The 124,614-nt window shown below is 37.9% G+C and overlaps 4 protein-coding genes, 1 long non-coding RNA gene, 2 other non-coding genes and 2 pseudogenes across 8 annotated transcripts; 5 read left to right on the top strand and 4 right to left on the bottom strand.

The window, feature by feature from the left end:
• Positions 1-48,066: 48,066 nt before the first annotated feature.
• Positions 48,067-48,174, bottom strand: LOC112724674 (small nucleolar RNA R71). Its single transcript, XR_003163826.1, has one exon. It is a non-coding gene; the product is annotated as a small nucleolar RNA R71 (small nucleolar RNA).
• Positions 48,175-54,927: 6,753 nt separating this feature from the next.
• Positions 54,928-55,302, top strand: LOC114924680 (uncharacterized). Its single transcript, XM_029289946.1, has one exon. The coding sequence runs from the start codon at positions 54,928-54,930 to the stop codon at positions 55,300-55,302; it is 375 nt and encodes a 124-aa protein (XP_029145779.1).
• A 12,446-nt stretch (positions 55,303-67,748) lies between these two features.
• On the bottom strand, positions 67,749-77,827 carry LOC112722518 (uncharacterized). Of its 2 annotated transcripts, XR_011867710.1 has the most exons (9): positions 76,982-77,548; positions 75,062-75,872; positions 74,782-74,987; positions 74,667-74,698; positions 73,450-74,580; positions 73,219-73,346; positions 69,220-69,609; positions 68,530-68,811; positions 67,749-68,440 (listed from the first exon to the last, which is right to left on the bottom strand). XR_011867710.1 is itself a non-coding variant. In XM_025773576.3 (6 exons), the coding sequence occupies exons 1-6, from the start codon at positions 77,367-77,369 to the stop codon at positions 73,317-73,319; spliced, it is 2,598 nt and encodes an 865-aa protein (XP_025629361.1). In that variant the 5' UTR covers positions 77,370-77,827; the 3' UTR covers positions 73,146-73,316. The 2 variants fall into 2 exon arrangements, 1 of the variants encoding a protein (XP_025629361.1); XM_025773576.3 differs by lacking the exons at positions 67,749-68,440; positions 68,530-68,811; positions 69,220-69,609 and having other exon boundaries at positions 73,146-73,346; positions 76,982-77,827.
• Positions 68,307-69,072, top strand: LOC140176390 (uncharacterized; annotated as a pseudogene).
• On the top strand, positions 77,808-79,297 carry LOC112722521 (uncharacterized). Its single transcript, XR_003162728.3, has 2 exons — positions 77,808-78,267; positions 79,011-79,297. It is a non-coding gene; the product is annotated as an uncharacterized lncRNA (long non-coding RNA).
• A 5,166-nt stretch (positions 79,298-84,463) lies between these two features.
• LOC112722517 (two-component response regulator-like APRR1) lies at positions 84,464-89,674 on the bottom strand. Its single transcript, XM_025773574.3, has 7 exons — positions 88,519-89,674; positions 87,641-87,802; positions 87,395-87,528; positions 86,946-87,110; positions 86,413-86,500; positions 86,094-86,135; positions 84,464-85,950 (listed from the first exon to the last, which is right to left on the bottom strand). Exons 1-7 carry the CDS (start codon positions 88,697-88,699, stop codon positions 84,998-85,000), a joined length of 1,725 nt encoding a protein of 574 aa, XP_025629359.1. The 5' UTR covers positions 88,700-89,674; the 3' UTR covers positions 84,464-84,997.
• A 1,649-nt stretch (positions 89,675-91,323) lies between these two features.
• Positions 91,324-92,155, top strand: LOC112724039 (uncharacterized; annotated as a pseudogene).
• A 4,121-nt stretch (positions 92,156-96,276) lies between these two features.
• Positions 96,277-96,801, bottom strand: LOC140176192 (pentatricopeptide repeat-containing protein At1g74900, mitochondrial-like). The gene has a single exon (XM_072206095.1). The coding sequence runs from the start codon at positions 96,799-96,801 to the stop codon at positions 96,277-96,279; it is 525 nt and encodes a 174-aa protein (XP_072062196.1).
• A 7,941-nt stretch (positions 96,802-104,742) lies between these two features.
• LOC112724673 (small nucleolar RNA R71) lies at positions 104,743-104,850 on the top strand. Its single transcript, XR_003163825.1, has one exon. It is a non-coding gene; the product is annotated as a small nucleolar RNA R71 (small nucleolar RNA).
• Positions 104,851-124,614: the final 19,764 nt, after the last annotated feature.

Below are 124,614 nucleotides of genomic sequence, written 5' to 3'. Positions count from 1 at the left end.
TGGATCCTTTTCTGGCGCTGGACGCCAGATTTGGGCAGAAGGCTGGCGTTGAACGCCAGTTTACGTCGTCAATTCTTGGCCAAAGTATGGACTATTATATATTGCTGGAAAGCCCTGGATGTCTAATTTCCAACGCAATTGGAAGAGCGCCGTTTCGAGTTCTGTAGCTCCAGAAAATCCACTTTGAGTGCAGGGAGGTCAGAATCCAACAGCATCAGCAGTCCTTTTTCAACCTCTGAATCTGATTTCTGCTCAAGTCCCTCAATTTCAGCCAGAAAATACCTGAAATCATAGAAAAACACACAAACTCATAGTAAAGTCCAGAAATGTGAATTTAACACAAAATCTATTAAAAACATCCTTAAAAGTAGCTAGATCCTACTAAAAACATACTAAAAACAATGTAAAAAAGCGTATAAATTATCCGCTCATCAATAGCCCACGTTAATTGCCACGTTAACTACATTAACGTGGTAGTTAACGTGGAAGAAGAAAATGAAGCCAACATTAGTGACACTCACCTTTGTCACTAACGTTGGACCAAGCTCATATTGGCCACGTTAAAAGCCACGTTAACTCAGTTAACGTGGACTCTAACGTGGGGAAACAAAAGAATGACAAACATTAGTGACACTCACTTTTGTCATTAACGTTGAGCTAAGCCACTTTGAGCCACGTTAGCTCAGTTAACGTGGACTCTAACGTGGAGGGAGCAAAGAATTGCCAACGTTAGTGACACTCACCTTTGTCACTAACATTGGGATGAGCCACTATGAGCCACGTTAACTCCCACGTTAACTACACTAACGTGGAAGCTAACGTGAGTAAAAGGGATGATGAGCCAACGTTAGTGACACTCACCTTTGTCACTAACATTGGAGATGGCTAGCAATACCACGTTAGAAGCCACGTTAACCTAGTTAACGTGAACTCTAACGTGGGGAGTAGGGGAATTTTGGAACGTTAGTGACAAAGCTAAGTGTCACTAACGTTCTCAAAGATGTGGCAAGCCTACGTTAAAGGTCACGTTAGCCACACTAACGTGAACTCTAACGTAGGGAGAAAGGAGGATTCTCAACGTTATTGAAAAAAGTAAGTCCCAATAACGTGTGCGAAGGACCAAGAGGCAACGTTAGTGGTCACGTTGATGCCACTAAGGTTGAAGTTAACGTGGAGCATCCTTGGGTTAGGAACGTTAGTGAAAAAGGTGATTGTCACTAACGTTCTCGAGCCCACACTTTCACTTAACGTTAACGCCACTAACGTCCTAAGCTAGAATCCCTGCCTACTTCACACTTTCTCTGCAAGTAAAGCTGAGCCCACTGAAGAAGATAACTGCTTCAACTCAAGATCCAAAGGCCCATATCCAAGACTTGAAGAGCCAACTAGAAGATCAGAAGAATAGTATAAATAGGGAGAGCTTTGAACTAGAAAAAAAAGCTTTTGGCATTATTAGAATTACTCTCTGTATTTTACTTTCTCTGCAACTTTTAGTTTAATTCTCAGAATGTACTCTCCATCTATGCTTTTCATTCCCAGAGCTATGAACAACTAAACCCCTTTCATTGGGTTAGGGAGCTCTGTTGTAATTTGATGGATCAATAATAGTTTTTATTATCCTTCTTCTCTCTTTTCTCTTGATTTTACTAGAAAGCTTTCAATCTTCATCCAATTGAGTAGTTATCTTGGAAAAGAAGCTATTCATACTTGGATCTCTTCTGAACCTTGGAAAAGGGATGAAGAGATCATGCTAGAAATGCTTTCTCATGTTGGACCAAATTGGGGTTTGGGCGGATATGGTGACATATAATTCTCCCAATACTTTGATTTGGAAATACATGTGGTATAATCAGTGACCACACTTCATCTCTTCTCATGAGCAATTAGACCAAGTAATTGGCTATTGATCTGATTTGAGAGATTGAATTACCAAGGAATTGGAATTCAATCACTTAAGATTGCCAAGGAGATCAATGAATGCATTGATTGAGGAAGAGATGAAAATGAACTTGATCCGGAGAATGCAACATCTCCTAAGCCCAATGAACTCCCCATTTCTGATCTTACCCATTCTCTTTACTTTCTGCTATTTACTTTCATGTTAAACTCCCCTTCCCCATTTAAGATTCTGCAATTTACCTTCCATAATTTATTTTCTGCAATTTACTTTCCCGCCATTTAATTTCCTGCAATTCTCAACCCAATTTCTACTTAGCTCAACTAGAACATTCTTCCAATTAAAGTTGCTTGACCAATCAATCCCTGTGGGATTCGACCTCACTCTATTGTGAGTTTTTACTTGACGACAATTCGGTATACTTGCCGAGGGAGATTTGTTAAAGGACAAGTTTCCGTGCATCAATAATTTTCAGCAACAAAAAGTTTAACTCCAAAGATGATTTACAGTAAACAAAAAAATTTGCTAAGCAATTATTTCAGCATGACAGCAAAAAAATCAACTTTTAGTGATGATAATAAGCAACAAACTCAACTCAGTGATGATTTTCATCAACAAAAAATTAACTCAGTGATATTTTCAGCAACAAATTCAACTTGCAGCAACAAATTCAACAAATCCTAGTTCAGTCACGATTTACAGCCACATTTAGATCAACAAGAAAAATTAATTAATTAGCAATTCAGCAACATGGAAAAATACAGGGAGAAGAAAAATCTGGAAAAGAGAGAACAAGGTAAGCGATGATGCAGGAACTCACCAACAGTCCACGGTCCACGGTGACTCGGAGAGGGCAAGGATCCGAAACCAGAAAACGACGAGCGACGACGACCACATGGAAGGCGACGAAGAAAGCGACAACACCACTAGTTGCTTCTGTTGCCGGCGACGAGGATACCAGGGAAGGCCGCGAGACGTTGAGATGACAGCGACGAGACTGACAAATAATGAGACGCCGGCAGTGTGACTGAGACGAGACTAGAGTGAGACTGAGAGGCAGAATCGAGTAGAGACAACTAGGGGTGCTGCAGTAAAAGCAGGAACAACCACGGACGATGAGCAGCCAAAATGCAGCTCGAGCACTCACTGCCGAAGGGAGGCGCCGCGAGACGCGAGCAGCCGAGCACAAATGGTGGAGAGGTGAGACGCGAGCAGACATCGCGGAGGATCCGGTGAGAGCGCGGCAAACGTTAGGTGGTGACGGTGAATCGAGGTGAGCTGAGAGTGAGAGAGATAGAGAGAGAGAGAGAGAGAGAGGGAGAGAGGTAGGCAGCTTTAGAACTAGGGTTCTTTTTTATTAATATTAAAGACGTCAAACAACCTCGTTTGGGGGCGCAGATTTTAGAAGAAAAAAAAATTCTTAACCAGTTCGGGTTTCTCAAACCCTCCGGTTTAGTTTTCTTAAAGCCCAGCCGGGTCAAACTGGTTCCAATAGTTTTTATTTTTTGTCCGGTCATTGCACTGTTTGGACCAGCCTAAAGGTTGGATTGTCGGCTTTTTGATCTGACCATTTGAGTCGGTCTAGTTTTTTCAACTATGGGTTGAAGGCCACCGAGTCTTGATGGGATGGAGTAAGTTGGAAACAGAACAAAAGTCACGAGCCAATAATCAAAATTTAGGGTCAACTGCATAAACAAATAAATAAATATTCAAAGTTATCCACATGCAACAAATGAGAATTGGTTATATTTATTTTTTGATGCTATATATACAATTAGTCGACATTATCACAAAATAAAAAGTTAAAAGAAAGTCTAGGGGACCAGTATTTTTATTAAAATCTGGCCAGAACTTAATCAGCAAAAGAAAAGTGAGTAATTTCACACCATTGGATGAGATCTCAGCATTAAAAATACTAATAATGGCTAATTGATGGCTCAAATTACAAAACTTGTTGGCCCCTAACACTCGTCAAAAGTTAATCCTAGTTATATCTTAATGAAAATTCTAATAAGAATTAAACACTTTTTTCGTCCTTAACATCTTAGGTCAAAATTAAAATTGTTTCCGACTTTTTTATTAATATCATCCTCAATGTTATAAAACGTTATAAAATCATCATTTTCTTAATTCTTGGACTAAAATACCCTTCATCATCATCCTTCCCTTCTCCTTCTTTACTCCATAGTTCACCTCACCCCCCACCACGTCCATCACATCCACAACCACCTATATTACCACAGCTCCATCCATTATTGCCGCTAGTTCATTGGATATATATATATATATATATATATATATATATATATATATATATATATATATATATATATATGCAAATATCTCTATAGTTAGACATTCATTATATTTAATATAAGTTGATTATTTTAATAGTAATTAATAAATATAAAGTAATATAAACAATTATTACAACATATATAAGATAAGATAATTTTATATTGAGTTTTTTTTTATTAACTTTAATATAACCTATAACGGTAATGGTAATATAACAGGTAATATAAGAGAAATCTGATAGGTACATTTTTCATTTTAAACTTAGTTTTTTAATGTTTATTTTATTATAACATTTATTATCTTGATGAAAGATTTATTGTTATTATTATTACTTAATTTTAAAAAAATAAATCGATGATGATGATGAGATACTATACGATACTATTTTTACTTTATTTTACGAGTTAAGTCTTAAAGTAGTTTCTAAAGTTGCAGTCGAGTCTTAAAGTAGTCCTTAAAATTAATAGTTATCCAATTTCGTCCTTGAATTTGTACTTCGAGACTCATACTAGTCCCTATGATGCTTTCCGTTCATCGGAACCTTGAAACGACGTCGTTTTGAAAAAAAAAAGAAAAAAAAAAGAAGAAAACCCGTCCCTTTTCCATCCACATCTGTAACACCCTAACTACCAAAACTCACGCTTTCGGCTGCGCGACTCTGATAGCTCGAACATTACGACGACTTTTATATTATTTAATACTAAAATATGAACCTGTTTAAAACTTTAAACCGCAATATCGCTCCAAAAATACTTTCGTTCGATAACATACATCCATAGATACCATACAACTTACAAAAATTCATAAAGGATACATCCATATATATATATCATATTACAAGCATTAACCAATACAATCCCTAACCCTCTTACAGAATATATCAAGATACAGGCGAGGGTACAATAAATAATCTAAAGCAATACAGAGCATCTCAACAACAACTAAATAAACTCTTCGTGACTTCTGCGCCCATATCCTGAAAGGGGAAAAATGTAAGGGGGGTGAGAACATCATCCTCGAAAGGGTTCTCAGTAGAGGGTTTTTGGGAATTACTATAACAGGATACGTGAAGATAAACCGTACCAGTGATTAATAACTGACTTATGCCTCTTTTCGAAAATAACGGTTTACAGTAAAAGAGAAAATCTGAAATCCTTTTCTGAAAGAGGAAACTGTTCATTTAAAACAATATTTCGAAAGTCTTTCAAAAGGTTCATCTATGCTAAACCAAAAATAGCCTTTCATACTATTTCAAATCAGAAACACAAAACCGAAACCAACCATCGGTCCATCTCATTTCAACCACGGCCCTAGGCCCAAACAATCCAACATCAACCAATCACCACAATCCAACAGAGTCCCAGTTGCAAACACAGATAGGAAGTTCAAGCACAAACAAACAGTTACAGCAAGTAAAGCAAGTAGCAGATAATCTCAAATAGTCACAAAGGTAAACCAAGTACAATACGCACACCCAAACAATGTCACATAAATGCATATGATGCATGCCTGTTCCTAGTGGCTGATGATATCATCTGTCGGTTATAGAGCCAACCCGACAAGTCCTAGTAGCTAACCATTGGACTATCCCTCTGTCGTGTCTCCCCAACTCGAGTTATACTCAATATAAACTTGATCATAATCATGATCCATATCCATCACCCTCACTGGTGAATATTTATGGGGGTGAGCTCATCTGGGGCTTTCACAGTGCCCGGCCACCCTGACGACATAGGGTCAAAAGAGCTTCGAGTCTCAACCTGGAGCACGTGGTGACTAGCCACTGCTTTCTCCCAGGGAAACTCTTATCTCCGATAGTGGAAGTGCAACATTCACATTTATCAATGATTCAGCATATACATGCATTCAATCTCATCCATGGATCAACATCCATCTCAGCCATTCGGCTCACGGTTCAGTCCAAAACCAGCCAATATTCATATCATACACAGCCATTCTGGCTCACGGTTCAATCCAGAACCAACCAATATTTATAATCATACACAGCCATTCCGGCTCACAACAAAACAGCACTTCCACATTCAACATCATCAATTCATAAAATCGGCATTTAAGCCATAAATCACTTTTTTCCAAATCATTTCACTTTGAAATCAAGTATCAACTCTTTTCAGCCTTGGCTTTAAAGATCTCATTTCTCAAATCGTCTCAGGTTCATAAGCCACTTTTACTCAAGGTAAATTCCCCTTTTAAAACCATGCCACTCTCGGCATCCTCTTTTCAAAACTTCCATAACCATGGAAAGTTAAAGATTCATTTTGAAACATTCAAAATCATCCATCCAACAATGGGATTTTATAACAAAGTTTCTCGGCAAGATCCCAAGTCCTTAGGGGAGAATAGCATAACTCATTTCGCCAAATTCATTTAAAATCATTAAAACCTTGGCTTTCCGATTTGAGTAATAAAATAGGATCTAAGCCAAACTGAGTCACGTAATCATTTACTTCTTTCAAGCCGTTTCCTTTACTTAGGCAAAACCAACTTCAACCCCCATGATAAATTCTAGAACGTTTCAACTGTTCAAAATTGTTTTAGTCTTGCAAGAATTCAGAGTTCAAAGAGTACTTAAAACCTTTCCCAAAACATTTCAAAATGAAACTTGTCAATAGACATTTAGGTTCTTTCAACATCATTGAAACTCCTCTAATTGAAACCCTCAAGTCAATTTCAAAGGCATTGCCCTTGTCACATTTAAAACAGCTTTAAAACATAAGTTTCATCTAAATAACTTTCTCCTGAAAAAGATACAATGCCTTTCTTAAGAAGCAAGACTAAATCACAATTTCCTCTTTAATAATTCATTTCAAAAGCATGAATCATCATTTTCTTGATATTTCAACTAAAATAGTAGAAGCCTTCAGCTCATCATTTTTTCCCAGACAACATTTCAATAAAGGCTCGGATTTTATAGAAATTTCGGCAGCATCTCCCCTAAAACTTGGACTTTGCCACCCGGTCTGGGTCCCAACAAAATCATTCCACAATTTTTTCCAACAGCCCAGAATCCAAAATCAATTCAAAGGCAAGCCAAAATCCAACAGTTAATCTCAATACCATATTTCAAGAAAACCGTTTCAAAAATCAAATCATTATCAGCCGAATAAACTCATTTCTAAAGTTTCAAAGAAACGGTTCAGTAACAATCATTCATCAAAAACCAGATCATTTAAAGCAAGCCAGGCTGAATTCAAGAGTGGATTCTATTTTTCACATTCTCAATAAAATTAACTCAATTCAATTCTCAACGGATTAAACTCGATCTCAAAGCTTTAAAAGAATCAACTTGAAAAGCATTTCGTTTCACAAAACCACACAACAATTCAACCAACAGACGTTCATAATCAACCAAGGCAAATCAAGCCATACATAAGGCCGATACAATCACCAAATACACATTCTCTCACATCAGTATCCATATGTAATAATTCCAATATATAAGAATATGGTTTTTGGAAAGCGCCCCTACCTCAAAACGCAAATTCCATAATTCAAACGTCTCAGAGTCCTTTCCGCCTCAACCCGAACTGACGGCAACCAAAACTTCAGCTCCCAGCCACTTTCGCAATAACCATAGCAACACTAATTGCAACATATAATAATCAGGACTCGACCCCACGTTACGCAAAACTCATTCATTAACCAAACACAAACGAATACTAACGTGAGGCTTTTCGAAACAATTTCTTACCGAATAACAATGGGGCAGCTACGATTTTGAACCGGCCCGGCAACAGCTCCGGCGGCGGCCAAAAGCTTCGGTGGATCAACTATAAAAACCGTGCAGCATTAAAACCTTCTCAAAATCTAAAAAGGCAGAAACCTCAATTAAAACCCTTACCGGCAAACTTTTCTGGCGACATCAGCAGGGTCTCATGTGGCAGAAGCTCAGCCCGGAGCTCCGGCGGCGATTCCGGAAGTCACAGAACCACTCCCGACGGCCAGAATCACAGAGATGCAACTGCCTTCTCCGACAGCGACACCTGCGGTGGTGGCTGGTGCAAAAGCTCACAACGCAAGTAGCAACGGCGGCCTGAACCTCTTTCTTTCCTTCAAACCAGATCGGGCGGATCTCCAGCAGTGGCGGCACAGGGATGGCGGCGGCAGTTTGAGGCGACGGCGACAGCACACGGCGGCCAGCTCCGCACGGTGGGTCGCGCTCCTCCTCGCACGATTCCGACAGCAGCTCATGGCTGGGCCGAACGGCGACGAGTTGAACGCGGATTCTGGGCCGCGTAGCAGCTTCTCCGGCGCTTCTCCTGGACGACCGTGGCGACGCGATCCTCTCTCTCTCTCTCATGTCTGTTTACTCGCTCACTCGCCCTCCCTGATGCAACACGACGGCGCGGCGGCAGTGACACCTGCCGGCGCCGCGCTTCCTCACCTCCCCTCTCCTTCGTTCGGCCAACAATGTTTCATGGGTGGGGGTCGTGTTTCCGATCCCCCCTTCTCTGCCTCTTCTCTCTCAAATTCTGTTTCCTTCATTCTTCATATGGCTGAGTGTTTATGTTTAGGGTAGAGAAGGGCAGCAGCTGCGGCTGCTTGGGTTTGAGGGAGCTAGGGTTTTATTTTGAAACTTAGGGTTAAGGGCATTATGGTAATTTCCGATAAAATTGTGGACAATATAGTAATTGAAACACAAATTAAATTCAACACTATTTATATATAGAAAATACTATTTGCTCATCAATTTCACAAATTATTTTCAATAAATTGTATAAATTAAATAATTAGAAATAGTATAATTAAATCCTTTATTTTCTCAAAACAGTAGTATCAATATTCTAAAATATTAATTATTTAGTCCAAAATCATATAAAAATCCTTATTATTTCACAACCATCAACTTTGTGGTTTAAATATAGAAAATAATTCAATAATTATAAAATTGGATAATAATCATAACTTATCTCAAATTCAATAAATCAAAACTTGCCTTAATTATCTTTAATAAAATAATTTCTGAAATTAAGGCTATAAATAATTATATGATTTGAGACTTGATCATAAAAAGACTTTTCAAAGGTTCTGGGTCTTACATTCTACCCACCTTACAAAAATTTTCGTCCTCGAAAATTGATACAAAACGAAAGAATTTTCATAACATTTCACCCTTGAACACATTTAAGGAAGAAGCAAAAATATCTCAAAATATAAACATATATATGGTTTTTCAAGTACTTGGATGGTCGTATGCATAACGATACAAAGGTAGGAGTGTGATTGCAAAGCAAACGTTACAAGATAGGCTCAATGCACAAGGTCATATGATCTCAAAGCTTTACAAAAACTTGAGGTGCCAAAATAGGGTGCAAATCAAGATAGGCGTTCACAAAGCAAAGTGGTAATTAGTGTGGTAAAAGGCTGCAAAGCATGTTGGTATTTAAACAGCAGCATAACATTCGCTGACAATTCTCGTTCCCACTTCAGAACTTCAATTTCCCAACTCCACCAATCATTTTACAACCTCATAGCCAATCATAAGCCTAACAACCGCAAACCCGTTCGCAAGGAACAGAACACCCACAACTCTTAACGTTGTACACCTACCGCTTCAACTTCCATATACACATATCACGTCTTAAAGAACTAACACATCGCGTTACTACGTCTACAAGTCGCACGTGATATCAAAACAATTCTCGAGTCTACTCAGAAGGATACAAGATCTAGAACGGAGAAACAATTATCAAGGGTACTACTCATAGATTTGAGGGAATGTATCCAATTCCAGATAAATAAGGATGTTCAAGCAAAGAAGTTTGCTAGAAATAAATCGATTGACAACTCCAAAGATAACCCTTGGATCCAAGAAATTCAATAGGACCAATAAGAAGAGAACCAGCGCCTTAGTTCGAAACAAATTCAAGTTGAGTCGAAGAAGTAGAAGGTTTACAGAAAAGAATATCAAACCCAAGACAAAGCTCTCAGAACTCAAGAGCACGATTACAAATACTTTCGAATACATTGTTCATGAAAAAGTCAAAAACTTGCGAAAAAACCACTTTGCAGTCTAGAAGAAAAGTTGAGCAACATTCTTCAAGAGAGTAGCAAAAGCATAAATGTGGCTTTACTTCAATACAATTTCATGTTGAAGTAGATCATGTAGATTTTTAAAAACAAAATGCACACAAGTTTGGCTAAGAGCTAAAATATTTCCTCAAATATTTTAGACGGATAGTTAGGTGCACAACCTAACCAAAAGCAGTTCATAAAAACTCAGAAGTAATCAAATGCTTGTTCAAAATTCTCAAAATTTTATATTCAAACAAGCGTGTATAACATTTATAGCAAGTACGAAAGAGGAAGTTAAATTCTTCTTAGAAAAGAAACTCCAAAGTAAAAATTTGATTACAATTTGGTAAAGGAAATAAGTGGTGCTTTACAAACGAACCAATTTCCACTAAACAAGGAAGCTTTCCAAAACTTCATTTAAAACAGCGTATGCCAACTTTAAATTAACTTCGTCAAAATTGAGCAATGGTTTCAATCTCAATAAAAAACAGAAAATAAATTAGTATTCTTCCAAAGAGAATTCAAAACTTCTTTAAAAAGTTCAAAACAAGACTCCAAAAGTGTTCTTGAAATCAGCATCTCAGAAGAACATTCAAGAAGTTTAAGATGTACTAAAAAGGAGTCAAGCCATGCAAGAAAGGATCTTAAACCAATATGGTTCAAACAAGATCTACTAGGCATGAGACATCAAACAAGCTTTCAATTGATTTAAAAGAATACAAAAGTCATGGGAAATACAACCCAGTCATTAGTAATTTCGCAAGGATAAATCTTTGACTAAAAACTCTTGTAAAGACAATGAGAGGATAAACGATGCACTATTTTGAAACGAATCAAACTGACTCATATAAGAACGAGATTCACCAAAGAAAGGAAAGCTAAGATTGATTGTAGTGCTCCCAAAAGGTAGATGTATAGTTACAAACAGAATCACGTATGACATTCATAGAGATGATAAGCTTAAGAAGGAACGAGTTCTCTCATAAGAAAAAGAACCATGAGTCCAACATTTTTAAAAGAACAACAATGGCATAAACCATGTAGTATGCTAAATCAAACTCAAGTCAAAATGAATTAAGTAAAGTTTATCCAACGAAACTCAACCGGGATAAAAGCAAGAAATCCCCTTTCTTTCTAGAATTTTGAAAAATACCCCAAATATATAATCAATTGAAGATGTGCATTGGAACTATAGTAAAACTACTAGAAAGTCAATTTACTTTAAAAGTAAGTGCAATTCCGTAAACCAGTAAAAGTACAGGCGAGGTATTAGAAAGAAATAGTTGTTAAACTGTATAAGTAATCTCAAAGTTTCATATATATAAAAGTATATATCTAATCAACAGCAATTTATAAAATCTCATAATTGGCTGCGATCACTGTCAAATAAGAGAAAACTGAATCAACAATTTCTCTAATAATGGACTCGGAATCAGGAGTTAAAAGGCACAGCGCATCAAGACAAGTTCAAAGCTATGTCAAAGAACACGTGAATCAAGAAGAACTCAAACATAGGAAGATAGATGTAACAAGGACTGCAAACAAACATATGCAATTAAGATCAACAAGAATGCATATGAATAGAGGAATAGAGTTGCAAAATCAAACTACTTCTCAAGAAAATTAGCAAACAAGAACTTCATGTTAGGATATGAAATAACAGGTCGACTCGAACAAAATTCAAGACACACAACTGAATAGCATCGAGAAATAGTTTCTAACGTTCCCAAAACCCACGATTTGCTTTTCTCAAAACTCATATATCATCTATGATAACCCATTAGTACTCTCATATACATAATTCACTAGTATTAAGCCGGCCAAACTTAATATCAGGAATCATGCAACTCGAGACTAACGGCGTTAATCAATAGACCTCATGTGCATAAAGCTCTAATTCTCGTCATTCGACAAGATCTAGTACATGACAAACGCCCAGAGTATGCAACTGAAGCATAGTCGGTCCATTCCTCAGGCTCTACAGGAAAGACCGCTCTGATACCATAATGTAACACCCTAACTACCAAAGCTCACGCTTCCGGCTGCGCGACTCTGATAGCTCAGACAATACGACGACTTTTATATTATTTAATACTAAAATATGAGCCTGTTTAAAACTTTAAACCGCAATATCGCTCCCAAAAATACTTTCGTTCGATAATATACATCCATAGATACCATACAACTTACAAAAACTCATAAAGGATACATCCATATATATATATCCATATATATATATATATATATATATCATATTACAAGCATTAACCAATACAATCCCTAACCCTCTTACAGAATATATCAAGATACAGGCGAGAGTACAATAAATAATCTAAAGCAATACAGAGCATCTCAACAACAACTAAATAAACTTTTCGTGACTTCTGCGCCCATATCCTGAAAGGGTAAAAATGTAGGGGGGGTGAGAACATCATCCTCGAAAAGGTTCTCAGTAGAGGGTTTTTGGGAATTACTGTAATAGGATACGTGAAGATAAACCGTACCAGTGATTAATAACTGAATTATGCCTCTGTTCCGAGGGTTACCTGAAACTGTAGGCCGATCTCGGATGAGATCTTCTGTACTGGTCAGAGATGACGTGTCCGGCTGGCTGGTGGCGGTCGGAGCTGTTGTGTCTGACTTGTTGGACTGGCTTCACTTCTGATCCTTGGTCACCGGAGGGTGGGGGGTACCTGCAAGAGACTCCGATGCTTAAGTTAGCATGGGTATTAAGCAGGTTTATTGTAGAATCAGAGTATGAGTTATACCTGGGTGCTCCAGTGTATTTATAATGGTTGTAGAGCGACCTTTCTAGATAAGATAAGTTAGTTATCTTATCCTATCTTATCTTATCTTTGGGTGAGGTCAGCTTATCTTCAACGGTACCGCCCTTCTCTCTGTAGGCTTAGGCTGCCTTTGGATTGGGCTGTGTTCCTTTGTTTGGGCCTTCCTGTCGATTTGGCCGACCTCTTTTGTAAAGAGGTCGGATAGTCTGACCTGAAGAGGTCGGTCACTTTGTCTCCAATCATCCCAGGTCGGATAGCTCGATCCAGGGTATGAACAGTGCCCCTACTTGAGCTCGGTCTTTTTGTTGAGGTCGAGTCTTTGACTTCGGTCCTTCTAGTGAAGCTGAACTCAAGCATTTTGTCGATTCCTTTCTTTGTAGAGCCTTTTTTGAATGTGGAACGTTTTCCTTTAAAAGCGCGCGCTTTTATATCAGCGCTTTGGGAACGTGCGAGGGTTTAATGCCCTCATTAATTGACTTCAAATGCCCCATTTCCTTTGGTTTGAATTTTGCCATCAGAAACAGTTTATGTTCTTCATTTTTCTTCGTAACTTCTCTCTTTACTCTCTCGCTTTCTGTTTCTTGCCTAGAGTTCATAGTTCTTTCCTGCGACACCTGCTCTGCCACTGCTTTCGTGGAAGAAGGGTGATTCTGGATTTCTCTTTCCGTTCTTCGAATTTTTTCGTTTCGCAGGGTAGCTCTGTCGTTTCTGCTCTTCAGCTTTCTTTTGAGGTTTTCTTCTATTTTCCAGGTTCGATTTTTCTTCCTCTGTCATTTTTTATGTCTGATTTTGAGAAAGTTTGGATCTTTTCTGCTTTTTTGGCGTGCCTGATTGTTGCGTGTTCTGGAATTTCTTCGCCGTTTGTGTGAGTTTTTTTGCCTTCCCTGTTGCTCGATGCTTTTTAGGATTTTTTGCATGTTGCCGTCATTTCTGTTTGTGTTTTTGATGATGGTTTTTGGAATGATGATTTTGTTTGATTCTGAAAAAAGGTTTGTGTCTTTGACAATTTCTGCTTGGCCTGTCTGATGTTGGTGATGCTTTTTGCTGATATACTGTAGAAAGATAGTGGCTTGGATGACTTTTGTGTTTTTACTTCCTTTGTTTCATTTGAAACCTTTCTTTTCTTGTTTGATGAATGCTGGGACGTAGGCTTTGTTTCTGCCTCCAAAGGATGCCCCAGGACTTTGGTTTGAGTCTTGGGGTTTTCCTTTTCTGCTTGTTCTCCTGTGTCGTTTTAGTCAAGTTGTTTTGCCCCTTTTCTGAGATGTTTTTTAGTAATCCAATCTTCTTTTCTTATTTGTAGGATTAGTCGGCGTCATGTCTTCTCGCAATAACATTGTAGAGGTGTCTTCCAAAGTTCCCGAGGGGATGTCCGATTGGCTGGACTCCCTTGTCTTAATGTGTGTCTCTGTCGTGGATGCTGAATTTTGTGTGGAGCTGAGGAAACATCATAGGATTTGTGGTAGCAGTGCTCGGGAGAGGGATTATGAGCTTGTAGCTCCTGACTCTCATGAGAGGACTTGTTTTCCTACTTTCGTCGAGGGGGAACGTCCCTTCTTCTACGCCTATGAATATTTCTTCAGCCAGTTGGACGTTACTTTTCCTTTTACTGCTTTCGAGACCGACTTGTTGTGGTCATGTAATATTGCTCCATCCCAGTTTCATCCGAATTCCTGGGGTTTTATCAAAATATTTCAACTGCTTTGCCAAGAGTTAGGCGTAACGCCTTCTGAAACTCTTTTCCTCTATTTTTTTGTCTCGGCCAAGCCCGGAGGTTCTTCCAAAAAGAAAGCTTCCTGGGCTTCTTTCAGATCAGCCCAGGGGCATAAAGTTTTTTCCATGTATGATGAGTCCTTTAAAGATTTTAAGAATTATTTCTTCTGAGTCCGTGCTGTTGAGGGGGTCCGCCCCTTTTTTCTTGATGAGAATGACGAGCCTGCTTTTCCTCTAGAGTGGTAAAAGAATGTGAGAGTGCCACGTTATACATGGGAGATGCTTAATGAGGTTGAGCGGGCTTTTGTAGTTGTTCTTGAAGATTTGTAGGGGAAACCACCCTATCTGGATACAAAAAGATTCTTGAGTGATCCATCTTTGGTTCGAACTGCTTTGGGTACTGTCTGACTTGTTTTTTTACTTGTTTCTGAGCTTTTCTTCTCCTATGTTGTAACTCGTCATTTATGGTTGATTCTGTATTTTCAGAGATGTCGAAAAACAATGATTCCATGAAGGCCTACAAGAAGGCGAAGAAGGCTGCTGCTGCTCAAAACATCTCGGCCAAGGCGGCCGGAGAGGGATCTTCTCAAATTCCTGTGAAGCCGCCCATGCCAAGTTCTCCTGGGCCAAGGAAGGTGATCCCCACTCCTCCAGTTTGCCTGACTGATCCTCCACAGAATTCTGCCATTGCTTCTGGTGCTCCTCCCAACAAGAAACAGAAAACAATTGAGGCCTTTAACCTTGACGCCCCTGATTTTAATGCAATCGAATTCGTAGATCAGCAAATCGGTCCCTACGGTACCCTCCCCATGGATGATGTGTCAATCCTTCGCCATCTGGATTTTATGAACCGAAACAGTGTTAAAATGGCATATATGGGGGCTGCCCTGTACCGAACTGCTCAGAATCTTCCTCTCCATGCTACCAAGGAGTTTATGGAGGAGGCTAAATAGGAGTTCGACAGAATGAAGGGCCTGAAGGAAGGGCTTGAGGTAAAGGTAGCCAAGTTGGAGAAGGATCTGGAGAACGAAAAGGCGAGTTCCCTTGCTCTGGCAGCTTCTGTGCGGTTGGCCGAGGACACGGCATTAAGGCATAAGGACAGTTATGTGACATCTTATCGGGAGGTGGTGCGCCTAAGGAATGAGTTGGAGAATGCGCGAGCTGATTACTCCGAGCTCCAAGGTCATCTTGTTGGCAGCGTAACTACTGCCTATGAGAGCTTGAGGGAGCAGGTTCGGATTATTGCTCCCGAGGCCGACCTGACTCTTTTCAGCCTGGATAATGTTGTGAGAGATGGTAAGATTGTCCCTGATGACCAGGATGATGATGATGTTGAACCTCCCCCTGTGTCTTCTGCCAAAGTGTCAGCCTCTTCAGTTCCTCCAATTGTGTCTGACCCGAATTGCCAGATTCTGAACCAGGATGATGGAACTGTGGATGCTGTCTCCATTCAGACTCGGCCTCCTTCTCCCCGTACTGATGCTGCCGGGAAGGCTCCCGATCTTTGTTGATTTCTCTTTGGATATTTGTGTAGTTGGCCCGGCTTGTGGGCTTTGAAACTCTTTATTTGTAGTTTGAATATTTTGCTGACTGTTGATATTCCTTTTGGTTGCTTGTTTAGCAAATTCTATCTTGAAAAAACAACAAGTAGCTTTTATGCTTTTGATCCTGACCCCGAAGTTTTATAATATTGTGTTTCATATCATGCTTGTTTGTCATAGCATTTTTTGAAAATGTCGGAGCCTTCGGCCTCTTTGAATTGGGCTGGATCCTTTGTGGTCGTGAAGGGGTGGTTCCAACTTGTTTCTTGGTTTTCTTGCTTCTTGCTTGTATCTCTATCGATCCATAGCCGATTTCTTTGCGTTGGTCCTCTTTCCAGTTACTTTTGCAGTCCTCTGTCTTGGACCTTTGTTAGGCCTTTTTAAGAGACTACTTTATAACTCTTTTTGTAGGAGGTCGACTTCTTTATGTCGTCCTTTTCCAAGTTATTTTTGTAATCCTCTTTTTTGGACCTTTGTCAGGTCTCTTTCAGGGATTACTTTTATAACTTGTTTGTAGGAGACTGACTTCGTTAGGTCGATCTCTTCTAAGTTATTTTTGTAATCCTCTTTCTTGGACCTTTGTCAGGTCTCTTTCAGGGATTACTTTTATAACTTGTTTGTAGGGGACCGACTTCGTTAGGTCGATCTTTTCTAAGTTATTTTTGTAATCCTCTTTCTTGGACCTTTGTCAGGTATCTTTCAGGGATTACTTTTATAACTTGTTTGTAGGGGACCGACTTCGTTAGGTCGATCTCTTCTAAGTTATTTTTGTAATCCTCTTTCTTGGACCTTTGTCAGGTCTCTTTCAGGGATTACTTTTATAACTTGTTTGTAGGGGACCGACTTCATTAGGTCGATCTCTTCTAAGTTATTTTGGTAATCCTCTTTCTTGGACCTTTGTCAGGTCTCTTTCAGGGATTACTTTTATAACTTGTTTGTAGGGGACCGACTTCGTTAGGTCGATCTCTTCTAAGTTATTTTTGTAATCCTCTTTCTTGGACCTTTGTCAGGTCTCTTTCAGGGATTACTTTTATAACTTGTTTGTAGGAGACCGACTTCGTTAGGTCGATCTCTTCTAAGTTATAGCAATTCCTCTTTTATAGGGTTGGCTAGACCTCTTTCCAGGGATTTGCTGATAACTTGGGTTGACTTGGTCCGACTTCTTAACGTCGGCCAGTCTTTAAGTTATTATTTAACAATCCATAAGACCTCGTCAGGTTCTTTTTCGGATCACTTTCGATAACTTCTTACATTATTCTATGTTCATCTTTGCCGATTTGTAGAAGGTGGTTTCTGTCTTTGTTTGGTCGACCTTTAGATGAATCGCGTTTTCATCTTTATTGGTCTTCCATCGTGATCGTGCAGTGAATCTGTTTTTCACTTTCTGCCGATCTATTGCTTTATAATCGGGCGATGAATTATTCAGATTAATGCGTTTTGAGAATTTGTAGAATATCTAAAATATATTTTATTCAAAAGGAAATGCAAATATATACATGCGGGAGTTTTTCATCCCTTTCAGTCGAATAATTTCTGGATCTCAACTTGGTGCCTCATTAAAAAATCTTTTCAGGAAAAAGAGTGCACCCTATGACGAGATCTTCTAGCTATAGTACCTTCTTAGGTTGCATGCGTGCCATGATCTGAGAAGCTCTCATCCATCGAGTTCGGACAGTCTGTAGTAGCCCTTTCCAAGTACTTCTGTAACTCGGTAGGGTCCTTTCCAGTTTGCTGCCAGCTTTCCTTCTCCAGGTCGAGTTGTTCCAATATCATTTCGGATTAGGATGAGATCATTCTCAGCAAAACTTCTTGGCACTACCCTTTGATTATATCTTGAAGCTATTCAGCGTTTTAGCGCTTCTTCTCTGATCCGAGCTCTTTCTTGGACTTCTGGAAGTAAGTCGAGCTCTTCTCTTTGAAGTTGAGAGTTGGCTTGTTCATTGTAGTGGACCACTCTAGGGGACCCTTCTTCGACCTCTACTGGGATCATTGCCTCCACTCCGTACGCTAATCGAAATGGTGATTCGTTTGTGGTAGAATGTGGTGTTGTTCGATATGCCCATAGGACTTGTGGGAGTTCTTCGGCCCAAGCTCCCTTTGCTTCTTGCAGTCTCCGCTTCAGTCCAGCCAATATGACTTTGTTGGTAGCTTCGGCCTGTCCATTGGCTTGAGGATATTCGACGGAGGTGAACTGGTGTTTTATGTTTAAGTCGCCAGCTAGTTTTCTGAAACTTGCATCTGTGAATTGAGTGCCATTGTCTGTGGTGATGGAATGCAGGACTCCGAACTTTGTGACAATATTTCTATATAAGAATTTCCGGCTTCTTTGAGCATTGGCGTTTGCTAGGGGCTCTGTCTCGATCCACTTTGTAAAATAGTCTATCCCAACAATGAGGAATTTGACTTGTCCCGATCCCTGAGGAAAGGGTCCGAGAAGGTCGAGTCCCCATTTTGCGAATGGCCAAGGTGAAGTTACGCTGATGAGTTCTTCTGGCGGGGCAATGTGGAAGTTGGCATGTTTCTGGCATGAGGGACATGTCTTTACAAACTCTGTAGCTTCTTTTTGTAGAGTTGGCCAGTAAAATCTCGCCTGGAGTACCTTTTTGGTGAGAGCTTGTGCTCCGAGATGATTACCACAAATGCCGCTGTGTACTTCCTCTAAAACTTCCCTTGTGTTAGAGGTCGGCACACATTTTAACAACGGTATTGAGATCCCTCTCTTATATAGGGTGTTGTTTATGATAGTGTAATACTGAGCCTCCCGCTTTAACCTCTTTGCCTCATTTTCATCTGTGGGGAGTGATTCTGCTTTGAGATAGTTAATTATGGGAGTCATCAATCCTTGGTCCTGACTTGTTATGGCTAGGACTTTTCCTCTTCCGAGATTGACGGGTTCTGTAGCATTTCCTGGATGAGGCTTCTATTGTTTCCCCTGGTTTGGTGCTAGCTAGTTTCGAGAGTGCGTCAGCTCGGGCATTTTGTTCGCGGGTATGTGACAGATCTTATATTCCCCGAGCTGTCTGAGCTGTTCCTTGGTTTTATCCAAATACTTTTTCATGGTAGGATCTTTGGCTTGGTAGCTCCCTGTTATTTGTGAGGTGATTACTTGTGAATCGCTGAAGATGTTGAGTTTTTGAGCTCTAACCTCCTTAGCCAGCTTCAAACCAGCTAGTAACGCCTCACATTCCGCCTGGTTGTTTGAGGCCGGGAACCCAAATTTGAGGGAAAGCTCAACTTGGGTTCTTTGGTTGCTTTCTATTATCACACCTGCGCCGCTTCCGGTCTTATTCGAGGAACCGTCCACGTAGAGATTCCATTCTGTGGGGGTTTCCAGGGTATCTGTGAATTCCGCAATGAAGTCAGCCAAGTACTATGATTTGATGGCTGTCCGAGCTTCATATTGGAGGTCGAACTCAGACAACTCGACTGCCCATTGTAAAATTCTGCCTGCTAGATCTGTTTTCTGCAATATCCCTTTTATGGGCTGGTCGGTTCGAACCTTAATGGTGTTGGCCTGGAAGTACGGGCGAAGTCATCGAGATGTCAGTATGAGAGTGTAGGTAAATTTTTCTATTTTTTGGTAGTTTAGCTTGGATCCCTGTAGCGCTTTACTAATGAAGTATACAGGTTGTTGCCCTTTGTCGTCCTCCCGAACCAGTGCTGAGGCTACTGCCCGACTTCCTACCGCAAGGTACAATGTAAGTGGTTCTTCCTTTCGTGGTCGAGTTAGAATAGGTGGTTGTCCCAGGAATTTTTTGAAATCATTCCTTTGTCCATTCGAAATTTTTTCCTTTCCTTAAAGTGGCGTAGAAGGGGAGAGATCTTATCGCTGATCCCACTAAGAATCTGGATAAGGCTGCCAATCTCCCATTGAGTTGTTGTACCTCTCTGACACAAGTTGGCTCTTCATGTTGAGTATGGCCTGGCATTTGTCTGGATTTGCTTCAATTCCTCTTTGTGTGAGCATGAAACCTAAGAATTTGCCCGCTTTTACTGCAAAGGTGCATTTTGCGGGATTGAGTCGCATGTTGTGCTTTCTTATAGTGTCGAACACTTGAGCCAGGTCAGACAATAATGTCTCTTCGCTTTGTGTCTTTATCAACATGTCATCCACATAGACTTCCATGATTTTTTTGATATGATCTGAGAAGACTTTATTCATTATCCTTTGATAAGTAGCTCCCGCATTCTTGAGACCGAAAGGCATCACAATGTAGCAGTAATTTGCTTTTGGCGTCAAAAATGAGGTCTTTTCTTGATCTGGTGGATACATGGGGATTTGGTTGTATCCGGAATATACATCCATAAACGAGAGGTATCTATATCCGGAGGAAGCATCTACCAAAGCGTCGATACTTGGGAGTGGGTAAGGATCTTTTGGGTAGGCTTTGTTGAGGTCGGTGTAGTTGGTGCACATTCGCCACTTCCCATTTGATTTTTTCACCAAGACGACGTTAGCTAGCCATAATGGGTACTTGACTTCTCTTATGAATCCTGCCTCCAGTAGTGCTTGTACCTGTTCTTCCACAGCTTGGGATCGCTCTGGCCCAAGTTTTCTTTGTCTCTGCTGTACCGGCCGTGATCCTGGATAGACCGCCAACTTGTGACACATTAGCTTGGGGTCTATGCCTGGCATGTCTGCATCTTTCCATGCAAAGAGATCGATATTATCTCGCAAGAACTGTACTAGTAATTCCTTTCCATCTCCTTTCAGGATCGTGCCAATATTAGTCATTTTATCCGAGGTATCTCCGATCTGAACTTTCTCTATTTCACCTTCGGGCTGTGGACGGAGTTCTTCTCGTCTCTGGACTCCACCAAGCTCAATTGTATGGAACTATTCTCCTCTGCCTCTGAGGTTTAGACTTTCGTTATAACAGCGGCGTGCCATCTTTTGATCTGCTTTTATTATGACTATCCCCTCTGTAGTTGGAAATTTCATGCATAGATGTGGAGTTGAGACTATTGCGCCGAGTTGATTTAGTGTTGTCTGACCTATTAGGGCATTGTAGGCTGAACTCACGTCGACCACAATGTAGTCTATCTTGAGTGTTCTGGATTGGTTCCCTTTTTCGAAGGTTGTATGTAGTGACACGTATCCCAGTGGTTGTACTGGGGTATCTCCCAGTCCGAACAGGCTGTTCGGGTATGCTCTAAGCTCCTTTTCTTCTAAGCCGAGTTTGTCGAAGGCTATTTTGAATAAGATGTCGGCAGAACTCCCTTGGTCTATTAATGTGCGGTGGAGATTGGCGTTTGCTAGTATGATGGTGATGACCATGGGATCGTCGTGTCCTGAGATGATACCGGATGCATCTTCTTTAGTGAACGTGATCGCAGGGATGTCGGATGCTTCCTCATTTCCTTCGACATGATATACTTCTTTGAGGTATCTTTCGTGGGATGATTTGGAGATTCCTCCTCCTGCGAATCCTCCATGTATCATATGGACATGCCTTTCTGGCGTACGAGGTGATCGCTCAGCTCGTCTGACATCTTCATCTCTTTGTCTTTTTCTTTGCTCATCATCTCGGGTGGCCAGATACCGATTTAGTTTTCCTTCTCTTACTAATTTTTCTATGATGTTTTTTAAGTCGAAGCATTCGTTGGTGGAATGCCCTAGGACCCGATGATATTCACAGTATTCGTTCCGATTTCCTCCTCCTCTTTTGCCTTTGAGTGGTCGAGCTGGGGGTATCTTTTCTGTGTTACAGACTTCTTTGTAAATATCCACAAGGGACACCCGAAGAGGGGTGTAATTATGATACTTTTTGATTTTTTCGCCCGTTCGATCTTCCTTCTTCTTGGATTCTTTATCTCGTTAGGTGAAACCCGATTTTGAGGCTTCTCCAAGTCGGAAATTTTCTTCCATGTTGATGTACTTCTCTGCCCGCTCTTGCACCTCGTCTAGAGATGTGGGGTATTTTTTTGATATAGATTGGCTGAAAGGTCCCTCTCGTAGGCCGTTGATGAGGCTCATGACGGCAGCCTCTGTTGGCAAGCTTTGTATGTCTAGGCATGTTTTGTTGAATCTTTCCATGTAGTTGCGAAGACTTTCCCGATCTCCTTGCTTGATACCCAGTAGACTGGGAGCGTGCTTAGCCTTGTCTTTCTGGATGGAGAATCTGGCCAGGAACTTTTTGGCCAGGTCGTCGAAGTTTGAGATGGACTTCGGAGGTAGGTTGTCGAACCATCTAATTGCTGTCTTTGTGAGAGTCGTTGGAAAAGCTTTGCAGCGAACGGCATCTGAAGCATCGGTGAGGTACATTCTACTTCTGAAGTTGTTGAGATGATGGTTGGGATCTGTGGTGCCATCATACAAAGTCATATCCGGAAGTTTGAAGTCTTTAGGGATTTTAGTCTTCATGATTCCCCTAGTGAATGGATCTTGATCCTTGCGAGAGTTGTCCTCAGGGGTGGTCCGGGTAGCCTTTGCTTTGAGATCGGCTTCAAGTTGTAGGAGTTTATCTTCCAATTCTCGACGTCGCCTTACCTCTCTTTGTAGATCCTTGCCAACTTCTTGCTGGTACTGGCTTTCTTTTTCGAGTTGCTTTAGGCGATCTTGAAGTGCTTCTATTACTCCCGGATGTGATGAGTTTTTGTCTCTGTTAGATTCTGGAGTATCCTTTGGTGTGGCATCCGTATTTTTGTGCGGCATTCTGTCCTCTAGGTCTGAGTTGTGGTCGTTGTCATGGTCGTCCGCCATGGTGATGGGATGACTTCCAGGTCCCCGGCAACGGCGCCAATGTTCCGAGGGTTACCTGAAATTGTAGGCCGATCTCGGATGATATCTTCTGTACTGGTCGGAGATGACGTGTCCGGCTGGTTGGTGGCGGCCGGAGCTGTTGTGTCCGACTTGTTGGACTGGCTTCACTTCTGATCCTTGGTCACCAGAGGGTGGGGGGTACCTGCAAGAGACTTCGATGCTTAAGTTAGCACGGGTATTAAGCAGGTTTATTGTAGAATCAGAGCATGAGTTATACCTGGGTACTCCAGTGTATTTATAATGGTTGTAGAGTGACCTTTTTAGATAAGATAAGTTAGTTATCTTATCCTATCATATCTTATCTTTGGGTGAGGTCAGCTTATCTTCAACGGAACCGCCCTTCTCTCTGTAGGCTTGGGCTGCCTTTGGATTGGGCTGTGTTCCTTTGTTTGGGCCTTCTTAGGCCTTCTTGTCGATTTGGCCGACCTCTTTTGCAAAGAGGTCGGATAGTCTGACCTGAAGAGGTCGGTCGCTTTGTCTCCAATCATCCCAGGTCGGATAGCTCGAACCAGGGTATGAACAACCTCTTTTCAAAAATAACGGTTTACAGTAAAAGAGAAATTCTGAAATCCTTTTCGGAAAGAGAAAACTGTTCATTTAAAACAATATTTCGAAAGCCTTTCAAAAGGTTCATCTATGCTAAACCAAAAATAGCCTTTCATACTATTCCAAATCAGAAATACAAAACCAAAACCAACCATCGGTCCATCTCATTTCAACCACGGCCCTAGGCCCAAACAATCCAACAACAACCAATCACCACAATCCAACAGAGTCCCAGTTGCAAACACAGATAGGAGGTTCAAGCACAAACAAACAGTTACAGCAAGTAAAGCAAGTAGCAGATAATCTCAAATAGTCACAAAGGCAAACCAAGTACAATATGCACACCCAAACAATGTCACATAAATGCATATGATGCATGCCTGTTCCTAGTGGCTGATGATATTATGTGTCGGTAATAGAGCCAACCCGACAAGTCCTGGTAGCTAACCATTGGACAGTCCCTCTGTCGTGTCTCCCCAACTCGAGTTATACTCAATATAAACTTGATCATAATCATGATCCATATCCATCACCCTCACTGGTGAATATTTATGGGGGTGAGCTCATCCGGGGCTTTCACAGTGCCCGGCCACCCTGACGACATAGGGTCAAAAGAGCTTCGAGTCTCAACCTGGAGCACATGGTGGCTAGCCACTGCTTTCTCCCAGGGAAACTCTTATCTCCGATAGTGGAAGTGCAACATTCACATTTATCAATGATTCAGCATATACATGCATTCAATCTCATCCATGGATCAACATCCATCTCAGTCATCCGGCTCACGGTTCAGTCAAGAACCAGCCAATATTCATATCATACACAGCCATTCCGGCTCACGGTTCAATCCAGAACCAACCAATATTTATAATCATACACAGCCATTCCGGCTCACAACAAAACAGCACTTCCACATTCAACATCATCAATTCATAAAATCGGCATTTAAGCCATAAATCACTTTTTCCCAAATCATTTCACTTTGAAATCAAGTATCAACTCTTTTCAGCCTTGGCTTTAAAGATCTCATTTCTCAAATTATCTCAGGCTCATAAGCCACTTTTACTCAAGGTAAATTCCCCTTTTAAAACCATGCCACTATCGGCATCCTTTTTTCAAAACTTCCATAACCATGGAAAGTTAAAGATTCATTTTGAAACATTCAAAATCATCCATCCAACAATGGGATTTTATAACAAAGTTTCTCGGCAAGGTCCCAAGTCCTTAGGGGAGAATAGCATAATTCATTTCGCCAAATTCATTTAAAATCATTAAAACCTTGGCTTTCCGATTTGAGTAATAAAATAGGATCTAAGCCAAACCGAGTCACGTAATCATTTAATTCTTTCAAGCCGTTTCCTTTACTTAGGCAAAACCAACTTCAACCCCCATGATAAATTCTAGAACGTTTCAACTGTTCAAAATTGTTTTAGTCTTGCAAGAATTCAGAGTTCAAAGAGTACTTAAAACCTTTCCCAAAACATTTCAAAATGAAACTTGTCAATAGACATTTAGGTTCTTTCAACATCATTGAAACTCCTCTAATTGAAACCCTCAAGTCAATTTCAAAGGCATTGCCCTTGTCACATTTAAAACAGCTTTAAAACATAAGTTTCATCTAAATAACTTTCTCCTGAAAAAGATACAATGCCTTTCTTAAGAAGCAAGACTAAATCACAATTCCCTCTTCAATAATTCATTTCAAAAGCATGAATCATCATTTTCTTGATATTTCAACTAAAATAGTAGAAGCCTTCAGCTCATCATTTTTTCCCAGACAACATTTCAATAAAGACTCAGATTTTATAGAAATTTTGGCAGCATCTCTCCTAAAACTTGGACTTTGCCACCCGGTCTGGGTCCCAACAAAACCATTCTACAATTTTTTCCAACAGCCCAGAATCCAAAATCAATTCAAAGGCAAGCCAAAATCCAACAGTTAATCTCAATACCATATTTCAAGAAAACCGTTTCAAAAATCAAATCATTATCAGCCGAATAAACTCATTTCTAAAGTTTCAAAGAAACGGTTCAGTAACAATCATTCATCAAAAACCAGATCATTTAAAGCAAGCCAGGCTGAATTCAAGAGTGGATTCTATTTTTCACATTCTCAATAAAATTAACTCAATTCAATTCTCAACGGATTAAACTCGATCTCAAAGCTTTAAAAGAATCAACTTGAAAAGCATTTCGTTTCACAAAACCACACAACAATTCAACCAACAGACGTTCATAATCAACCAAGGCAAATCAAGCCATACATAAGGCCGATACAATCACCAAATACACATTCTCTCACATCAGTATCCATATGTAATAATTCCAATATATAAGAATATGGTTTTTGGAAAGCGCCCCTACCTCAAAACGCAAATTTCATAATCCAAACGTCTCAGAGTCCTTTCCGCCTCAACTCGAATTGACGGCAACCAAAACCTCAGCTCCCAACTGCTTTCGCAATAACCATAGCAACACTAGTTGCAACATATATTAATCAGGACTCGACCCCCACGTTACCCAAAACTCATTTATTAACCAAACACAAACGAATACTAACGCGAGGCTTTTTGAAACAATTTCTTACCGAATAACACAATGGGGCAGCTGCGATTTCGAACCGGCCCGGCAACAGCTTCGGCAGCGGCCAGAAGCTTCGATGGATCAACTATAAAAACCGCGCAGCATTAAAACCTTCTCGAAATCTAAAAAGGCAGAAACCTCAATTAAAACCCTTACCGGCAAACTTTTCCAGCGATAACAGCAGGGTCTCAAGTGGCAGAAGCTCAGCCCGGAGCTTCGGCGGTGATTCCGAAAGTCACAGAACCACTCCCGGCAGCCAGAATCACAGAGATGCAGCTCCCTTCTCCGACAGCGACACCTGCGGTGGTGGCTGGTGCAATCAGCAACGGCGGCCTGAACCTCTTCCTTTCCTTCAGACCAGATCGGGCGGATCTCCAGCAGTGGCAGCACAGGGACGGCAGCGGCAGTTTGAGGCAACGGCGACAGCACACGGTGGCCAGCTCCGCGTGGTGGGTCACGCTCCTCCTCGCACGATTCCGACAGCAGCTCGTGGCTAGGCCGAACGGCGGCGAGTTGAACGCGGATTATGGGCCGCGCAGCAGCTTCTCTGGCACTTCTCCTGGACGACCGTGGTGGCGCGATCCTCTCCCTCTTGTTTCTGTTTGCTCGCTCACTCGCCCTCCCTGATGCAACACGAAGGCACGGCGGCAGTGACGCCTGCCGGCGCCGCGCTTCCTCACCTCCCCTCTCCTCCGCTCGGCCAATAATGTTTCATGGGTGTGGGTCGTGTTGTCGATCCCCCCTTCTCTGCCTCTTCTCTCTCAAATTCTGTTTCCTTCATTCTTCATATGGCTGAGTGTTTATGTTTAGGGTAGAGAGGGGCAGCAGCTGCGGCTGCTTGGGTTTGAGGGAGCTAGGGTTTCATTTTGAAACTTAGGGTTAAGGGCATTTTGGTAATTTCCGATAAAATTGTGGACAATATAGTAATTGAAACCCAAATTAAATCCAACACTATTTATATATAGAAAATACTATTTGCTCATCAATTTCACAAATTATTTTCAATAAATTGTCCAAATCAAATAATTAGAAATAATATAATTAAATCCTTTATTTTCTCAAAACAGTAGTATCAATATTCTAAAATATTAATTATTTAGTCCAAAATCATATAAAAATCCTTATTATTTCACAACCACCAACTTTGTGGTTTAAATATAGAAAATAATTCAATAATTATAAAATTGGATAATAATCATAACTTATCTCAAATTAAATAAATCAAAACTTGCCTTAATTATCTTTAATAAAATAATTTCTGAAATTAAGACTATAAATAATTATATGATTTGAGACTTGATCATAAAAAGACTTTTCAAAGGTTATGGGTCTTACACCATCCCCAACCTGTCCCTTTCCCCTTCTCCTTCCACTTCCCTTTCTGCTTCTCCAACCTGACGCCCTTCCCCTTTTCCTTCCCCTTCCCCTTCTCCTTCCCCAACCCGACACTCTCTCCATCCTCAACCATACTCTTACACTCACAACGCTAAACACACGGAGCTCTCCTCAACTCTCGCTGTCGCCGCCTCTCGCCAGCGTCTGTTTCAGTGCCACGCTGCTCATCCCCCTCCGCAACCTAGTCTCTCACATTCAAATAGAGGCAGAGGCAGAGCACAAAGTCTCAACTGTAAAATCCAGTTAATTAGGAAATAATTAACCAATAAATTAAAATATATTATAGAAAGTGAGAAATGAGGTTTTTATGGTTTAATGTGGTAGAGAAAATTAAAACGAGAATTTCGACACCAAATTTAAAGAAATCGGCCCAAGATTGCACCGAATGGGCCAAACCGGGCTAACCGAACCCAAGTTGGGCCCTTGGCCCAGCCAAGCTTCATTTAATTGATGAAGCTCAGCTCTCTCCCTCCCTCAAGAACACATTCACGCTGAGCTTGAGAGGGGAAAGGGGGAGGAAAACACAAACCCTTGCTCCAACTTCAATTGATCATATCTTTTAATCCGGAGTTCCGATTGACGCACCATTTGTGGCCACGTGACCGCGGCGTCGAGCTCTCCAAAACACACACAAGCAATCTTGAGGACGTTGAGGTAAGTTATAGTTTCACCTTCGAATTCTCAGCCCTTAATTTTGAGTTTATTGGGCAAAAGTGTTGAAATTTGTGAGCTCCTTGTGTTATAGGATCAAATTAGCTTGAGGGGAAGGCTTGTTCTTGCCCCCTTGATCCTTGGGCTGGTAAGTACCTCAAACCCTAGTGGAAAATTCTGAAATTTATGGTATTGGGTTTGAGTTATTGTGTTTTGGTGTGATATTGTGGCTTAGGCATTATATATGTGTATATTGGAGCTTGATTGGTGATTTTGGAAAGCTTTGGGGTGGAGCACCAAGCTTGGAAATCGGATTGGTGGAGTTGGAAACCTTGGAAGTTGAATTTAAGTGTGTTCCGGGTGGAACGGGAATCAGCCAAGGTATGGTTTCAGTTTTCTGTATCTAAAATGTAATGTGGTGTGAAAACGTAGGCTAGTGACCCTAGGATAGAGTTTTAGAATTGTTGATGTGGTTATTGGTTTATTTGGATTGAATTGAAAATGTATGAATGATAGTGGAAATTATTGTGAGTGGTTGTATGGATTGATAAAGCTTGTACTATTGTATGTTATATGGATTTAATATGTTGGATTGATGATAAAGTTAGGTCTTTGATGATGAGCATGATTTGAAGTTTGATGATGATATGTGTGTATATATATATATATATATATATATATATATATATATATATATATATATATGGTGATTGATGAATTGAATATTTGTTGGGAGATTGAGATATGAAATGTTGATTGTGATATGAGATTTGTTAAATTGAGATTTGGCTAAATATGGTGGAATTGGTGGATTGATGATTGTATGAGTCATTGGCAATGATTGATGTTGGAAGGATGAGTTTTGGTGGGTTTTTGAATGAGTTGGTAAGTGTATGTTTTGAAATTGGGAGTTTATGAGTTTTTGGTAAAAATGAAAATTTGATGAACTTCCACGGATCATATTTTGAGCTATTGTTTTGGAAACTTAATGATTTTTATATCAAATGAAAGATAAATTCATAAGCTTTAAAATGGTTCAAATTTGGTGGAAATCTAAATTTTGTGGAAGGAGATATGATCGTTGGAAGTTTGGGTTAAAAATCTGAATTCTGCAACTTCTGCAGAATTTGTGATTTCTGGTTTGTGTGTGCGCGCACAGCCCTGTGCGCGTGCACACCTTTGTGCGCACGCACACTCCGCGAGAATGTGTCCTGTGCACACACACAGCCCTGTGCGTACGCACACGCGGAGGCAGGGCTACTGGTGGCAGCGCTAGCACGCCCTGTGCGCACACACAACCAACGAAGGATTTTAAGCTGTGCGTACGCACAGGCCTATGCGCACGCACACGTTGGGATGGGCACACTGGTGGTGGCGCTAGCACACATTGTGCACGTGCCCCACCCTGAGGATTTTGTGTTCTTTGCATACGCACAGACCTGTGCGTACGCACACGTTTAAAAATACTTCTGGGCGTGCGCACACACACCGCTGTGTGTACGCACGCGACCCAGTTCTTTTCTAAAGCTTTTGTTTTCAACCTCTTCACATTCCCAACAAGCTCGTAACCTTTCGAGATGTTATTTCACGCTTATAAATCCCCAATTTCATCCTTTAAATCTAGAATTGATATAGAATGCCTAGCGAGCGAGCGTAAGCTAGGGGAGAGGGTAACTTGCGGGTGAAGGAAGCGATGTGGTGATGAATTCTGATGAAAAATGATGATATGAGTTGAGGAGGAGGATGGTGGAGAGCTGTATATGATGATAGCTGAATGGCTGAGTGTGATATGGGCTGAATGGCTGTATGTGATGATGATTAAATCTGATTATGAATTATGAGTTGAAAGCCGGATGGCTGAGATAAATATTACTGTATGGATGTGATTAAATGCATATATGCTTAATTGAATCGTTGATATTATGATTATTTGCACTCCACCTATCTGAGATACGAGTTTCCCTGGGTGAAAGCAGTAGCTAGCCACCACGTGCTCCAGGTGGAGACTCGATACTCTGCTGACCCTATATCGTAAGTGTGGCCGGGCACTGTGAAAGTCCCGAATGAGCTCGTCCCCATAAATATACACCAGTAAGGGTGTTGGATATATATGAAATGATGACTTATGCTGAGTATAACTCGAGTTGGGATGCAGACAGAGGGACAGTTCAATGGTTAGCTACTAGAACTTGTCGGGTTGGCTTTATAACTGACATATGAGACTCATCAGCCACTAGGACAGGCATGCATCATATGCATTCTATGTGATTTGTCTGGATTGCCTAATTGACTGCATCATTAATTGCTACTTACTTAATTGTCGTATCTGCTTCCTACTTGTGCATTTCTTTGCCTGATATACTTGTGCTTGCATTTATATTACTGTTGGCAGTTGGGAGGTTTGCAGGATTTAGAAGGGGAGATTTAGTTAGAATTGAAGATCCTTAAGTTAGTTGCCTACTTTTACATTTCTCATGGTTTAGCGGTATTTATATGCTTTGATTATAATATGGAAGTTCTAGGATTGCCTTCAGCTTTCCCAGGACATTACATGTTAGATATTTGGGCACTGTTACCATGCTGAGAATCGGACCCATGCGGATTTTGTGGTTTTCAGATGCAGGACGAGAGGCTCATCGCTGAGGCATGTTGGAGACTTCCTCTTGGCGGAGATCCTTAGCTTTTGGGGGATTTTATTTTGGTTATTATATACCTGCTTAGATACTATATTCTCCACTGTATATGTATTTTGTATTTACTCCTCTTAGAGGTTATTTTGGAGAAACAAGCTTTGTATTTTGTTTGTTGGGTTCTTTTGGGGCTTCCTTATTATATATGTATGTATATTGTTATGCTGGACTGGTTATCTTCGCAAACCGAGTCTCGGGCCTTGATATATGTATTTTGGAACTCTTTGTATATTTCTTCGCTTTAACTTACTCCTTGTCTATTCGTTAACGTTATCGATCGGAGTGTTGCACTTTTTGATTTAACGATTTTGATTTACCCACTTTTCTTCAAAAGCTCCTAGTTATAAACATTTTTGCAATACTATACGTACTAAATTTTATTTTTAGAGGTTGTAATACCTCACCTCTGTTTTATGACTTAAGCATAAGACTCTGTGTGGTAGGGTGTTATATTATAGTATCAGAGTAATTCGTTCCTGTAGAGCCTAAGGGACGGATTGACTATGCTTCTGTGCATTTTCTGTGTTTGTATTTATGTGCTATTAGGATATCTGATTGATATAACTGGCATAAATGTTCATGAGCATGCATTTGGGACTTTGAGCACTAAACTTCCGATATTGGGACTGATCAACTTGATATCGATTGTTTGGTGTGTATAGGAACCAGATGGCACCTCGTGGACGCGGTTGAGGCCGTGGGAGAGGACGTGCCGGTACTCGAGGGCCGAAAACCAATCAAAATGACCCTGTAAACTTTATGGCTGCATTGCAGAACATGGCTGCTGCTATGCAGGCCACCGTTGAGGCACTCGGGCAGCAGATGAACAACAATAATCATAATGGGGGAAATGGCGGAAACGGGACTCAAGGTCAAATGACATTGGCGACCTTCCTAAAGGTTAATCCACCAAAGTTCAAGGGAACTACCAATCTAACGGAAGCCGACACTTGGTTTCAAGCTATGGAGCGAGCACTGCAAGCGCAGTTGGTACCCGAGGAACAATGCGTCGAGTTTGCTACTTATCTGCTCACCGGGAAAGCGTCACATTGGTGGCAGGAAACCCGACGTCTCATACAGCAGGGCGATGATCCTATCACCTGGGATACCTTCCAGGAGGAATTCTACAAGAAGTACTTCCTGAACTCCGCTAGAACGGCCAAGGAACTTGAACTACTGCAACTGAAGCTGGGAACTATGTCTGTATCCGAGTATACGGATAAGTTTGAGGAGTTGTTCAGATTCTCCCGCATGTGTCAAGGAGCTCCGGGAGACTTCGAGGAGTGGAAATGCATGAAATACGAAGGAGGGCTCCGAAGCGAAATCTACAGCTCAGTAGGGCCTATGGAGATCAGGACCTTCTCTGTGTTGGTAAACAAGAGCAGAGTTGCCGAAGAGTGTGTGAAGAAGGCAGCTGCAAAAAGAAGAAGCCAGAGGGGATCATTCCCACTAAACCGAGGGAAGAGTTTCACTCCTAGAGGTCCACCCTTCAAGCGGGGAGGTTTTGCACCACAGAGGACTCAGGGTCAGAATAACTTTAGAAGGCCCAACAACAACAACAACAACAATGCTTCGGGGAGAAGATTTGGGAAGTAGCCTTAGAATGAGCAGGCGTGTGCTAGATGTGGGAGTTACCATCCCGGTGTTCCGTGCAAGGCTAGTTGGGGTTTATGCTACTCATACGGGAAGCCGGGGCATTGTTCATACCCCAGGTCGAGCTATGCGACCCGGGCTGACTTCAGACAGGAACATCCAACCTCTTAAGGTTGGATCGCCACCGACCTCTCCTTAAAGAGCTCGGCCAAATCACTATAAAGGCCCAAGTAGGCCCAAACAGAGGGACACAGCCCATTTCAAAGGCGGTTGGCCTAAAAGATAAGATGATTTCGCTCAAAGATAAGATAAGATAACTAACTTATCTTATCTAGAAAGGTCAGCCCACAACACTATAAATACACTGGAGCACCTAGGTATAACTCATACTCTGATTCTACACAAAATACCTACTCAAAGCCCATGCTAACTTAAGCATCGGAGTCTCTTGCAGGTACCACCACCCTCCGATGATCAAGGATCAGCAGCACCACCAAAGTCAAACAAGTCGGACACGACAGCTCCGGCCACCATAGCAGATCTCATCCGAGATCGACCTTCAGTTTCAGGTAACCCTCAGAACATTGGTGCCATTGCTGGGGAACCTAGAAGTCATCCTATCATCATGGCGGACAACCTTGACAACGATCACAACTCCAGTTTGAAAGAAAGAATCCCGCTTAAAAATACGGATGCCACATTAAAGGATATGCCTCAAACCAAGGGGGACAAGCAATCTCCAAACATCGAAATTTTAGATGCCCTCCGTGAACATCAGAATCGCCACAAACAGCTAGAACAGGAGGCCAAACATCAGCGGAAAGCCGAAAGAGACCTCCGGAGGGAAACAAGAAGACGCCGAGAGCTAGAGGACAAACTTGCAAAGCTCGAGGCCGATCTCAAAACCAAAACTGCTCATTCCAACCATGAAGATAACTCCCGCAAAGATCAAGATCCATTCACTAAAGAGATCATGAAAACTAAAGTCCCAAAGGACTTCAAAGCTTTTGAGATGACCCCATATGATGGTACCTCTGATCCAAGCCATCATCTCAGCAATTTCAGAAGCAGGATGTACCTCACAGACGCCTTCGATGCAATTCGATGCAAAGCTTTCCCGACTACCCTAACAAAAACAGCAATAAAGTGGTTCGACAGTTTGCTTCCAAGATCAATCACAAGTTTTGACGACCTAGCCAAAAAGTTCCTCGCCAGGTTCTCCATCCAAAAGGACAAGACCAGGCACGCTCCGAGTTTACTGGGAGTTAAACAAGGGGATTGGGAAAGCCTTCGCAGTTACATGAAAAAGTTCAACAAAGCATGTCTCGACATACAAAGTCTCCCGACAGAAGCAGCCATCATGGGGCTCATCAACGGCCTGAGAGGGGACCTTTTAACCACTCAATATCCAAAAAATATCCAACATCTCTGAACGAGATACAAGAACGGGCAGAAAAGTATATCAATATGGAGGAAAATTTTCGATTAAGAGAAACCTCAAAATCTGGATTCTCCTACCCACTTCGAGATCAGGATAAAGAGTCTAGGAAAAAGGAGGATTAGCTTGCTGAGAAAACTCGAAAGTACCACAACTACACTTCGGTCAGAGTGTCACTTGTGGATGTATACAGAAAGATATACAACACTGAAAAGATCCCGCTCCCTCGAACAATCAAACATAAAAGAGGAGGAGGAAATCGGACGGAGTATTGCTAATATCACCGAATCTATGGATATTCTACCAATGTCTGCTTTGATCTAAAGAATGTCATTGAAAAACTTACAAGAGAAGGGAGACTAGATCGGTTTCTAGTTAATAAAACAGATGAGCCAAGAAAAATAAGAAGGGATGAAGAGGTCGGACGAGTCGAACGCCCACCTCACACTCCGAAAAGACATGTTCATATGATAAATGGGGATTCGCAGAAGGTGGGATCTCTAAGTCGTCACGCAAGAGACACCTCAAAGAGGTATACCATGTTGGAGGAGGAGACAGGTCGGTCAACCTCCCCAATATCACCTTCACCCAAGAAGACGATGTGGGCATCATCCCAGGGCATGATGACCCCATGGTCATTACCATAATACTGGCCAACGCCAACCTCCACAGAACACTAATCGACCAGGTAAGTTCCGCAGACATTTTGTTCAAATCTGCCTTTGACAAGCTCGGCCTACAAGAAAAAGAGCTCAGAGCGTATCTGAATAACTTGTTCGGACTGGGAGACACCCCGATTCAACCACTAGGATACATCTCCCTGCATACAACCTTTGGTAAAGGAACTCGGTCTAGGACATTGAGTATAGACTATATTGTAGTCGACGTGAGTTCGGCTTACAATGCATTAATAGGTCGGACAACGTTAAACCAGCTCGCCACTGTGGTCTCCACTCCACACCTATGCATGAAGTTTCCCACTCCGGAAGGGATTGCTACCATAAAGGGAGACCAAAAACTCGCGCGACGTTATTACAACGAAAGTCTGAACCTCAAAGGAGACCCCAGAGGAAAAGAAACCAACACTATAGAACTTGGGAGAATCTGAGCTCGTGAAGAACTCCGCCCTCAGCCAGAAGGTGAGACTCAAAAAGTTCAAATTGGAGACGATTCATGCAAAAAACTAATATTGGAGCAAATCTGAGAGAAGACTTAAAGGAATTGCTAATAAAACTCATACGAGATAATTCTGACCTCTTTGCATGGAAGGCCGTTGACATGTCAGGTATTGATCCCGGACTAATGTGTCAAAAGTTAGCCGCATACCCAGGATCTCGGCCAGTACAGCAAAAGCGTAGGAAACTCGGCCCAGAAAGGTCGCAGGCTGTGGAGGAGCAGGTACAGGCCTTACTAAAGGCAAGGTTCATAAGGGAAGTGAAATACCCACTATGGCTAGCCAATGTGGTATTGGTCAAAAAGTCAAACGGGAAGTGGCGGATGTGCACCGATTACACCGACCTCAACAAAGCCTGCCTAAAAGATCCCTACCTACTTTTGAACATCAACACACTAGTCGACGCTTCGTCAGGCTATCAATACCTCTCCTTCATGGACGCTTACTCAAGATACAACCAAATCCCAATGTATCAACCCGACCAAGAGAAGCCATTGTTCCTAACCGTAAAGCAAACTATTGCTATATAGTTATGCCTTTCGGACTCAAGAACGCAGGGGCTACCTACCAAAGACTTATGAACAAAGTCTTCACCGACCACATCGGAAAGCAAATGGAGATTTATATAGATGACATGCTGGTAAAAACACAAAGGGAGGAATCGTTGTTGTCTGACCTCACTAAAGTGTTCGACACCATCAGAAAGCATGGTATGCGACTTAACCTCACAAAGTGCACCTTCGCGGTAGAAGCTGGCAAATTCCTGGGCTTCATGCTCACCCAAAGAGGAATCGAAGCAAACCCAAATAAGTGTCAGGCCATACTTCACATGAAGAATCTGACCTGTGTAAAAGAGGTCTAGCAGCTCAATGGAAGACTAGCGGCTCTGTCTAGGTTCCTAGCTAGATCAGCCTTAAGATTTCTCCCTTTCTATGCAACATTAAGGAAGGGAAAGAGGTTTGAGTGGACCCCAGAATGCGAACAAGCCTTCCAAGATTTCAAGAAATTTCTGGGCAACCACCTGTCCTTACTCGACCTCGGGAAGGTGAAGAGCTCATACTATACCTCACCGTAGGAAGTTGGGCAATAGCATCAGCATTAGCCAGCACCAAACCAGGGGGCAACAATAGAAGTCTCATCCAAGAAACACTTCGAAGTCCATCAACCTTGGAGGAAGAAAAAATCCTAGCCATATCAGGACAGGATCAAGGATGGATGACTCCCATAATCAACTACCTCAAGTCAGAAACACTTCCCGCAGACAAAAAAGAGGCAAAAAGGCTAATATGAGAAGCACAGTACTACACCATAATACAAGACGTCCTATATAAGAGAGGAATCTCTACACCACTCCTAAAATGCATCCCGACCTCCGCTACAAGGGAAGTTCTTGAAGAGATCCACAGTGGCATGTGCGACAATCACCTTGGGGCACGAGCCCTTGCCAAAAAGGTACTCCGAGCTGGGTTTTACTGGCCGACCTTGCAAAGGGAAGCAACAGAGTTTGTCAAGACATGCCCACCATGCTAGAAGCACGCCAACTTCCACACAGCTCCACCTGAGGAGCTCATCTGTGTTTCTTCACCCTGGCCATTCGCAAAGTGGGGGCTCGACCTCCTTGGACCCTTCCCCCAGGGATCCGTACAAGTCAAGTTTCTCATGGTAGGTGTAGACTACTTCACAAAGGGGATTGAAGCAGAGCCATTAGCTAATGCCACTGCACAAAGAAGTCGAAAATTTCTATAAAGAAACATTGTCACAAGGTTTGGGGTCCCATGCTCCATCACCACAGATAATGATAGCTGATTTAAAAATCAAGCACCAGTTCACCTCTGTAGAGCACCCACAAGCCAATGGACAGGCAGAAGCCACCAACAAAGTCATACTAGCCGGGTTAAAACGAAGATTACAGGATGCCAAGGGAGCTTGGGCTGAAGAGCTCCCGCAAGTCCTATGGGCATATCAGACAACACCACACTCAACTACTAGGGAATCGCCATTCCGACTTGCTTACGGAATGGAGACAATGATCCCCGTAGAAATAGAAGAAGGATCTCCTAGAATGATCGTCTATAATGAAGATACCAACTCCCAGGCTCAAAGGGAAGAGCTCGACCTACTTCCAGAAGTCCGAGAAAGAGTCCGGATTAAAGAGGAAGCCCTAAAGCGTTGAATGGCTCTGAGATATAATCGGAAGGTAGTCCAGTGAAGCTTCACCACCAATGATCTCATCTTAATCTGAAATGATATTGGAGCCGGTCGGTCAGGAGAAGGGAAGCTAGCAGCTGACTGGAAAGGACCATACCGAGTAACAGAAGTATTGGGAAAAGATTACTACAAGGTGTCTGACCTCGAGGGACGAAAGCTACCCAGGTCATGGCATGCCTATAATCTAAAAAGGTACTATAGTTAGAAAAAAATAAAAGATCTTGGGTTAAGGTGCACTCTTTTTCCTGAAAAGGTTTTTTAATGAGGCGCCAGGCCGAGATCTAGAAGGGTAAGCACTCATATGTATACACTCTTGTTCATATTTGTATCTTTTATTATCATTTGAATAAAGTTTTCAGATTCCCTAAAAAGTTTCCTCCCAAGACGCATTAATCTAAGCTCATAAAACGCAAAAATTCATCGTCCGATTACGAAGAGGTCGGCAAGGTGAAAACCAAATTCATAGTCCGATTACGAAGAGGTCGGCAAGGTGAAAACCAAATTCATCGTCCGATTACAAAGAGGTCAGCAAGGTGAAAACCAAATTCATCGTCCGATTACAAAGGGGTCGGCAAGGTGAAAACAAATTCATCGACCAATTACAAAGAAGTCGGCAAGGTGAAAGCGATAGAAGCAGATTAATGCAAGAAGTTATAAAAAGTAACCCATAAAAAGCGACCTGACGAGGTCTGACTAAAAATGGATTACTAAAAATAACTTAATAAGACTCGACAGAGAAGTCAGACCAAAGAAATGATCACTAAAAAGGGACAAAGACACCTCCAAAAGGTCCGAGCTGCTTCGCTATAAAGGTACAAGTCTTGCAAAAAAGACACTACATAGAAAGCAAAAGCACAAATCGAGACGGCGCTAAAAAGTCATCCAAACAAACTATAAAGAAAAGGTTCCTAATCAGAACACTACCTAAAAAGTTGTTGGAATGTGACTAAAAAGCCCGGACAACGAAGTCCTATAGGCCAAACGTCAGCCAAGAAAAGGCGCAAAGCACGATCTCAAAGAACAAGCTAAAAGGTTGAGAAACAACTTAAGGCTCAAAAGGGAAACAGCTCCGCTCAAATAAAGGAATAGGGCTACAAGGAAGTCGATGACTAAAAAGGTTCTATAAAGAACACTAAAAAGTCATCAGACAAGTCAGCCCGGACACCAAAGGACGACCTCGCTCAAGCAGAAAGCAAGGCATAATCCAAAGGGGATAAAAACCCCATAGCAAAAGAGATCGGACAGGAAGAAATCCACAAAAGTTACAAACCTGTGACTAACAAACTAGCAAAAGCATATCTATAATAAAGCATTTAAAGACTCAAAAGGCTACTACTGAAGAGCAGCCTCAGAGTTTAAAGTATTCTGTTTTGCAAAATAAGGTTGCTAAGAAAAGCAACCAAAAGTGTCGGAGAAAGTCAACCAAAGACTTACACAAAAAAGTTCAAAATTCCACAAATCAGACTATAATACAAACACAAGAAAATTATAAAGGATCTAAATTCTCCCTAGTAGTGGCATCCTTGGCTGGAGGAATGGTCGCGATCGAAACGGCATCAACAGTTCCATCCGACCTGTTCAAGAACTGCACGTCAGGATCAGACTCTGGCTGGTCGGCTTCAGAAGGGACGGAAGAGGCTGAGGTAGTTGCGACCTTTTCGGGTGGCACAAGAGGAGGCCCTTCATCCTCATCATCAGGGGCAGGCACTATGTTGCCGTCCTCCACCACATTGTCCAAACTAAAAAGAGTCAGGTCGAGCTCAGGAGCAAGAACTCGGACTTGGGCTTTCAAGTTCTCATATGCATCAGTCACACTACCCACCAGATGACCTTGGAGTTCGGTATAATCAGCCTGGGCAGACTCAAGCTTTTCCTTAAATTCCAGCAGCTCGCCATAAGTGCGAGTATAACTCTCCTTATATTTTTTTGCCGCCTCCTCAGCCAGGTTTGCAGCAGCCTCGGCAGCAGTAGCTCGGGATTTTTCCCTTTCCATATCCATCTCCAGCTTAGTTACCTTAGCATCAAGCTCATCCTTCAAGCCCTTAATCCTGTCAAACTCAGCCTTGGCTTCCTCCATAAAAGCCTTAGTGGCACGAACAGGGGACTCCTTGATAACCCGGGAAAGGGCTGCCCCAACATTAGCCACTCGGATACTACTACTCGCAATAAAATCAAGATGATGAAGAATTGACACATCATCCAAAAGAATACTACCGTAGGGAGCAATCAGTTCTGTAGCAAAACCTACACCATCAAAGTCCTTGGCATTTAGATCATAAGAAACAGCAGTTTTTTGGCATTTTGGGGGAGGACCAGCTACAGTGGGAGCACCAGAAGATGGCCGAACTGGGTCAGAAGGAATCGTCTGGACTTGAGGAGTCGTAATGATCTTCCTCGACCCGAAAGCATTAGAAGTCGGCTGCTGCACCTGAGAAGACCCTTCCCCCGAAGCCTTTGCCGACAAGTTCTGTACAGTCGTCGCCTTCTTAGCCCTACGAAAGGCCTTCATGGAATCTGTGGACTTCACCATTTCTGAAAAAAGGAACCAGGGAAACAGCGTCACAAACCCATAAGAGATAAGTCGACAAATAAACAGAAAAAAGCCATTATACAATGAAGTCGAACACTATCCAGTTCGACACGGAGGAGGGAAGGATCTCCTAGAAACCTCTTCATTTCCAGATGGGGAGGTTCCCCCCCCCCCCCCGTTCTCCTCTAAAACACCAACAACAGCTTGTTCTAACTCACTCAAGCTCTCCCAAGAGTACTTAACTACTACTGGATCCTTTGGCCACGATAAAGGGAAGGTGGGTTCATTATTTTCATCTAAAAAGAATGGCCGAGCTCCCTCAACAGCTCAGACCTTAAAGTAATAGTTCTTGAAGTCGCGAAAGGACTCATCATACATAGAAAAAACTTTCTTCCCTTGAGTAGCTCGGAAAGAAATCCAAGAGGCTTTCTTCTTAGTTACCCCAGGCTTTGTCAACACAAAAAGATAAAGAAAGAGAGTTTGGGTAGGTGGACACCCAATTCCTGACACAACAGTTGAAAATTTTTTATGAAACCCCATGAGTTCGGATGGAGCTGAGAAGGGGCTACATTGCCAGACCACAACAGGTCGGTCTCAAAAGTGGTAAAAGAGATGGTGATATTCAACTGATTAAAAAAGTAGTCATAAACATAGAAAAAGGACCGTTCCCCCTAAGCCAAGGAAGGAAAACTAACCCTCTCCTTAGGGTCAGATGACACCAACTCATAATTCTTCTCCTCGTCCCTATCACTACAAATCCTATGGAACCTCTTAAGTCTTACACAGTACTCAGAGTCAGCCACGGTAACACACATTAAGACTATGGAGTCCAGCCAGTCAGACATGCCGTCAAGTATCTTAGTAAACATCTCAACAATATTTTTTTTGGGAAGACATAGGCCAACTATCCCTACAGTAAGAAAAAGAAGAAATGGATTACTACCAAACAACTTGGACAAATAAGGAAACAACTCGGATAATAAAAAATAATAATCAGCAAGTGTCAGATATGGCAGTAAAAGAAAAATCCCAGGACTCACACTAAAGTCCAGGTGCACCCTTTGGAAGCAACAACAAGGCAAGAATTCAGAAAAAGGGAAGTCGACAGTCTATACCCTAACACCTCTCAATAGAAAATACAAAGAGATCAATTCTTCTCTGGTAACGTCACTCCATACAAACAACAAGAAAGCCATCATCATCAACAGACCATGCAAAAATCATCAAAAGCTACAACCTTTTTTTTCTACCAACAGTTCAAACAAAAGCTCTGTACAAGAAGAGGTCATGCAAGGATGAAAAGAGACAGGAACAGTGTCAACCAAAAACCCTATGGAAAGATTACCGGAAGGCACACATTTTTCTCAAACAGGAGTGACGGGGAAAAAGTCACAACAACAATCAGACGCAAAGATACAATCTTTTTGTAGAAAGAATCAGAAGCTTCTCAGAGCAAAACTTAAATACAAAATCAAAACTTTACAATGAAAGCATGCAGAAAAGACGATTATCGAAAGTAAGAAGAAAGACCAACCTGCAGAAGAGAAGACGATAACTGCTCGAAGCCAAGAGAACGACGAAATCCACAACCAAACAATCGCTTTCAGGGAAAGAAAATGGAAGGCTTGGGGCGTGAAAGCGAGGGAACGAAGCACCACAGCAAATAACAAACAAAGAGCGAAGAGAAAGGAGAGAAGAAACGAAAAAATGATTCTTTAAAATTCAAAATGAAATGCAAAAGAGGGAAGAGATAAAACGGCTAAGGAAAATTAATGAGATTTAAACCCTCGCACGTTCCCAAGAAAGTGCAAATGCGCGTGATAAACCCCAATTTGGTGGTTTATCTTGTGCTTAATTTGGAGAATTTTATCACCTTTTCCCGTATTTATTCAATGAAATAGCATGGTTTTGTAATTCTCCCTAAATTTGTGCTTAAGTGTGAAAATATGCTTTTTAGGCCTTAAAATAGCTAAATTTTTAACTCACTTTAATTCCATTCGATGCCTTGATATATTTGTTGAGTGATTTCAGTTCATAAGGCAAGTATTGGATGGAAGAAGTGAGGAGAAAAGCATGCAAAGTGGGAGAACTCATGAAGAAATGAAGGAACCGTAAAGCTGTCAAGCCTGACCTCTTCGCACTCAATTGACCATAACTTGAGCTACAGAGGTCCAAATGATGCAGTTCTAGTTGCATTGGAAATCTAACATCTGGGGCTTCAAAATGATATAAAATTTGCCATAGTTTCTTGACGTCTAGGGATGTGCACGCGCACTGTACGTGTGCGCGCCGATGGAGCAACGTGGGTCCACTTTGGGCAACTCGTTATGGGCGATTTGTAGCTCATTTTGGGCCCAATCCAACTCATTTATGATGCTATTGAACCCAAGGATTGAAGGGAGAATGAACCAAGTAGTCATAGTTGAGTTTTCATCATGTTTTAGGGTAGAATTCTAGAGAGAGAGGCTCTCTCCTCTCTCTAGAATTAGGATAGAAATTACGGTTAAGTTAGGTTAATCACTCTCAAATTTCTCTCTCAATTATTATTTTGATTTCAATTCTCTTTACATTTTAGTGTTCTATTGTCTTAATCTTCTTAGTTTCTCTTGTTAGTTTCTTATTTTACTCTCTTTTATGTTGATGAACAATTGTTGGATCTTGATTTCCTTTAATGCAAATTTATGTTTCCATGTCTCTTCTATGTTTATCTTCATTATTTTTGTTGATTTCTTGCTTATGATAGTTATGGGTTTTGTTAATTCTTGCAATTTGTGATGCTTATTTTCCTTGCACATTAGGTGTTTGATAAAATATTTTCTCTAGTTTTTGAGTAGTTTCCTTTACTCTTGGCCTAGGCTAAGGAAATTGAGTGACCTTGAGTCATTGGGTCTCAATGATTTGGTGATTTGAGAACCCTTGGTGATCAATTTGATACTCATTGACACTAACCCACTACTAATCTAATTAGTAGATAGGTTGGGACTTATGGGTTGATGTGATCAAGCCTATTTGACGTACTTCAAGCTTAGGAGTAGACATTACGTACTTAAAGCTTTTGGAGGTAGACTTAATAGGTTGGCCTCTCATGATTGTTAATATATGGTTTGTAGACAAGGATGGTGATCTCAATTTACCTATGTCTTAGCCAAGAGTTCTTTTATTTCTTTTATTAGTTCTTGTTGTTTACTTTCTTGCTTTTACATTTCCTTGCTAATTACCAAATCAAAACCCCTTAACCCCTTTATAGCCAATAATTAAACACTTCATTGAAATTCCTTGTGAGATGACCCAGAGTCTAAATACTTCGGTTAATTCTTATTGGGGTTTGTACTTGTGACAACCAAATTTTTTATTGGGAGGATTGTTTGTTGGTGTAGAACTATACTTGGAACGAGAATTCATTCATTTGAGGAAATTTTATACCATCGAGCAAAATCTTTCCTATCAGCTCACTACAATTAAAAAGGAAAAGGAAGAAAAATGCTTCGCATTCAAGGAGTCCCAGCAGGAGTTATACAGGAAATCGACTAAACATGCTCGAGCTCGACTTCCTCAAAGGGTCGAAGTCTAAAGACACGACCTTAAGGGTAAGATCGAGCCCAAGTAGGGGCACTGTTCATACCCCGGGTCGAGCTATGCGACCCGGGCTGACTTCAGACAGGAACATCCGACCTCTTAAGGTTGGATCGCTACCGACCTCTCTTTAAAGAGCTCGGCCAAATCACTATAAAGGACCAAGTAGGCCCAAACAGAGGGACACAGCCCACTCCAAAGGCGGTTGGCCTAAAAGATAAGATGACTTCACTCAAAGATAAGATAAGATAACTAACTTATCTTATCTAGAAAGGTCAGCCCACAACATTATAAATACACTGGAGCACCCAGCTATAACTCATACTCTGATTCTACACAAAATACCTGCTCAAAGCCCATGCTAACTTAAGCATCGGAGTCTCTTGCAGGTACCACCACTCTTCGGTGATCAAGGATCAGCAGCACCACTAAAGTCAAATAAGTCGGACACAACAGCTCCGGCCACCAAAGCAGATCTCATCCAAGATCGACCTTCAGTTTCAGGTAACCCTCGGAATATCGGTGCCATTGTTGGGTGATGAGCGGATAATTTATACGCTTTTTGGCATTGTTTTTAGTATGTTTTTAGTAGGATCTAGTTACTTTTAGGGATGTTTTCATTAGTTTTTATGTTAAATTCACATTTCTGGACTTTACTATGAGTTTGTGTGTTTTTCTGTGATTTCAGGTATTTTCTGGCTGAAATTGAGGGACTTGAGCAGAAATCAGATTCAGAGGCTGAAAAAGGACTGCTGATGCTGTTGGATTCTGACCTCCCTGCACTCAAAGTGGATTTTCTGGAGCTACAGAACTCGAAATGGCGCGCTTTCAATTGCGTTGGAAAGTAGACATCCAGGGCTTTCCAGCAATATATAATAGTCCATACTTTGGCCAAGAATAGACGACGTAAACTGGCGTTCAACGCCAGCCTTCTGCCCAAATCTGGCGTCCAGCGCCAGAAAAGGATCCAAAACCAGAGCTGAACGCCCAAACTGGCACAGAAACTGGCGTTCAACTCCACAAATGGCCTCTGCACGTGCAACACTCAGGCTCAGCCCAAACATACACCAAGTGGGCCCAGGAAGTGGATTTATGCATCAATTACTTACTCATGTAAACCCTAGTGACTAGTTTATTATAAATAGGACCTTTTACTAGTCTTTTTAGGGATCTTGGAACGCATTGTTCTTAGACCATAGGGGCTGGCCACACGGCCATGCCTGGACCTTCACTTATGTATTTTCATACGGTAGAGTTTCTACACTCCATAGATTAAGGTGTGGAGCTCTGCTGTTCCTCAAAGATTAATGCAAAGTACTACTGTTTTCTATTCAATTCATCTTATTTCGCTTCTAAGATATCCATTCGCACCCAAGAACGTGATGAAGGTGATGATTATGTGTGACGCTCATCATCCTTCTCCCTTATGAATGCGTGCCTGACAAACACTTCTGTTCTACATGAAATAAGCTAGAATGAATATCTCTTAGATCTCCTAACCGAAATCTTCGTGGCGTAAGCTAGAATGATGGCGGCATTCAAGAGAATCCGGAAAGTCTAAACCTTGTCTGTGGTATTCCGAGTAGGATTCAATGATTGAATGACTGTGACGAGCTTCAAACTCACGAGTGCTGGGCGTTAGTGACAGACGCAAAAGGAGGGTGAATCCTATTCCAGCATGATCGGGAACCGACAGATGAATAGCCGTGCCGTGACAGGGTGCGTGAGCATATTATTCACTGAGAGGAGGGGATGTAGCCACTGACAACGGTGATGCCCTTGCATAAAGCCAGCCATGGAAAGGAGTAAGACTGATTGGATGAAGATAGCAGGAAAGCAGAGGTTCAGAGGAACGAAAAGTATCTCCATTCGCTTATCTGAAATTCCTACCAATGATTTACATAAGTATCTCTATCCCTATTTTATTATATAATATTCGAAAACACCATTATCACTTTATATCTGCCTGACTGAGATTTGCAAGGTGACCATAGCTTGCTTCATACCAACAATCTCCGTGGGATTCGACCCTTACTCACGTAAGGTATTACTTGGACGACCCAGTGCACTTGCTGGTTAGTTGTATCGAAGTTGTGACAATTATGAATTAAGATCAAAGCACCAAGCTTTGGAGCCATTACCAGGATTTGTTCGAGCCTGGAGATCACAATTTCGTGCACCAAGTTTTTGGCGCCGTTGCCGGGGATTGTTTGAGTTTGGACAACTGACGGTTCATCCTGTTGCTCAGATTAGGTAATTTTCTTTTTGTTTTCTTTTCAAAAATATTTCAAAAAAAAATTTCTCTTTTGTTTTCGAAAAAAAAAATAAAAATTTTTCAAAAATTTTATTCAAGATTTTTAAGAATGAATTCTAGTGTTTCATGAAGCATGTGAAGCCTGGCTGGCTGTAAAGCCATGTCTAAATCCTTTTAGACTGAGGCTTCCAAACCATCAGAGGTAAGTTACATACTTGATAAATGATGAGCAACAATTTGTTATCAAGATCAATATACTCTGGTGTTAAATGCTAAAGCTTGGCTGGCCATTGGCCATGTCTAGTGTTTTGGACTGGAGCTTTCTTTGAAAGCTTGGCTGGCTAGTGAGCCATGTCTAATTCCTGGACTGAAGCTTTAGACTAAGAATGCAAGATTCCTGGAATTCATATTAAAAATTTTGGAATCCTTATTTTTCTTTTTCAAGACTATTTTCGAAAAATATAAAATAAAAATCCAAAAAAAATTAGAAAATCATAAAAATCAAAAATATTTTCTGTTTCTTGTTTGAGTCTTGAGTCATATCATAAGTTTGGTGTCACTTGCATATGCATCTAGCATTTTTCGAAAATATCATGCATTCATAGTGTTCTTCATGATCTTCAAGTTGTTCTTGGTAAGTCTTCTTGTATGATCTTGATGATTTTTCGTTTTGTGTCTTTTCATGTTTATCATATGCATTCTTGAATTCTTAGTGCCTAAGCATTAAAGAATTCTAAGTTTGGTGTCTTGCATGTTTTCTTTGTATTAAAAATTTTTCAAAAATATGTTCTTGATGTTCATCATGACATTCAAAGTGTTCTTGGTGTTCATCTTGACATTCATAGCATTCTTGCATGCATCACATGTTTTGATCTAAAAATTTCATGCATTGCATTTTTTTGTGTTTTTCTCTCTCATCATAAAAATTCAAAAATCAAAAAAATATCTTTCCCTTTTTCTCTCATCAAATTCGAAAATTTGGATTGACTTTTTCAAAAAATTTTAAAATCAAATTGTTTCTCATGAGTCAAATCAAATTTTCAATTTGAAAATCTTATCTTTTTCAAAATCTTTTTCAAAAATCAAATCTTTTTCAAAATTCTTAGTTATTTTCGAAAATTCCAAAAATGTTTTTCAAAAATCTTTTTCTTATTTTTATACCAAATTTTCGAAAATAACATAATCAATTAATGTTTTGATTCAAAAATTTGAAGTTTGTTACTTACTTGTTAAGAAAGATTCAAACTTTAAGTTCTAGAATCATATCTTGTGATTTCTTATGAATCAAGTCATTAATTGAGATTTTAAAAAAAATTCAAATCTTTTTCAAAATTAGTTTCTAAAATATCTTCTTATCTTATCTTTTTCAAAAATATCTTTTCAAAAATATCTTTTCTATCTTCCTAACCTCTTATCTTTTCAAATTTGTTTCAACTAACTAACTAACTTTTTGGTTGTTTCTTAACTTTTTCAAAACTACCTAACTAACTCTCTCTCTCTCTAATTTTCGAAAATATCTTCCCTCTTTTTCAAAAATTTCTTTTTTATTAACTAATTATTTTTATTTTTTAAATTTTAAAAATTTTTCGAAAATTTCTAACATTTTTCAAAAACCATTTTTCAAAAATCACTAACTCTTTTTCAAAATAATTTTCGAAAATTATACCTCCCCCATCCTATTCTATTTATTCATTCATATCCTAACATCTCATCTCACATCTCTTCCATCCGTACAGTTGTGTTTCTTCCTTTACATCACATTTTTTGTCTCCCCCTCTTTTCTTCCACTCACAAAGGGATCCCTATACTGTGGTATAAAGGATCTCTATTATTATTATTATTTTTCTGTGCCTTCTTCTTTGTCATATGAGCAGGAGCAAGGATAAGAACATTCTTGTGGAAGCAGATCCAGAACCTGAAAGGACTCTGAAGAGAAAATTAAGAGAAGCTAAAATACAACAATCCAGAGATAACCTTTCAGAAATTTTCGAACAGGAAGAGGAGATGGCAGCCGAAAATAATAATAATGTAAGGAGAATGCTTGGTGACTTCACTGCACCTAATTCCAATTTACATGGAAGAAGCATCTTCATTCCTGCCATTGGAGCAAACAACTTTGAGCTGAAACCTCAATTAGTTTCTCTGATGCAGCAGAACTGCAAGTTTCATGGACTTTCATCTGAAGATCCTTTTCAGTTCTTGACTGAATTCTTGCAGATATGTGATACTGTTAGGACTAATGGAGTAGATCCTGAAGTCTACAGGCTCATGCTTTTCCCTTTTGCTGTAAGAGACAGAGCTAGATTATGGTTGGATTCTCAACCTAAAGACAGCCTGAACTCTTGGGATAAGCTGGTCACGGCTTTCTTAGCCAAGTACTTTCCTCCTCAAAAGCTGAGCAAGCTTAGAGCTGATGTTCAAACCTTCAGACAGAAAGAAGGTGAATCCCTCTATGAAGCTTGGGAAAGATACAAACAGTTGACCAAAAAGTGTCCTTCTGACATGCTTTCAGAATGGACCATCCTGGATATATTCTATGATGGTTTATCTGAGCTATCTAAGATGTCACTGGACACTTCTGCAGGTGGATCCATTCACCTAAAGAAAACGCCTGCAGAAGCTCAAGAACTCATTGACATGGTTGCTAATAACCAGTTCATGTACACTTCTGAAAGGAATCCTGTGAGTAATGGGACGCCTATGAAGAAGGGAGTTCTTGAAGTTGATACTCTGAATGCCATATTGGCTCAGAATAAAATATTGACTCAGCAAGTCAATATGATCTCTCAGAGTCTGCATGGAATGCAAGCTGCATCCAACAGTACTCAAGAGGCTTCTCCTGAAGAAGCTTATGATCCTGAGAACCCTGCAATAGCAGAGGTAAATTACATAGGTGAACCTTATGGAAACACCTATAACTCAACATGGAGAAATCATCCAAATCTCTCATGGAAGGATCAAAAGCCCCAACAAGGCTTTAATAATGGTGGAAGAAACAGGTTTAGCAATAGCAAGCCTTTTCCATCATCCACTCAGCAACAGACAGAGAACTCTGAACAAAATGCTTTTAATTTAGCAAATCTAGTCTCTGATCTATCTAAGGCCACTGTAAGTTTCATGAATGAAACAAGGTCTTCCATTAGAAATTTGGAAGCACAAGTGGGCCAGCTGAGTAAAAGGATCACTAAAATCCCTCCTAGTACTCTCCCAAGCAATACAGAAGAGAACCCAAAAGGAGAGTGCAAGGCCATTGACATAAGCATCATGGCCGAACATGAGAGGAGAGGAGAGGACGTGAATCCCAAGGAGGAAGACCTCCTGGGACGTCCAGTGACCAATAAGGAGCTTCCCTCTGAGGAACCAAAGGACTCTGAGGCTCATCTAGAGACCATAGAGATTCCATTGAACCTCCTTATGCCCTTCATGAGCTCTGATGAGTATTCCTCTTCTGAAGAGAATGAGGATGTCACTGAAGAGCAAACTGCCAAGTTTCTTGGTGCAATCATGAAGCTGAATGCCAAATTGTTTGGCATTGATGCTTGGGAAGTTGAACCTCCCTTGTTCATCAATGAACTAAGTGATCTAGATCAACTGACATTGCCTCAGAAGAGACAGGATCCTGGAAAGTTCATAATACCCTGTACCATAGGCACCATGATCTTTAAAGCTCTGTGTGACCTTGGTTCAGGAATAAACCTCATGCCCCTCTGTGTAATAGAGAAACTGGGAATCTATGGGGTGCAAGCTGCTAAAATCTCACTAGAGATGGTAGACAGCTCAAGAAAACAGGCTTATGGACAAGTAGAAGATGTATTAGTAAAGGTTGAGGGCCTTTACATACCTACTGATTTCATAGTCCTGGATACTGGAAAGGAAGAGGATGAATCCATCATCCTAGGAAGACCTTTCCTGGCCACAGCAAGAGCTGTGATTGATGTTGACAGATGTGAAATAGTCCTTCAATGGAATGAGAACTCCCTTGTATTCAAAACTCAAGGATCTCCCTCTGCAACCATGGAGAGGAAGCTTGAAAAGCTTCTCTCAAAGCAGAGTCAACCAGAGCCCCCACAGTCAAACTCTAAGTTTGGTGTTGGGAGGCCACAACCAAACTCTAAGTTTGGTGTTGGAGAGTTTCAACAAAGCTCTGCACATCTGTGAGGCTCCATGAGAGCCCACTGTCAAGCTATTGACATTAAAGAAGCGCTTGTTGGGAGGCAACCCAATGTTTATCTAATTCTTATTTTTATTGTTTTTCGTGTTTTCTTAGGTTCATGATCATGTGGAGTCACAAAATAAATAGAAAAATTGAAAACGGAATCAAAAACAGCAGAAGAAAAATCACACCCTGGAGGAGCATCTGTCTGGCGTTCAGCGCCAGAACAGAGCATGGTTCTGGCGCTGAACGCCCAAAATGGGCAGCTTCTGGGCGCTGAACGCCAGAACAGGCATGGTTCTGGCGTTCAAACGCCAGAAATGGCACACAAATGGGCGTTGAACGCCCAAAATGGCCACCAATCTGGCGCTGAACGCCCAGAGTTGGATACAAAGGCATTTTTACATGCCTAAGGGGTGCAGGGATGTAAATCCTTGAAAACCTCAGGATCTGTGGACCCTACAGGATCCACTCAGGATCTGTGGACCCCACAGGATCCCCACCTACCTCCACTCACTTCTTCTCACCACTCTCTTTCACACAACCCCATAAACACTCTTCCCTAAAAGCCCTTCACCAATCACCTCAATCTCTCTTCCCCATTAAACCTTCACCACTCACATCCACCCACTCTTCCCCATAAACCTACCTCATAAACTCCACCTACCTTCAAAATTCAAAACCAATTTCCCACCCAAACCCACCCATATGGCCGAAACCTTCCCCCCCCTTCCCTTCCCTATATAAAGCCCTCCACTCTTCTTCAAATTCACACAACACAACCCCTCTATACCCTTCTTGGCCGAACCACATCACCCTCTCCCTCTCCTCCATTTCTTCTTCTTCTTCATCTATTCTTTTGTTTATTGCTCGAGAGCGAGCAATATTCTAAGTTTGGTGTGGTAAAAGCATAGCTTTTTTGTTTTTCCATTACCATTGATGGCACCTAAGACCGGAGAATCCTCTAGAAGAGGGAAAGGGAAGATAAAAGCTTCCACATCCGAGTCATGGGAGATGGAAAGGTTCATCTCCAAAGCCCATCAAGACCACTTCTATGATGTTGTGGCCAAGAAGAAGGTGATCCCTGAGGTCCCTTTTAAACTCAAAAGAAATGAGTATCCGGAGATCCGACATGAAATTCAAAGAAGAGGTTGGGAAGTTCTAACAATACCCATCCAACAAGTCGGCATCCTAATGGTTCAAGAGTTCTATGCCAATGCATGGATCACCAAGAACCATGATCAAAGTAAGAACCCGGATCCAAAGAACTATGTTACAATGGTTCGGGGGAAATACTTAGATTTTAGTCCGGAGAATGTGAGGTTGGCGTTCAACTTACCATACATGGAAGAAAACGCACGCCCCTACACAAGGAGAGTCAACTTTGATCAAAGGTTGGACCAAGTCCTTATGGACATATGTGTAGAAGGAGCTCAATGGAAGATTGACTCCAAAAGCAAGCCGGTTCAACTAAGAAGATTGGACCTCAAGCCTATAGCTAGAGGATGGTTGGAGTTTATTCAATGCTCAATCATTTCCACTAGCAACCGGTCTGAAGTTACTATAGACCGGGCCATCATGATCCATAGCATCATGATTGGAGAAGAGGTGAAAGTTCATGAGATTATACCTCAAGAACTCTACAAGGTGGCTGACAAGTCCTCCACTATGGCAAGGTTAGCCTTTCCTCACCTCATTTGCCACCTATGCAATTCAGCTGGGATTGACATAGAGGGAGATATCCTCATTAAAGAGGAAAATCCCATCACTAAGAAAAAGATGGAGCAAGCAAGAGAGCCCAGTCATGGAGCTCAAGAGGCGCAAGAAGCTCATCACCATGAGATTCCGGAAATGCCTCAAATGCACTTTCCTCCACAAAACTATTGGGAGCACATCAACACCTCCCTAGAAGAATTGAGTTCCAATATGGGACAACTAAGGGTGGAACATCAAGAGCACTCCATCATGCTCCATGAAATAAGAGAAGATCAGAAAGCAATGAGGGAGGAGCAACAAAGACAAGGAAGAGACATAGAAGAGCTCAAGGACATCATTGGTTCCTCAAGAAGGAAACGCCACCATCACTAAGGTGGATTCATTCCTTGTTTTTGCTTTCTCTGTTTTTCGTTTTCTATGTTATGTGCCTATCTATGTTTGTGTCCTCATTACATGATCATTAGTAGTTAGTAACTTTGTCTTAAAGATATGAATGTCCTATGAATCCATCACCTCTCTTAAATGAAAAATGTTTTAATTCAAAAGAACAAGAAGTACATGAGTTTCGAATTTATCCTTGAACTTAGTTTAATTATATTGATGTGGTGACAATGCTTCTTGTTTTCTGAATGTATGCTTGAACAGTGCATATGTCTTTTGAAGTTGTTGTTTAAGAATGTTAAATATGTTGGCTCTTGAAAGAATGATGACTAGGAGACATGTTATTTGATAATCTGAAAAATCATAAAAATGATTCTTGAAGCAAGAAAAAGCAGCAAAGAACAAAGCTTGCAGAAAAAAAAAAAAAAAGAAGAAGAAAAAAAGAAAAAAATAGGCGAAAAAAAATAGAAAGAAAAAGAAAAAGCAAGCAGAAAAAGCCAATAACCCTTAAAACCAAAAGGCAAGGGCAAATAAAAAGGATCCCAAGGCTTTGAGCATCAGTGGATAGGAGGGCCTAAAGGAATAAAATCCTGGTCTAAGCGGCTAAACCAAGCTGTCCCTAACCATGTGCTTGTGGCGTGTAGGTGTCAAGTGAAAACTTGAGACTGAGCGGTTAAAGTCAAGGTCCAAAGCAAAAACAAAGAGTGTGCTTAAGAACCCTGGACACCTCTAATTGGGGACTTTAGCAAAGCTGAGTCACAATCTGAAAAGGTTCACCCAATTATGTGTCTGTGGCATTTATGTATCCGGTGGTATTACTGGAAAACAAAGTGCTTAGGGCCACGGCCAAGACTCATAAAGAAGCTGTGTTCAAGAATCACCATACTGAACTAGGAGAGTCAATAACACTATTCAAAATCTGAAGTTCCTATAGATACCAATCATTCTGAACCTCAATGGATAGAGTGAGATGCCAAAACTATTCAAGAGGCAAAAAGCTATAAGTCCCGCTCATATGATTGAAGCTCTGTTTCATTGATAGTTTGGAATTTATAGTATATTCTCTTCTTTTTATCCTATTTGATTTTCAGTTGCTTGGGGACAAGCAACAATTTAAGTTTGGTGTTGTGATGAGCGGATAATTTATACGCTTTTTGGCATTGTTTTTAGTATGTTTTTAGTAGGATCTAGTTACTTTTAGGGATGTTTTCATTAGTTTTTATGTTAAATTCACATTTCTGAACTTTACTATGAGTTTGTGTGTTTTTCTGTGATTTCAGGTATTTTCTGGCTGAAATTGAGGGACTTGAGCAGAAATCAGATTCAGAGGCTGAAAAAGGACTGCTGATGCTGTTGGATTCTGACCTCCCTGCACTCAAAGTGGATTTTCTGGAGCTACAGAACTCGAAATGGCGCGCTTTTAATTGCGTTGGAAAGTAGACATCCAGGGCTTTCCAGAAATATATAATAGTTCATACTTTGGCCAAGAATAGACGACGTAAACCGGCATTCAACGCCAGCCTTCTGCCCAAATCTGGCGTCCAGCGCCAGAAAAGGATCCAAAACCAGAGCTGAACGCCCAAACTGGCACAGAAACTGGCGTTCAACTCCACAAATGGCCTCTGCACGTGCAACACTCAGGCTCAGCCCAAACATACACCAAGTGGACCCAGGAAGTGGATTTATGCATCAATTACTTACTCATGTAAACCCTAGTGACTAGTTTATTATAAATAGGACCTTTTACTAGTCTTTTTAGGGATCTTGGAACGCATTGTTCTTAGACCATAGGGGCTGGCCACACGGCCATGCCTGGACCTTCACTTATGTATTTTCATACGGTAGAGTTTCTACACTCCATAGATTAAGGTGTGGAGCTCTGCTGTTCCTCAAAGATTAATGCAAAGTACTACTGTTTTCTATTCAATTCATCTTATTTCGCTTCTAAGATATCCATTCGCACCCAAGAACGTGATGAAGGTGATGATTATGTGTGACGCTCATCATCCTTCTCCCTTATGAACGCGTGCCTGACAAACACTTCTGTTCTACATGAAATAAGCTAGAATGAATATCTCTTAGATCTCCTAACCGAAATCTTCGTGGCGTAAGCTAGAATGATGGCGGCATTCAAGAGAATCCGGAAAGTCTAAACCTTGTCTGTGGTATTCCGAGTAGGATTCAATGATTGAATGACTGTGACGAGCTTCAAACTCGCGAGTGCTGGGCGTTAGTGACAGACGCAAAAGGAGGGTGAATCCTATTCCAGCATGATTGAGAACCGACAGATGAATAGCCGTGCCATGACAGGGTGCGTGAGCATATTATTCACTGAGAGGAGGGGATGTAGCCACTGACAACGGTGATGCCCTTGCATAAAGCCAGCCATGGAAAGGAGTAAGACTGATTGGATGAAGATAGCAGGAAAGCAGAGGTTCAGAGGAACAAAAAGTATCTCCATTCGCTTATCTGAAATTCCTACCAATGATTTACATAAGTATCTCTATCCCTATTTTATTATATAATATTCGAAAACACCATTATCACTTTATATCTGCCTGACTGAGATTTGCAAGGTGACCATAGCTTGCTTCATACCAACAATCTCCGTGGGATTCGACCCTTACTCACGTAAGGTATTACTTGGACGACCCAGTGCACTTGCTGGTTAGTTGTATCGAAGTTGTGACAATTATGAATTAAGATCAGAGCACCAAGCTTTGGAGCCATTACCAGGATTTGTTCGAGCCTGGAGATCACAATTTCGTGCACCATTGGGGAACCTGGAAGTACAGTAGGGTGGTCGGGTATTCACTACCTCCACTGTGGGTGCCGAAGGGTCCGAGACACTTATCCGAGGTAACTGTGAAATGACCGGTCAAATTTTAAATGCCCTGTTTGATTCTGGAGCATCGCATTCATTCATTGCATTTGAGAAGGCTAGTGAGTTAGGACTGAAGATTGTGGTGTTAGGTTACGATCTGAAGGTGTATAATGCCACCCACGAAGCCATGATAACTAAGTTAGGGTGTCCACAAGTTTCTTTTAAGGTTAAACAACGCGATGTTGTTCATGACTTGATCTGTTTGCCGATGACTGGCCTCGATCTTATCTTGGGATTGGACTGGTTGCCTAAGAATTGTGTTTTGTTGAACTGTTTTGAGAAATCATTGCATTTTATGCCTGAAGGGTCAGAAGGGCCGGTTGTGGTGAATGGTTGTTCCTTGAACTATGTGGTAGTAAACTGTTCAGGGCAGGAGTGTCAAGGTGTTATGCTTCTAGCCGCGAGTGTGTCAGGCGAGGAACAAAGCTTAGAGCAAATCCCAATTGTTTGTGAATTTCCTGAGGTGTTTCCTGATGACATTGAGGAATTTCCTCCTAGGTGAGAGGTTGGATTTACAATTGAGTTGGTGCCAGGAACAGGGCCAATCTCAATTGCCCCTTACAGAATGTCGCCTTTGGAAATGGCTGAACTCAAGACTCAGTTGGAAGACTTAATGAGCAAGCACTTTATTCGCCCTAGTGTTTCTCCGTGGGGAGCGCCGGTGTTATTGGTGAAGAAGAAGGACGGGAGTATGCGGCTTTGTGTGGATTACAGACAACTGAAAAAGGTCATGATAAAGAATAAGTACCCACTGCCGAGGATTGACGATCTCATGGATCAATTATAAGGAGCCGGAGTGTTCTCCAATATTGATTTGCGATCTAGATATCACCAGATAAGGGTGAGAGATGAGGACATCCCTAAGACCACTTTCAGGACTCGTTATGGTCACTACGAGTATACTGTAATGTCTTTTGGGTTAACAAATCCTCTTGTAGTGTTTATGGACTATATGAACAGAATCTTCCACCCATTCTTGAATAAGTTTGTTGTCGTCTTCATTGATGACATACTTATTTATTCTAAGACCGAAGAAGAGCATGTCGAGCACTTGTGAACCGTGTTACAAATTCTGAAGGAGAGAAAATTGTACGCCAAGTTACCTAAATGCGAGTTCTGGAAAAGTGAGGTAAAGTTTTTGGGTCACGTGGTGAGTATACAGGGGATAGCAGTAGATCCTGCCAAGGTGGAAGCAATGATGGAGTAGAATCGACCGGCCTCAGTTACGGAGATAAGAAGTTTTCTGGGCTTAGCTAGATACTATAGGAGGTTCATCAAAGGTTTCTCGCAGATAGCTTTGCAATTGAGCAAATTAACCCGTAAGGATGCACCGTTTGTTTGGACTCCTGAGTGTGAAGAGAGCTTCCAAGTGTTAAAGCAAAAGCTGACTACCACACCAGTGTTTGTGTTACCGAGCTGACTGAACCATTTGAAGTGTATTGTGATGCCTCACTAAAGGGTCTGGGGTGCGTGCTGATGCAGCACCAGAATGTGGTGGCGTATGCCTCACGGCAGTTGAGACCTCACGAAGTTAATTATCCGACGCACGATTTGGAGCTCGCTGCGGTTGTGTTTGCACTGAAGGTGTGGAGGCATTACCTCTATGGAGTTAAGTTCCGAGTTTTCTCTGATCACAAGAACTTGAAATACCTCTTTGATCAGAAAGAGTTCAATATGCAACAGAGGAGGTGGATGGAGTTACTGAAGGACAACGACTTTGAGTTGAATTACCATCCGGGAAAAGCGAATGTTGTAGCGGATGCTCTAAGTCGGAAGTTGTTGTATGCTTCTTGGATGATGCTCCGAGAAGAGGAGTTGCTTAGAGCATTCGAGAGTCTGAAGGTTGGTGTTCAGGAAGTGTCTGGAACTCTATGTTTGAGTCGGTTACAAATCTCAAGTGATTTCAAATCCAAACTCTTAAAGGCTCATCAGAACGATGATGTGTTGCCGAAGGTATTACCTGCTATTGAGAAAGGGAAGCAATGGAGAGTGTCATGGGATCTGGATGGATTGTAGAGATTCAAGGGTAGGATCATTGTGCCGGATGTTGGAACCCTGCGGCAGGATATATTAAAGGAAGCGCATAAGAGCAGATTTTCTATTCACCCTGGGAGTACTAAGATGTACCATGACCTAAAGGCTATGTTCTGGTGGCCTAGTATGAAGAATGATGTGGCGGAGTATGTCTCAAAGTGCTTAACTTGTCAAAAGGTGAAGATTGAACATCAAAGACCTTCCGGGATATTACAACCCTTGGAGATTCCACAATGGAAGTGGGAGAACATTGCGATGGATTTCGTGTTAGGATTGCCGAGGACTAGAATTAGTTTTGATGCTGTCTGGGTAATTATGGACTGGCTGACAAAGTTGGCTCACTTTCTACCCATTCCTGAACTATACTCTTGAGGAGTTGGCGCGCTTGTACATAAAGGAGATTGTGAAACTTCATGGTGTGCCTACGACTATAATTTTCGACAGAGATCCCCGCTTCACTTCAAGGTTCTGGAGTGCATTTCAGAAAGCTTTTGGAACCTATTTGAGCTTGAGTACAGCTTACCATCCTCAAACAGATGGTCAATCTGAGAGGACAATCCAAACCCTAGAAGATACGCTGAGGGCTTGTGTTTTAGATCAGCCGGTGAGCTGGGATCGGTATATACCGCTAGTGGAGTTTGCGTACAATAATAGCTATCATGCGAGCATCGGAATGGCTCCGTATGAGGCTCAGTATGGGAGAAAATGTCAATCTCCGCTATGTTGGTATAAATCCAGGGAGAAAAGTTTGTTAGGGCCGGAATTGATAGTTGAGACTACCGAGCAAGTTAAGAAAATCAGAGATAGGATGATCACTGCTCAGAGCCATCAGAAGAGTTACGCCGATCAGAGGCGGAAACCCTTAGAGTTTGAGGAAGGAGACCATGCTTTCCTTAAGGTTACTCCAACAACAGGAGTAGGTAGAGCGATTAAGACAAAGAAACTAAATCCTCGATACATCGGTCCATTTCAGATTCTTGAGAGGGTTGGACCGGTGGCGTATCGGATGGCTCTACCGCCTCACCTTTCGAACATGCACGATGTATTTCATGTGTCACAGCTTCGAAAGTATACTCCTGATGCTAGCTATGTGTTGGAACCGGAATCGGTTCAGTTAAAGGAAGAGTTGACTCTGCCGGTAACTCCGTCAGGATTGATGACACGAGTATTAAGAAATTGCGCAAAAAAGAGGTTTCATTAGTGAAAGTGGCATGGAGTTGAGCCGGTGTTGAGGAGCACACCTGGGAGCTTGAGTCAGAGATGCGAGCAAACTACCCACACCTGTTTTCAGGTAACTAAATCCGAATTTTGTGGGCAAAATTCCCTTTTAAGTGGGTAGAATGTAAAACCCGGTTAATTAGGGGATAATTAACCAATAAAATTAAAATATATTCTAGAAAGTGAGAAATGAGGTTTTTATGGTTTAATGTGGTAGAGAAAATTAAAACGAGAATTTCAACACCAATTTTAAAAAAATCGGCCCAAGATTGGGCTGAACAGGCCAAACCGGGCCAACCAGACCCAAGTTGGGCCCATGGCCCAGCCAAGCTTCATTTAATTGATGAAGCTCAGCTCTCTCCCTCCCTCAAGAACACATTCACGCTGAGATTGAGAGGGAAAAGGGGGAGGAAAACACAAACCTTTGCTCCAACTTTAATTGATCATATCTTTTGATCCGGAGCTCCGATTGGTGCACCGTTTGTGGCCACGCAACCGCGGCGTCGAACTCTACAAAACACACACAAGCAATCTTGAGGTAAGTCACAGTTTCACCTTCGAATTCCCAGCCCTTGATTTTGAGTTTATTGGGCAAAAGTGTTGAAATTTGTGAGCTCCTTGTGTTATAGGATCAAATTAGCTTGAGGGGAAGGCTTGTTCTTGCTCCCTTTATCCTTGGGCTGGTAAGTACTTCAAACCCTAGTGGAAAGTTCTGAAATTTATGGTATTGGGTTTGAGTTATTGTGTTTTGTTGTGATATTGTGGCTTAGGCATTATATATGTGTGTATTGGAGCTTGATTGGTGATTTTCGAAAGCTTTGGGGTGGAGCACCAAGCTTGGAAATCTGATTGGTGGAGTTGGAAACCTTGGAAGTTGAATTTAAGTGTGTTTCGGGTGGAACGGGAATCGGCTAAGGTATGGTTTCGGTTTCCTGTATCTAAAATGTAATGTGGTGTGAAAACGTAGGCTGGTAACCTTAGGATAGGGCTTTGGAATTGTTGATGTGGTTATTGGTTAATTTGGATTGAATTGAAAATGTATGAATGATGGTGGAAATGATTGTGAGTGGTTGTATGGATTGATAAAGCTTATACTATTGTATGTTATACGGATTTAATATGTTGGATTGATAATAAAGTTGGGGCTTTGATGATGAGCATGATTTGAAGTTTGATGATGATGATATATATGGTGATTGATGAATTGAATATTTGCTGGGAGATTGAGATATGAAATGTTGATTGTGATATAAGATTTGTTAAATTGAGATTTGGCTAAATATGGTGAAATTGGTGGGTTGATGATTGAATGAGTCATTGGCAATGATTGATGTTGGAAGGATGAGTTTTGGTGGGTTTTGAATGAGTTTGGTAAGTGTGTGTTTTGAAATTGGGAGTTTATGAGTTTTTGGTAAAAATGAAAATTTGATGAACTTCCACGGATCATATCTTGAGCTATTGTTTTCGAAACTTAATGATTTTTTATATCAAATGAAAGATAATTTCATAAGCTTTAAAATGGTTCAAATTTGGTGGAAATCCGAATTTTGTGGAAGGAGATATGATCGTTGGAAGTTTGGGTTAAAAATCTGAATTCTGCAACTTCTGCAGAATTTGTGATTTCTGGTTTGTGTGCGCGCGCACAGCCCTGTGCGCATGCACACTCCGCGAGAATGTGGTCTTGTGCACACGCACATCCCTGTGCATACACACACGCGGAGGCAAGGCTACTGGTGGCAGCGCTAACACGCCCTGTGCGCACACACAACCAACGAAGGATTTTGAGTTGTGGGTACGCACAGGCCTGTGCGCACGCACACGTTGGGATGGGCACACTGGTGGTGGCGCTAGCACACATTGTGCGCGTGCCCCACCCTGAGGATTTTGTGTTCTTTGCGTACGCACACGTTTAAAAATACTTTTGGGTGTGCGCACGCACACCCCTGTGCGTACGCACGCGACCCAGTTCTTTTCTAAAGCTTTTGTTTTCAACCTCTTCACATTCCCAACAAGCTCGTAACCTTTCGAGATGTTATTTCATGCTTATAAACCCCCAATTTCATCCTTTAAATCTATAATTGATATAGAATGCCTAGCGAGCGAGCGTAAGCTAGGGGAGAGGGTAACTTGCGGGTGAAGGAAGAGGATGTCGTGATGAATTATGATGAAAAATGATGATATGAGTTGAGGAGAAGGATGGTGGATAGGTGTATATGTTGATAGCTGAATGGCTGAGTGTGATATGGGCTGACTGGCTGTATGTGATGATGATTAAATCTGATTATGAATTATGAGTTGAAAGCTGGATGGCTGAGATGAATATTACTGTATGGCTGTGATTAAATGCATATATGCTGAATTGAATCGTTGATATTATGATTGTTTGCACTCCACCTATCTGAGATACGAGTCTTCCTGGGTGAAAGCAGTGGCTAGCCACCACGTGCTCCAGGTGGAGACTCAATACTCTGCTGACCCTATGTCGTAAGTGTGGCCGGGCACTGTGAAAGTCACGGATGAGCTCGCCCCCGTAAATATACACCAGTAAGGGTGTTGGATATATATGAAATGATGACTTATGCTGAGTATAACTCGAGTTGGGGATGCACAACAGAGGGACAGTCCAATGGTTAGCTACCAGGACTTGTCGGGTTGGCTTTATAACCGACAGATGAGACTCATCAGCCACTAGGACAGGCATGCATCATATGCATTCTATGTGATTTGTCTGGATTGCCTAATTGACTGCATCATTACTTGCTACTTGCTTAATTGTCGTATCTGCTTCCTACTTGTGCATTTCTTTGCCTAATATACTTGTGCTTGCATTTATATTACTGTTGGCGGTTGGGAGGTTTGCAGGATTTGGAAGGGGATATTTAGTTAGAATTGAAGATCCTTAAGTTAGTTGCCTACTTTTACATTTCTCATGGTTTAGCGGTATTTATATGCTTTGATTATAATCTGGAAGTTCTAGGATTGCCTTCGGCTTTCCCAGGACATTACATGTTAGATATTTGGGCACTATTACCATGCTGAGAACCTCCGATTCTCACCCATGAGGATTTTGTGGTTTTCAGATGCAGGACGAGAGGCTCCTCGCTGAGGCATGCTGGAGACTTCCTCTTAGCGGAGATCCTTAGCTTTTGGGGATTTTATTTTGGTTATTATATACCTGCTTAGATACTATATTCTCCACTGTATATGTATTTTGTATTTACTCCTCTTAGAGGTTATTTTGGAGAAACAGGCTTTGTATTTTGTTTGTTGGGTTCTTTTGGGGCTTCCTTATTATATATGTATGTATACTATTATGCTCGGACCGGTTATCTTCGGAAACTGAGTCTCGGGCCTTGATATATGTATTTTGGCACTCTTTGTATATTTCTTCGCTTTAACTTACTCCTTGTCTGTTCGTTTACGTTATCGATCGAAGTGTTGCGCTTTTTGATTTAACAGTTTTGATTTACCCACTTTTCTTCAAAGGCTCCTAGTTATAAACATTTTTGCAATACTATATGTACTAAATTTTATTTTTAGAGGTCGTAATACCTTGCCACCTCTATTTTATGACTTAAGCATAAGACTTTGTGTGGTAGGGTGTTACATCAACCTTCTCTGTCATCACCACGCCGCTCGCCAGCCTTCGTCTTGTTGTCACGCCACTTGCCAGCCTCCATCTCGTCGTCGCGCCGCTCGCTAGCCTCCATCTCATCGCCGCGCCGCTCATCAACCCCTCTGCGTCAACACATCGTCTCGTTTCTTGCTGTCATTGCTCGCTTTTGCCTCCCTCTCTAGTCATCGCTGTCACTGCTCACGCATCGGCGATCTTCCCTTGTCTCATATCTGCCTCCCCCTTCTCTCCTCTGGCTCGATTATCTCTCTTAGCCATGGTGAGTTTTTTTTTTAATTTTTTTAGTTATTCAATCATTTTTCTTTAATGTTCTGGGTTATTCTTGCTGTTGATCCTATTTTAATATAACAACAATGGTTGATTTTAGATATTTTTTATTCTGTAATTATTGTTGGTTTTTTTATTGTTGCTATTTTTTGGGCTTGTTGCTGTTTAGGTTGATTGATACTTGCTATTCAGGTTTATTGATCTTTTCTGATTGATGTTGGTTTTTTTGTGATATTTTGTGTTGCTGGATTTTATTTTTGTGATCTGTTGAAGAAAAAAAAGAACAGAGTTGAAGAAGAAGGGATTGGGATTTTAGAAGGGGATTACTGTTTTTTTTAATATAAAATAACGACATTTTAATCGAAATCAGTCCAGCTCAGGTTTCTGATGGACAAAAAATGCCTAAGGGACTGCTATGAGTCCCGGAGTGCAACTTCAAGAATAAATTTGGGTAATGATTAACTTCAGAGATTACTTTGAGACTCGAATGCAACTTTAAGAACTACTTTGAGACTTAACTCTGTATTTTATTGCATTTTTATATTGATGCTATAGTTATGCATTTTAATGAAAACAGGAACACCCTTGCTGGAGCATGGCACACTTGCGGAGCACAGGAACACGATGGACTTGCAGAATGCTGGAATATCATGGGTTCACCTGCACTTGCGATCCAAACAATTTGGTTAGGCCGATTTTCATCAAATTTGACTGATTTTCTCTGGTTAAAAACCTGAAACAATCCTGATTTTGGACTGGATTGGTTTAGGGTCTGAGTCGCCAATTTTTCAGCCAAACCAACTTATCCAATCCAAATTTTACAACTATAATTCTAATAAATATATAATAATTTAATTTTTTGATATATAATTTTATACGGTAAAAAATTTGATATTTTTAACCTTCTATAATAGGAATACAAAATATAAAAGTGTCGCTAATATGTTAGGATTAACCACATAGTTGTAGTATAGAAATTAGAAAGTATTCCATAACCAGCATAAGTTTTTAAATGAATGATATATGACAAGATTAATAAAAAAACTTGGTTATTTTAAAATATATGAAAAAGATAAAATTCTGTTGTCATTTGTTATTACCTGAATCCTGATGCCTGAATCCATCAAAAAAGAAAGAATCTAGATTTGGAAGAAGTTATGGTCTATCATATTAAATATCATAAACAAAATGGTTATGATTTTTTAATTCTTATAACATTCAAAAAGACATAATAATTTTATGATTTACCATATATACTATATTATATTCTATATTAATTTTATGATTGAATGGAAAATCATAGGCTAAGAATTGAGTGATTGAGACGTGTAATGTTGTGAAATCAGATAAAATTATAAGGATTTTTCGGTCTTAATCCTTTTTCAATTGGACCCAAAACAAGTTTATCATCCCATATAAGTTGTCTTCATATAATACAATGCTAAACTACTGTCTCATTAAACAATACACAACCTGATCTATTTTTTATAACTCGGCCACTAACGTCCTATAAATTAGATATATAACAGTGGAACAAAGTATAAAGATTTTCAAAATGGCAATACGCAATACATATACCAAAGTTACACATTTACTCTCCTACGGATAATATCTTCGGCTAATTACCTACCGATCCGGTCAACAAGGTAACGATATTGTAACACGTTCAAATGAAAATCATCTATAAGAGAGAAAATTCTAAAGGACAGAAAGTACATTATTCAATCTAAATACACATTGTACTCACCTCTTACTCTTACTTGAACGTTGGAGTGTCTTTGCAGGTATCCACCGTTGCTAGTTCCTTTGGAGCCGACATATACCTCATCTGTTTCATGTGAAGACGAGTTCAACCCTGGATAGTACGAGTTATACATCTACAGGGCTCACCACACCAGACTATTTGGCATCCACTGTGAGACCGAGTTTAATCTAACCCCACCATCACATCTTTTGCTCGTCTTTACTCCTTTTTTGCAGGTTTTAATCGATGGTGGAAGAGCAGAATTCATCTCTTCCTCCTTCAACTTAGGCTAAATTGTTGGCTATAAACGAGTCATTATGGGCCGAGGTCCAGAGAGTAACCGAGCTATTGTACCAAAAATAGAATGGTTGGAGTGATGAAAAGGACCAGAAGAATGTTGCTAACGGCAACAACCGTGATGAGTGATGACCATACTTTAAAGGCCAATATCATGGTGAAAGTCACTCCAGCGAAAGTGACAAAGAGGACAAATTCTTTTTAAAAGGAAATCATGAACTTCCAGATGCCCAAAAATTTTACTTTGTTGACGACCCTAAATCCCTATGACGAACTCGGCGATCCCGACATCCACGTTACCATATTTTTCTCCATGATGTTATTGTTTTGTGCATCTGATCCAATACTTGTGAATCTCGTTTGACCACTTTTTTTTAGGAATCCAAAATTGGTGAAGTTTGATCTCTGTAGAACAACTCAAGAAACAAACCTCCTTTTTCTCTATAAATAGAATAAGGTTCAGATATTGATAGAATTCATACAATTCTTCTTTGTACTACAATGCTTTTGTGAATTTCGCTTCATTTCTCATATCATATTTGTCATTTAGTTTAGTTTTAATTTCGATTTTTCATTTTTTAATTAAAAAGGGAGTCTTTATGTCACGCTACAGAGGGCCTCGTTTCAAAAAAATACGCCATCTGGGGACTTTACCTGGACTAACTAGTAAAAACCATGTTGAGCTCCAAAGGATGTCTATTGTTGTCTTTCGGTGGAACTAACAGGTTTGGTGAAGTACAAAAAGTAAAAGAAAACTAGGAGAGAAACAAAAAGTTTAAGGACTTGACACACGACCTGATAAATGCACGTGAAAGTCCAAGAATTAGGGTGAAGTTGAATGGGAGTTACTTTGGAGGCAAATATAACATTCATCTCAAACTCGGTAAAAGGGATTTTAATTCCTATCATATTAAAGAAATACTTATAAATGTATATGAAATGGGAATCCAAGTTGTCAAGTAAAGGGTAACACACTCTCTCCTCAAAGTCAGGTGCTACCAAATCATAGTTCTCTTCTTCATTTTTGTTTTTACAAAAGCTCCGAGCAATTTCTCTAAGATTTCTATATCCATAACGGAAATAGCATTTTTAACACAATTGAGTCTATCCACATAACGTTTTCTGGTATAATCAAAGGCAAAATGACAACTATAGAACGAGACATGAGAATACAACCTACAAGAAAAAAGAATGTCTAAACACATGAAAGAAGTCGAGTGTCGACAAACACGTCAGATCACCTTCAAAAGCTTAAAGCCACAACCTTTACCAACATGGTTAGGAGGGCAAAAGTCATCAGTGGCGCTATCTCCACGAATGACGACAACACTACTAGGGAGAGAGAAAAGCCCAGGTATCAAAACAGAAACAACCTCAAACATACAAGAAACTAGAAGAAATAAAAGCATAAATAAAAAAATGTTCAAAAATCAAAACAGGTATATTCGAAAAAATTCAAGAAGAAAGAAAAAAATTAAAAGAAGCTATAGTCTTTTCTACAGTAAAAGCAATGTCAAGCACAAGCAATTCCATGCAAAACCATCAAGAACATTTCAAGCAAAATCACAAATAAAATTAGGAAAGAAAAATGGCAAAGGAAGAGATACTAACCTTAAAAGATAAAGTGGTAGTGCAATAGGAAGAGCGTGGTCTGAGACTTGAAGAGCTCCAAAGGTTGGAGGATGCAAACTTACAAAAAATCAGTAGGTAGAAAAATGACAGGGTGAAAGATGAAAAAGAAAAAAGAGTAGAGGAAGAAGACTATATATACACAATTATAAGTAGGAATAAAGAGGTAATATCCTACTAATTTAAATTATGTGCACGGTTACCTAGGTAACTAAAAAGACGCGTAGACAGTTGAAATAATGCCATTATTAAAATACGTCGAGAATGTAATTCATCCATGTGGCAAATTACATTAAGATTTTGATCTCATTATAAGGGCATCAAAGGCCGAGTTCTCCAAGAATTAATATAAATTTATGAGAGAAACAATCAGTAAAGTAACGTTTGTTTTGAGGTATTGGGACGGAGACTGTGAGACTGGAACTCAGTATTATGTTTGTTGTCTCAGAGACTAGTACTAAAACATCAATCTCTATCCCTGAAATTTCAGTATTTCAGTACTTCGAAAAAGTGGAGACACAAGGGACTGAAATTTTTGGAGACGGAGACTGAAACTTTAATAACATTTTATACCTAAAATTCCTCCATTTCAATTAGTTAATTCTAACTTTACCTAATGTGCAAATTAAATTAGAGGTTCATTCTTATTTCAGTCTTTGTCTTCCACTTTACACTAAACACAATACTGAAACTTATTTCAGTCTCTGTCTTTCAGTCTCAGTTTCTCAGTCTCTCAGTCTCTGTCTCTCTTCCAAACGCTATCTAAGATTCATCCTACAATTTGCTAAAGCACAACCTCTTTGAGCTTGACTTTCAACAGGAAAGCTGTTCATACCCTAATCCAGATAATTTAGGACTATGGACCTAGAAACTAGAAAAGATTGGACTATTTTAAGTAAGCCCAATAAACTTGCTAATAATCAACATGAGTCCATTTGCTCGACTTTTGGAGCACGAGTCTCATGACTTGCGGCCGACCCAATTTGTGTGGCAAGCAAAGATTTGTCACTCCACTACTTCTGAAAATATCTACAAGCTTAGTAACCACTTTTACATATACTTCTGAAAATATCTACAAGCTTAGTAACCACTTTTACATAGGGATAATCAGGGAAACAACTACCCATTACCCCAAAAAAGAAGATTATACCGTAATAATCAAGTCATCACTTCCTCTATAAATACCTCAACAACCTCAAGTATTCTCAATTCTAATATTTCTTAAACCTGCTAAACTCTTATTAAGTTAAGCATTGGAGTCCCTTATAAATACCCCTACCATCTTTCGGAGTTGACGCAAAACTACATCTAAGTCACCTCACCTCATTTCCGACCTCTTTTTCAAGCCCAATTCCGACACAATCCATTTCAGATATGCCTCTAAACATAAATCGCTCTTGATACTTGTGTAAAAAGAAAAGAAGAGAGAATACATCATCATTAGCCATGTTAACCAAACAAGTACCAAACTATCCCAATTCAATGATAGACCACACGAGTTAACAACGTCCCATATTGCCTTACGAAATTATTACATTACTATTTAACATGACCAATATAGTACTTTTTATTTAGTGTATAAGTTGGCTAGTTTTTTTAAATAAAAAAATCAATTAATCAAAATTTATTAAATATTAATTATTTACCTTTCCTGTCAAATTAAACACCATTTGTAAGGTATCATAGCAATCACCATTTAACATTCATAACATTGGGGCAAGTTCTCAATCCTTGAAGGGTCACACTTGCGCTTTACAGTTGCTAAGAAACTGAAAATCAGTCCTTGAGCTTGTAGAGACCACAACCGTCGCTGATCGGTGATATTATGAAAAAATCGGAAAAGAAGAAACAAAAAGGAATATTTGTCCGTTCTTCAGCCAGCAAAACTCAACATCCTCGTAGGATCAGCCACTTGAGCAAGATGCTATTCGGGTGGCACTATACCATTCAAGCACTAAGGGACACGAACATGGCCTTAAAGACAAGCTTAAGATTCGATACCGACCTTGAATATGACATGGGTGTATTATACATATCACTCAACCTTGGTAATATCACATATTTCTTCTGTCCTCTATGGATGTACTTGGCCAAATGATGGATGTGACAACCCCACATTCAAAGATGACAAAATTCATACACAACGTTCAATTATTTACTAAACTGAATCCCAACAAGCCAAAATAAAATTTTGGCATCAAAAGAAAAATGACGAACCATGAATAATCTATGTTATTGGTGAATCAATTTGCTAATTACACAACTTAATCTTTTATCACCAATATTTACTTACAAATTATTCCTTAAAGCTTGGTTCGTCAAGAATTACTCCTAAAAATAATAAAGAATTGATTTTGACTCATGTTGGACGTACTCATTTGGGACCTTATCAGTTCATCAAAGGAGAGAGTGTGGCTTCACCCTTACACTACATCCTATCATGATATGGTAATGAACTTTCCAATGTGTACACATCACTCCTCAATTAAATATGCTATAGGCTTACACGGTTAAATTCTGCTTCACAAAGGGGGACTAAAGTAAGAGAAAAGATGAAACTGAGAACAAACAAACTTGAAGTCGGCAAAACACAATCCAATGGACTTAAAAGGTGGTTTCAACTTCCAGCAAGTACAGTATCTGCATATATAAGTTTTCAACTCAACCAATTAGACATAAACCAATGTCTGCGTGGCAAGGAAACATGCTTACCTCCCACGTTGCAGCTGATAATGTTTCACCGGATTCACTCTCTTTTAGCGGCCTTGTTTCTATCCAAGGGCAATCAATGCTCCCTTCTCCTAACCATGCCAAATACTACCAGGAAAGCAAGCAAAACCCAGAATTTGAATTTAGCAGCACTAAACCAGACTTAAATTCCACAGTCGACACAATCAAGATCATACCTGCTGATCTTCTTATTTCCAATGGTCAACTTCAACCACAAGCATTTTCAAGTCAGTCTTTGATCAGAAATCAATCTAGTTCTTTAGGCTCATTACTAGCAACTCATAGCAGTAGTAAGAAGTCAAGTGGGAAAACAGGCAGCGTGATGAAACATCAGGAACAACATAGCAAAGCAAGCAGACATAAAACCAACGAAAGCACCGCAAGGAGAAGATTTGGCCAAAAAATGAAGTGCTTTCTTTCACCATGCCGAGACTCGCAAGCCATTAAGCCAACTGTTGCTAAAGCACAAACCATTCCAGAAATTTGATCATACAAGGTTTATTCCCTGTGGAATTCTTTCTTCAAAGAACAGAATGGCATCAAGTATTTGGCCTTACATAGCTATGTAGTTTCTCAGAAGAATAAATGTGACACTATTTGTTTTACTGCAGTAATGTCATCACAATAATTAACATTAAACTACTGATATTTTCTAGTTTCTACCCTTTTTTAATTTTATTTAGCTATTCAAAGCTAATAACATTTTTTTCTTTTGGCAAGATGAGAAACATGATGCACAAAGTTATTAATATTCTATTTGCTTAATCAGCTAATAATTTAGTATTTTTTTGCCGAAGATTTAATAATGACCACGAGAGAACTATACAAAAATACTGAAATAAATATTCAAAGAAAATTACACTTACATGAGTATAGGCTGGATGGAACAACATACTGTCCGTCATTAAGTGAAATGAGAAACAGTACCTTCGTAAAATTCTGAATTTCTCCTTTCATTTACACAGTCCATCATCGAAGAGCAACACAATTATCCATAAAGTTAGGAAACTGAAGACTGCATCTGAAACTATGATAAACACAATACCAAGATTTGACATCATCTTTTATTGTGAATTTGTGATAAATAGAGATTTCAAATTGTGGCTTTTTACATGTTTTACATAGTGAATCAACCATCAACAATAAATATAGCAAAAACCCCAGTTGAGCCATTAAGAAAACCTGCTTAGCATGCTGCATATTCTAAGGTACTTTCCATAAATGTCCAGATGCATGAAATCCTAACAGCATGAACCCTGCTAGAGACAATAGTAATATCATCAAATACCTTGCATCATATTTTGCATATTAAAAATTACTTAGATGACCTCTTAAGATTGAATTTTATAGTTCCTTTTATTTATAGGAAGTTTCTTTAATTAATTAGGGTTTAGGAGTCTAATCTTACTGTAAATAGGAATGCTTCATATTTTGTATTACACCATATACATCAAAATATATCATGTTAATGTATCTTGATATCATTCAGACTTTAAAAGTTTTTGTTCCCTTTGCTCTTCCTTTTGGACCTAAGACTCATGATCTCAACATGGCATTCAGACAGAACCTCCATGCATGTTTTCGAAATGCAACTTCCTACAAGTTTGGGCTCTTTTAATTTTCCTTGGACATTCACACTCCTTGGCTCCATGTTAGCCGAGTTCTTATATGATGTCCATAGTGTATTTTTTCTGTAAAAGGACAATGCTATCTTTAAATTTTGCAACTTCTATGCCAAGGAAGTAATAAAATCTGTCAAGGTCTTTGCTTTTGAAATGGTGATATAGATTGTTAAACACAAGTTATATCATCATTATCCTGCTAATTCAGTAATGACAATATCAACATACACAATCAGATATGTGCATTTTCAAGGAGTATGACAGTAAAACATAGAGTAATCTACTCTAATTCACTCTGGCTCATGCCAAACTATTGAACCACAATGGAGAATCAACCAAACCAAGCTCAAAGGGATGCTTAAGACTACAGAATGATTCGCAAAGCTGATGAAAATCCACATGGCAGCCATGGCAAGACAGAGATGAACAGATGTCATCTTGACCACAAGAGAGAAAGTAGTACAGCCCTGGAAACTGAGTGAGTTCTTGTGGCAATCAATAGTGCCAGTCAGACCAACTTTCACAGTATATATCCGCCGACAACCAACCACAGGTTTTCCCTAGTGGTAGTTCCCATGCACCTCTGTACTGAGGTGCACATATTTCATCAAGGATAGCTTGTCTCCACTAGGGATGAGACAAGACTTCTCCTGGAGATTTAGGAATAAACATAAAAGAGAAACAAGCAAAATGAAAGAGACAGACACTAGCAACTTAATGAGAAAAATCATTACAGATATAATACCTTTATGGAGAGCAATAAAGAAGGGTAGACTCAGGATGCAGAACCAAAGCCACCGAGGGACTAAGCGCTAGAGGGGAGTCCGTAGGTTGCTCCATACTTGGTGGCAGTTTAGGCTCAAACTTAACATGTGGTTGGGTGGCTAGCTTGGGCAGTGGCTAGGACTTAGGACAACGACGATAAAGTGAAGTAAAGGTGGAGGTAGGGTGTTGAGCTGGGAGAAAGTGGGGTAGGGAGCAGGAGATTTAGGCACGGGCTGTGGGGCAAATCTTCAATGATAGGTGTTGGGGGAAAGGGTTAAGAGAACCCAAAGAAAGGAACACTGTCAAAGAATATGATCAACGTAGACAAACACAAAGTAGGAGGACAGCCATAAACCCTTGTGCAACCTATCATACCCAAGGAAGACACATCAGAGGAGCCAAACAGAAAGTTTCTCAAAACATTGCGTAAGGTTAGTTATGGACAAAACATGTGGATCCAAGGACACAACGGAGAGATCGCATGGGTGTATGTGAAAACAACACTGTGTAAGGTGACTGGCTACCTAAAACTGATGAAGACGTGCGATGAATGAGATTATACGCAGAAAGGATAACCCCCCCCCCCCCCCCTCTTCCCGACCACCACCACAACACAACCCAACATAAAAAAACCTAGATAAAACATGGGAGCAAAGAAAAGTCCAAGTTGTTTTAATTAGGTGGTCATTTTTACACTGAGCAAGATTTTGTTGAGGTGTATAAGTGCAGGATGTATGATGGAGGACACTATATGAGGCCATAAAACTTTGAAATTAATAAGACAACTATTCTATTGCATTGTCACTACACAAGGTGAATATATAATTTGTAAAAAATGAAAACAACTCACACTGACTTCTCATTAGAAATGACCAAGTACAACGAGAATAATCATTAATAAAGGTAACAATACTTGAAACCCAAAGTAAAGCAGTATCACTAGAAACCCAAATATCGAAATGAACTAAAGCTGGAGATGACAACGCGCAATGCAGTGAGTGGCAGCCATGTAGAGTGTAATACTTATCTATGGTACGGCGCAAACGGCAGAAATAATCACGTTTTAGTCATTCATGTCCCAAATTACAGTGGAAGAACAACCCCGACCACAACTCTATGAGATGAGCAGAAGTATCAATTTGAGGATTGTGAAATAGCAAACTCAAGAGGATGCTTGATAGAAATCAAAGCAAAAATGACAAAACTGTAGGGGACCACAAAATTAAATGATGGGCGAAAAATACTCAACAAGCAAACCATACAGATCCAGAAGCATAAAGAATGTGCTCCACTACTCCAACTTTTTTATTGGGGTTACAGCAGGAGGTAGTAACTTGTTGAAATCATGGAAAGCACCATGAATCTTACCCAAGTAAGCAGACATAGGAATGAGTTGTTAACGACCAATGATGTTCATCAAGTTCTAAAAAACCTCATGTAAGTGTTGGGTGTGATTGGTGTAAAGAGCCTTAGCTTGTGTCCAAATGGCTTCAGAAGTGACATGCATGGAAAGTTTTGTTTCAAGGGCGTTGATAGAGGTTTTGATCATATTATAGAGCTGAGAATCAACCTTAACCCACTAACGATACCTGATTTCAGCAATGTCATTAAGCATAGTGAGAGCCAAAGTTTAATGTCTAATGCCAAGTTTTGTAATTGTTGTCATCAAGCTTGTCAATGGCAAAAGGACAATGGCTAACTGATGGAGGCAGTAGGATTAGCTTTGGAGTCTGTCTTGGTGGTTGCAACAGACATTTGGGAGGAACAAACAAAGATAAAATAGGGGTAAAAAAGGAAATTCAAGAAATGTGTTTGATAAAAAATGATCTTATGGGGAAAGAGAACGAAATCCAAAATGCTAACACCAAGGTGACACTGACAATCGATGGTGGAAAACACCAGCAAACAAACCCACACATGTTGGCAGAAGGGGAGACGCTTGGCAAACAATGAACTAAATGTGGAGATGAGGCAGTGCATGGTGTCGCAGTCTGTGGGGTAGTGCTATGCTTGACAAGAGTTGATTCAATTGCTGGATACAACCACAAGGTGTCAAACGACAGCAGCAAAACAGTGCAGCAGAAGATGATCTGGCAATCAAACTGTCCATCCTGACTGCACGGACCAAATTCTATTTCTCTCTAGACTCTAGAAGAGGAAAGAAATGTTTTATGAATTCCGTGTGACTCAGCTACACAGCAAGGTCTAATTTATATAGACTAGAAGAAGCAAACATAAAAAATTACAAAATATCACAATTAACTATCATTTCCCAACAGATTTTGTATTATCTGCAGATTCTAACAATAAGTACGAAAATGTTTTAATATATCATCTAATGAAAATGAGGCATCCATATAAACCATGAAATTCTAACATATGAAACAAACAAGTCTACTTCAGAATGCAACAAGCAAGAAAAGCATGATATATATTTCAAACAAACATCTTAAAAAATTCAAAACATTCCAAATCAACCTTTACTATGAAACAGAGAGCCTCAAGCAGAAGTTTTGAATTTAGTATCAGCCAAACTGATAAGAAACTGTACAACAAAGGTGTTTGGGCCTAGCATATCAAGACTTGCCAAATTTGTTGATATATCCCTGCAAATAAAAGATACTTCTATCAAATGGAAGACATCACAAAAAAATGTCAAAGTAATTCCAAAGATGACAAATAAACAATGTCATAGAAAAGGACACTTACATTGACCATCTTTGCAATTTTTCCTCGATACAGAGAAACATATTGCTTAGTAGCATCTATAGAGGTTGGAATTTGCTGAGGCTCTAAGGTGCTGAGTATCTTGTCAACTGATCTTTTAACTATCAAGATATGTGCATCCTTACTAAGACGGCCCTCGTGCCAAGATGGTTTTAACAATTCTTTCACCAAGTCAACAAGAGCTGCACGAAAGTGTCTCATTGCTTTGGAATCCTTCTGCACACTGCAGTCAGTCTGCAAATCGGCATCTGTATCATTAATTTTCTTATCCCTATCTACTCTCTTCTTGTGCGCTGATCCTTCACCATGATGTTTGGCATCATGTTCAGTCCATTCTCTGTCTGATTTTGTAACATCTTTCCCCATGCCGATTTTACCATTGGGGTAGTTCATACAAGTCCCTGATGTTATTTCCATTTCAGTTGCATGACAATCTTTTTCATGAGGAACCAAATTTTTGTTTGGTTGATTCTCACCAAATCTATTATGAGAAGATACGGAACTTTTCTCATCATTAAAATCAGAAATATGTTTCCCAACTACAGCTGAATCGCCATATTTCAGCACCTGTGATGAAGCCTGGATGGATGATCCATGAATTAAGAGGGAAGCTTTCAAAGACCCATCTCCTATATTTGGTATCTCAATGCTATCTCGAAGAGGGTCATACAGGTCTCCCAGAGATGATACATTCATTGACGTAATGAAAAATGATGGTCGAAACGGTACAGAAGGTTCCCAATCATAAGAACATATTTTTGATATATATGCAGCAGAGTGTATTGGAATCCTAGATGAACCAACCACTGGCAACTCCTCCCGCTCTGAGCCAGAGAAAGCAGATCTAGAGGCATTATATTCTTTGTCACTATTCAAAAGTTTCTGAGTAACAAAGCTCAACTTAGGTGAACGACTCAAAACTGCAGAAGTATATTCATTGTACATATGATGGTTTTGAGCTATACTCAATCCCTCTGCATGATTTGAATAGGATGAGAGACTTGTGTTGAAATATTTGCTTGTAAATCTACTCTCTGGAAACAAGTTGTCCCTCAACTGGTACTTATTTTTTTCTTGACAAGGATGCCAGTCTGAGCTTTCTTCTTGCTCATTCTGCATACACATTATACTCAAAGGGATTCAGAAGAATGCAAATATATACCTTACAGCGAAGCAGTAAGTGGTACTGGAGTACTAACCGTCCTGGTTCTTTTGATATTGTCCCTGGTACCTGCAAGAAAATATTTTTTATTAGAAATATGTTTAGAATGTAGAGTTAATGAACAACTTGAATATACAGGTGATATCACATACCTTCTTCTAATTCCAGTTCTCTCTTCTGCTTTGCTTTATCAAAGTCCCCCTGAGTCTCCTGGCCAGTATCCTTTGCAGAATCTTTTATATGAAGAAAGCTACAGGAATCACCTCTGATGCACCACCCTTGAGCAAAAAAGGCACATATAATTCCCTGGCGTTTGTTTCCATCCTTCATCTCAGTATTCGAAGACGGAACTATAGTCCTACCATCAAAAGCAGTTAATTAGAAAAACCTGACGGTTAAAATTCTACTAATTAAAAGGCATTGCTAACAGACCTTGATTTGATTTGTTTTACATCATCCTTTGATTCTACTTCCAATGGTACAATTCTTTTCAAGGAATTCTGACTGCCATTGGCACTCCCAACAAAGGCATCCGTTTGAGGAAGGCCAATAGCGATGTCTTTTCCAATGTTACTAGACAACTTGGTGGCCCCAGAATCCATATCCTTAACACCACCTAAATCAGCTTTGCTATCGTTACTTGGTTCATTGCACCCTCCAACAGTGTATGTTAGTTGAACAATTCCAGTATTTGCACCATCAACATCTAAAACTTGACTTTTGCCATCATCTGCAGGGGCCAAGTTTTTAACTGATTTGGGATGACTAGAATTTGAAATTTTTGGAGTTGGGAAAACTTGTTCCTTTTTCAAAGCTAGCGTGTCAGATGAAGGAGCAGAAACAACACATGCTTTGAGAATGACACAATTCTCTTCTTTGGAACACAGACTAGGAGAAGGCTTTACTACAGGGTTTTCCGCCATGGTGGAAGCTGGCCTCAAGTCCCCCCCTTGCCCCTCAGATTTCATCTGTTGGCTGGAGTCTAAAACTTGACTTTTGCCACCTTCAGCGGAAGCAAAATCATTTACTGATTTGGGATGACTTGAAATTTCGCGTGTTGTGTGAACCTCTTCCTTTTTAAAACTTAGTTCCTCAGATGAAGGACTAGATGCTTTGAGAATGGCATGATCATCTTCATTGGATGGCATACTAGGAGAAGACATTACTATAGGGTTTTCCGCCATAGTAGAAGCTGGCCTCAAGTTCCTCTCTTGTACTTCAGATTCCATTTGTTGGCATGAATCTACAAAAGAAAATAAAAACTTAATCCAAAAATTATTTCTTTCAAAACCGGAGAATCATTCCTCCAAATTAAACTATTTCATCAATAGACCAAATTATGTTATCAGCCTCAACACAAACTATGAAAGTCTGTACTAAGGTATAAAACAGTTTTCAGAGAAAAGCACCAACAATGATATTCGACACGAAGATTTGTGCCAAAGATACGTCATCACAGAATTCTCATAGAGAATAGCAGCACCCTTCACAGAATTATGTTATGTTTAATACTTCCATATATTTATTGAAATATTGCACAAGTCAATAAAAAATATTGGTTTGGATCCAACCCTATCTGCGCACAAATTCGCCTCGAAAAAATGTGCTTCAGCTCAAACAGGCAAGGTATACTTCTCAGCCCTAATTAGCATATATTTCCTCTAGGACCCGTTGTTTCCTTTTCCTCTCCATTATCAAACACAAATTTCCTTATAATGAAATCAATCCGGCCCAATAACTAGCTCAAAAGGATTCGTTCAAACCAATGGAGTAACATAATAAAGCTACACTTACAATTGGAATGCCAGCCACAATCAACCTTGCAGGCCACAGCATTAATGATCAAAACCACCACCACATAAAGGCCCATATAAGATACCCTCCCTGGACTGGGGAGGGCAAATTCAGCTTCAGGCTGTTTGCAGCGGGTTGTGTACAACAAGGTTCAGTGATCATATGCTGGGTTTTCATCACTGGATTTGAAAATTCTTTTTAACCAGACAACTTTTTTAATTTTATTTTTGCAATACAACAGTATGAAGGAGAATGATCATGGTGAATGGAGACTGGACCTTATTCTGAAGGACGAGAATAATAAGACCTTGAGCCTAGCCTAACAAAACAACCACCAAGCCTGAGGAGCACCCACAAGAAATCTTATCCAGAACAACCCCTCCCCCAACACATAAACACACAGAGAAACCAAATAAAACAAGTAAAATCAACATCACACTTGATATAGAAACAGACATAAATCAACAGTAATATTATAGGGCATGATCATGTAAAGCAGCACCATTGCATCAAAAGTATTCAGCATAAAATTGAGAACTAATGTTGAATTGGGAAAACCTATGCCATCGTTGTCGGCATCGGATACAGAATTTGAGGCGTAGCCTTTATCATCACCGTCGGTTTCTTCTTCTTCTTCTTCTTCTTCCTCTTCCTCCTCCTCCTCCTCCTCCTCCTCCTCCTCTTCTTCTTCCCCTACCTCCTCTGGCTCCTCTTCTTCTTCCTCTACCTCCTCCTCTTCTTCTTCTCCTTCTTCTACCTCTTCTTCTACCTCTTCCTCTACCTCTACCTCTTCTTCCTCCTCTTCCTCTTCCTCTACATCTTCTTCTTCTTCCTCTTCTTCTTCTTCTTCTACTTCTTCCTCTTCTTCCTCTACCTCCTCTTCTTCTTCTTCTTCTTCTTCTTCCTCTGGATCGGCGTTACCTTGATCGACGGATGGGGGAGACATTGGAACGGAAAAGATGCGTTAATTATTTGATGAAGTTGGATAAGTAATCAGAATCAGAATCAGAGCAACAATAAGAAACGACAAAAGATATGGCATGCAAATGTTGTGACGAATTAAGATGCACACTACTTCTCAAACGCCATTATATATGCAGTTATGCACACAACTGCTAGATATATAAGTTTTTTTTAGCAAACTAGTCCAAATAAATTGGTCCAAATTCAACAAAAATTAATTCTTAGATTAAAATGCGTGTAAATAATTAAATATGCACTTTCAAGATTATCAAATAACACGACCATCGTTGTCAAACTCGCGAATTAATTTACGAGTTTAATTTAGGTAGTGGAATCGAATTAATTCGGACACAAACTCGTTTTTGGGTAGATTCGGGTAGACTCGAGTAAACTCGGTCAAACTCGTAAGTTTATTCATGACTAAGTAAATTTGCTTTGGTTGGCCTTTTTCACCAAATCGGCATTGTTTTGGGCCAAAAAAAAGGAAGGCAGCAACATAACTTTAATCGGCTAAACCTCTCACTTTGCTCACACTCACTCTCTTCATCTTCGCGTTTCGTCCTCCATCCCTCGCCGTCGTCCATCCTTCACTGCCGTTTGCTGTTCGTCATTCCTGAAACCACCGTTCTCTCACTCTTAGTCTCTCATTCAGCTCGACACTCTCTCACTCTCTCACTCTCTGTTCTGCATCGAAGAATGTGGACTCGTGGAGCCTCTGCCATCCGCCATGCTGCCATCGCTCGTCGTGTCTTCTGCCCCTCATCGCGCTTCCGCCGTTCGTTCTGTCAGGTGTCAGCCCGTCGTGTGTCTGCACAGCACAGCATAGCAACGCGAGTGTTAGCTAAGCCTACTCCATTCAGCCATTCAGATTCAGCCTTCAGGTATGTTTAAAAAAAATTAGTTACTGAATTGATGTATTTGGTAGTTGTTACTTGTTAGTGTGAGTTTAATCTATTCTAAATTGCTGCATTTTGTAATTTGTAGTTGTTACTTCTTACTTGTTAGTGTCAGTTAGTTGTTATTGAATCTGAATGTCTTAAACTGTGAAATCTGAATTTGTTGTTATTGAATCTGAATTTTTTCTATAGCTTTCTTTCCCGTATTCAAGAGCAGATCTTGTTTACTTATTTGTATTTCTTTGTTCTTCTATTTGATGCCAAATAATTAAGCTTTACCTTCTCCAGCCATAGAAAAAAATTGTCAGAGGCTAGTATTTACTGCTTTAATTTTCTAGGAATGCATTATGCATTGTGGTATCTTGTGGTTTTTAGTCTTGGTGTTTAAGTGCTGTCTCCATTATGTCCTTTTATATTACTAAGCACAATGCTATGCAATTAAAGTTTTTATTTTCTTTATATTGTGCACTCTGTCAGCTTTAACTTATAAGTCCATAACTACAGCTCATTTGTAAAGTAGTTTTTATATCCTAAATCTGAATTTGTAGTTGTTATTTCTTACTTGTTAGTGTTAGTTAGTTGTTATTGAATCTGAATGTCTGAAATATGAATTTATTAACTTTGTTAACAAGGATAAGTGGATAATTTTGCTTAATTATTTAGTTTGTACTTTGTTGATTTGTTTATTTGGGGACAAAAATACAAAATGTCTGAGAATGTTGGTTCAGGGACATGTGAATGATGATGATTTTGTTGGCTGGGTCGAACCTGAACTTGAAAGAAATGATGTTTCTGATGAAGATGGTGAAGATGATGATGTTGATGCCATAAAAGATGAAGATAGGATTTCAGTTTTAGACTTTTAGTTTATTAGAACATTTAATTGTTACTTTGTTGTTTTCTTCTTTTTTTTTTTTTTGTGTTATATGAAGCTTTGATTGTGTGACTATGTTTTATGTTGAACTAGATGCATACTTGTGAAGAATTTGAATGTGTGTTCTAGAGTACTTGTTATAATTGTAGTATTATGTTAATTTATTATGTATTTTGATGTTGAAATTGTTAAGTTTAAATGCTTATGTTTGAGTAAATATATATATTATACACGATACATATATTTTTTACGAAAAATTTATAATAGGTAAATTCGTACGAGTTTACGTCGAGTCTACGAGTCGAGTTTAGATCAGTTACACGAGTTTACCTAGACTCACAAGTTTGAGAACCTTGGCACGGACGTCATTATAAAATCGGTTCTTCTCCCTCGATCAAAGTCGCAATGCTCAAAATTCAAACAACGATCAAAATCTCTCAAAATTATCGTGAAAGGTCAAAGAAGTTTCAAAGCTGAAATCGAAATCTTCACCAACAAACACTAAAAAAAAGATGAAAGATTATTGAAGGTAATATTCACTAATCTTGCAATTTTCTTACCTTTCTATTTTTCATTCTTATCGCAAAATGCTACATAGTTATATTGCAGTTTATTTCGTGTTCTTGCGTTACTTTTCTCATTATACGCTTCATTTGGTGATAACTATGTTATGTCGGTATAAAAATGTTACGTAGTGTTTATTGTATAGTTTAACCTATATTTACATGTGTTTGAGGGATTTGAATGTGTTTTTGTACATGTTTGAGTTTTGTATGTTTCGAAATGAGTTTGTTTGTAGTGCTTCTAATATCATTGTTTCATGTTTGTGTTTTGGTGTAGTTGGTTTGTCTTTCAGTGTATTTGGCTTGTCTTTCTGTATATTTCATCAAAATTGAGGTGTACTTAATGCTGTTGTACTCTTTATACTGTAACTAGACAACAAAATATTGTTCTTGTACTTTTGATGTTATTATGTACATATTTGAGTGATTTGTAACTATTTTTGTCCATTATTAGGAATTTTGTTCATCAATTTCTTATAACAAACCATAGAATTTTATTCTAGTACTTCAGGTATCATTTTATGCATGTTTGATTCAATTGCATGTCTTTTTGATCTCATATTGTATGATGTAATCAAAAAATAATAGCGGTATGTCTGGTTTGTGTTTTGATGTATTTAGTTTGTCTTTTGATGTATTAACCTTTTTTATTCTTACAGAAAAAATGGCACCAAAGGTAGCACTAAAATATAATGTAAGCATATATATGTTTGAACAACTCAATCTATTTTGTATAAATATAATTTATTTACATGATTCTCATTTATTTACAGAAAAATCATGATTTGAGATGTTCCACAAGATCAATTCATGATAAATTCCAAAACATGAGCGGAGACAAGAAAGCAATTGTTCGAGAATATTGGGATTTGATGGTTTGATGCATATTTCTGTCATGAATGTGCCACATAAGCCATTGAACCAGTTGGCATATTCATTTGATCTGTCCCATAACAGATTAGACACACGGTATAGTATAATCAACATCACCCAAGAAAATATAGCAGCTGTCCTTGGTTTGACTATAGCTGGTAAAAATCTATTTCTTAATATATTCTATGAATCAAATTTTGGTGTATTATCAAGTTATTTCTGTGTCATTGAAATATTTTTTGCCACTTTTGCAGGGCCATGCTATCCAGAAAAAATTAACTTTCAAGAATTCAGTGAGGTGAATAAGGAAGTTGTTAGAAACTTTCAAGGCAAGACCTTGTCGCAATTATCAACCTCTATGATGGAGATGACTGTCGATGGAGAGAAAAATTAGATGAAATTCAAGAGGACATTCACATTTAGATGTCCTTCCTGTTACCGACAACAGTAAACAAACTTTTTCCGTTTCACATGCTGCCCATTCTTCACATGGACGCAATACGTCAACGGAATTGAGGTGGTCATGTGCTCAACTTTCTAATAAAGGGCATTAAAGAGCACATATTGAAAAATAAATATGTTGTTAATGACTGCCTCTTTACTCTAATGATTGTGTATTTTCACGAATCAACATACAAATATAGCCCAGTTGATGAAATTCCTGGATCACCGTGGGTCCAACATTGGACCAAAGAATTGCTGGTAGAAAGAATAAAAGCTGAGATCAAGGATGAGATGATAACTCAACAAAATTCTTTCTTTTATTTTCGGTGTATTCCTTATAAATATATTGTGTAAACAAATATTTTTTTGTTTTACGAAATCGTGAAAACAACACAGCTCAGAAAACAACTAAAAGAAGGAAAAAATAAGGGAAAAAAGAAAGAAGAAAAGAAGGAAAGAAAAAGAATACTATTTCTTTAGAAAGTGAAAGTCTTGCTGAATCCGAATCCGATTCTAAAGATGATTCGGAGGAGACACCAAAAAGAAGAAAACAACCTAAAAGAACGATAAAGTGTCGTGCGTGTGCACACATGCTGAATTTCCTCTTGTGCGTACGCACAGAATGTTGTGCGTACGCACACAGCTTTGTGCTCCTCTTTTGATTTCTTCATGTTTTCTCCCTATTGCATGCTTCTCCTCCACTCTCATCAAGCCATTCCAACCTATTATGCCTGAAATCACTCATCAAAACCATCAAGGCATTAAATGGGATGAAAGTGGAATAAAATTAGTTAAATTAAGCACAAAATAGAATGTTTATATAATTAAGCTCAATTTAGGGAGAGAACACAAAAGCATGCTATTTGGATGAATAAATGTGGGTTTATATGATGAAATCCACTCAAATCAATCCAAAATTTATCATCAAATATGGATTCATCAAGTACTTTTGTCACACAGAGGGCATCTTACGTGGGTACAAGTTTAGTTTCGATCTAATGTAGATACATATGTCAGTATTTTTATCTTTTATGAATACAAATGGTCATTTATTCACCAAAACGATGGAGGAAATAGATTCATCATTGATACATTACAATTAAATACAAACCATCAACCATGCACAGTAAATTTCACAAACAAAAACAAAATGATTCAACTTCAGAATCATAAACTACTAACAAACTATATTAACTAGATTCAAGCCACACCTCACCAATTGATTCGATTTAAAACAATAATACAATTCGCCCTGGTTCAATTGAAAGTCTGAACCTATAAATACACCGAAAAATTTTCAAAATACACCAAAACAGTTCCAAAATACACTAATTTATAATCGAAATACACTGAAACGGGGAGAAAACAGATTCATCAAAATAATAGAATCAGATTTAGAATTGGTACATTATATTCAATTCAAACCATCAACCATGAACAACAATTTTCACAAAGAAAACATCATTATTCACCTACAGAATCATAAACTATACTAACGAATAGCATTAACAATCCATTTCACTCTGATTCAATTAACAGTCTGAACTTGAATCATTTATTATCTTCGACAACAAAATAACTGTTCAAACATGATTTCACAGCTTGATTTTAAAAACTTGAACGAAAAAAATGCAGAAAACGAAGAGAACATAGAGAATGAGAAGAAACGCAGAGAACGCAGAGATAGATCGAAACATAGAGGCGCAGAAAATACTGAGAAAATTCGAAAAAGAAAACGAAATCCGATTGAAAAAAGAAGTTATATATTAGCCCATTGGGTGAAAATTTTGTTAGAGAAAGTAGCGCATGAGTTAAATTAGGTCAAAGCAACTTATTTGTTTAAATCACTTGTATGTAGAGATTAATTGATATATGCATCCCCATATACACAGTGAACAAGTTACGACCTTCAAAACCTCACTTCGTTCATTACAATATCAGAAAGGTTTGGTAACATTGTAACAATTGTTTCTTTTTCCCTTTTTTTTTGGTATTAAATCAAATCCTATGGATGAGGGTAAAATTGTAAAAACGCAATTAGCTGGGAAATCGAAATTTTTTTATTTTCAAAATTAATTTTTGCTTAGCACGTCAAGGATTTTAAAGAAAGTTTTACCTAAACCTTTTCTTTTTTTGTTAAGAAAGTTTAATTATATGGAACGATGATCATTCTATTAGAATTGCATGGTTATTGGCAAACATTTATCTCGAATCTTCCTTATTATACTTTATCTTGTGGCTGTACGCCTATACCAATACCAATAATAATTAATGGGAGAAAGCTTCGGAGGATAAGTTTTTGGCTCTTTTTTTTTTGTATATGGAAGTAAAAGTAGTGATATACATTAACATTGTAATTTTTTGTGTTTTTCAAAAGTGTGGAAGATACACAAATCGGAGGGTCCGATTTCTATACTTCAAATTTTTTTATTTTTTTTTTAACAGAAATTCCTTGATCCGATTTCACAAATCCCTCGGTCCGATTTCTGTACTCTCACAAATCTCTCAGTCCGATTTCTGTACTCTCACAAATCGGACGGTCCGATTTTTGTTTATCTAATTAAACGATCCCACATTTGAGAATAACATCCCATCAACCCACATTTTGAAAAAACACCGTTGTTATTCTAATATCAAAAACAAAATTCTCTAACTTTTTTCATGGGGCTAAGAAGTAATGGAAGAAGATTTTATATTTTCTTGTTTGGTATGTCTATACATTGTATACAAAACTAGATTATGCTTCATGAACACGAGATGGTACATGAACTTGTGTAGAGAATGAGAGTTGTGCTCAATGAGGAGAGTAAAATTTACCTCTACAAAGAGAACGATAGTATGCAAAGTAATATTAATAATGCTACACGACATCGAAATTTAAAATTCTTATAAAATATAAAGACACAATATATATATATAAAATATAAAATATTTTTTAGATAAATTCTAATAATATTTTGGTATTTTACCAATATTAAAATATAAATTAAAATTTTAATTATTTATAATATTTTTTAATTATATAAAATATTTCTTATTTTAATAATTAATAATATATATTATTTCTAAATTCATTTAAAAATATATGTTAAAAATAAGATTCGACATGGTAACACGTAAATAGTATTTAGATGTATCCAAGTATATCCAAAAAATAATTTTTTATTTTTATTAATACACAATTAGACACAGAAGACACGCATATCAGACGAATGTCAATGAACATCATGTCCAAAATACGTGAACACGACAAATAAAAGAAGTATCCATACTTCATAGTTAATATGCATAGTAGGGGCATTATTCTTTTTTCACATATCACCAATCACAGTTTACTTGTATTGTGGGACTTGGGACTATTAATCGAGTCAATGAAGCCCCCAAAACTAATTCTATTCTTATGTACTCAACTTCAGACACAGACCAATACGTTAGAAAATTATATAAATATTATCCCTCGTTCAAATAAGTGTGACTCAATAGTGTACATAAGAAAATTACGGAGGATAAATGCTTTTAGACAGTAGAATCTTTAGACAATACAACACTATGGAGTATGGAGTGTGCAAACATTAAGCTGTCCAACATTTTTCTCCATAAACATAAGCAACCACAACCTGCTTCAAACAGTTTCAATTACACCACCGATGCTTTTAACTGCATTGAACAGAACCAGCAATATACCTTTGAGAAGGGCTCAGTAAGATTGATCATTCGAGGAAGTGATATTCTGAGAAAAACTGAGCAAGGGCATGTGATTTGTGATTTGTGATTTGCAACTGTGCATTATGATTGGATCAGCATCCCTGATGTATCAACAGCACATCTCACCAAATTAATGCTGATGCAATAAGTTTACCACCAAAGCAAGGAACAGCAGCTGGTCCTCGATCGGACCATTTGAACTCAAGATGGAATTGTGGCCCCTTCACCCTGTGGTCAAAGAAGCTTCTCAACATTCTCATGCATCCTCAGGAGAGGAATCATTTGCTACGTGGTTGTCTTCTTCCTCCTCATCGTCATCTTCGTCATCATAATCAGTGGAGGCAGGGTGTCCATTGAGATCCACATTGACACCATTCAACTTTCTGACAAATTGTCCCCTAACACGGGGCCGCCTCTCAGCCAGTCGTTTCCTATTGACATACCTAATTTTCTTATCAAAACAACGTTCTTTCCTTTTCTGTCTAAACTTCATCAACGCCGCTTCTCTTCTATCAACTTTGCTTAATTTCATCTCTGATGAACTCGAACCTCCTAATTGTTGCCATGAATGATTCGCAGGAATCTGACCAGGCTGTAAGCATATACCCATTGGATAATATGGAAAGGACGTCATCCCGTTTGCATGAGGAGGGCAGTGGGGAAGATGATTGTATTGTGCAATCATAGACGAACTCGTATGATTCTGTAGCTCCTGCATATTCTTTTGATACAGTTGTGCTGACGATGGCATCATAACATGATTAACAACTCCTGACATATAATATGGATAAGCATGGTGAGCATTCATGCTAGATGCATCAGGCTCGGAACCATGGCTTCCATTTCTTGGATGCACCACACCCTGACGATGCTCTTCCTTGTAATGCTTTTGCTGTGAAACTTCCACTGATGCAGGAGGAGTGCAAGATCTCTCAATAGAAAAAGAATCAGGTATACTATTGCTGCTGGGCAAGTCCTCTTGTGAATGGCTTTCAAGTGTCTCTCCATTCTCAGGTCTTTGAAGGTTACCCCTCTCTTGAGCACATGCTTGATCCATGTCTTCCATCCTCACTTGTTTAGTAGCATTCTTGTCAAGATGAACAATCTCTTCAATGTCGCTCCTTATTGTTGTGGCTTTGACATAAGTGAAGAAGGCTGATGATTCTCCTATCCTTAGTTCACTCTTCTTTGGAGCAGATGAAAAATAACCTACAAATTTTTGGTAGAGCAGATAGAAAAGAATAAAAAAGAAATCGGGTGTACTCACATAGCCAACATCAGGAACTCAAACATTCCTTTTAGACTGACGTCATTTTCGTAATGGAAAAGAAAATGTGGAGAGCATAACCTACCCTCAGTAATATTGTTGTATGATTGATGCTGCCCCTGAGCACCTGTCCAATAATAAGTAATAATGAAGTATTGCCATTTGTCTTCCTCAATTTTCTTGAAATTGAACAACATAAATAGACCAAAAAAGAAGAGAAAGAAAGATAATATAGACTAATTGTGCCATATTATGGCATTCAAACAAGTTGTCCTATACAAAGTAACCACTTCCTCATTCCATTGAGTAACTTTATTACCTCATTATTGATACTGTGCAAAATTATTTAGGATATATTCAGATACAGTCTAGGGAAATAGCAGTTGACGAAAAAAGAAGCATACCTGTTCGGCGATCACTAATTCCAGGCACATCAGGCGACACCAAAGAATTAGGATGCTCCTCAACAACAATATCCATGGCAACAGTAGCCTGAAAAGTATAAATGATAGACATAAATTATAACCCTCTGACCTGCAGTTACTAGCATAAATATGGTCAACTCATATCTTGATTTTCAAACACCTTTAGCTGGCACAACAGTTAGAGCACACACAGTATAATTGAAAGAAAAAAAAATTGAAACTTCCTCTATATCATCAAATGAAAAATATTTTGGTTAATTTTTACTGATAAAAGTGAACGGAGCATAAGAAAAGAGAGGGGAGTTAAGGGGAAACTTTGTTTTTAACAAGTAGTTTGAAAACATTTGAAGTCGATATGAATAATAAGATGCATTCAAATATCAGATTATATGCTTTGAAGGGTAGAATAGTTTGCAAAGAAAGCAAAATGTTGATTGAACTCCTTCACTATGGTGAACCCCCACTACTTCCTTTACTCATTTATTACTTACGACTGCTTTTCTGACATTTACCTCTTGTTGTTGGATAGATATTCCCGCCTCTGGATTACTGCTTCTTTTGGACTTATCATCTGTGTCATCAGAAAATAAGGTGGTACTGTTTGTATTGGCATCGCTCGGGTCAGACACTACCAGGTCAAAGTCATAATTCAAGATGTTGTTCTCTACAAGTCCAAGCTGCCACCATAGACATAAAAAAATTTATTTCAAGGTGACTTCGACAAGATCTAAGCTGTTAGCTGTGAATTGAAAATTTTGAGAAAAGTGCCATATGCAAGATAGAGATGCTCATGCACATGAACAGCAAAACATCAGGCTAATTTGAAGGGGAGATGTCTAGCTTATCAATATCTATCAATTTATTGTTATTATATGTAAAGTATTTGCATATAATATCTCCTGTTAAATCAAAGGGAGAGGCTACCCCAACATTCATAAATATGAAGTTGGGCGATACATACCATGCGTCTCCTTCTCCACATGTGCGTCCACAAATTTAATAGTTCATTAGTGCGTAAAGGCTTAACTAGATAGTCTGCTGCTCCAAGTTTCAAGCACTTAACAACAATGGATACCTCATCTTGTGCAGACATCACTTAACCAAAAAAGAAATTCCAACACAACGATGAGGAACAGAACAAAATTTTTCTAAAATAAAGAGTTTTACAGGTTCCTTAGGAAAATGGAAAATGAAGAACCAAACTTACTTATAACAGGAATTCGGCGCAATTCTTTGTCGCGTGCTATGTACTTAAGCATCTTCATGCCCTTTTTTATCGGAAGGTCGACTTCAGCTAGTATGATGTCTATATATTGTCGCTCTGCATTCAGTGCGTCAATTACTTGCCTTGCTGACTTTACAGAAACAACTGTGGAGCGCAAAAATTCTTGTGTTAAAATATCTCAAAAAGCATGTCAAGAACTGCCAAAGCTTTAAATCATATAATGAAAACTGTAACCCCACACCAAGAATAAAAAACAAGCAACATGACCATCACACTTATAGAAGTTAACAAGGAAGAAGGGGGGTGAACTTAGGAGCGGAGAGTCTTGCACACTTCAATACATTTGAGATCTGAGTCTTAAAGAGAAATTTGGACCTCAAAAGTCAAAACCAAAATCACCCAAGGAAAATCTACACTGTATGTCATGTTTGTAACAGTTGCAACAAGCAACTCCCTCATAGAGGTTTGATTATGTGCATCTTATGGCAGATGATACTCCTCTTGGCATCAAATGGAACCCAAATATAAGAACAAAAGCATGACAACTTTTGAAGTTGAATAGATATTGTTACTCAGAACCATAGAAGTAACTCAATAACAATGAGATCAGAATCTAAGTTTGCATCTAAAGTAACAACTGTAAATTGTCCCCTCATATTGTTGCCAACCTACAAAACCAGGGTTAATACCCCATAAAACTCAAGTTTGTAAGCATGTAAGGATCCACAAAAACACCTCTCTAGCAAATAAAATAGAATCTAAGAACAATAACATGAGCAAACCAAGTTCTAGTAATCACAAAGCAGATACAAACAATTCACTCCATACATAGAAAAGGGAGAAAAATACATAATTCATACCTTGATAAGAGCATCGAATTAGAAGAGTAAAAACCTCTTCGGAACTCTTGGAATCGTTATCACACAACAAAATCCTAACTTTGCTTCTGTCAATGAAGCCATCACCGCCACTCTTACTGTTATTACCTCCAACACCGTTGTTATTACTATCTTTGTTCAAATTCAGATCCTCCCTCTCCATCTCACGGGAAAAAAGAAACACGAAAAAGAGAAAAACTTAATGCTAAAGTTGAGAAATTTGAACACTAAAGAACCTCCACAAAAACCCTTCTTCCGAAAACCCAAATTATGACAGTCACAATCAATGGATCAAATTCAAAACCAAAATCCATCATATACTACAGCAAAATCTTATCCATTTTTTCCTTTGGGTTTATCGAGGTTAACCACTATTCACCAGATGGGAAATTCTATAATACACCGGACACTGATCGGACGGTGGAGATCGAGCCGACGTGGTACGGAAATTGGATGGACAGAAGAACAGGGCGCACGTTAGCAGAACTATGCAACAAAGGCTTTCAACGTTTTTATTGAAGATTAAAAAGTCGGATTAAAAATGAAATTGGAAAAATGAGAATCCTAAATCGTAAAAGACGCTTTTGTTGTGTTTGTGTGTGATTGCTATCTCAGGTTGAGGAAGAAAAAGGAAAGAAACAACCAAAAACTGCAATGGGGTCAGAGGACGCTGGTGAAGGCTAAAGTGCGCCGGGGGCATATGATAAGTGGGAAAAGGCGGGGTGGGTGACGTGGAAAGAGTGGGAGAGAAAAAGTGAAAGGAAAAATGAGAAAAAGGGAAAGATATGAGTGGGTGTGGATAGTTTGGTAGAGATAGAGAGATGGCCACGTCACCCCTAAAAGATCTTTCTCTCTGAAACCACCAAAATATCCCAATCTCTCTCTCTCTCTGTCTATCACTCAAAATTGATGCAGGATGCTCTATTTTCAAACCCAAAATACTTTTGGCCATCAAAATCAAGAGTCCTTCCTTGTGCAGTTCCAACCAATTACCAAGCTATGCTTTGACACATGTTATTGCCACTTGACAAATGTCTTTCTTTTTTCTTTTTTCTTTTTTCGATTCATGTATCTCATCACAATTTTTTATAACACAAATTGGGTTTTTCGTTAGTGATTAGTTTTCGTTAACTTGTACATCTGCATTTTGACCAGTATGATACATAAAGTAAAGTTAAAAAGATTAAAGCAATTATTGAATCAATCAAATTTATACGAATTTATTTATCAAAAATAGGTTTCATGAAAAGTTTTTACTCGTCAATGACCATTAAAAGGAATTTAATCAATATATATTTGTATGTATTTATATATATTTATTTTACATTTTTAATAAGATAATTAGTCATAAAAATAATTAAACTTTTTTATAATAATATAATCACAATTTTTTATAAACACTAAATTTATATTCTTATTAGGTAACTAATTATTAATTGATTTTATATACCATATAATATTACTTTACTAAACACTATTAATGTAGTTTATTAATATTAAATGTTACTTTTATTTTGAGTTAATGTTTGGATGTCAAAATATTTATCAGAATATTTTTTTCGATGTTTAGCTCATTGAAAATATGTTCGTTATTCGAAGGTTTTTTTTGTAGAATTTATAGTCGAAGTACAAGTAATGCTCTAAGTTATAACTCAATTTAAAAGTTATTTGTCAAAAGTTTTTCAATTATTTCAACTAGAATCAAACTAAAAATAGGCGATGAGTGAATTTGCAAAAGAATAGATGAGAGTGGATTTGCAAAAGATGTTCTAGCATTTAAGTTAATAAGTGTTTCATATCATTATAATTTGGTTGATCCTTTTATGATCCATGTTTCAAGTGTTTCAGAAAATGAGTTGGATTAGATCTAAAATTGATTTGAAATCGCGAGTCACGTGCCATTTTAAGTGAGACACGAGATTGGAGTCATGCTTACACATTTACCATGCAGGGACGGACCCAGATGGTGGAGAGAGAGGGCACTTGCCCCACAAATATTTTATAAAGTAATTAATAAATATATATAGATGTATATATTTGTCTTATTAGATTATGTTTTTTTAAAAAAATAAATTAATTAATTAATCAACAAATAATTATAATTAACTTCACTATACTGACAAATTAGTTAATAATCATGTTGAAACTTAATTTTATAATTAAATGTAACGTTAGTTATTAGTAATATTTTTTAAATATTAGTTAACACTAAAAACATACTCTTTATATATTAATATTTTTTATTAAAATGGTCTTTTCTATAATAATTATTTTAGTAAAAATTTTTATTTATACTGTAAATATTATAAGAAATAAACATCACAATTAAGTAAGAAATAATAAATAGTTAAATAATTATTTAAAAATACATATATAAAAATAACATTTAGTTTTGTCAAAAATAAAGAGAGAATAATTATAAATAATTTTTTTATCATAATTTAAATTAATATATTGTTTACGAGTTAATTAATTTATATATGTATTGATGTATATTTCTAATTTTTTAATATATATATATAGTTTTTGTTTTAAATTATAAATATATTTCTATCTAAATTTTATCTTTATATATTTTTGCTCCTGCCAATTAATTTTTCTGGGTCTGTCACTGCTACCATGCGTACGCGCGAATTGTGAATGATGTGTATGCATAACCCAGAAATCCTCCAATCTTTATTTCTTCATGAATTCTCCATTTTTGTATGTCTTTTCTCCTTACCTTCTAAACTTTAAATCACTCAAACAAACATCTCAAGACATCGAATGGAAGAAAAGTGAATTAAATTTGGCATAATCGCCAATGGTTGGTGCTTGATCAAGTGACCCCTTTTGGCGTTGCAGGTGTTTAAAGAGATGGTTGAGAGAGGCATCATACCATCGTTGGTGACATATAACATAATCTTTAAAGGGTATTTTATGACTCGTCAATTGAATGAAGTTTAGGAGTTTTTCTTAGAGATGAAGAGGAGGAAGTGCGAGATTGATGTTGTTACATACACTACTATGATTTATGGGTTCGGGGTTGCAGGAGAGGTTAAGAAATCAAAGAGGGTTTTCGATGAAATGGTTGGAGAGGAGGTTGTTCCAAATGTTACTACTTATAATGCTCCGGTGCATGTTTTGTGCAAGAAGGATAATGTGGAGAATGCTGTCTTGGTTTTTGAAGAGATGGTGGTGAAGGGGTGTGTGCCAAATTCAGTTTCTTACAATGTTGTGATAAGAGGGTTCTGTGATGGAGAGGGCATTGCGGTTTATGGCTAGAATGGAGAAAGACGGGTGTCAGCCAAATGTTCAAACATATAATGTGGTGATTCGGTATTTATGTGATGCTGGGGATATTGAAAAGGGTTTGGAGTTGCTTGAGAAGATGGGGGATGGGTCATGCTTGCCGAATCTAGAAACGTACAATGTTTTGATTAGCGCAATATTTGTTAGAAAGAAATATGAGAATTTGATGGTGGCTGGAAAATTATTGTTAGAGATGATCAATAGAGGGTTTTTACCCCGAAAGTTTACTTTTAATAGTGTGCTGAATGGGCTTGTCCTAACTGGCAATCAAGATTTTAAAAGTGAGATTTTAAGTATGCAGAGCAAGTGTGGTCATCTTTCTCATTAGTTGAAATTGTAAGACCCTTAATGTCGGACTTGAGTTTGGAGAAACATTGAATTCAAAATTTGGGCAATATATTTGATGACCATGCCATAGAGAGCCTTCATCCACACGAGGTTCATTGATTCTGTTCTCCCTTCAGCTTCTGTTTATTGCATATAATTCAGGCTAAGGTGATATTGCTTATATTATGTTAGAACTGTGTTAGTCCTGCATATACTGTTTTCTGTTGTTGGCTGTGGTATAGTGCCTAAATGGAGAAAGAAGGCATGATTAATGCTGTAGCAAAATTGGAATCAATCACTTTTTGAAATTGACATTGAAAATTTAACAATGAGTTATTTTTGTCGAACAAAACTTGTCTTGTATGAGTATAACTTTAGTTTCAATTTTTCATAGTCAATTTTGTCAGCGTCTGCATCTTTTATGGTCAAAAATGACTATTTACTCCATAAAATATTAATATACAACTATCTCATTAGATATTGACAAGAACAACTTTTAATTTAATATACTAATAGCAAAGAAAAATTTTTATCAAACAAGTACATGATTCTAATGCCATCACATTCAATTTCTTGCAATCCTACTTAGTTTGATAACAAATAGGACTATGTCTATATTGCAGAAAATCATATAAAATATAATAGGTTAATGCAATAGGTAAAGAACCATCCAAATATAAATCAACTTCTTTCAACCAAACACAATTTCCTTCAATAAATTTGACCAGTAGCACTTCTCAGTAGCACTTCTTTCAAGCAATCATAGATAAATTGTTCAAATAAGTTAGGTAAGCAACCCATACATTGAACATCAGAGCACCCAACACACGATGATGTCAGCATCATCAACAAGAACACCATCTGCTTTGTTCTCACTCTCTGAAATATGCAGCAAACATAGGAGAGTTTGAACAAGTTATATTCAAACAATGACTTAGGAAACAAATAAGAAAAACATAAATGCAAATCATCAAATTGAATATCCAAGACACACATTGAGAAAACGATTCCACAAGTATTAATCAAGATACCATAATCGAAGCTAACATCCATCTCCAACTAATCATCTGAAGATGAACCCAAAAACCCCAAAAAACATACAGAATTGCAGAATCATAAACCCTAGGTAATGAAGTCTGAAATAATCATATAAAGTATAAACAAACACCCAAATTAATGACAAGCAAAACACAGATAAGGGAAGAAGACGGACTAGAACCTACATTGACTGATTTGCGGTCAAAGGAACAATTTCCTGCTGCATACAAACCTTAATCCTCTCCAATCCTAGGCGATAGTCATCGACTGCATCAACCCACGATCAAGGTTGATATGGATTTTTGAGAAAACTCTAAAACATGAGAAAATTCCATATCAGCATGCACCTCACAAGATTTCCAATTATTTATAGACATAAAAAAAATACTATATCAAAAATACCAAAATTGAGTAAATTTAATCATCATAGGAGTACTTTTCAACTCTAAATACACAATATTTTCTGATGCAAAATGTTCCATGACCTGCTTTCATGTATCAACAATAGTATAAGCTAAAAGAGAAAGAATTTGATTGAATAATACTATCTCTTGTTTATAATAGTTTCATTCTTAGTTTTGGTTACATTCCTAAATCATAGTATCTACATATAAGTTGAATCTACATATAAGGGAAAAAGAATAAAAAATTATGGATGAAGGATTATCTGTATTCACAAAACCACTAGCAAGAATTAAGGAGTAAAATATTGACAAATCCGGATCACAAAAAAGATGAGTTTTGAGAATCAATTTCAAAAAGTGATTGATTCCAATTTCGCTATAGCATTAATCATATCTTATTTCTCCATTCAGGCACTATACCGCAACCAAAAATATAAAACTACATATGCAGAACTAACACAGATTTAACATAATATAGACAATATCACTTTAGCCTGAATTATATGCAATAAACATAAGCTGAAGGGACCACAGAATCAATGAACCTCATGTGGACGAGGCTCTCTATGGCATGGTCATCAAATACATTGTCCAAATTTTGAATTCAATGTTTCTCCAAACTCAAGTCCAACATTAAGGGCCTTACAATTTTAATTGACGAGGAAGATGACCACACCTGCTCTGCATACTTAAAATCTCCTTTGCAAAATCTTGATTGCCGGTTAGGACAAGCCCATTCAGCACACAATTAAAAGTAAACTTTCGGGGTAAAAACCCTCTATTGATCATCTCTAACAATAATTTTTCAGCCACCATCAAATCCTCAGATTTCTTTCTAACAAACATTGCACTAATAAAAACATTGTATGTGTCTAGATTCGGCAAGCATGACCCATCCCCCATCTTCTCAAACAACTCCAAACCCTTCGTAATATCCCTAGCATCGATAAAATTCCCAAAATGGTCCCTGAGATTGACGTCGTGCACCAAAATTGTTCCTAAGATTCTAATTGCACCAATTACGTCCCTGAGATTGGAAAAATTGCACCATATTAGTCCCTGACCCATTTTTTGTTAACGACGCACTGACGTGGCTTGATGACGTGAACCTTTGGTGACACATGTCACCTCATGGTTTGGCCACGTGTAACGGTATGATGACGTGTCGATTAGCGACACGTGGCATGCTGATGTGGATGGTTATGCTATGTGTCACAATGCTATTTTGCCACGTGTCAGATTATGCCACGTGCAGGGACGGAGCCATTCCTTAGGGTGTGGGGGCAAGCGTCCCACTACAATTTGGAATTTTATTGAGTAGTATATAATAATAATATTTATTTGCCCCTATTAAATTATTAAATTTGACCCCACAATAATTTTTTATTCAACTTTCGACACTTGATAGTCAATTTGAGAACTTCATATTAGATGTCCATTATAATGATCAAGTTTCAAATTTAAATAAGATTGATGTTCCTTCTTAAAAATTGACTCGAAATAATATTATCTATCTATTTGTATTTCTTCTTTTAAAATTAGCTTTAGTTTTTTCATTATAACTACACTAATTAAATGAACTTTTTCAACTATGAATATCATCAAAAGCTAATTGTATGAAAGTTGAGTTTTAAATGATTATTTAACGACATATACAAAAAAAGACATTTTAATTATATTGTCAAGATTTTAAAATATGAAATATAAAAAATTAAATTTTAAATTTTAAATTATATGTTATTATTTAAATTACTATTTTAGTATTTTAATTTGTAATTAGATATTTTGAACCCTAATCATATTTTACAATAACAAAATATAATTATAACAACAATTATGCTACGTATACATAAAATAATCACTTGTACAGAATAAATCTTAAAATACAAATTTTAAAATACAAAATACACATTAAAAATAAGTTAAATGATATAGTATTTATACACAAATTTATAGTAGATAATTTGATAGCTAATTTTTTATGTAAACGTAATATTTTTATTATAAAAACTATTATCATGTTATATATATTTTGCCCCCACTATCAAAATTTTCTGGATCCGTCACTAGCCACGTGTCACAATGTTATTTGTTCACGTGTCATCCACTATGTCATCATTACATATGCACAAAATTGGTCCCTTACTTTGCATCAAATGACTCATTTTAGTCCCTGAAATTAAATGTCGTACACCAAATTAGTCCATTCATCAATTTGTTCTCTTTTTTTATAAATTAAATATTTTTAATACCTTTGAATACACTAATTTTAATTTTATCTTTTCACAAGTTATTTAAATACAAATGCTTTTATAAAATGTTTTAAAAATTTGTTATAATTATACAATTTTTTTACAATATTTTATTAAAGAATTATATGAGATATTGATATTAATTTAGTAAAGAGTGTAAGTTAAGAGTATAATAATATTTCTTAATACAAACTTTTTAATATTTAACACCTTAATAAATTTTTTAAGAATACTTGATAAGGCACTTATTAACTAATATAAATTCATTATTCTCATCCATTTTAAGAATGTTCGATTCCCCATATAATTGACTTCTCACTAAATTAATAAGATAGATTTATACTGTTGATTATAATAATTCATTTTATCTATAACTTAGCTAAGCGGAATTTTCATATATTACACTACTCGAGATTTATGCTACAATGTCATAGTGATACCTGGCGGCAGCCGTGGTGATGCATGGACAGGAACACATTAACATCCCAGTGGACTTTTCCAGTGGAGGCATAGTGGTCGGCTAAGATGGCGAGGGTCTTGGGAGTGGGCCCAATGCTGAGAGAGCGCATGCAGACCACAAGGGCCCACGCGGCCTGATAGTCGCGCATGCGTGCTGCGATGTTAACAGCGTGGTCGAACGAAGAAGGGGAGTGGAGGTAGGTCGGGTGGCGGACCAGGACGTTGAAGAATTGGAGGGCTTTGGGCCCGTGGTTCCATAGAAGCTTCAAAACCCTATCGACAAGGTGCGGGGACCATTGGAAGGTAGGCTTTGCTAGGGCTTCGGAGAGGGTTTTTGGGTCTGATTGGAGGACGAGTTTGGCTACAGCATTGGCGTCTTTTTTTACTGTCGATTGGGGTGGCGATGGACAATGGGTGCAGGCTGAAAATGTTCGAGGCGAAAGCGAGAATGGGGTTTTTGGTTTATGGGGTTTGAGCAGTGCCCAAGTGAGCATTTTTTTTTGCTATTTTAGTCTGAACCGAGTGAGCAGACGCTGACGGCGCATGGATGAGTCACAGGAGTCGGCAAAGAGAGTGACGTTTGACGACCTCTGTCGTCATTGGCTGACATTGTGGTCGGCGGTTACTATGCGGTGAGTGAGGTAGAGAGGTGAGAGTGAGTGTCTTAGTGAAGCTCTGTGAGAGTGTGAGGTGTGGTGAGCCAGTGAGGTAAAGTGTTGAGTGTCTGAGAGTTAGTTGACGTTAGGGATGAATGGGCTTGAGGGGTGCCATTCAAATTAGGAATTTTTCTCTCTTTAATTAAAGAAAAGTATGGTTGTTGACTCACTGCCATAAATACGGGAGTTACCATCGGGAAGATACCCACAAATAAGAAGCAGTAATAAATCTTTATAATTATGATAATCACTTGTAACATCTTGTATTTTCATGGTCAAATTTTGCAGAGTTTTTTGACGTTTTTGTTTGTTTGTGGCTAACTTGAGATGAACTCTCTCAATTGCCACATACCCAATGATCACTGTGGCAAAATTGAATGATATCCATCTCTAAATTCTGTGTTTAATTTGGTGTTCTCTGCAGCATTTTCAAAATATTTTTATGCAGTTTATACTTTCTTCAAATTTAAACCCTAACTTCAGATAAATTCAATTTATCAGGGAGAAAGCTTTTTTAGTTTTTTTTTATCATTGGTTTCTTTCCCTTCCTTCTTAGTGTTGCCATGAAAAATTAATAAGGTATGTTAATTATCTAATTTTAGATGCTGTTGATGATTTGCAATTTTCACACTTCCTATGATTATTAACTAGCTGAAGTTGTTAATTTCCCCTTCTTGATTAAACAGTAGTTTCTTAGTGTGGTTGTGTTGTTCATTACTGGTATAAAAATCAGATTGTAGCGTAACCAAAGGTAGCGTTTGTTTTGAGCTAATAGGATGGAGACTGAAAGACTAGGACTCAGTATCATGTTTGTTGGCCCAGAGACTGGTACTAAAATTTCAGTCTCTGTCCTCAAAATTTCAGTCAGTACCTCAAAAAAGTGGGGACATAGGGGACTGAAATTTTTGGGGACAGAGATTGAAACTTTAATAATATTTTATATCTAAAATATCCCCATTTCAATGAATTCCAACTATACTCTTTGTGCAAATTAAATTAGAATTTCATTCTTATTTCAGTCTTTGTCTCCCACTTTACACCAAACACAATACTGAGACTTATTTTAGTCTTTGTTTCTGTCTCTTACTCTCAGTCTATCTTCCAAACGCGACCAAATAGACCAAATTATATACATTCAATTTCACTATTTTTTTCTTTTTTACAATGCACATTTTTCTGCTCGTTGGTGCACGAAATTGTGATATATATCCATGGCTTCAAAGGCCTGGTGCTCTGATCTTAATTCATAATTGTCACAACTTCGATACAACTAACAAGCAAGTGCACTGGGTCGTCCAAGTAATACCTTACGTGAGTAAGGGTCGAATCCCACGGAGATTGTTGGTATGAAGCAAGCTATGGTCACCTTGCAAATCTCAGTCAGGCAGATATAAAGTGATAATGGTGTTTTCGAATATTAATTAATAAGATAGGAATTTCAGATAAGCGAATGGAGATGCTTTTCGTTCCTCTGAACCTCTGCTTTCCTGCTATCTTCATCCAATCAGTCTTACTCCTTTCCATGGCTGGCTTTATGTGATACATCACCACTGTCAATGACTACTTTCGGTCATCTCTCGGGAAAATGATCCAATGCCCTGTCACGGCACGGCTAATCGTCTGGAGGCATCACCCTTGCCAATGGCTTCATCTTATCCTCTCAGTGAATAATATGCTCACGCACCCTGTCACGGCACGGCTATTCATCTGTCGGTTCTCGATCATGCTGGAATAGGATTTACTATCCTTTTGCGTCTGTCACTAACGCCCTGCAATCACGAGTTAGGAGCTCGTCACAGTCATTCAATCATTGAATCCTACTCGGAATACCACAGACAAGGTTTAGACCTTCCGGATTCTCTTGAATGCCGCCATCATTCTAGCTTACGCCACGAAGATTCTGGTTAGGAGATCTAAGAGATATTCATTCTAGCTTAATTCATGTAGAACAGAAGTGTTTGTTAGGCACGCATTCATAAGGGGGAAGGATGATGAGCGTCACACATAATCATCACCTTCATCACGTTCTTGGGTGCGAATGGATATCTTAGAAGCGAAATAAGAAGAATTGAATAGAAAACAGTAGTACTTGCATTAATCTTTGAGGAACAGCAGAGCTCCACACCTTAATCTATGGAGTGTAGAAACTCTACCGTTGAAAATACATAAGTGAGAGGTCCAGGCATGGCCAAGATGGCCAGCCTCCTAAACGAGATCACAGGATCAAAATACAATCCAGGATGCCTAATACAATAGTAAGAGGTCCTATTTATAATAAACTAGCTACTAGGGTTTACATGAGTAAGTAATTGATGCATAAATCCACTTCCGGGGCCCACTTGGTGTGTGTTTGGGCTGAGCTTAAGTGTAGCACGTGCAGAGGCCATTTGTGGAGTTGAACGCCAGTTTCTGTGCCAGTTTGGGCGTTCAACTCTGGTTTTGGATCCTTTTCTGGCGCTGGACGCCAGATTTGGGCAGAAGGCTGGCGTTGAACGCCAGTTTACGTCGTCAATTCTTGGCCAAAGTATGGACTATTATATATTTCTGGAAAGCCCTGGATGTCTACTTTCCAACGCAATTAGAAGCGCGCCATTTCGAGTTCTGTAGCTCCAGAAAATCCACTTTGAGTGCAGGGAGGTCAGAATCCAACAGTATCAGCAGTCCTTTTTCAACCTCTGAATCTGATTTCTGCTCAAGTCCCTCAATTTCAGCCAGAAAATACCTGAAATCACAGAAAAACACACAAACTCATAGTAAAGTCCAGAAATGTGAATTTAACATAAAAACTATAGGAAAACATCCCTAAAAGTAACTAGATCCTACTAAAAACATACTAAAAACAATGCCAAAAAGCGTATAAATTATCCGCTCATCACAACACCAAACTTAAATTGTTGCTTGTCCCCAAGCAACTGAAAATCAAATAGGATAAAAAGAAGAGAATATACTACAAATTCCAAACTATCAATGAAACAGAGCTTCAATCATATGAGCGGGACTTATAGCTTTTTGCCTCTTGAATAGTTTTGGCATCTCACTTTATCCATTGAGGTTCAGAATGATTGGCATCTATAGGAACTTCAGATTTCGAATAGTGTTATTGACTCTCCTAGTTCAGTATGATGATTCTTGAACACAGCTTCTTTATGAGTCTTGGCCGTGGCCCTAAGCACTTTGTTTTCCAGTATTACCACCGGATACATAAATGCCACAGACACATAATTGGATGAACCTTTTCAGATTGTGACTCAGCTTTGCTAAAGTCCCCAATTAGAGGTGTCCAGGTTTCTTAAGCACACTCTTTGTTTTTTGCTTTGGACCTTGACTTTAACCGCTCAGTCTCAAGTTTTCACTTGACACCTACACGCCACAAGCACATGGTTAGGGACAGCTTGGTTTAGCCGCTTAGACCAGGATTTTATTCCTTTAGGCCCTCCTATCCACTGATGCTCAAAGCCTTGGGATCCTTTTTATTTGCCCTTGCCTTTTGGTTTTAAGGGTTATTGGCTTTTTCTGCTTGCTTTTTCTTTTTCTTTCTATATTTTTTTTTCGCCTATTTTTTTCTTTTTTCTTCTTTTTTTTTTCTCTGCAAGCTTTGTTCTTTGCTGCTTTTTCTTGCTTCAAGAATCATTTTTATGATTTTTCAGATTATCAAATAACATGTCTCCTAGTCATCATTCTTTCAAGAGCCAACATATTTAACATTCTTAAACAACAACTTCAAAAGACATATGCACTGTTCAAGCATACATTCAGAAAACAAGAAGCATTGTCACCACATCAATATAATTAAGCTAAGTTCAAGGATAAATTCGAAACTCATGTACTTCTTGTTCTTTTGAATTAAAACATTTTTTCATTTAAGAGAGGTGATGGATTCATAGGACATTCATATCTTTAAGACAAAGTCACTAACTACTAATGATCATGTAATGAAGGCACAAACATAGATAAGCACATAATACAGAAAACAAAAAACAGAGAAAGCAAGAACAAGGAATGAATCCACCTTAGTGATGGTGGCGTTTCCTTCTTGAGGAACCAATGATGTCCTTGAGCTCTTCTATGTCTCTTCCTTGTCTTTGTTGCTCCTCCCTCATTGCTTTTTGATCTTCTCTTATTTCATGGAGCATGATGGAGTGCTCTTGATGTTCCACCCTTAGTTGTCCCATATTGGAACTCAATTCTTCTAGGGAGGTGTTGATTTGCTCCCAATAGTTTTGTGGAGGAAAGTGCATTTGAGGCATTTCCGGAATCTCATGGTGATGAGCTTCTTGCGCCTCTTGAGCTCCATGACTGGGCTCTCTTGCTTGCTCCATCTTTTTCTTAGTGATGGGCTTTTCCTCTTTAATGAGGATATCTCCCTCTATGTCAATTCCAGCTGAATTGCATAGGTGGCAAATGAGGTGAGGAAAGGCTAACCTTGCCATGGTGGAGGACTTGTCAGCCACCTTGTAGAGTTCTTGAGGTATAATCTCATGAACTTCCACCTCTTCTCCAATCATGATGCTATGGATCATGATGGCCCGGTCTATAGTAACTTCAGACCGGTTGCTAGTGGGAATGATTGAGCATTGAATAAACTCCAACCATCCTCTAGCTATAGGCTTGAGGTCCAATCTTCTTAGTTGAACCGGCTTGCCTTTGGAGTCAATCTTCCATTGAGCTCCTTCTACACATATGTCCATAAGGACTTGGTCCAACCTTTGATCAAAGTTGACTCTCCTTGTGTAGGGGCGTGCGTTCTCTTCCATGTATGGCAAGTTGAACGCCAACCTCACATTCTCCGGACTAAAATCTAAGTATTTCCCCCGAACCATTGTAACATAGTTCTTTGGATCCGGGTTCTTACTTTGATCATGGTTCTTGGTGATCCATGCATTGGCATAGAACTCTTGAACCATTAGGATGCCGACTTGTTGGATGGGATTTGTTAGAACTTCCCAACCTCTTCTTTGAATTTCATGTCGGATCTCCGGATACTCATTTCTTTTGAGTTTAAAAGGGACCTCAGGGATCACCTTCTTCTTGGCCACAACATCATAGAAGTGGTCTTGATGGGCTTTGGAGATGAACCTTTCCATCTCCCATGACTCGGATGTGGAAGCTTTTGTCTTCCCTTTCCCTCTTCTAGAGGATTCTCCGGTCTTAGATGCCATCAATGGTAATGGAAAAACAAAAAAGCTATGCTTTTACCACACCAAACTTAGAATATTGCTCGCCCTCGAGCAATAAACAAAAGAATAGAAGAAGAAGAAGAAGAAGAAATATGGAGAGGGAGAGGGAGATGTGGTTTCGGCCAAGAGGAGTGTAGAGGGGTGTGTTGTGTGAATTTGAAGAAGAATGGATGGCTTTATATAGGGAAGGGAGGGGGGGTTAAAGTTCGGCCATATGGGTGGGTTTGGGTGGGAAATTGGTTTTGAATTTTGAAGGTAGGTGGAGTTTATGAGGTAGGTTTATGGGGAAGAGTGGGTGGATGTGAGTGGTGAAGGTTTAATGGGGAAGAGAGATTGAGGTGATTGGTGAAGGGCTTTTAGGGAAGAGTGTTTATGGGGTTGTGTGAAAGAGAGTGGTGAGAAGAAGTGAGTGGAGGTAGGTGGGGATCCTGTGGGGTCCACAGATCCTGAGTGGATCCTGTGGGGTCCACAGATCCTGAGGTTTTCAAGGATTTACATCCCTGCACCCCTTAGGCATGTAAAAATGCCTTTGTATCCAACTCTGGGCGTTCAGCGCCAGGTTGGTGGCCATTTTGGGCGTTCAACGCCCATTTGTGTGCCATTTCTGGCGTTGAACGCCAGAACCATGCCTGTTCTGGCGTTCAGCGCCCAGAAGCTGCCCATTTTGGGCGTTCAGCGCCAGAACCATGCTCTGTTCTGGCGCTGAACGCCAGACAGATGCTCCTCCAGGGTGTGATTTTTCTTCTGCTGTTTTTGATTCCGTTTTCAATTTTTCTATTTATTTTGTGACTCCACATGATCATGAACCTAAGAAAACACGAAAAACAATAAAAATAAGAATTAGATAAACATTGGGTTGCCTCCCAACAAGCGCTTCTTTAATGTCAATAGCTTGACAGTGGGCTCTCATGGAGCCTCACAGATGTGCAGAGCTTTGTTGAGACTCTCCAACACCAAACTTAGAGTTTGGATATGGGAGTTCAACACCAAACTTAGAGTTTGGTTGTGGCCTCCCAACACCAAACTTAGAGTTTGACTGTGGGGGCTCTGGTTGACTCTGCTTTGAGAGAAGCTTTTTCTGCTTCCTCTCCATGGTTGCAGAGGGAGATCCTTGAGTTTTGAATACAAGGGAGTTCTCATTCCATTGAAGGACTATTTCACCTCTGTCAACATCAATCACAGCTCTTGCTGTGGCCAGGAAAGGTCTTCCTAGGATGATGGATTCATCCTCTTCCTTTCCAGTATCCAGGACTATGAAATCAGTAGGTATGTAAAGGCCCTCAACCTTTACTAATACATCTTCTACTTGTCCATAAGCCTGTCTTCTTGAGCTGTCTGCCATCTCTAGTGAGATTTTAGCAGCTTGCACCCCATAGATTCCCAGTTTCTCTATTACAGAGAAGGGCATGAGGTTTATTCCTGAACCAAGGTCACATAGAGCCTTAAAGATCATGGTGCCTATGGTACAGGGTATTATGAACTTTCCAGGATCCTGTCTCTTCTGAGGCAATGTCAGTTGATCCAGATCACTTAGTTCATTGATGAACAAGGGAGGTTCAACTTCCCAAGCAACAATGCCAAACAATTTGGCATTCAGCTTCATGATTGCACCAAGAAACTTGGCAGTTTGCTCTTCAGTGACATCCTCATTCTCTTCAGAAGAGGAATACTCATCAGAGCTCATGAAGGGCATAAGGAGGTTCAATGGAATCTCTATGGTCTCTAGATGAGTCTCAGATTCCTTTGGTTCCTCAGAGGGAAGCTCCTTATTGACCACTGGACGTCCCAGGAGGTCTTCCTCCTTGGGATTCACGTCCTCTCCTCTCCTCACAGGTTCGGCCATGGCGCTTATGTCAATGGCCTTGCACTCTCCTTTTGGATTCTCTTCTGTATTGCTTGGGAGAGTACTAGGAGGGATTTCAGTGATCCTTTTACTCAGCTGGCCCACTTGTGCTTCCAGATTTCTAATGGAAGACCTTGTTTCATTCATGAAACTTACAGTGGCCTTAGATAGATCAGAGACTAGATTTGCTAAATTAGAAGCATTTTGTTCAGAGTTCTCTGTCTGTTGCTGAGTTGATGATGGAAAAGGCTTGCTATTGCTAAACCTGTTTCTTCCACCATTATTAAAGCCTTGTTGAGGCTTTTGATCCTTCCATGAGAAATTTGGATGATTTCTCCATGTTGAGTTATAGGTGTTTCCATAAGGTTCACCTAAGTAATTTACCTCTGCTATTGCAGGGTTCTCAGGATCATAGGCTTCTTCTTCAGAAGATGCCTCTTGAGTACTGTTGGATGTAGCTTGCATTCCATGTAGACTCTGAGAAATCATATTGACTTGCTGAGTCAATATTTTGTTCTGAGCCAATATGGCATTCAGAGTATCAACTTCAAGAACTCCCTTCTTCATAGGCGTCCCATTGCTCACAGGATTCCTTTCAGAAGTGTACATGAACTGGTTATTAGCAACCATGTCAATGAGTTCTTGAGCTTCTGCAGGCGTTTTCTTTAGGTGAATGGATCCACCTGCAGAAGTGTCCAGTGACATTTTTGATAGCTCAGATAAACCATCATAGAATATATCCAGGATGGTCCATTCTGAAAGCATGTCAGAAGGACACTTTTTGGTCAACTGTTTGTATCTTTCCCAAGCTTCATAGAGGGATTCACCTTCTTTCTGTCTGAAGGTTTGAACATCAGCTCTAAGCTTGCTCAGCTTTTGAGGAGGAAAGTACTTGGCTAAGAAAGCCGTGACCAGCTTATCCCAAGAGTTCAGGCTGTCTTTGGGTTGAGAATCCAACCATAATCTAGCTCTGTCTCTTACAGCAAAGGGGAAAAGCATGAGCCTGTAGACTTCAGGATCTACTCCATTAGTCTTAACAGTATCACATATCTGCAAGAATTCAGTTAAGAACTGAAAAGGATCTTCAGATGGAAGTCCATGAAACTTGCAGTTCTGCTGCATCAGAGAAACTAATTGAGGTTTCAGCTCAAAGTTGTTTGCTCCAATGGCAGGAATGGAGATGCTTCTTCCATGTAAATTGGAATTAGGTGCAGTAAAGTCACCAAGCATCTTCCTTACATTATCATTATTTTCGGCTGCCATCTCCTCTGCCTGTTTGAAAATTTCTGAAAGGTTATCTCTGGATTGTTGTGTTTTAGCTTCTCTTAATTTTCTCTTCAGAGTCCTTTCAGGTTCTGGATCTGCTTCCACAAGAATGTTCTTATCCTTGCTCCTGCTCATATGACAAAGAAGAAGGCACAAAAAAATAATAATAATAATAGAGATCCTTTATACCACAGTATAGGGATCCCTTTGTGAGTGGAAGAAAAGGGGGAGACAAAGAATGTAATTATAAAGAAAGAAACACAACTGTGAGAATGGAAGAGATGTGAGATGAGATGTTAGGATATGAATGAATAAATAGAATAGGATGGGGGAGGTATAATTTTCGAAAATTATTTTGAAAAGGAGTTAGCGATTTTTGAAAATTGGTTTTTGAAAATTTGTTAGTATTTTTCGAAAATTTTTTTGAAATAAAAATAAAAAATAAAAATAATTAGTTAATTAAAAGGAAATTTTTGAAAAAGAGGAGAGATATTTTCGAAAATTAGAGAGAGAGAGTTAGTTAGGTAGTTTTGAAAAAGTTAAGAAACAAACAAAAAGTTAGTTAGTTAGTTGAAACAAATTTTGAAAAGATAAGAAGTTAGGAAGTTAGAAAAGATATTTTGAAAAGATATTTTTGAAAAAGATAAGATAAGAAGATATTTTTGAAAAGATATGATAGAAATTAGTTTTTGAAAAAGATTTGATTTTTAAAATCACAATTAATGACTTGATTCATAAGAAATCACAAGATATGATTCTAGAACTTAAAGTTTGAATCTTTCTTAACAAGCAAGTAACAAACTTCAAATTTTTGAATCAAAACATTAGTTGATTAGTTATTTTCGAAAATTTTATATAAAAATAAGAAAAAGATTTTTGAAAAAGATTTTTGGAATTTTCGAAAATAACTAAGAAATTTGAAAAAGATTTGATTTTTGAAAAAGATTTTGAAAAAGATAAGATTTTCAAATTGAAAATTTGATTTGACTCATAAGAAACAATTTGATTTTAAAATTTTTTTGAAAAAGTCAATCCAAATTTTCGAATTTGATGAGAGAAAAAGGGAAAGATATATTTTTTTTTTGATTTTTGAAATTTTTATGAAAAACATGAAAATTATGCAATGCATGAAATTTTTAGATCAAAACAATGAATGCATGCAAGAATGCTATGAATGTCAAGATGAACACCAAGAACACTATGAATGTCAAGATGAACATCATAGACACAATTTTAAAAAATTTTTAATGCAAAGAAAACATGCAAGACACCAAACTTAGAATTCTTTAATGCTTAGACACTAAGAATTCAAGAATGCATATGATAAACATGAAAAGGCACAAAACAAAAATTCATCAAGATCAAACAAGAAGACTTACCAAGAACAACTTGAAGATCATGAAGAACACTATGAATGCATGAAATTTTCGAAAAATGCAAGATGCATATGCAATTGACACCAAACTTATAACGTGACTCAAGACTCAAACAAGAAACACAAAATATTTTTGATTTTTATGATTTTCTAATTTTTTTTGGATTTTTATTTTATATTTTTCGAAAATAGTCTTGAAAAAGAAAAATAAGGATTCCAAAATTTTTAATATGAATTCCAGGAATCTTGCCATGTTAGTCTAAAGCTTCAGTCCAGGAATTAGACATGGCTCACTAGCCAGCCAAGCTTTCAATGAAAGCTCCAGTCCAAAACACTAGACATGGCCAATGGCCAGCCAAGCTTCAGCAGGTATGGATACTTTTCATGTTTAGAGCAACTCAGTGTGTGAGAATCTCTTCATTTGTGATGGCAAGTTGAAACCCCAGTCCAAAAAGTTAGACATGGCTTACAGCCAGCCAGGCTTCAACATGCTTCATGAAACACTAGAATTCATTCTTAAAAATTCTGAAGTCATAGAATAATTTATTTTTGAAAACATTTTTTTTTCAAAAACAGGTGAGAAAATTTTGAAAATATTTTTGAAAATTTTTTTTTGAAAAGAAAATAAAAAGAAAATTACCTAATCTGAGCAACAAGATGAACCGTCAGTTGTCCAAACACGAACAATCCCCGGCAACGGCGCCAAAAATTTGGTGCTGTTGCCGGATCAAAAGGGAATCTGGCACTGATGTTACCGGACCAAAAGCTTGCCGAAAACTCAAAACAATCCCCGGCAACGGCGCCAAAAACTTGGTGCACGAAATTGTGATACATATCCATGGCTTTAAAGGCCTGGTGCTCTGATCTTAATTCATAATTGTCACAACTTCGATACAACTAACCAGCAAGTGCACTGGGTCGTCCAAGTAATACCTTACGTGAGTAAGGGTCGAATCCCACGGAGATTGTTGGTATAAAGCAAGCTATGGTCACCTTGCAAATCTCAGTCAGGCAGATATAAAGTGATAATGGTGTTTTCGAATATTAATTAATAAGATAGGGATAGAAATACTTATGTAAATCATTGGTAGGAATTTCAGATAAGCGAATGGAGATGCTTTTCGTTCCTCTGAACCTCTGCTTTCCTGCTATCTTCATCCAATCAGTCTTACTCCTTTCCATGGCTGGCTTTATGTGATACATCACCACTGTCAATGGCTACTTTCGGTCATCTCTCGGGAAAATGATCCAATGCCCTGTCACGGCACGGCTAATCGTCTGGAGGCATCACCCTTGCCAATGGCTTCATCTTATCCTCTCAGTGAATAATATGCTCACGCACCCTGTCACGGCACGGCTATTCATCTGTCGGTTCTCGATCATGCTGGAATAGGATTTACTATCCTTTTGCGTCTGTCACTAACGCCCTGCAATCGCGAGTTAGGAGCTCGTCACAGTCATTCAATCATTGAATCCTACTCGGAATACCACAGACAAGGTTTAGACCTTCCGGATTCTCTTGAATGCCGCCATCATTCTAGCTTACGCCACGAAGATTCTGGTTAGGAGATCTAAGAGATATTCATTCTAGCTTAATTCATGTAGAACAGAAGTGTTTGTCAGGCACGCGTTCATAAGGGGGAAGGATGATGATCGTCACACATAATCATCACCTTCATCACGTTCTTGGGTGCGAATGGATATCTTAGAAGCGAAATAAGAAGAATTGAATAGAAAACAGTAGTACTTGCATTAATCTTTGAGGAACAGTAGAGCTCCACACCTTAATCTATGGAGTGTAGAAACTCTACCGTTGAAAATACATAAGTGAGAGGTCCAGGCATGGCCGAGATGGCCAGCCCCCTAAACGAGATCACAGGATCAAAATACAATCCAGGATGCCTAATACAATAGTAAGAGGTCCTATTACAATTGTGTATGTGTATATATTACTTTTGTGTGTGTGAGTTAGTTTTTGGAGTCAAATAGTTAAATGCTAGAGTAGATGCTATGTTATTTGGTGAGTTGACTCTTGGAGTTAATCTATAACTTGGGTACATAATTAACTCCCAAATTAATATAATCATGTAATTAGTAACTAAACTAACTAGCAAAGAACTTAGAAAACTTCATAGGCAAAATTATATCCTCCTAAAGAGTCCTGTCTAGTAATTTTTCAATCTTTTATTTATTTATATGAATCTGATTAATTGCCTTAATTATAAAAAATTGAATAATTATGTTTTTTAATCATAATGAATTTCTTACTATTTAGGTCACACAAAATGAAATCCTATCTGAGCAAGGTGACGACATATCATTATCACTACTCGCACAACCTTGCAGAAATTTCTCAACCTGGATTATTATGGAAGAGCGTGACTTACTTGAATGCTATGGAAGCATGAAGTTTGCTAAGGAGATGGTTTTCGCTTCTCCATTCTCCTTGTTGCATCACGCACTCGATGTGGCCTCCGACGTTTTGTGTAACAAGATTAATGTTTATTCTTGGCTGATAGCACTCAATGCTCACACCAATATCTATGAAAAGTCGCCCTTCTCACATGCATTCTATACTAATGCCCCATCCTCTGCTATGGATTCTAGTATAGAGGTTTGCTATCTTCAATATTCTGTTTGCGCTTTGTTATTGAATTTAACATCATGTTACCATTTAATAATGATCTATAATTAATTGGTTTGGTTGAAAATTTGTAGGAGATATATGCACTTAGCGTGCAGTATCTGCAAAGGGTTGGGTTTTCATAGTGTACTATTTCTTCTGAGTGGGATGACGATGTTATATTAATAGATTTGAAGGTAACTTTTAAAAATAAATTATTTGCTAGCACCTATCTATAACACTGTAAATTGAATATAAATCGTTACATTTTTTATCTATGTAGACGAGTGTTACAAACAAGCCAACATGTGAATTTGAGTGGGCACATCGAAAATAATTCATCATTATAGAGCGACCCTATTTCAAATTTTTTCCGTAAGAGAGGATATGTTCGCTCTACAACTGAATCACCAAAAATTTAAGCTGCGGTAAAAAATTTTGATCTCAACAAGAAGCCATTTTGAAAGGATGTTTTGGATCCAATTGCTCGTGAGAAAGCTAGATGATTTTGTGAAATCTGGTATCCAAGAGAATATTATGTCTGATGTACTTTTAGTTTAGTTTCATTGAACATAACTCTACTTTATTCTTAGCTCTTTTATTTTCCTATTCCAGTTTTATCTAGGCTTACTCTTTTCGTTTAATGTTACTTTTGGTTTTCAACTGAACATGCCATATAGCCATCACTGTATGATGTACTGAAATTTTCAATTCAATTGATGATACTATTTTCTGCTTTATTTTCTTTTTCATGTGAGCATTTTTATTTATAACTTGGTATTAATACTAATGTTGTTAATTCTATTAACCCATATCGTATATAACATTAATAAATTCATAAACTTGAGTATCCACCGGTGAATGTTATCACAGTTATGATGTAAATAAAAGGAAATTATACATATCGAAAGAGTGAAAGGAAAAAAAAAACATAAAACCTAGTAAGTTGGGTATGTTCCAAAGTCACTTGTTGGAGCATCAATGTCATATTGTCGTCCTCTTTCTAGCATCGCAGCTGGAGAATCATCATTCAATACAGGTTTAGCAAAATGAATCTCCAATATTCAAAGAAAAGGTGCATTACTCAAGTCAAAATTAATATCATTTAACAACTAATGAAAACAAAAATATTACCCGAATAAGTATATTTACCTAGACAGCACAAGTAATTGTCTTCAATAAGGACCTAAAATAAAAAGAGAATAAAAATGATGTGAGTTGTGACAAAGGAACGAGCAAGATCGTCATATATTCTCAAGGAATGTCTAAAAAACTAGTAGGACGCACATTTCAAACAACAACTTGTTTGAATATCAATTTGCTTCGGAGCTAGATGTTAGAAATGGACAGACTACGTATGTATATAATTGAATCCTAGTCCTTATTTATCCACGAGAATGTGCTCTTTTATTTTGGTTACAAAGGATGTGCAATTAAAGTAAAAAACCATCATGGAGGAGTGCCAGCAAATAAATATGGTGTTTGAATAATGTTATCCCCTATTACTCAACAGAAGGTCCACAATTTACAAAATAAGAGACTTTTGACTAGGACTTATAAGCAATTTTTTTGAGCATCTTATCAATAAGAATTCCCAACCTGACTTCATTGAATGTTTTGCCAAAAAAGTGACATAAGGACATTATCATATACAAACATGTTTCGAAAAACTGCAACTTTGACTAGAATACTATTCAATTCAATTCAATTATTATCTATAACAATAATCAGTAAACCAATTGTAACACCCTACCACACAGAGCCTTATGCTTAAGTCATAAGACAAAGGTGGTGAGGTATTACGACCTCTGAAAATAAAATTTAGTATATATAGTAGTGTGAAAAGTATTTATAACTAAGAGCCTTTGAAGAAAGGAGTAAAGCAAAAGCGTTAAATTTGAAAAAACGCAACACTCCTGAATGCGATAATGTAAGCAAAGCGAGGTAAAAGATAACTAACATGGATAACAAAGCTCAAAACTCGGTTTGCGAATGTAACCGGCCCGAGCATACAAGTACACATACATACATATATAAGAACCCAAAAAAAAAATGAATTACAAAACCTGTTTCTCCAAAATAACCTCTAAGAGGAGTAATACAGTATATATATAAACAGTGGATATAATAAGTGTCTATGTAAATACATATAACCAAAATAAAGTCCAAAAGATAAGGATCTTCGCTAAATCAGAAGCTTCCAGCATGCCTCAATGAGGAGCCTCACGTCCTACATCTGAAAACCACAAAATCTGCATGGATGAGAACCAGAGGTTCTCAGCATGGTAATAGTGCCCACATATTTAACATATAATGTCCTAAAAAAGCCGAAGGCAATCCTAGAACTTCCAATAGATAATTAAAGCATATAAACATAACTAAACCATGAAAAAGTAAGAGGCAACTAGCTAAGGGTCTTCGGTCTATCTAAAACTCTCCTTTCCAACTCCTCTGAACCTCCCAACCACCACCGGAAGTTGATATTACAAACACAAGTATTTCAAGCAAGGAAATTGCAAATAGAAAGCAGATACAACAATTAAACAAGTAGCAAGTAGTTATGCAATCAACTAGGCATTCCAAATTGAACACACCAAACAAACACATAGATGCATATGATACATGCCTGTCTTAGTGGCTGATAAGTCTAATCTGTCAGTTATAAAGCCAACCCGACAAGTCTTGGTAGCTAACCATTGGACTGTCCCTCTATCGTGCATCCCTAACTTGAGTAATACTCAATCATAATCATAATCATATAACACCCACACTGGTGTTTATCCACGGGGGCGAGCTCACCCGGAACTTTCACAGTGTCCGACCACACTTACGACATAGGGTCAGCAGAGTATCGAATCTCAACCTGGATCACGTGGTGGCTAGTCACTGCTTTCACCGAGGGAAACTCGTATCTCAGATGTTTGGAAGTGCAACAATCACATTATCATTCAACAAGCATATATGCATTCATACTCAGCCATAAATTCATTATTAATACAGCCATTCGGCTCGTAACATAATCCACAACCAGCCATAATTCATTATCACATACAGCCATTCGGCTCATATCATACACAGCACTTATACCAACATCCTCAGGAACTCATACAATCATCACTAATCATGGTTCATCATTAATTCTCCCTTTACTTCATCCACAATTTACCATATTTCCTAACTTCTTCTCATTACTAGGCATACTATTAATATTTAGGACTAAAAGGATGAAAATTAGAGACTTAGAGGTTTGAAATTGGTTTGAAAAACACAAAATTCATATTTGCTGAAAATAGGGTTAGCGTACACATGAGTCACGCGTACGCGTGAGTACGCGTTTGGACCAAGTCACGTACGCATTGCCCTTCCGCGTATGCATGCGCACCAAACAGAAATGACTGGCCGCATATGAGGGAATTCATGTACGCAAAAACCCCAGGTCACGCGTATGCGTGGGGCACCAAACAGAAGTCCATATCCGCGTATAGGAATGTATGTGTACGCATACAATGCAGCAGCACCAAAAAGCTACTAAGTCCAGATTTTTCAATTTGCACACCAAACTTTGATCAAGCATAACTTCTTCATTTTAAAATATTTTTCCTCCGTTCTTTGAATGGCATAAACATCTCGAATAAAATTTTATTTCTAAATAAGTTTGACATAAATTGGAGGTCCAGAGACCAAGTTATGCTCTGCCAAAGTTGGACCAAAATCACAATTTTCACAAAAACAACCAAGCCTCAATTTTTCAAACATACACTGTCTAAATCCCTTAAATTCAACTAAAACCTTACCAATTTAGCCTCAACCACATTCCAACTTCCATATTTAATCTACAACACATCAATTCTCTATTTTCATCAATCTCAATTCAATAATTCGATTTTGATCAACATTCCACATCTAAATTTTCAATCAATGCTCAATTTCATCAACCACTATACATACATATCAATATCACATACAATTACATACTTATCAATAAGAGCCTCATCCTTTCCAACAATTAGGCATACCAATTCACATCACTTACAATTTTACATGCTTTATCAACCATTAGCATCACTCACAACCATTCAACCATTAATCACATAATAAACTTGATTCATATCATCCAACAACCACATCAACGATTCAAATCCTATCCTAGGGTCACTAGCCTAAGTTTTCACAATACATTATATTTTAGATACAGAAAACCGAAAGCATACATTGGCTGATTTTTCGCTCAATCCGGAACACTTCCAATTTCACTTTCCCTCAACTTTCAAGGCTCTGACACCTCCAAAAACAGATTTCTAGCTTGCAATCCACCTCAAGCTCCCGAAATCTCCATCAAGCTTCAATCCACTTACATACATATGTTGCCTAATACACATAACATACACCCACACATACAAACTCAAGAACTAATCACAACAATTCAAGTATTTCACTTAGAGTTGAGAATCTTACTATACTTAAGGATCAAAGGGGTGAGATTAAGCCTTCCCCTCAAGCTAGTTGGATCCTATAACATCAAAGAGCTCAAAATCTCAACACTTTTACCAGTAATTTCAAAATTAAGGGCTGGGAAAACTGGAAGGAAAACGTAGCTTACCTCTTACACCACCTTATGGGCTTTGTAGAGCTCAACGCCACGGTCACGTGACCGTAAACGGTGCAACAATCAGAGCTCCGAATCAAAAGTTATGTCACTTTAAATCACAAGTGAGGGTTTGTGAATTTTGTGATTTGTTCCTCCCCTTTGCTACACTTGCAGCGTGTTTTACATGAGGTGGGAGAGAGAATGAGCTGTGGCTCATTTAGCTAAGTGTAGTGGGCTGGGCCTTGGGTCCAATACGGGCTTGATTTGCCTGGTTTGGCCCGTTCGGCCCAATCTTAGGTCAAATTCTTTAAAATTAGTATCAAAATTCTCATTTTAATTTTCTCTATCATACTAAACCATAAAATTTCATTTTCTAATTTTCTAGAATAGATTTTTAATTTGTGGGTTAATTACTCATTAATTAACCGGGTTTTATACCAATAAAGAAAACCTAACAAATTAGAACAGCTAACTTGAAAATACTAAAAATCACTTACTTCATCTAGTGGAAGACGAAATAGCTGCAAATACTCTTCACTCTTCAATGCGTCCATAGTCTGTATGCAAAAAGATAAAGGCATGAGTTACAAAGATTGATAATAGAAATGTTGAACTTCAAAAGTAAACAAAAAATTTACACGATTTCCATCGCTAACTAAGTGAGCTTAGATTCCTAATATCAAATTCGTCAAGGATGAAAGACATGAGTCCAAAAAATCCCAAATTCTAATTTATTATTATTAAGAATTCTAATGTTCCTACTATTCATTTTCAGTTATTTGGTAGTTGTCGCAGCAAGAACAACAAATCAAGACTTTGAGTTTGGTTTTCAATTCTATTTGCCTCAGTAAGATACTTTCTCTTTTTCTTCAAATGACATTTTTGATATGCACATTGTACAATTAAGAATTTATAGTCTACAAATCTTCTTCTTACTTGAATATTCCAATGGAAGACATGACTGGTTAGCAAACAGTAGCTAGAAATCTGCATCATCTAATTGGCTTACATGATAAGATGGTTTGGACAACGGAAGCAACTTTCTTGCCACGAGTAGTTACAAGAAATTTACTTCTCTTGGTCCCGTGTTGAAGAGGCTTCTAAAAATTATTCCAAACACCATAGTTCAAACATTGTCCAAAACAACTAAGTACTTTTTTCCCATCAGCTTTTCCTTCAAGTCAAGTTGAAGAAAACCCAAATCCTTGATATTACATCTACTTGAATTAACTACCTCTATCATATTTTTGGTGATCTTCTGAATATGAAAAATTTTAGAAACATAAATCCACATCTTACGATCATATATTTGCTTCAAAGACTCATCATTATACACCAATTCAGCTATAGTGGGTTTTCCAACCCCTACCCATGCCATCAATCACAGATATTTTAGCATCTGTTGTATCATCCAATAACCATTATGGCTTCTTTGTCTTGATCTCTACCACATATAGTGGATCTTTCTAACAGAGATGTTGATGGTGTTCTCTACAACAAGCTCTCCCTAGCATTCTCTTTTAGACTGATAATGTCTTTGTTTTTTCCAGCATATTCTAGTCTCTCATTTATGTCTTCCAGTTTGTAACAACCTCAAACTCTCAAAAATTTAGAAAGCAAGAGAACAAGGTACTAACCTCCTTTTCGAGTTGTTCCTGCTTCGGTTGAAACACGATCCAACAAGTCATCACTCATCAGCATCTTTGAGATCATCGAGCCACTTCTTCATGGCAGGGTCATTGATTTGTCGCTGCTCAACATTGTTAATTAAGAACAACTTGAACTATATACAGATTGGTCTCCAACCTTTTGATTAGCTTCTTGTGAAGCTTAATTGCACCTGCCATGATTGCAGAGAGTACTGGAACAACGAAAAACCAACCAAAATCTTTTGACAAAAACTTTCGTTCAATCCCACTCTTCATTATGGATGAAAAAGCTTTCGAAAAGGTCCATCCTTCTTGTCTTTGGCGGCTTCAGTTAGAGCAAAGAATCGCTTGAACCCTATGGTGGCAGCTCCTCATCCAAGTGCAGCGGCCTTAGTTAGTTCATCCACCCGAGATGCCATGAATCCAGCGGCAGACAGATTAGGCACCACCGGAGCCACTAGGGAAGCATGGACAACTACATGTGTAATCTTTGTTTGCTTAATTCCAGTCCTAAATTCTAATTTGAAATTAAAAAAAAATTACGACGAAGATGAATTTGAAGAAGAACGATAGAGATGCATACTGTTGTCGACTGTAGATTTATCAGTGGTCATGGCTTGTGAGTTGGCTTTCCTCTTTTCACTTCCTTTGTTTGGCATCTTGTTTTGAGAAGAAACAAGAGAAAAGAAAAATAAAAAAGTGAGTACAGAGAAATAACTACACACCTAAAAGGCTAAAACAATTGGGAGTGTCAGCTTTAAGCTCTTTCAAATTTACAATTATAAAAGATAAAGTATTCAAGTCTAAAATAAATAGTAATAAGATAAAAGAAAAATAAATTAGATAATTAATAAGATAGATATCAAATAAAGATGAAGATTGGAACAGCCAAGTGATAAGATATATGAACATATTTGGTCATTTATTTAACAGTGTTGAGTAATTAATTCTTAGAGTTGTGCAATTTACAGTGTTATATAAGGACTGATATTTTATTTCATTCATAAAAATCTATTAAACACTACTTTTTCACTGTTTTCTCATTCATACCTCAGTAGTACTATTTCTTGTATTTGATTCACACGGGTTTAACATCTTGTTTGTTGCAATTGAGAAAAAAGATTAGGGAGACCAAAAGACATCAAGTATTTAATCATGAATCTCACATTATACAACTACATCATTATTCTTATCTCTCTGTCTACAAATTTTTGTTATCATTAAGACATACTAATTAATAGTTATAAATTTCCACGAATTTTATTGTTTATGTGAATCACCTGCATTTCTATTTTAGTACACACAAAGTAAATTTAACTTATGAGTATTTTTATGAACTGTCTAATGCATAAAAATCACATCTCTTTATTCATCATGACAATTATTTTAAAGTCAAATAATAAGATTAATTTTTAGGCTAACAAAATTAAAATAAAATACAAAACTATGCTAAAAGGCTGAAATAAGAAAATAGAAAAACTTTATAGAGGGAATAATATTGAATTTCATATTCTTATGTTATAAAAGTATATCAATTACGTCATAATTTTAATAATTAACATATATGTTTAAAAAATGAATAAATTTAGAAGTTATTTCTGTTACATTCACAAATACCTGTTACTATAAAATCAAACACAAGAATATATCGTCAATCTTATGTGAACTATATGTACTCCTTTATCATAATTTTTATACACACACATATATTTATTTATTTTGAGACAATTTATTTTTGATACTGTTAATAAGTTAGATACATAATCTAATTTTATATAAAATCATTTTAATAACTATTTGATGAATACATACACAAATCCTACATGAATTTGCATTCTAAAGTTTAATTAATTATTTTTTAAATTATGCTTTCTTTCCAAAGTAATACCTTAATCACATTTATTATCTTTGCCGTTTATTTAATTATTATAACATAATTATTTTATATGACGCAGAAAGGATAGGTATTCAACCCGAAATTCTACTAAATTATTAATAGTTTCTTAACTAGCCATTCAAATCACATTTTGGGAGTCCGAACAAAGTGTTTTATTCAGATTGGTTAAATCACTACATTTTTTATTTTTTTGTCTGTCCAGAGACGAATCTACATAGGAGAGTGTGGGGACAAATGCTCTTATTAAAATTTTGTGAAGTTACATATATTATATGGGATAAAAATTTATTTGCCGTGAGTCCCTCACTCAATAAATAAATTTGACCCCACTTCAATTTTTTTAATTCTCTTCTATTGTTGCTCGTTTCTAATTCTCTGTCTCCTAGTAAGGCTGCTTAACGTCATTCTTTATTTCTTTTTTTAGTTAAATATTTACTTTTATGTTTTTATATTTTTTAATTCATTCAATTATTCTACATTTTTTGTAGTTATGTTATTGTATATATTTTTTATTACATGGTTAATAGTTATTGAATAATAAGATTCATCGGTAATTTAAATTTTAAAATATAATAATATTAACTAGCAACAAATAACAGTTAAAATGACAAGTAAGATCTAAATACACAGATATCTATTGGTATTTTTTTTAAGTTACCTCTAGTTTTGTTGGTAATAATGACATAACTAAAATTTTAACTTTAGTTATGAATATTATAAAGAGTTGATTTTGTAATCCTATGAGAGATAAATTTTTAAATGATTATTTACTGACAAATAATAAAAATTTGACATTTAATTGTATTGACAATGAAAGAATTATTCAATCTTTTCAAAATATAAAACTTAGAAGAATAAAATTCTAAGTTATATGTTATTTCTCAAATTACTATACAAATATTTTAATTTATTAGTTAAATAACTAGAAGACTAATTATATTTTATAATAATAATATAATTATAAAATTATTATCATATTATATATATTTTGTCCCACTGATAAAATTTTTTGGATCCGTCACTGTGTCTTACTACAGTTCTATAATTCCATAATATGTGGTGTAAAGTATTTATTAATTTAGTCATCGTTAAAATTTTTTTAAAGTTAATTATTTCTCTGCTTTTCTGGTACTTACATTATGTAATATTTTGCATCCAGAATAGAGTGTCTAGATATGATAGATTGACAAGAGTTGGATTGATAAATTAATTACATCAGATGAGTACAAATGTGGTATTGTTAGCTTCTTAGATTTTGCCTTTGAAAGGGTTGCCATTAATGAAAAATTTATGAAAAATAAAATATATGTCCATGCATTAAGAATATGAGAATTAGAGTTGAGGTGTTAGCACATTTACTCTAAACAATTTTTTCAAAAAAATACACTTTTTGGTATATGCATGGAGAAAACGTAGTCCAACCTGAAGAAGCATCATCAAGCCATGAATTCAGAGAACTAGAGGAAAGAGCTTCGCTACAAAATATGCTGACTGATATTTTTGGTTTAGCTGACAACAACTTTGACGGGGTTGATGATGAGCCTGTTGAAGAGAGGAATGACTCTTTTCTAAGTCATCTTGAAGACGACAATAAAGAGAAATCTAAACGAATTAGAGAGTTGCTAAAGGAAGAAAACCACAGATTATACCCCGAGTGTGCGAAATACAGCAAGTTGTCATTTATTGTTGAGTTGTATCATATCAAAGTGCTATACGGTGTGACTGACAAGACATTTTCGATGATACTTGACCTTCTCAAAAGAGCTTTTTCTCATGCTAATCTACCTATTTCATTTTATGAAGCAAAAAAGATGATTAAACGATTAGGCTTGGGATATGAGAAAATTCATACATGTTCAAATAATTTTATGTTCTTTTGGAATAAAGATAATGAGACAAAGAGTAAATGCATGCATAGTTTGCAATGCATTTCGATATAAAGTAAAGGATAACACCAACAGCAATTCAGGAGTTGTGGTCACAGGTGAAAATATAAATAGGCTAATACCTGCAAAGGTATTGAGATACTTTCCTCTCACTCCTAGGTTAAGAAGGTTATACATTTCCTCTAAAACATCAAGACTATTGCATTGGCATTCAGAATTTCCTAACTCAGTCGAAAAATTAAAGCATCCAAGAGATAGCAAAGCATCGAAGGAGTTTGATTTATTATATCCGGAGTTTGCTAAAGATCTTCGTAACATAAGACTTGCTTTGACAACCGATGATTTCAATCCATGTGGGATTCTATGCTCCAACATTAGCGTATAGCCGGTGATGCTGTATATATACAACTATCCTCCATGGTGTTGTATGAGGCAAACCTCTCTTATTATGTCGATGATAATTTCTCGTCAAATATTAAGTTTGAATAAAAAATTTTCAATGTCAATTTTATTAATTAATTAATGTTAAAATCAAAATCTAACACTTTAATTTAAATGCTACAATTAAAATATATATAAAGACATAATTAAGACATTATTGATTTATTGGATATTATGACTTTTTTTTTAATTAATCTAATTATTTTGTGAATTTTTTTGTTATGTATTATTATTTATTATTCACATGAATAAAAAGATATAAATTGAGTTTGATTTAAAATTTAATATATTGAAAAATATTTTTTTAGTTACAATTTTTTTTTATGCATCGTACGGATACAGACACTAATTTATAATATAAATGACAGATATATGATATATGATATATGTGTATGTGTAATTGTGTATATGAGTTATATAGAATATAAAAATTAGTTATTCTTCTTAGAAATTGATTTAACCCGAATTCGTTTGATGAGAGAGAGAAGATAACTTATATAGTTAGCAGATTGATGGGCTATAATCATTGATAATGATGATATCATGACCTTGGTCATTAAACTTGTGGATTATATAAATCCGAAATGAACAATGATATTAAAAATTTGAAACAAATAAAGTTATAGTTTTTATAGCATACCAAACCAACAAATTACAAGTTTTAAAAAGTTATTTTTTAAAAGATAAATAATATTTACTAAAATAAATAAAAATAATATTATTTATTTATCTTAAACGAGTTTGTTTTATATAAATGTTTTTTTTAAAGACAAATAATATTTACTAAAATAAATAAAAATAATATTATTATTTATCTTAAATGAGTTTGTTTTATATAAATGTTTTTTTATAGTTATGATGATTATAGTAATTATAAAATTTTGACAATATTAAAATAATATAGTTAAAATTAAAATCATATATATATATATATACATATATATATATATATATATATATATTCTTTCATACTAATATTTTCATGAAAGAAGAAACCCTGAAGAAATTTTTCAAATTCCTAATCCTAAGACAGTGGAATGATGGAAGTGAATTAGAATTTTTGCTCTAATTAGGAATAATAACTGCTCCACTCTTCTGTATGTTTGGCAGAAGAATATTAAACCAGGCCCTATTCAGCCACGACAAGTTATCACGTAAGTAGGCAAAGGTTGTCTTGATTTATGAAACATGTGTTTTAGTTTGGATAAAAATGGAAAAATGGGTAAAGAGTAAAAGATTTAATTTACGGTTTTGCTATTTATTCAAGTATTTTTGTCAATTAAGTTTAATTAAATTGACTTAAATCTAACAAAAATTATTCATATAACTTGTGCGTAAACTACACACTTCTTCTTCGTACATTTTTTTTTATTGTTGTTCTTTTATTACTATTACTGTGATTTTTTTCTTCTCCTCATCCTCCTCTTTTTGTTTTTTATTTCTTTTATTTGATTTTTGTTTTCTTTTATATTTATTAAGAGGGTAAAACAAGAAAAATTTTTAGTTAAAATAAGAAGAAGATGAAGAAAAAAAAAGGAGATGATGATGATGAAAAAAAGAGGATCTAGAATTTTAAATTGTACAAAATTTATCCAAAAAAGTAGTACCTAAATTTTTTAACTATGATACATGAGAAAAATTATGAGAATGTGAAACAAGATGATGATGATGATGATGATGATGATGATGATGATGATGATGATGATGATGATGATGATGATGATGATGATGATGATGATGATGATGATGAGGAGGAGGAGGAGGATAATTTTAAATTGTGTAGAATTTATTAGAAATAACACCAAAATTTTTTTACCGTAACACAGAAAGTTTCTTAATTTGGTTACCGAAATTTTTCAATCGTGATAGAAGTTTTTGCTAAGAGAGTGAAATAAGAAGAATCACGAGAATGTGAAACAAGAAGAAAATGAAAAAGATGATGATGATGAAGAAGAGGAAGAGGAATGAGATATTTGAATTATGTATAATTTATTAAAAAAATAATACTAAATTTTTTAAATGTGATACTAGAAGTTCTCAATTTTGACACCAAAATTTTTTAATTATAATACAAAAAATTTTTTAACCAATTTTTTTATCATATATAAGAGGTCTAGCCATTTCTATGTCATTTGTAATAAATTGTTATTTTTTTGTTTCAAAATATATTTGAATATATTTTATTGGTTCAGTGAGTTAAAATTTTAGATATGTAGTTCTTTAAAATTTTTTTTTATAATTTATCAAAAATTTTGGTGTCATTTTCAATAGATTTCTTGTGTCATTAACTAAAAGTTCATGTATTATTTTGCTATCTTTAAATTAGTTGTGTGATATTGAACTAAGAAAAAGAAAATAATGACGATGATGATGGTGATTATGATAATAATGAGGGAGGAGGAAGAGGAGAAAAACGAAGGAAGAGAAGAAATCAAACGAAAAAAGAAGAAGATGATGAAAAAGAAGAAAGAGAAAGAAGGGGAAGAGGAGGAGATGGCGACAATGATGATGATAATGAAGATGAAGGAAGAGGAGGAAGAAGAATAACAAAAACGAAATCGAGAATATAGACGTGCGTATATACATTTAACTTAGTTGGACTTGGTTAAAAAAAATTGGTTGTTTAGTATTTTTGTTTAATTTAATCCTTTAGATTTTATATGTGATTCAATTTTCTCTCTTAAATTCCAATTGACTCAAAATGATTTTTAGCTTTAATTTTGAAATTTAATTAGGTCATTAAATAGCATTAACAAAATATCAATTGAAAAATTATTTAAACTACACTATTAAGTTTAGAAAACGAGATTAGATCAATTGAAATTTGAGAAACTAAATTAAAAATTACTTTCAATCAATTTTAATGGAAAAGATTGAATTGAATCATGTCTGAAATTTGAAGAATTATATTGGGTTATTTTCACCAACTTGAGTTAGTCGAGTGGTCAGCTCACTCGTTCACTTAAGCAAATATTGGGGGTTTCGATTCCGCCTTGTATATGCATTATGCAGCAACTCATTGGTCAGCGACAGACTCTTATATGAAGCTCAGATTCCGACGGATTAATCCTTGGTTTACTGGAATAGAGAATACCATGAACAACAAAAAAATTATTTTTTTTTAATTAAAGAATGAAAAAAATTTTCATGCACATGTAGTGTAATGTATAGTCTTAGGGTCTAATGTGTCTTAATATGATGGGATAACATCTGAATGTGCAAAATTTTACGAACTAGTGTAACTAAGTTTGTAACGACCTAACTCCTATCATATCATGATCGTACTAAAAGTAAGGCATTATTAATCTATTTTTTCTATAAACTCTAATTTCTTATTATTACAATATATGAGCTCGATTTGCCGTTAGAAACGTGAATGCATTTTCGGGATAATTTTTTTTTTAAAAACGTATTACCAGGAATAATGATCATATAGAATGAATTATAAGGTAGAACGAAAGATAGATAAATAATCAAAATACACAAGGCAGTCACGCGAATTGCATAGATACATTGAAAGATTAAAATTAGCATCGGACATGCAAGCATAGTGCATGTTAACCCAGACTTATGCGACACCTTGAGTCCTAGCCCATCCAAAAGGTCCCTAATCTGGAACCCAAGCTAAAAAAGTAGTCCTACCCCTCAAGAAAATACTAACCAAGAAGGAGAAAAACACTCTAAGCTCCATAACTTTACATAGCATCGAGCATCTTTAAAGCATACACACACTTTAAGTCTGGGATGTAACAAAAAGAGACAGAACCATCTTCTCAGAGAGTGTTGCTATTGGTTCCGCTTGTAGGAACAATGAAAGAGAGGGGGTGAAAAACTTACGGTTCTCAGCAAGGTACTAACGAAGGAAAATGTTTCGATCATCAGTCCTAGAGCAAGGCTCTAGCGTAGGGACGATCGTATGCATAATCAATCTCGACCCTAGGTTATTCGCTTTTGTTCTTCTTTCGTCTCGTAATCGTTTTAGTCTCCTTTTCGATATAAAACAATCTTAATCTTCTCTTATATCATTCCTTATATCCTCTTATATTTCTTTATAGTCTCTTATTCTCGTTTTGTATTAGTATCAATCTTATCTCAATCAATCACTAACAGCAAAAAATTACAGACAAATTACAAACACTAATACAGACAAATTATAGAACCAAGGCCATAGAATCAAGCACAATACAAAATCATAGAAAATATGTTGCAAAAAATCATGATTCATGTCTGTCATATGCAGGTCATGAGCTCATGTGTCGGTTTATGTCCTACAACCCGACATTATCTAAAAACTAATCCCAGATGAAGCTTTCCAAATGTTCAGTTGCATAAGCCCTTATGGTCGAAACCAAATCAGTTGACTTTTAGAATTGCAATAAGCCATATGGCATGGCCATTCAGTTGACTTTAATTTGTACTAGTATGCCTTCATCTGGAAAACAGTGTAATTATGGGCATCTCCATATACATTTGGCACTGGACAAGCAGAATAAGAATTTCCAAGTAGCCAGGTCTAACAACATTTAGTTCTCAATTCTCAATTCTCAATTTTTAGTTGTTTAAGTCTTATGGCCAGTGTCATTCAATTAATTTTCAATTTTTCCTTGCTTAAGCCTTATGGCCAAAGCCATTCAATTGACTTTCAATTTTCAATTATCAATCTAACCATTTTTCGCTTTCAATTCTCATTTCTCACTTATCAATTCTCAATTCTCTTTTCTCTATTAACTTTTCCTTTTTCATTCATCAACTAATCCGTTTTCAGTTCATATTTATTCTTTATCAATTCTCATTCCTTATTTCTCAATCATTAGTTCTCAATTATCGATTCTTAGATTTTTCTTTCTCCATTATTTTTTCTCTTTTCTTTTAATCATCAATTATTCTTTCCTCAGTTTCTCACCTC

This window comes from Arachis hypogaea, chromosome 11, assembly GCF_003086295.3.
Source record: "Arachis hypogaea cultivar Tifrunner chromosome 11, arahy.Tifrunner.gnm2.J5K5, whole genome shotgun sequence".
Lineage (NCBI taxonomy): Eukaryota > Viridiplantae > Streptophyta > Magnoliopsida > Fabales > Fabaceae > Arachis > Arachis hypogaea.
This window is presented reverse-complemented; position numbering and strand designations above follow the sequence as displayed.

Coding starts and splice junctions, on each gene's coding strand:
- LOC114924680 (XM_029289946.1), top strand. CDS start 54,928: ATGATAACTAAGTTAGGGTGTCCACAAGTTTCTTTTAAGGTTAAACAA.
- LOC112722518 (XM_025773576.3), bottom strand. CDS start 77,369: ATGTCTCCCCCATCCGTCGATCAAGGTAACGCCGATCCAGAGGAAGAA. Junction 74,988..75,061: donor GTAAAACAAATCAAATCAAG/GTCTGTTAGCAA, acceptor TTTTGATGGTAG/GACTATAGTTCCGTCTTCGA. Junction 74,699..74,781: donor AGAACTGGAATTAGAAGAAG/GTATGTGATATC, acceptor ATTTTCTTGCAG/GTACCAGGGACAATATCAAA.
- LOC112722517 (XM_025773574.3), bottom strand. CDS start 88,699: ATGGAGAGGGAGGATCTGAATTTGAACAAAGATAGTAATAACAACGGT. Junction 86,136..86,412: donor AATTAGTGATCGCCGAACAG/GTATGCTTCTTT, acceptor ATTATTGGACAG/GTGCTCAGGGGCAGCATCAA. Junction 85,951..86,093: donor ATACAACAATATTACTGAGG/GTAGGTTATGCT, acceptor AAAAATTTGTAG/GTTATTTTTCATCTGCTCCA.
- LOC140176192 (XM_072206095.1), bottom strand. CDS start 96,801: ATGCTCACTTGGGCACTGCTCAAACCCCATAAACCAAAAACCCCATTC.